This window comes from Lathyrus oleraceus, chromosome 2, assembly GCF_024323335.1.
Source record: "Lathyrus oleraceus cultivar Zhongwan6 chromosome 2, CAAS_Psat_ZW6_1.0, whole genome shotgun sequence".
Lineage (NCBI taxonomy): Eukaryota > Viridiplantae > Streptophyta > Magnoliopsida > Fabales > Fabaceae > Lathyrus > Lathyrus oleraceus.
Window position 1 is genome coordinate 413,991,762 of NC_066580.1, and position 144,179 is coordinate 414,135,940.

At 38.4% G+C, this 144,179-nt stretch overlaps 5 protein-coding genes and 2 pseudogenes across 8 annotated transcripts; 4 read left to right on the top strand and 3 right to left on the bottom strand.

Moving 5' to 3' along the window:
• Nucleotides 1-15,463: 15,463 nt before the first annotated feature.
• On the top strand, nucleotides 15,464-15,909 carry LOC127123481 (mitochondrial outer membrane protein porin 2-like; annotated as a pseudogene).
• A 10,122-nt stretch (nucleotides 15,910-26,031) lies between these two features.
• Nucleotides 26,032-26,655, bottom strand: LOC127123482 (mitochondrial outer membrane protein porin 2). Its single transcript, XM_051053695.1, has 2 exons — nucleotides 26,220-26,655; nucleotides 26,032-26,162 (listed from the first exon to the last, which is right to left on the bottom strand). Exons 1-2 carry the CDS (start codon nucleotides 26,653-26,655, stop codon nucleotides 26,032-26,034), a joined length of 567 nt encoding a protein of 188 aa, XP_050909652.1.
• A 492-nt stretch (nucleotides 26,656-27,147) lies between these two features.
• Nucleotides 27,148-27,468, top strand: LOC127123483 (single-stranded DNA-binding protein WHY2, mitochondrial). The gene has a single exon (XM_051053696.1). The coding sequence runs from the start codon at nucleotides 27,148-27,150 to the stop codon at nucleotides 27,466-27,468; it is 321 nt and encodes a 106-aa protein (XP_050909653.1).
• Nucleotides 27,469-35,564: 8,096 nt separating this feature from the next.
• LOC127123484 (single-stranded DNA-binding protein WHY2, mitochondrial) lies at nucleotides 35,565-35,885 on the bottom strand. Its single transcript, XM_051053698.1, has one exon. The coding sequence runs from the start codon at nucleotides 35,883-35,885 to the stop codon at nucleotides 35,565-35,567; it is 321 nt and encodes a 106-aa protein (XP_050909655.1).
• Nucleotides 35,886-36,377: 492 nt separating this feature from the next.
• On the top strand, nucleotides 36,378-36,823 carry LOC127123485 (mitochondrial outer membrane protein porin 2-like; annotated as a pseudogene).
• A 13,968-nt stretch (nucleotides 36,824-50,791) lies between these two features.
• On the bottom strand, nucleotides 50,792-59,936 carry LOC127119812 (uncharacterized). 4 transcript variants are annotated; one of them, XM_051050142.1, is made up of 4 exons: nucleotides 59,536-59,935; nucleotides 55,870-55,956; nucleotides 52,330-52,805; nucleotides 51,156-52,256 (listed from the first exon to the last, which is right to left on the bottom strand). In XM_051050142.1, exons 3-4 carry the CDS (start codon nucleotides 52,786-52,788, stop codon nucleotides 52,086-52,088), a joined length of 630 nt encoding a protein of 209 aa, XP_050906099.1. In that variant the 5' UTR covers nucleotides 52,789-52,805; nucleotides 55,870-55,956; nucleotides 59,536-59,935; the 3' UTR covers nucleotides 51,156-52,085. The 4 variants fall into 4 exon arrangements, 2 of the variants coding, with proteins under 2 accessions (XP_050906099.1, XP_050906100.1); XR_007802921.1 differs by lacking the exons at nucleotides 51,156-52,256; nucleotides 52,330-52,805 and adding an exon at nucleotides 50,792-50,928 and having other exon boundaries at nucleotides 59,536-59,933; XR_007802920.1 differs by lacking the exon at nucleotides 52,330-52,805 and having other exon boundaries at nucleotides 59,536-59,933.
• LOC127119811 (disease resistance protein RPM1) lies at nucleotides 56,013-59,450 on the top strand. The gene is made up of 2 exons (XM_051050141.1): nucleotides 56,013-56,603; nucleotides 56,859-59,450. The coding sequence occupies exons 1-2, from the start codon at nucleotides 56,168-56,170 to the stop codon at nucleotides 59,276-59,278; spliced, it is 2,856 nt and encodes a 951-aa protein (XP_050906098.1). The 5' UTR covers nucleotides 56,013-56,167; the 3' UTR covers nucleotides 59,279-59,450.
• Nucleotides 59,937-144,179: the final 84,243 nt, after the last annotated feature.

The following is a 144,179-nucleotide window of genomic DNA, read 5'->3' on the forward strand; positions in this document are numbered from 1 at the left end:
AAAGGAATCCGTTCATGTGGACTGAGTAGAGGTGTTGTCATCGTTCAACGTTTGTGATCGCTCCGTAGATCTGCATCAAAGGTTACAATCGCCACAAGAGGTAACAATTCTATCACTGATCATGCCCATTTGTAAGGAACACTAAAAGAGAAATTTTAAATTCCGCTGCATTTTGGATCACCCTTCTCCTTCAGTGGTATCAGAGCCACTTACGAAACCATGCATCTGATAGCTGTTTGTTTTTCTGTATTTTCTATATGAATACGATTAAAATACAAAATGAATCAAAGAATAAACGAGTAATTAAATTTGGCATCATGTGTGTACGATTTGGATGATTGATGTTGACTATGCTTCAGAATCCGACATTAATATGGTGAAGCAGCGATACATCGATCGTCCATAGGTTATGCAATTGAGATCGATCAAGTTATATATATGATATAAGTAATCCTGATGCAAAATACGGTATATATGATATATTGTTTCTGTTTCGTTCATTCAAACACTTAATGGTTGTTTTCCTTTGAGCGATTAGTATGGTGAAGCAATAACGTGTTGATCAATCATACTGAATCAACAATCGAGATGTGTTTGACGGTCTGAAATTGGTACATTAGGGTTAATGACGGCACAAGGGTTGTGTTGTCAAAGAGTTATGCGATTAGGGTTGTGACTGCGCAAGAGTTGTGCCTTAAAGTATCAAGTGCTGATGCGAAAAACGACGTCGATTTCAAATGAATTGTTCATTAAAAGTTTCGGGCAGCGGACCCCCGGCTAACTCAGCGTAGTGTGATTGGTTGCCGAAATTTAATTTGGTTTTAATTAATTAAAAGAATTAAAATTAATAATAATAATGTGTTTATTATTATTGTCTTGTGGTGATCGGTTATGGCCTTAGTTTTCCTTTATTTTGTTTTGGGTTTTTAAAATACGACATGCGTGTCGTGCCTCACTTTTAATCTCTTAATGTAACTTCTTTTCTCATCTCACTCCCTTGTATGTAAAACGAGTTTCTTTTATGTAATGTAATGTTATGAAGAAAGAGAAGAATTCAATATCAAAGGAGGACAACCTTGAAGATCTTGCTTGGAGAAGCTTAGATCGTTATTAGGTTAGCTTAGGTTCTTTCATTGGCTTGGGAGAACAATTGCGCTAGGGGCCACAACTGTTTCATTATGTATGTTAATGCATGTGAATGTATGTTGATGCATGTGAGAGACGATTTATATGATAAATAAGTCGGTGAGATCAGAATAATTGCAAATTCCCTCAAATTAAATATTAAGTTTATGCTTTCCAAGTTTTAACACTCATCAAGACTAGTATCGGATAATGTAGGTTTCGCCTACGCGAGGTGCATGTTCTATATTAGTAAGGTGCGATGGGATAATTGTAATATCCAATTGCTAAAACAATGGGTCAAACTTAACTAAACAAATTATAATAAGATTATATATGTTTAGAAGCAAGAGTTGGAAATGATCCATGTGATGGATTGGAATAAAGAGTTATTCACCCAACTAAAATATTCGAGAGTTGTATTAGATACAATTGGAAGGAGTTCCTACCTAAATAACCTAGTTTTGTGTAATCCGCCTACGCGGACTTAAAACAAAGTGAAATGTGGATCTCGACCCACTAGAAAATCTTCCAACGGGATTTTCCGAATCAAATGGTGAAGGTCATTTGTTTTGAGTAAAATAGTGGGAGCATATTTAATTAAAGGCCTAATTAAATATGTTATTGATACTTATATTTTCATTATTTTCATGTAGATTACCATGACAACAAACACCTCTAACAACATTTTGCGATCAATCCTTGACAAGGAAAAATTGTCTGGGACAAATTTTCTGGATTGGCACGGAAATCTGAGGATTGTCCTCAAACATGATAGAAAGCTGTACGTCTTGGAGAAACCTGTTCCTGAAGAGGAACCTCCTAGTTCTGCACCTAAGGTAGAAAGAGATGCTTATAAGAAGCATGTCGATGATGCCAATGAAACTGCTTGTCTCATGCTAGCTACCATGAACTCAGAGTTGCAAAAGCAACATGAGAACATGGCAACGTTCGATATGATCGAACACCTGAAGATGCTCTATCAAGAGAAAGCAAGACTTGAAAGGTTTGAAGTTTCAAAAGCCCTTTTTCAAGGAAAGTTAGCTGAGGGAGCCCCTGTAGGTCCCCATGTGCTCAAGATGATTGGGTATGTGGAGAACCTTGAGAGGTTGGGTTTTCCCCTCGGAAAGGAACTTGCGACTGATTTAATCTTGCAATCGTTGCCAGATAGATTTAGTCAATTTGTCCTAAATTTCAATATGAATGATATGGACAAATCTCTTCCTGAACTGCTAGCCATGTTAAGAGCTACTGAGCAGAATTTGAAGTCAAAAGGGAAGTCCATTCTGATGATCGGAAATGGAAAGAGACAGAACAAAAGACCCATCAAGCAGAGTGATAAAGGGAAAGGCAAGGAAGTTTCCAAACCCAAACCCACTGTTGCTGCTTTGAAGCCTAGTGGAGGCATAGCAAAGGAAGGCACCTGCTTCCATTGCGGTAAGACCGGACACTGGAAGAAAAACTACCCAAAGTACCTGGAAGATAAGAAGAATGAAGTAGAGACTTCAACTTTAGGTATTGTTGTTATTGAAATTAATTTATCTACTTCTGCATCATGGGTATTAGAGATTTGGCAAAAGGTGAAGTTGACCTACGAGTTGGCAATGGAGCAAAGGTTGCTGCTTTAGCCGTAGGAACTTATGTATTGACTTTACCTAGTGGTTTAATAATTCAGTTAGAGAATTGTTATTATGTACCTGCAATTATCCGGAATATTATTTCCGTTTCTTGTTTGGACAAGTTTGGTTTTTCATTTATAATAAAGAACAATTGTTGCTCAATTTATTTGAATGATATATTCTATGCTACTGCACAAATGAACAATGGACTATATGTCCTTGATCTTGAAATGTCTATTTATAACATTAATACTAAAAGAATGAAACCTAATGAGTTAAATCCAACTTACCTTTGGCATTGTCGATTAGGCCACATAAATGAGAAACACATTTCCAAACTCCATAAAGATAGACTCTTGGACTCTTTTGATTATGAATCATATGAGACATGTAGATCTTGTTTAATTGGAAAGATGACAAAGTCTCCATTCACAGGAAAAGGTGAAAGAGCTAATGATCTTTTGGCTCTCATACATAATGATGTATGTGGACCACTGAACATACCAGCCAGAGGAGGTTTTCAGTACTTCATCACATTTACTGATGATTTCAGTAGATATGGTTATGTGTATTTAATGAAACACAAATCAGAGTCCTTTGAAAAGTTCAAGGAATTCAAGAATGAAGTACAAAACCAACTAGGTAAGAATATTAAAACTCTTCTATCAGATCGAGGTGGTGAGTATTTAAGCATAGAGTTTGATGACCATCTGAAAGAGTGTGGGATCCTATCCCAACTTACTCCTCCTGGAACACCCCAATGGAATGGTGTATCTAAGAGAAGAAATCGAACCCTGTTAGACATGGTCCAATCCATGATGAGTCACGCCGATCTTCCAAACTCCTTTTAGGGACATGCACTATTGGCAGCAACTTACACACTTAACCGTGTTCCATCCAAAAAGATTGAGAAGACACCATATGAGATATGGAGTGGTAAGAAACCACATATGTCTTACATGAAGATTTGGGGTTGCGAAGTTTATGTGAAACGATAAATTTCAACTAAGCTTGAGCCCAAATCTGACAAATGCTTATTTGTGGGGTATCCTAAAGAAACAAGAGGGTATTACTTCTACAATCCTTCTGAGGGCAAAGTGTTTGTCGCTCGAATTGGAGTTTTCCTAGAAAAGGATTTTATTTCTAAAGGAATCATTGGGAGGAAAGTAGAGCTTGAAGAAATTCAAGAATCACAAAGCATTGATACACCTATGGAGGAATTAGAGCAGGAGACACAAGTAGTTATGGAAGAGCAACCTGCTCAAGTAGAACAAGACCAACGTAGGTCAAGCAGGATACGTCACCTACCTGAGAGGTATGGATATCTCATAACTGATCAAGGTGATGTATTACTCATGGATTAGGATGAGCCTGTGACCTACCAAGAGGCCATAACTGGTCCCGAGTCTGAGAAGTGGCTAGAAGTCGTGAAATCTGAAATGGATTCCATGTATACAAACCGGGTTTGGACCTTGGTAGAGCCTCCTGTAGGAGTTAACCCTATAGGATGCAAGTGGGTCTTCAAAAAGAAGACTGACATGGATGGTAAGGTACATACCTATAAGGCAAGACTGGTTGCAAAAGGATATAAACAAATTCATGGGGTTGACTATGATGAAACCTTTTCACCAGTTGCAATGCGTAAGTCTGTTCGGATTTTACTTGCTATCGCTGCATATCATGATTATGAAATATGGAAGATGGATGTCAAAACTGCTTTCCTTAATGGGTATCTTCTTGAGGATGTGTACATGACACAACCTGAAGGATTTGACATACCCGAAGAAGCCCTAAAGATATGTAAGTTACAAAGATCAATCTATGGATTGAAGCAAGCTTCCAGAAGCTGGAATCTTCGTTTTGATGAAACAGTAAAACAATATGGATTCATCAAGAACGAAGATGAGCCTTGTGTCTACAAGAAGGTTAGTGGGAGCATGATCGTTTTCCTGGTATTATATGTAGATGACATATTACTCATTGGAAACGATGTCCCTACCCTACAACAAGTAAAGTCTTGGTTGGGGAAATGCTTTTCTATGAAGGACCTAGGTGAAGCAGCCTATATATTAGGAATCAAAATCTATAGAGATAGATTACAAAAACTGCTTGGCCTAAGTCAGAGTACATACATAGACAAAGTGCTAAGACGCTTTAATATGCATGATTCCTAGAAAGGATTCATACCTATGCAACATGGCATGTGTCTATCAAAAACACAATCCCCTTCAACTAAGGAAGAAATGGATCACATGAATAAGATTCCATATGCATCTGCAATAAGATCTATCATGTATGCCATGTTATGTACTCGACCAGATGTCTCGTATGCTTTAAGTGCAACAAGTAGGTACCAATCTGATCCTGGTGATGCTCATTGGGTAGCTGTCAAGAATATCCTTAAGTATTTGAGAAGGACTAAGGACTCATTCTTGATATATGGAGGTCAGGAAGAGCTGGCTGTAATTGGATACACCGATGCTAGCTTCCAGACAAATAAGGATGACTTTAGATCACAATCTGGTTATGTGTTTTGCTTAAACGGTGGCGCTGTGACCTGGAAAAGTTCAAAGTAAGATACAATTACTGATTCTACAACCGAGGCCGAGTATATTGCTGCCTCAAGTGCAACAAAGGAAGCTGTTTGGATCAAAAAGTTCATTAGTGAACTTGGCATAGTTCCTAGCATTGTGGATCCCATTGGTCTCTATTGTGATAACAATGGTGCTATCGCACAAGCTAAGGAACCTAGATCTCACCAATGATCCAAACACATACTTAAGCGTTATCAACTCATTCGAGAGATAATAGATAGAGGAGATGTGAAAATATGCAGAGTACCTACACTTGACAATATTGCTGACCCACTGACAAAGCCTCTTACGCAGCAGAAGCATGATGGCCATACTAGATCTATGGGCATTAGGGGTATGCCTGATTGGCTCTAGTGCTAGTGGGAGATTGTTGGTGTAATCCCTAGAGGCCAATACTTTTGGTACTTGTATCAAATTATTTATTAATAATAAAAGGCTTTTTCTTTATTATGTTTGTCTAATAAAGTCCCTAGAATAGATAGTCCGTTTAATGTATCAAGTGTGACTTAACCATGAGATCACATTAAACATAAGGACACTATTCTTAAAGTATCCATAGTAGAGCTTTATTGTGAAGTGGGATAACATTAAAGCATTAAGACTATTATGTATATAGACTGATGATCACATCTCATTGATCATGGATAAGGAGTTATCAAGTCTTAAACATAGGTATGAATATTAAGAGTAATATTTATACTGGATTAACCCGCCATGAGAATACTATATAGAATGTTATGCAAAGTGTCATAAGTTATTCTCATGATGATAATGGTGTATACCACCCATTCGACCTGAAACCACTATGGACCCTAGATGTAGAGTCGAGTGCCTTATTGCTGATCAAACATTGTCTGTAACTGGATGACCATAAAGACAGTTGATGGGTACTCCACGAAGCGTGCTAAGGGACATGAGTGACCTAGATGGAATTTGCCCATCCTGCGTAACAGGATAAATGTCTATGGGCCCAATATTGAACTGGACAAGGATGACACGGTCTATGCCTTGTGTTCAATATAGACATAAGGGAAAAATGGTAATTGTACATATAAGTATTATCACAAATCAGATCACATGACATTTTCGTGTCTTGGGTAGCAGTGATGTGTTGCTAGATACCGCTCACTGTTTATTATGTTAAATACGTGATTTAATATAATTGCCAATGTTGCGAAAACCTACAGGATCACACACAAAAGGACGGATTGATGAGAGATAAAGTAACTAAGGAATACCGTAATGTACGGTGCCCTTAAGAGAATTGTAGAACATCATAAGGTACGGTGTACTTAAGTAGAAAACGAAATATGGTAAGGTACCACACGCTTAAGTGATTTTGGCATATTATAAGATATGGGCCACATATACTTGAGTGGGCTTTTTAGCTTGCAGCCCACACAAGTGGTTCTATAAATAGAACCCTTGTGTAGAAGCATTTGTGCAGTTGCAATTTCGTTTCTCTCTCTCTCTCTCTCACTCAAAGCCTTCATTCGTAGCAGCTAGCACTGAGATTAAAGGAATCCGTTCATGTGGACTGAGTAGAGGCGTTGTCATCGTTCAACGTTCGTGATCGCTCCGTAGATCTGCATCAAAGGTTACAATCGCCACAAGAGGTAACAATTCTATCACTGATCATGCCCATTCGTAAGGATCACTAAAGGAGAAATTTTAAATTCCGCTGCATTTTGGATCGCCCTTCTCCTTCAGTCGGGAGCATTAACAGGCGGTGGCGGTATGTCGCCAGCAATGGTGGAAAGAGCATCGATTATATTATGAAGGAATTGGTCATTAGAAAAGGCTTGACTCTGGTAGACATCCCACCATTCATCAAAATCGACTGTTGTTAAAAAGGACTGTTGAAATTTGAACACAGGAAGTTCATAACGCTGGGTAGACTTGCAGAAACGAAGGCAGGCTTTGTGGTCATCAACATTTAACGATCGACCATACCACACAATGCCGGTCACATGAGATACCAGAGGCTTCAAAACCATTTGACTTAAACCAAATTGGCGAGCCACCAAATTGGGTTGATAGCTCATAAAATCGTACCCCTTCGACCCTGTTTCAATTCTGTAAGATAGCAATCTAGGATTCAAAAATGCTCTCCATATTATGTTCGAATGTGCTGCGGCCTGAGGAGAGCCACCTGGGAAGGGATCTTTAAACCACTTTGGGCCGAAGGTTCGATCAGCGAATGGAGCCATGCAAGGAGAAAACGTATCGGCTTCGATAAACATATTCAGGTACTTCATGAAGAGGTGTTTGTTGGGAGTCTCTTGGCATGTTGTCAAATCCAACCTAGCCCCTTCGATTGGTCGATCTTCATTTAACCTCATGATGCATTCCGACATGGGATAGTCCAACTGATACTCGAAGGTGGCATTTAGCCAGTGTTGTAGGAGCCACAAGGCACCCGACAAATTAAGGGCCTTAGGAGTGTTAGGGAGGTGTTTTAGTTTCAGGGTTGCAAGCCCCAAAGCCTGATACAAAGAGGCTAGTAGCAGTTTACACAAAGAAACATGTCGGCCCTCATGAATTTGGATCGCCAGGTTGATGTAGCTTTTCGCTATCTGCAAGGAGCCGGGAAAAAAATACATAATATGAAAGCCACAGTGTGAGGAAGGCTATGTGTTCTTCGTCGGATACCTCGACGGAGTCTTTGTTGTGGTGATCCTCAATGTAATTTTAGAGACTGGCTCGACTGAACGAGAAAGTGTTTTCCGTCGGAAGTATGGGGTTGGAGGTATCTCCCAACGGCGAAAGACCAGTAATGGCCGCTACGCCGAAGAGTGTGGGCGTAAGCATCCCACATGGCAGTTGGAAGGTGTTGGTCGAACCCTCCCAGAAGTACATAGAAGCCAACAACATGCAAGGGTTGACGCGATGGGCATACCTGGATATTTGGATGGCATCGAAGATCCCTGCACTCCTCCGCTGATCTTGGCGTTTTCTCTGAACTTTGTTAAGCCATGCCAGATACTCTTTATTACCTGGAGTAGGCATGAATCTGAAGACTCTGGCTTTAGCCTCCATAAACCTAACGTCGATAAAGCCGGACTTGTCGAAGGAAGGAGGAGCAACAGGTGCATAGCCAAGGAAAAAAGTTGCGATGACTTTTGGTGAGGATTTTGGCTCCGCAAGAAGCCCATGAAACACAACTAATTTCCTATCGACCATAAAAGGAATCAACATCTGGCGCTACTGTATTTACATCACCGCTTCATCAGAAGAAGCAGGTTGAGGAATGCATTTCATGCTCTCCTTTGCAGTAAGCTTAAAGGCGATGGGGGTAGAAGAAGCCATGAAGGAACAATTTGAAGAAAATATGGTGAGGTTGGAGTTTTGGATGAAAGATTCACTGCAGAAGTTGCTGAAGAAAGATGCAAGGAAAAATGCACGGTTACGAAAGCAGAAAAGTTTGGAGGATGAAGAGAGAGCTATTTATAAGCTAGTAAGATGAACAGTCAAGCACTAATCGACTGACAAATGTCCAATGAGGGAGTAGTGAGTGAGTTAGTGGTGTTGGTTGCAATCCCACGACCGAGAGGGTAACTAATAATGATGACGGTGTGTCTGGGAAACCGCACTACAAAAAAGCCATCATCACATATTAAACCATAATTAGTGATAAGAAGGTTAGCCAAAATTTGGACAGTCAAAAGGCAGGTTCCTCGGTCGACGAGCTCAAGTCGAAACCAGCCTTTTCAAGGGGAAATTTGTTAGCTGACAAATTTTGTCCAGAAGAGGCAAAGCATGGTCGATCATAAAGTCCGTCGGAAGATTGGATCGACGATGAAAGCTGACAATCCAGGGTCGACATGGAAAGGGGTCAGTCGAAGTTGAAGGTTATCACTCCATGATGGGGAGCGACCGTGGGTGTCTGAAACGTGGGTAGTTACCTACAGACGTGGGAGAAGTGGGCCGACACGTGTCATCTCGGGACAAATTTGCAACCTCTCAACGATTATTTTTTAGTAGTATTTAAGCAAGTTCTAAGGATCATTTTAAGGGTGACATTTTAGCATTTGTAGTAGGAGTACACTTGAAGTACCCAAACATTTACGAGAAAAGAGTCATCTCCCTACGAAAAATATACTTTTGCTTCCACTTATATTTATCAGTCATTTAACTTACCAAATTGTCTTTGTTTTGTTGCCTTTACTTCCACCAGACTTTTGTCTTTTATTGCATTTACTTTATTGTATTTTCAACTTACCAAGAGTTACATTCACTCCTTTTGAACATTCCAAATACTTTGCCAACTAAATAACCATACAATCAACACTAAGTCTAGGACTTTGTAGCTGGTCCTGCAAGTAAACCTCTGATAGGAAGGCTAGAGATTATTTGCGAAAAATAGTGTCACACCCTATCATGACAACACCACATATGCAATCTAATTAGGAGGTACCTGGGGCTAGGGATGACCACATCGAGGACGTGTTAGTGGTCTGTCGACGTGTTTTGGAGATGGATAGAGAAGAGATAGAGGCATGACTCTTTGAGGATGACATCCCTAGTTGGCCCTCATGGAAAACATGATTGTCGAGTTACGAAATACCGTGCAGTACATCGGAGGAGAAGGCATGGGATTAGACATACCCAATAACTTATGTTTGGATGCATTATTATTATTATTTGTATTTTCGGACAAATGTTACGTATGGTATTGATTTTTTAGATTTATTTTAATTAATGTATGACTTTTTACTTTTATTTCACTTTAATATAACTTGACCTCGGAAAATTACGATGTTGGGATAATGGTGTTGATCTGATATCATTCAGGGGACATTTTGGAGATGCATCTTCGGATACACGTAAATAATGTACACAGATACATCTCTGAACCATATTTTATTCAAAATGGGGTGGATCTCAGAATAACGCATTCTGGTTTGATTTTGAATGTGTCTGAATATGAATCTTCGGGCGCATGAAGAGCATTTTTAGACTTTCAAGGGTATGAGATGCATATATAAGGGTGGAAAGAGCATCCCCACACCAAAAATCATATAGTTTGGAGGAACTCAAAATTTATATTGGATGAGGGTTTTGGAGGATTTACATAAAGTTTTCAAATATATTTTATATTATTATAGTTTTTTAAAAATAAAAAATATAGTAACGATAAACACTCCTTTATCATTCTATACAAAATCATTCTTTTAAAAAATATCAAATATTTTTTTATATTAATTTTTTTTCTTCCGAAAGTCTTCCTTTTTCCTCTTCTGCAAACTCCTAATTAAAACCTTTAGATTCAACTTGTTCTTTTTTTCTATAACTTCATCGAATATAAAAGTCTTTCATAGATCTATTTTTAAAAATAAAATTTCAAATACATTATAAAACGTCTATCGTGAATTTGGAGTGGAAGGTAAGAAAAGACTTTGAGAGATAGGAGTACAAGGAAAAATAGAAAAAAAATACTATTTTTTAGAGCATTTTAGTAAAGAATAATAAATGAATATTTATTAATATATTTTTAATTTAAAAAAAATTATAATAACATAAATTAAATTTCAAAAATTGATTTAAACTTTTCAAAATTCTTCTTCAATACAATCTTCAAAATTTCTATAACTCGGGAATTAAAAAATTAGTGGAAAACTTTAGAAGAATTTGATAAAATTTTCAAATTAAATATATATTATTATAATTATTTAAATATAAAAAATATATTAATCACATTCATTCATTTATTATTTTATACAAAAACTACTCTTTTACAAAAATTAAAAGATTTATTTAATTTTCTTTCTACTCCAAATTAGAAAAGTCAAAAGATTTGTCTCTTTTCAAAACCTTTCCTTCTAAGCTCTAAAAAAATGGTGTTTTCAAATAATTTTTATTAAATATTTGTAGATGCATTAATTATACAATTAAAGAAAAGATGATGGTTTTTTTACAAACATAACCCACTTTTTAAAGGAAATTTCCAAAATACCTCTGGTTTCAAAAAAAATCCCAAACTACCCCACTTTTAGGAGGAGTCGCCAATTGAATTGGAGACTCCTCTTAAAAATTGAATGGAGGCGCCAACTGGATTGGCTAGGGCAGGTGCCCTAGTCAATCCAATTGGCGCCTGTCGCACCTCGAAAAAATGGGGATACGACTTCAAAGCGAAACGCATTCGCACGCTCGCAATGATGGACAGAGTCGCCACCGAACTTTATTTATTCCTAAAAGGAAAGGGGAAATATCGATAAAACCCAAGACAAAAGAAAGGATAAGATATGGTCATCGCAACCAATATCAGGGTTCGGGAGTCGATTACGCAAGGGGAAGGTATTAGCACCCCTCACGTCCGTTGTACTCAACGGGAACCATTAGGTCAGTTGTGTGCGTTAGTGTTAGTTCGAAATGTTAGGCTTTTCAATTTATTAGGTAGGAAAGAAAGAATAGAAGAGAGGAGAATGTTTTTGGATTTTTGACGAAGGACTAAACCTAAGTTTTTTATTAGTGGGCCTGACAAGATTTAAAAATCCCGCTCCTACGTATCTCAAAAGAGAAATCAAGGCTTACGTAGTTCTGGGTAGAAAAATGTTTGTTTGTTGGTCGATTTTAGCGAAAGTTATATTGTATTAATCGACGAAAACATCATTTTACCCAAAACAGATGAGGAGTGGACGCATACCACACGTCGAACGGATTTATAAATCTACATTCGGAAAAGCGTCATTTATCTCTACTCAATAATCGTGGCCGAAACATTGTTTTGTATCACTTAAGACAATATATCTTTCATTTATGAAAAAGGTTCTTTGATTAATCGCACGGCGGCGAGAAAAGAGTTTGATTGGTTGGATGTATTTCGAGTGATGGCGAGAACTTGGATGAGCGAGATATACATCTCGAATCCTAGCCTCAGGAGTGCATGGTATACACCATGTTCCATTTCCATCTTTATTGAAAAAGGTTAAGATAGGAATTAAGTATTTTGGAATTTGATTGAGAAAGGGTTTGAAGAAACCGCGTTGACAATTTTAAACGATGGCGAGAGTTAAGATTGGCGAGGCATACGTCTCGAATCTTAACCTCAGGAGTGCATGGTATACACCATGTTCCATTTCCACCTTTATTGAAAAAGTGTTAAATAAGATTTAAGTATCTTAGATTTGATTGAGAAAGGGTTTGACGAAACCACATTGACAATTTTAGACGATGGCGAGAGTTAAGATTGGCGAGGCATACGTCTCGAATCTTAACCTCAGGAGTGCATGGTATACACCATGTTCCATTTCCACCTTTATTGGAAAAGTGTTAAGTAAGAATTAGGTATTTTGGTTTTTGTTGTGAAAATGACTTGACCCTAGATCAAGTGTTGATGGACGTTTAAGAGAAATTTGAATGAGTGTTTGAGAGAGCAAAATGGATAAATTTAGATGATGGCGAGAGCTAGGATTGGCGAGATATACATCTCGAATCCTAGTCTCAGGAGTGCGTGGTATACACCACGTTCCACTTCCATCTTTATTGAAAAAGTCTTGACTATGAATTAATATTTTTTGAGTTTTTATCAGGAAAAATGGCTTGACATTAAATCAAGCGTTTGATGAAAGTTTGAAAAATAAGTGGAATAGAATTGGAGGGAGAAATGAATTGACTTGTTTATTGAGAAAATACTCGACGTTGGATCGAGTCATATTTTTGTATTTTTGGAGATGGTTGATTTTATTCTTGTGTTAGTATCTAACTAAACAGTCAAACAAATAAAGAAATAAAACAGTACAAAATTATTACACATCGGGGGAGTGGGGTACATTTTATCAAATGGGGATTCAAAACCATGAAATAATTAAATCAGGCCCAAACAACAAATGATGCAAAATATGAGTGTAAGTGCAAGAGAACCGGCTCATTGTAAGAAAGCCCAAGAGTAAGCTATGTGAGGTTGATGGCGATGCTTAAAAAGCAATCGACTTACAAGGGTGTGAAAATGGGCTCGACATTGAATCGAGAAAAATATGATTTTTATAGTTTTAAAATGGTTTTGAATGAATGATGAAATTAAAAGAAAGCAGATCAACCATGAGTATAATAAAAACATAAACATAAAATAAAATGCTAAAAGAAAAATAAAATGCTAAAAGAAATAAATTGCTCAATACGGGTATCGAACCCACTACACTAAAGACCAAAGAAACCACCCCTCTCCACAAGGCCACTCATGATTGTTTACAATTTAAATAACAACATAAATATATAAACCATACTAGATTGGAACAAAAAATGAAAAAAAAAAACTAAAATAATAATAGTAAAGGTCTGTTGGATTACCAAAAAAAAAACCCATCCGCCTGGCTGTTGGGTTTCCAAAGAGAAATTAAAAGGTGCACTAAACAACATTACCAATAATTAAAATTAAAACCAAGGAATACCAAAGGTAAATGGTCTTTAGTCATATTTGAATGCTATTTTCTTAAAAGTAAATAAAAGAAATTTGGGAACAGAAACATTCTTTGAAACACTCAAAGTCCATTCTTCATTCACGCCAAACCTCGTCATTCTCTCTCTCAAATGCACGCCCCCCCCCTCAATCGCTTTCTCTCAGGCGAGACTCTCTCTCGCAATGTCAACCTCACGTTCCTCTCAAAATCGCGTCACTCTCAACCCTCACTCCCAATCGCCCATATCTCACTCAAACATGTAAGAAAGCAAAGGCTGAAACAAAAAACTCACCTTCGGCGGTGACAACGGCAACGATGAAGCTCACAGGTTTGTGGTATCTTTTTCGCCGTTTCCTCTCTCTCCAATTTTTTCGTCTCCCTCACTGATTCGCTTCTCTCTATTTATATTTTCAGATTAGGGTTTTGATTTGGTACCCAAAGGTTCAATGGAGAAAACTTCTAGAAGTGCTTTTGTGTGCTCAGAATCAATTTTATCCTGTTTGATGCTACAATCCGGAAACGGTACTATGAACTCAAACTTTGTCTTTGAATTTTGTCTCTATTCCATTTTGGGATTTTTATGGATTTTTAACGCTTGCCAATTGCTTTGTGTTTTTTTTGTTACTGCAGTAAACAAATGAAAACATGAGGAGCTCAAACACGGTTCTTTTCACGTGGCCTTGGCTTTGCTTGGATTTGTTGCTGCGGGATATTTCGGCACAATACAGCTTTCCAACCTGCATATAGCGAGAAAAGACCACCACTTCTGATAATTCCAATCAATGCATCCCAGCAGTTGCGATAATGAGACCCAATTTGCATCTGCTGCTTTATTCGCTCACTAGGAGTAAAGATGAAAGATGTAGCAATGCTTGCACAACAAAGAAGGATTCATTTCATATCTTCCTACAACAACTCACTCTTCCCATTCCAAGTCTAAAATCCGTGGGCTCATCTTCGGTTGAAAGCCAACTGTCCCACCCAACTGCCGATTTGGTTGAAAACTTACTGTCTCACTTGGTTTCTGATTAGTTAGACGATCCCAGCCCATAATGTGTGGCAATGCAAAACTGCAAGCTGTCTTCATCACAGAAAACCCAGCAGTTGTAACAGGAACACTGAAATTATCTTTGGTATTTGACACGGAGTTGACAACAGTCAGAGAGACAAAGTAGCCGCTGCTATGAGGCTTAATTGATAGGCTCTTCCTTACTTGACCAACATTACTTGATTTCATTGAGGGGCCATGAAAGAATTAACATGACTCTTGGGGCCCAATGGCTATCATCACCATTGAACCGGCTATTTGAAAATGTCAAAAGGCATCCAGCGCAATCAATGAAGGTCGTTGTTTCTGCGGTTCCTGTCCATCCTGAGAGAACCCTTCCATCAGGTTTTTGTTTTCTCTTCATCAAATTCCTCTCTGTTTTATATTGATATTGTATTTCAAATCCTGCTTGAAAATCCTCTACTATAAGCATTGCACCGCCATTTACAGGAGAAGGAGACTCAGCTGGGACCTTTCAAGATTGGCATCATAAATTGCAAATTTGTTCTGGTTTGGTGTGTTTCTTGCAGGTCACAGGTCGTCATTGGACATGGTTGCTGGTGTGTTGATTGCAGCAAGATTATTAGAACAAACTCTAAGAGATTCCTCCAAAATATTTAGCATCTTGGTCATAGTCAAAATCGTACTCTCACACCAAGCTTCCTAACAACATCATCAACAATGTCTTCCAAAGGCCCCGGTCTCTTCTCCGACATCGGAAAATTATCCAGAGATATCCTTACCAAAGATTACAACTCCGATCAACAGTTCACAATATCCTCTTCCACCAACTCCGACATCGATTTGCATTCAACGTTATTAAAGAGTAGAGGACTTTCCTCCGGTGATGTTGCTGCTCAAATTAACCACAAAAACAATACTCTTCTTTTCAAAGTTGATACCGAATCAAGTGTGTTGACAACATTTACTCTCACAGGTTTTGTGTCTTATGCGAAAGCCGTTGCTTCTATTCGATTACCTGATTACAAATCCGGAAAGATTGAGGTTCAATATCTTCATGATCATGCTGGTTTTACTACTTCTGTTGATTTAAATTGCAACCCTGCTATTGATTTTTTTCTGCGACAATTGGTACTCCTGGGATTGCATTTGGCAGGTTGTTATAGCAGAACTTGTTGTGTTTGATGTTGTCTGCTGATGAGGATTGCTGCAGGTTGGGGACGAGGTTCTGAGCATGTTGATGAAGGAGTACCGGCAGCAGGTGCAGGTGGTGGTGTTTTGCTGAGGAAACGCAGAGCAATGCTTCAGCTTGTAGTAGGGCAACGAGTTTTATTGAAGAAATGAAAGGCTTGCTTGTTTAGAGTTAGGTTGGGAGCTTGGAATTAGGTTGTATATGTTGTAGTTGAGGGGATAGAAATGTAATGGAACATTTATGGCATTTTATTTTGTATGGAACGTGATGAATTGACTTTGTATGGAAAGTTATGAATGAAAATGTAGTTGATTGTATGGAATGTTATGAATGAAAATGTAGTTGATTGTATGGAATGTATAACTATTTGGATGGTTATGGTTTAAATTGGTTCCAAATGGATAATGAAAATGGATATGGATTTAAAAAAAATAGAGTTGGGTTATCGGATTGGAAAAAATGGAGTTAATTGTGGGTTCAAGGAATTTGGATATTTGATTATAAAAATGGATATGGATTTTTAGGAATAATCCAAGACTAATCTAAATATCAATTTAAATAATAATAATAACAAATCAGCCAAAATCAAATTAAAATCAAATTAATCTATAATTCGTTAAAATTACTTTGATATCAACTCTAACATTCATTTGGAAATTAAAATCAATTAGAGTTTGAATCATTAGTAAAATAAACAATTAAGATTAAATTGAAATTTGGAATTAAACTTAATTCGAAATTAAAATCAAATTGAAAATTAAAAAAAGTCAAATAATTAAAATCCATTTTATAATAAAAAAAACACCATGATCAAGAAGCTAGATAATGACCAATGTCTGTTAATAAAAAAAATGGATTTGGGAATGAATGTATGCAAATGAATTTTAGGCCAAGTGCCAAATAAAAATAAAAAAATTCAGGACCAAAATCGGGGTATGACAGTTACCCCTATTTAAGTATCTTCAACTAGAGAATATGAAGCATGACATTCTTCATATGATCCTAGTGGGAGATGGTTAAATACTAAGAAGACCCGGATTTTGATCCTGAATCCCTATGACATGGTGTGATATGATATGAGATGCATGATATGATATGCGTGGATGCATGATTCTCTTTTTTTTAATTTTCTTCCCTGCTAGGGATATGGTGGACTCTTGACAGGAGATGCTACTAGACAGACCAACCTGTGGGGAATGCTGACGATCCACAGGGAGACAGACAAATGGTAAAAAAACAAACTCACTGGGGAAGACAGTCCTGCCAGAGAGTCAAACACACACTGGGGGGTAATCGAAGTGGAATTTGATAAGCAGCATTCAGAGTACAAGAGATTTCGGGAGTAAGTTCACATATGACTTACCAGACCTGAATAAGAAAGAAAATGCACAACCGGTTCAGACACAACAAACAGGTTCATATATGACCTGACAATGCTGGGGAATAATCATGGAGAATAACTCTTCAGAGCAGGTTCATATATGAACTGACACCGGAATAAAAGTTCAACAACAGGTTCATACATGACCTGAATAGTATTGAACAAAAATTGGAAAAACTCTTCAGAGCAGGTTCAAGTATGACCTGACACCGGAATAAAAGCCCAACAACAGGTTCATTCATGACCTGAATAGTATTGAACAAAAATTGGAAAAACTCTTCAGAGCAGGTTCAAGTATGACCTGACCCCGGAATAAAGCTCAACAACAGGTTCATACATGACCTGAATAGTATTGAACAAAAATTGGAAAAACTCTTCAGAGCAGGTTCAAGTATGACCTGACCCCGGAATAAAAGTTCAACAACAGGTTCATATATGACCTGAATAGTATTGAACAAAAATTGGAAAAACTCTTCAGAGCAGGTTCAAGTATGACCTGACCCCGGAATAAAAGTTCAACAACAGGTTCATATATGACCTGAATGGTATTGAACAAAAATTGGAAAAAACTCTTCAGAGCAAGTTCAAGTATGACCTGACCCCGGAATAAAAGCTCAACAACAGGTTCATACATGACCTGAATAGTATTGAATAAAACTTGGAAAAACTCTTCATAGCAGGTTCAAGTATGACCTGACCCCGGAATAAAAGCTCAACAACAGGTTCATACATGACCTAAATAGTATTGAACAAAAATTGGAAAAAACTCTTCAGAGCAAGTTCAAGTATGACCTGACCCCGGAATAAAAGCTCAACAACAGGTTCATACATGACCTGAATAGTATTGAACAAAACTTGGAAAAACTCTTCAGAGCAGGTTCAAGTATGACCTGACCCCGGAATAAAAGCTCAACAACAGGTTCATACATGACCTGAATGGTATTGAACAAAAACTGGATTTGAAAATGACTGCGAAAACCGGATGTGGGTTTAAGGGCACCAAATACAAACTGGAATCAAAGGTCAAAGGATCATAGGATCGACAACAAGACCTGAGTCAATGCAAAATGAGCACGAAGTACATTTCGGCTATGCATGATTTGAATTTCCCTTTATGCATGATATATGAATGATCATGATTATGAGAATGCTGACGCTTGGCAGACTGGGAGTTTGTAGGGACAGAGATTCTGATTCCTCAACACTAATAACTCATACCCGTACAATTAACAAGCGCATCCAGAGGAGAAACTATCATGATTGACAGTTATAAATAACCAAAGGTCCATCCTTCTAGGGGATTCATAAGTTGTACTCCATGGGGACTTTTGTCGGTGCTCTAGGAATATTTTTGCAACCTTGAGCCCTTCGGGGAAACAAATGTTTTTCCTTTGATTTTCACATATATCAAAGTAATTTTGTCCTAAATTTCAAATTCTTTTTCAAGTTTCAAAACTTCATTATAAACAAATAAATGGCATCTTGCATAACAAAGAAAAGCGTAGATGAACACAACTAACAATGATTGGGAAAAACTTGTATTTTATTCAAGAATGGTAGCACACCAATAGCGTAGCTCCATAGAGTGTTACAAATTTTTTTTTGAAAATGGCAATAAGGAAAGGTTTACATTGAATTCCATGACCACTAACATCCCTAATAGGTATGATTCCCCCAAAACCTTGCTCCTAAGGGGAGTGACTGGATTAATCTTCCACCTCAAATTCTTAGGAATAATCCAAGACTAATCTAAATATCAATTTAAATAATAATAACAAATCAGCAAAAATCAAATTAAAATCAAATTAATCTATAATTCGTTAAAATTACTTTGATATCAACTCTAACATTCATTTGGAAATTAAAATCAATTAGAGTTTGAATCATTAGTAAAATAAACAATTAAGATTAAATTGAAATTTGGAATTAAACTTAATTCGAAATTAAAATCAAATTGAAAATTAAAAAAAGTCAAATAATTAAAATCCATTTTATAATATAAAAAACACCATGATCAAGAAGCTAGATAATGACCAATGTCTGTTAATAAAAAAAATGGATTCGATGACCCCGCTACTTCCTATAATTTTGAACTCCCCATCTACCAAGCGGAAGAGGAAAGTGAGGAAGATTGTGACTTCCCTGAAGAACTGGAAAGGATGCTCGAGCACGAGTCGAAGGCCCTTCAGCCACATCAAGAACCAGTGGAAACAATCAACCTTGGCACCGAAGAGGACAAGAAAGAGGTCAAAGTTGGGATTACACTTGAGGCAAGCATCAAGGAAAGATTGATCAAGTTGCTACATAAATATGTAGATGTATTTGCTTGGTCATATCAGGATATGCCAGGTTTAGATACTGACATTGTTGTCCACAAGCTACCACTACAGCCAGATTGTCCGCCAGTGAAGCAGAAGCTCCGAAGAGCGAGACCCGACATGGCTCTAAAGATTTGTGACGAGGTGAAACGTCAATTTGATGCCGGTTTTCTAGCAGTTGCAAAGTACCCTCAATGGGTAGCTAACATTGTGCCAGTACCCAAAAAGGATGGGAAGGTCAGGATGTGCGTTGACTACAGGGATCTAGACAGAGCTAGTCCAAAGGACGATTTCCCCCTGCCACATATCGACACTCTGGTAGACAACACTGCTAAGTTCGCAGTCTTCTCCTTTATGGACGGATTCTCGGGTTATAATCAAATCAAGATGGATCCAGAAGACATGGAAAAGACCACATTCATCACCCCTTGGGGAACATTTTGCTACAAGGTAATGCCATTCGGTCTCAAAAATGCTGGGGCAACTTACCAAAGAGCAATGGTTACTCTTTTCCATGACATGATGCACAAGGAAATTGAGGTTTATGTGGATGATATGATTGCAAAATCCCAAAGTGAAGAGGATCACATAGACCATTTGCAAAAGCTATTTGAGCGTCTTCGGAAATTTCGACTACGGCTGAATCCTGCTAAATGCACCTTCGGTGTCCGATCCGGAAAGTTGCTTGGTTTCATTGTCAGTCAACGAGGAATCGAGGTGGACCCCGACAAGGTCCGAGCTATACAAGAGATGCCTGCTCCACGCACCGAGCGAGAGGTTAGAGGCTTCCTGGGACGTTTGAACTACATCTCTAGGTTTATATCTCATATGTCTGCTACGTGCGAACCTATATTCAAGTTGCTCAGAAAAGATCAAACAGTTGAATGGAATTCTGACTGCCAAATGGCTTTTGAGAGAATCAGACAATACCTGCAAGAGCCCCCTATTCTAATTCCACCTGTTCAGGGGAGACCACTCTTTATGTACTTAACTGTGCTTGAAAAGTCAATGGGATGTGTGCTGGGACAACATGACGAAACCGGTCGAAAGGAGCATGCCATCTATTATCTAAGTAAGAGATTTACCGATTGTGAATCCCGATACTCACTCTTGGAGAAAACTTGTTGTGCTTTAGCATGGGCCGCTCGTCGTCTAAGACAATACATGATTTGCCACACTACTTTGTTGATCTCAAAAATGGATCCAATAAAGTACATATTCGAAAAGCCTGCTTTGACTGGAAGACTCGCCCGTTGGCAGATGTTACTATCTGAGTATGACATCCAATATGTGTCTCAGAAAGCCATCAAAGGAAGTGTGTTGTCCGATTACTTGGCAAACCAGCCCGTTGAAGATTACCAGTCGTTGAAGTTTGACTTCCCTGATGAAGACATTATGGTAGTAAAAGATTGTGAAATCCCAGGACTTGATGAAGGACCTGAACCCGGATCTCGGTGGAAGCTCATGTTTGATGGTTCCTCCAATTACATGGGGCATGGCGTAGGAGCTGTCCTGTTGAATCCAAGTGGTGGATACACTCCTTTCACAGCAAGGTTGTGTTTTGATTGCACGAACAATATAGCAGAATATGAGGCGTGCATCCTAGGCATCAAAGCAGCCATTGATCTCCGAATCAAAATCCTTGAAGTATGTGGAGACTCAGCCTTGGTCATATACCAAGTCAAGGGCGAATGGGAAACCCGTGATACCAAGTTGATCCCATATCGTGCCTATGTCATGGAACTAATAAAATACTTTGACGAAATCACTTTCCGTCATATCCCGAGAACTGAGAATCAAATTGCTGATGCTTTGGCTATGTTGGCTTCAAGGTACCAAGTTAGATTCCATAATGAAGCACCTCTCATTCAGATCGAGCGGAAAGTCGAGCCTGCCTACTGTCAGTCAGTTGAAGAGGAAGCCGATGGTAAACCCTGGTTTCACGACATCAAATGCTTTTTGCAAAATCAAGAATATCCAACAGATGCAACAACCCTTGACAAGAAAACATTGAGGAAGTTAGCATCCAAATTCTTCTTGAGCAATGGTGTGTTGTACAAGAGAAATCACGACACGATTCTGCTCAGATGCGTGGATGGACGTGAAGCGGACATGTTGATCAAGGAGATTCATGAAGGATCCTTTGGAACTCATGCCAATGGACATGCCATGGCCAAGAAGATTTTGAGAGCTGGTTATTACTGGTTGACCATGGAATCCGACTGCTTCAATTATGCTAGAAAATGTCATAAATGCCAAATCTATGCCGACAAGGTACACGTGCCTCCGACCCTACTCAATGTTTTGACGTCACCTTGGCCCTTCTCAATGTGGGGCATCGACATGATTGGCGCCATCGAGCCTAAAGCTTCCAATGGTCACCGCTTCATCCTGGTTGCCATTGATTACTTTACCAAATGGGTAGAAGCCGCCTCTTATGCTAATGTGACAAAGCAAGTGGTTGCACGGTTTCTCAAGAAAGAGATCATTTGCCGTTATGGAATTCCAAGCCGGATCATCACAGATAATGGGACGAATCTGAACAATAAGACCGTGAAAGAATTATGCGAGAGCTTCAAGATTGAGCACCATAACTCTTCACCATATCGTCCAAAGATGAATGGCGCCGTTGAAGCCGCTAATAAAAACATTATGAAAATCCTGCAAAAAATGGTGAAAACCTATAAGGATTGGCACGAAATGCTACCTTTTGCACTGCATGGATACCGGACTTCCGTCCGCACTTCAACAGGGGCAACCCCATTCTCTTTGGTATATGGGATGGAAGCAGTTCTCCCAATTGAAGTAGAGATACCTTCAATGAGAATCCTGATGGAGACCAAGCTAGAAGAGGCTGAGTGGATTCAAAATAGATTTGATCAGTTGAACCTCATAGATGAGAAGCGAATGACTTCTTTGTGCCATAGACAGTTATACCAGAAACGGCTTAAAAGGGCTTTTGACAAGAAAGTACGTGTTCGGGAATTCAGAGAAGGAGACCTCGTGCTTAAGAAGATCTTTCCAATACACAAGGACTCACGTGGGAAGTGGACTCCCAATTATGAAGGCCCATATGTTGTGAAGAAAGCTTTCTCCGGAGGCGCCTTGATTCTCACAACTATGGATGATGAAGAGCTCTCACACCCCGTGAACTCTGATGCAGTTAAAAAATACTATGCCTAATAAAAACCCGCTAAATCGAAAACCTGAAAGGGCGATTTAGGCAAAAAAAGGGTATCCCGGTGGACTGAAAACCCGGAAGGGCGGTCCAGGCAAAAGTTAGGGATGAATAAAAATGGTAGCTCGCTAAGTTGAAAACCTGGAAAGGCGACTTAGGCAAAAACGAGCGTCCCGGTGGATTGAAAACCCGAAAGGGCGATCCAGGCAAAAGTTAGGGGCATAAAGGCATAAACTGCATCAGTTGTTACTGATTAACACCGAAGAATTTGAGGTGGAAGATTAATCCAGTCACTCCCCTTAGGAGCAAGGTTTTGGGGGAATCATACCTATTAGGGATGTTAGTGGTCATGGAATTCAATGTAAACCTTTCCTTATTGCCATTTTAAAAAAAAAATTTGTAACACTCTATGGAGCTACGCTATTGGTGTGCTACCATTCTTGAATAAAATACAAGTTTTTCCCAATCATTGTTAGTTGTGTTCATCTACGCTTTTCTTTGTTATGCAAGATGCCATTTATTTGTTTATAATGAAGTTTTGAAACTTGAAAAAGAATTTGAAATTTAGGACAAAATTACTTTGATATATGTGAAAATCAAAGGAAAAATATTTGTTTCCCCGAAGGGCTCAAGGTTGCAAAAATATTCCTAGAGCACCGACAAAAGTCCCCATGGAGTACAACTTATGAATCCCCTAGAAGGATGGACCTTTGGTTATTTATAACTGTCAATCATGATAGTTTCTCCTCTGGATGCGCTTGTTAATTGTACGGGTATGAGTTATTAGTGTTGAGGAATCAGAATCTCTGTCCCTACAAACTCCCAGTCTGCCAAGCGTCAGCATTCTCATAATCATGATCATTCATATATCATGCATAAAGGGAAATTCAAATCATGCATAGCCGAAATGTACTTCGTGCTCATTTTGCATTGACTCAGGTCTTGTTGTCGATCCTATGATCCTTTGACCTTTGATTCCAGTTTGTATTTGGTGCCCTTAAACCCACATCCGGTTTTCGCAGTCATTTTCAAATCCAGTTTTTGTTCAATACCATTCAGGTCATGTATGAACCTGTTGTTGAGCTTTTATTCCGGGGTCAGGTCATACTTGAACCTGCTCTGAAGAGTTTTTCCAAGTTTTGTTCAATACTATTCAGGTCATGTATGAACCTGTTGTTGAGCTTTTATTCCGGGGTCAGGTCATACTTGAACTTGCTCTGAAGAGTTTTTTCCAATTTTTGTTCAATACTATTTAGGTCATGTATGAACCTGTTGTTGAGCTTTTATTCCGGGGTCAGGTCATACTTGAACCTGCTATGAAGAGTTTTTCCAAGTTTTATTCAATACTATTCAGGTCATGTATGAACCTGTTGTTGAGCTTTTATTCCGGGGTCAGGTCATACTTGAACTTGCTCTGAAGAGTTTTTTCCAATTTTTGTTCAATACCATTCAGGTCATATATGAACCTGTTGTTGAACTTTTATTCCGGGGTCAGGTCATACTTGAACCTGCTCTGAAGAGTTTTTCCAATTTTTGTTCAATACTATTCAGGTCATATATGAACCTGTTGTTGAACTTTTATTCCGGGGTCAGGTCATACTTGAACCTGCTCTGAAGAGTTTTTCCAATTTTTGTTCAATACTATTCAGGTCATGTATGAACCTGTTGTTGAGCTTTATTCCGGGGTCAGGTCATACTTGAACCTGCTCTGAAGAGTTTTTCCAATTTTTGTTCAATACTATTCAGGTCATGTATGAACCTGTTGTTGGGCTTTTATTCCGGTGTCAGGTCATACTTGAACCTGCTCTGAAGAGTTTTTCCAATTTTTGTTCAATACTATTCAGGTCATGTATGAACCTGTTGTTGAACTTTTATTCCGGTGTCAGTTCATATATGAACCTGCTCTGAAGAGTTATTCTCCATGATTATTCCCCAGCATTGTCAGGTCATATATGAACCTGTTTGTTGTGTCTGAACCGGTTGTGCATTTTCTTTCTTATTCAGGTCTGGTAAGTCATATGTGAACTTACTCCCGAAATCTCTTGTACTCTGAATGCTGCTTATCAAATTCCACTTCGATTACCCCCCAGTGTGTGTTTGACTCTCTGGCAGGACTGTCTTCCCCAGTGAGTTTGTTTTTTTACCATTTGTCTGTCTCCCTGTGGATCGTCAGCATTCCCCACAGGTTGGTCTGTCTAGTAGCATCTCCTGTCAAGAGTCCACCATATCCCTAGCAGGGAAGAAAATTAAAAAAAAGAGAATCATGCATCCACGCATATCATATCATGCATCTCATATCATATCACACCATGTCATAGGGATTCAGGATCAAAATCCGGGTCTTCTTAGTATTTAACCATCTCCCACTAGGATCATATGAAGAATGTCCTGCTTCATATTCTCTAGTTGAAGATACTTAAATAGGGGTAACTGTCATACCCCGATTTTGGTCCTGAATTTTTTTATTTTTATTTGGCACTTGGCCTAAAATTCATTTGCATACATTCATTCCCAAATCCATTTTTTTATTAACAGACATTGGTCATTATCTAGCTTCTTGATCATGGTGTTTTTTTTATTATAAAATGGATTTTAATTATTTGACTTTTTTTAATTTTCAATTTGATTTTAATTTCGAATTAAGTTTAATTCCAAATTTCAATTTAATCTTAATTGTTTATTTTACTAATGATTCAAACTCTAATTGATTTTAATTTCCAAATGAATGTTAGAGTTGATATCAAAGTAATTTTAACGAATTATAGATTAATTTGATTTTAATTTGATTTTGGCTGATTTGTTATTATTATTATTTAAATTGATATTTAGATTAGTCTTGGATTATTCCTAAAAATCCATATCCATTTTTATAATCAAATATCCAAATTCCTTGAACCCACAATTAACTCCATTTTTTCCAATCCGATAACCCAACTCTATTTTTTTTAAATCCATATCCATTTTCATTATCCATTTGGAACCAATTTAAACCATAACCATCCAAATAGTTATACATTCCATACAATCAACTACATTTTCATTCATAACATTCCATACAATCAACTACATTTTCATTCATAACTTTCCATACAAAGTCAATTCATCACGTTCCATACAAAATAAAATGCCATAAATGTTCCATTACATTTCTATCCCCTCAACTACAACATATACAACCTAATTCCAAGCTCCCAACCTAACTCTAAACAAGCAAGCCTTTCATTTCTTCAATAAAACTCGTTGCCCTACTACAAGCTGAAGCATTGCTCTGCGTTTCCTCAGCAGAACACCACCACCTGCACCTGCTGCCGGTACTCCTTCATCAACATGCTCAGAACCTCGTCCCCAACCTGCAGCAATCCTCATCAGCAGACAACATCAAACACAACAAGTTCTGCTATAACAACCTGCCAAATGCAATCCCAGGAGTACCAATTGTCGCAGAAAAAAATCAATAGCAGGGTTGCAATTTAAATCAACAGAAGTAGTAAAACCAGCATGATCATGAAGATATTGAACCTCAATCTTTCCGGATTTGTAATCAGGTAATCGAATAGAAGCAACGGCTTTCGCATAAGACACAAAACCTGTGAGAGTAAATGTTGTCAACACACTTGATTCGGTATCAACTTTGAAAAGAAGAGTATTGTTTTTGTGGTTAATTTGAGCAGCAACATCACCGGAGGAAAGTCCTCTACTCTTTAATAACGTTGAATGCAAATCGATGCCGGAGTTGGTGGAAGAGGATATTGTGAACTGTTGATTGGAGTTGTAATCTTTGGTAAGGATATCTCTGGATAATTTTCCGATGTCGGAGAAGAGACCGGGGCCTTTGGAAGACATTGTTGATGATGTTGTTAGGAAGCTTGGTGTGAGAGTACAATTTTGACTATGACCAAGATGTTAAATATTTTGGAGGAATCTCTTAGAGTTTATTCTAATAATCTTGCTGCAATCAACACACCAACAACCATGTCCAATGACGACCTGTGACCTGCAAGAAACACACCAAACCAGAACAAATTTGCAATTTATGATGCCAATCTTGAAAGGTCCCAGCTGAGTCTCCTTCTCCTGTAAATGGCGGTGAAATGCTTATAGTAGAGGATTTTCAAGCAGGATTTGAAATGCAATATCAATATAAAACAGAGAGGAATTTGATGAAGAGAAAACAAAAACCTGATGGAAGGGTTCTCTCAGGATGGACAGGAACCGCAGAAACAACGACCTTCATTGATTGCGCTGGATGCCTTTTGACATTTTCAAATAGCCGGCTCAATGGTGATGATAGCCATTGGGCCCCAAGAGTCATGTGAATTCTTTCATGACCCCTCAATGAAATCAAGTAATGCTGGTCAAGTAAGGAAGAGCCTATCAATTAAGCCTCATAGCAGCGGCTACTTTGTCTCTCTGACTGTTGTAAACTCCGTGTCAAATACCAAAGATAATTTCAGTGTTCCTGTTACAACTGTTGGGTTTTCTGTGATGAAGACAGCTTGCAGTTTTGCATTGCCACACATTATGGGCTGGGATCGTCTAACTAATCAGAAACCAAGTGAGACAGTAAGTTTTCAACCAAATCGGCAGTTGGGTGGGACAGTTGGCTTTCAACCGAAGATGAGCCCACAGATTTTAGACTTGGAATGGGAAGAGTGAGTTGCTGTAGGAAGATATGAAATGAATCCTTCTTTGTTGTGCAAGCATTGCTACATCTTTCATCTTTACTCCTAGTGAGCGAATAAAGCAGCAGATGCAAATTGGGTCTCATTATCGCAACTGCTGGGATGCATTGATTGGAATTATCAGAAGTGGTGGTCTTTTCTCGCTATATGCAGGTTGGAAAGTTGTATTGTGCCGAAATATCCCGCAGCAACAAATCCAAGCAAAGCCAAGGCCACGTGAAAAGAACCGTGTTTGAGCTCCTCATGTTTTCATTTGTTTACTGCAGTAACAAAAAAAACACAAAGCAATTGGCAAGCGTTAAAAATCCATAAAAATCCCAAAATGGAATAGAGACAAAATTCAAAGAGAAAGTTTGAGTTCATAGTACCGTTTCCGGATTGTAGCATCAAACAGGATAAAATTGATTATGAGCACACAAAAGCACTTCTAGAAATTTTCTCCATTGAACCTTTGGGTACCAAATCAAAACCCTAATCTGAAAATATAAATAGAGAGAAGCGAATCAGTGAGAAGGAGACGAAAAAATTGGAGAGAGAGGAAACGGCGAAAAAGATACCACAAACCCTAATCACCAAATCAAAGACAAACCTGTGAGCTTCATCGTTGCCGTTGTCACCGCCGAAGGTGAGTTTTTTGTTTCAACCTTTGCTTTCTTACATGTTTGAGTGAGATATGGGCGATTGGGAGTGAGGGTTGAGAGTGACGCGATTTTGAGAGGAACGTGAGGTTGACATTGTGAGAGAGAGTCTCGTCTGAGAGAAAGCGATTGAGGGGGGGGGGGACCGTGCATTTGAGAGAGAGAATGACGAGGTTTGGCGTGAATGAGGAATGGACTTTGAGTGTTTCAAAGAATGTTTCTGTTCCCAAATTTCTTTTATTTACTTTTAAGAAAATAGCATTCAAATATGACTAAAGACCATTTACCTTTGGTATTCCTTGGTTTTAATTTTAATTATTGGTAATGTTGTTTAGTGCACCTTTTAATTTCTCTTTGGAAACCCAACAGCCAGGCGGCTGGGTTTTTTTTTTGGTAATCCAACAGACCTTTACTATTATTATTTTAGTTTAGTTTTTTTTTCATTTTTTGTTCCAATCTAGTATGGTTTATATATTTATGTTGTTATTTAAATTGTAAATAATCATGAGTGGCCTGGTGGAGAGGGGTGGTTTCTTTGGTCTTTAGTGTAGTGGGTTTGATACCCGTATTGAGCATTTTATTTTTCTTTTAGCATTTTATTTTATGTTTATGTTTTTATTATACTCATGGTTGATCTGCTTTCTTTTAATTTCATCATTCATTCAAAACCATTTTAAAACTATAAAAATCATATTTTTCTCGATTCAATGTCGAGCCCATTTTCACACCCTTGTAAGTCGATTGCTTTTTAAGCATCGCCATCAACCTCACATAGCTTACTCTTGGGCTTTCTTACAATGAGCCGGTTCTCTTGCACTTACACCCATATTTCGCATCATTTGTTGTTTGGGCCTGATTTAATTATTTCATGGTTTTGAATCCCCATTTGATAAAATGTACCCCACTCCCCCGATGTGTAATAATTTTGTACTGTTTTATTTCTTTATTTGTTTGACTGTTTAGTTAGATACTAACACAAGAATAAAATCAACCATCTCCAAAAATACAAAAATATGACTCGATCCAACGTCGAGTATTTTCTCAATAAACAAGTCAATTCATTTCTCCCTCCAATTCTATTCCACTTATTTTTCAAACTTTCATCAAACGCTTGATTTAATGTCAAGCCATTTTTCCTGATAAAAACTCAAAAAATATTAATTCATAGTCAAGACTTTTTCAATAAAGATGGAAGTGGAACGTGGTGTATACCACGCACTCCTGAGACTAGGATTCGAGATGTATATCTCGCCAATCCTAGCTCTCGCCATCATCTAAATTTATCCACTTTGCTCTCTCAAACACTCATTCAAATTTCTCTTAAACGTCCATCAACACTTGATCTAGGGTCAAGTCATTTTCACAACAAAAACCAAAATACCTAATTCTTACTTAACACTTTTCCAATAAAGGTGGAAATGGAACATGGTGTATACCATGCACTCCTGAGGTTAAGATTCGAGACGTATGCCTCGCCAATCTTAACTCTCGCCATCGTCTAAAATTGTCAATGTGGTTTCGTCAAACCCTTTCTCAATCAAATCTAAGATACTTAAATCTTATTTAACACTTTTTCAATAAAGGTGGAAATGGAACATGGTGTATACCATGCACTCCTGAGGTTAAGATTCGAGACGTATGCCTCGCCAATCTTAACTCTCGCCATCGTTTAAAATTGTTAACGCGGTTTCTTCAAACCCTTTCTCAATCAAATTCCAAAATACTTAATTCCTATCTTAACCTTTTTCAATAAAGATGGAAATGGAACATGGTGTATACCATGCACTCCTGAGGCTAGGATTCGAGATGTATATCTCGCTCATCCAAGTTCTCGCCATCACTCGAAATACATCCAACCAATCAAACTCTTTTCTCGCCGCCGTGCGATTAATCAAAGAACCTTTTTCATAAATGAAAGATATATTGTCTTAAGTGATACAAAATAATGTTTCGGCCACGATTGTTGAGTAGAGATAAATGACGCTTTTCCGAATGTAGATTTATAAATCCGTTCGACGTGTGGTATGCGTCCACTCCTCATCTGTTTTGGGTAAAACGATGTTTTCATCGATGAATACAATATAACTTTCGCTAAAATCGACCAACAAACAAACATTTTTCTACCCAGAACTACGTAAGCCTTGATTTCTCTTTTGAGATACGTAGGAGCGGGATTTTTAAATCTTGTCAGGCCCACTAATAAAAAACTTAGGTTTAGTCCTTCGTCAAAAATCCAAAAACATTCTCCTCTCTTCTATTCTTTCTTTCCTACCTAATAAATTGAAAAGCCTAACATTTCGAACTAACACTAACGCACACAACTGACCTAATGGTTCCCGTTGAGTACAACGGACGTGAGGGGTGCTAATACCTTCCCCTTGCGTAATCGACTCCCGAACCCTGATATTGGTTGCGATGACCATATCTTATCCTTTCTTTTGTCTTGGGTTTTATCGATATTTCCTCTTTCCTTTTAGGAATAAATAAAGTTCGGTGGCGACTCTGTCCATCATCAGAAGAAGCAGGTTGAGGAATGCATTTCATGCTCTCCTTTGCAGTAAGTTTAAAGGCGATGGGGGTAGAAGAAGCCATGAAGGAACAATTTGAAGAAAATATGGTGAGGTTGGAGTTTTGGATGAAAGATTCACTGCAGAAGTTGCTGAAGAAAGATGCAAGGAAAAATGCACGGTTACGAAAGCAGAAAAGTTTGGAGGATGGAGAGAGAGCTATTTATAAGCTAGTAAGATGAACAGTCAAGCACTAATCGACTGACAAATGTCCAATGAGGGAGTAGTGAGTGAGTTAGTGGTGTTGGTTGCAATCCCACGACCGAGTGGGTAACTAATAATGATGACGGTGTGTCTGGGAAACCGCACTACAAAAAAGCCATCATCACACATTAAACCATAATTAGTGATAAGAAGGTTAGCCAAAATTTGGACAGTCAAAAGGCAGGTTCCTCGGTCGACGAGCTCAAGTCGAAACCAGCCTTTTCAGGGGGAAATTTGTTAGCTGACAAATTTTGTCCAGAAGAGGCAAAGCATGGTCGATCATAAAGTCCGTCGGAAGATTGGATCGACGATGAAAGCTGACAATCCAGGGTCGACATGGAAAGGGGTCAGTCGAAGTCGAAGGTTATCACTCCATGATGGGGAGCGACCGTGGGTGTCTGAAACGTGGGTAGTTACCTACAGACGTGGGAGAAGTGGGCCGACACGTGTCATCTCGGGACAAATTTGCAACCTCTCAACGATTATTTTTTAGTAGTATTTAAGCAAGTTGTAGGGATCATTTTAAGGGTGACATTTTAGCATTTGTAGTAGGAGTACACTTGAAGTACCCAAACATTTACGAGAAAAGAGTCATCTCCCTACGAAAAATATACTTTTGCTTCCACTTATATTTATCAGTCATTTAACTTACCAAATTGTCTTTGTTTTGTTGCCTTACTTCCACCAGACTTTTGTCTTTTATTGCATTTACTTTATTGTATTTTCAACTTACCAAGAGTTACATTCACTCCTTTTGAACATTCCAAATACTTTGCCAACTAAATAACCATACAATCAACACTAAGTCTAGGACTTTGTAGCTGGTCCTGCAAGTAAACCTCTGATAGGAAGGCTAGAGATTATTGGCGAAAAATAGTGTCACACCCTATCATGACAACACCACATATGCAATCTAATTAGGAGGTACCTGGGGCTAGGGATGACCACATCGAGGACGTGTCAGTGGTCTGTCGACGTGTTTTGGAGATGGATAGAGAAGAGATAGAGGCATGACTCTTTGAGGATCACATCCCTAGTTGGCCCTCATGGAAAGCATGATTGTCGAGTTACGAAATACCGTGCTGTACAGGCGGAGGAGAAGGCATGGGATTAGACATACCCAATAACTTATGTTTGGATGCATTATTATTATTATTTGTATTTTCGGACAAATGTTACGTATGATATTGATTTTTTAGATTTATTTTAATTAATGTATGACTTTTTACTTTTATTTCACTTTAATATAACTTGACCTCGAAAAATTACGATGTTGGGATAATGGTGTTGATCTGATATCATTCAGGGGACATTTTGGAGATGCATCTTCGGATACACGTAAATAATGTACACAGATACATCTCTGACCCATATTTTATTCAAAATGGGGTGGACCTCAGAATAACGCATTCTGGTTTGATTTTGAATGTGTCTGAATATGAATCTTCAGGCGCATGAAGAGCATTTTTAGACTTTCAAGGGTATGAGATGCATATATAAGGGTGGAAAGAGCATCCCCACACCAAAAATCATATAGTTTGGAGGAACTCAAAATTTATATTGGATGAGGGTTTTGGAGGATTTACATAAATTTTTCAAATATATTTTATATTATTATAGTTTTTTAAAAATAAAAAATATAGTAACGATAAACACTCCTTTATCATTCTATACAAAATCATTCTTTTAAAAAATATCAAATATTTTTTTATATTAATTTTTTTTCTTCCGAAAGTCTTCCTTTTTCCTCTTCTGCAAACTCCTAATTAAAACCTTTAGATTCAACTTGTTCTTTTTTTCTATAACTTCATCGAATATAAAAGTCTTTCATAGATCTATTTTTAAAAATAAAATTTCAAATACATTATAAAAGGTCTATCGTGAATTTGGAGTGGAAGGTAAGAAAAGACTTTGAGAGATAGGAGTACAAGGAAAAATAGAAAAGCGTCATTTGGAGTGGACGCATACCACACGTCGAACGGATTTATAAATCTACATTCGGAAAAGCGTCATTTATCTCTACTCAACAATCGTGGCCGAAACATTGTTTTGTATCACTTAAGACAATATATCTTTCATTTATGAAAAAGGTTCTTTGATTAATCGCACGGCGGCGAGAAAAGAGTTTGATTGGTTGGATGTATTTCGAGTGATGGCGAGAACTTGGATGAGCGAGATATACATCTCGAATCCTAGCCTCAGGAGTGCATGGTATACACCATGTTCCATTTCCATCTCTATTGAAAAAGGTTAAGATAGGAATTAAGTATTTTGGAATTTGATTGAGAAAGGGTTTGAAGAAACCGCGTTGACAATTTTAAACGATGGCGAGAGTTAAGATTGGCGAGGCATACGTCTCGAATCTTAACCTCAGGAGTGCATGGTATACACCATGTTCCATTTCCACCTTTATTGAAAAAGTGTTAAATAAGATTTAAGTATCTTAGATTTGATTGAGAAAGGGTTTGACGAAACCACATTGACAATTTTAGACGATGGCGAGAGTTAAGATTGGCGAGGCATACGTCTCGAATCTTAACCTCAGGAGTGCATGGTATACACCATGTTCCATTTCCACCTTTATTGGAAAAGTGTTAAGTAAGAATTAGGTATTTTGGTTTTTGTTGTGAAAATGACTTGACCCTAGATCAAGTGTTGATGGACGTTTAAGAGAAATTTGAATGAGTGTTTGAGAGAGCAAAGTGGATAAATTTAGATGATGGCGAGAGCTAGGATTGGCGAGATATACATCTCGAATCCTAGTCTCAGGAGTGCGTGGTATACACCACGTTCCACTTCCATCTTTATTGAAAAAGTCTTGACTATGAATTAATATTTTTTGAGTTTTTATCAGGAAAAATGGCTTGACATTAAATCAAGCGTTTGATGAAAGTTTGAAAAATAAGTGGAATAGAATTGGAGGGAGAAATGAATTGACTTGTTTATTGAGAAAATACTCGACGTTGGATCGAGTCATATTTTTGTATTTTTGGAGATGGTTGATTTTATTCTTGTGTTAGTATCTAACTAAACAGTCAAACAAATAAAGAAATAAAACAGTACAAAATTATTACACATCGGGGGAGTGGGGTACATTTTATCAAATGGGGATTCAAAACCATGAAATAATTAAATCAGGCCCAAACAACAAATGATGCGAAATATGAGTGTAAGTGCAAGAGAACCGGCTCATTGTAAGAAAGCCCAAGAGTAAGCTATGTGAGGTTGATGGCGATGCTTAAAAAGAAATCGACTTACAAGGGTGTGAAAATGGGCTCGACATTGAATCGAGAAAAATATGATTTTTATAGTTTTAAAATGGTTTTGAATGAATGATGAAATTAAAAGAAAGCAGATCAACCATGAGTATAATAAAAACATAAACATAAAATAAAATGCTAAAAGAAAATAAAATGCTGAAAGAAATAAAATGCTCAATACGGGTATCAAACCCACTACACTAAAGACCAAAGAAACCACCCCTCTCCACCAGGCCACTCATGATTGTTTACAATTTAAATAACAACATAAATATATAAACCATACTAGATTGGAACAAAAAATGAAAAAAAAACTAAAATAATAATAGTAAAGGTCTGTTGGATTACCAAAAAAAAAACCCAGCCGCCTGGCTGTTGGGTTTCCAAAGAGAAATTAAAAGGTGCACTAAACAACATTACCAATAATTAAAATTAAAACCAAGGAATACCAAAGGTAAATGGTCTTTAGTCATATTTGAATGCTATTTTCTTAAAAGTAAATAAAAGAAATTTGGGAACAGAAACATTCTTTGAAACACTCAAAGTCCATTCCTCATTCACGCCAAACCTCGTCATTCTCTCTCTCAAATGCACGGTCCCCCCCTCAATCGCTTTCTCTCAGACGAGACTCTCTCTCGCAATGTCAACCTCACGTTCCTCTCAAAATCGCGTCACTCTCAACCCTCACTCCCAATCGCCCATATCTCACTCAAACATGTAAGAAAGCAAAGGCTGAAACAAAAAACTCACCTTCGGCGGTGACAACGGCAACGATGAAGCTCACAGGTTTGTCTTTGATTTGGTGATTAGGGTTTTTGGTATCTTTTTCGCCGTTTCCTCTCTCTCTAATTTTTTCGTCTCCTTCTCACTGATTCGCTTCTCTCTATTTATATTTTCAGATTAGGGTTTTGATTTGGTACCCAAAGGTTCAATGGAGAAAATTTCTAGAAGTGCTTTTGTGTGCTCAGAATCAATTTTATCCTGTTTGATGCTACAATCCGGAAACGGTACTATGAACTCAAACTTTCTCTTTGAATTTTGTCTCTATTCCATTTTGGGATTTTTATGGAATTTTAACGCTTGCCAATTGCTTTGTGTTTTTTTTGTTACTGCAGTAAACAAATGAAAACATGAGGAGCTCAAACACGGTTCTTTTCACGTGGCCTTGGCTTTGCTTGGATTTGTTGCTGCGGGATATTTCGGCACAATACAGCTTTCCAACCTGCATATAGCGAGAAAAGACCACCACTTCTGATAATTCCAATCAATGCATCCCAGCAGTTGCGATAATGAGACCCAATTTGCATCTGCTGCTTTATTCGCTCACTAGGAGTAAAGATGAAAGATGTAGCAATGCTTGCACAACAAAGAAGGATTCATTTCATATCTTCCTACAGCAACTCACTCTTCCCATTCCAAGTCTAAAATCCGTGGGCTCATCTTCGGTTGAAAGCCAACTGTCCCACCCAACTGCCGATTTGGTTGAAAACTTACTGTCTCACTTGGTTTCTGATTAGTTAGACGATCCCAGCCCATAATGTGTGGCAATGCAAAACTGCAAGCTGTCTTCATCACAGAAAACCCAGCAGTTGTAACAGGAACACTGAAATTATCTTTGGTATTTGACACGGAGTTGACAACAGTCAGAGAGACAAAGTAGCCGCTGCTATGAGGCTTAATTGATAGGCTCTTCCTTACTTGACCAGCATTACTTGATTTCATTGAGGGGCCATGAAAGAATTAACATGACTCTTGGGGCCCAATGGCTATCATCACCATTGAACCGGCTATTTGAAAATGTCAAAAGGCATCCAGCGCAATCAATGAAGGTCGTTGTTTCTGCGGTTCCTGTCCATCCTGAGAGAACCCTTCCATCAGGTTTTTGTTTTCTCTTCATCAAATTCCTCTCTGTTTTATATTGATATTGCATTTCAAATCCTGCTTGAAAATCCTCTACTATAAGCATTGCACCGCCATTTACAGGAGAAGGAGACTCAGCTGGGACCTTTCAAGATTGGCATCATAAATTGCAAATTTGTTCTGGTTTGGTGTGTTTCTTGCAGGTCACAGGTCGTCATTGGACATGGTTGCTGGTGTGTTGATTGCAGCAAGATTATTAGAACAAACTCTAAGAGATTCCTCCAAAATATTTAGCATCTTGGTCATAGTCAAAATCGTACTCTCACACCAAGCTTCCTAACAACATCATCAACAATGTCTTCCAAAGGCCCCGGTCTCTTCTCCGACATCGGAAAATTATCCAGAGATATCCTTACCAAAGATTACAACTCCGATCAACAGTTCACAATATCCTCTTCCACCAACTCCGACATCGATTTGCATTCAACGTTATTAAAGAGTAGAGGACTTTCCTCCGGTGATGTTGCTGCTCAAATTAACCACAAAAACAATACTCTTCTTTTCAAAGTTGATACCGAATCAAGTGTGTTGACAACATTTACTCTCACAGGTTTTGTGTCTTATGCGAAAGCCGTTGCTTCTATTCGATTACCTGATTACAAATCCGGAAAGATTGAGGTTCAATATCTTCATGATCATGCTGGTTTTACTACTTCTGTTGATTTAAATTGCAACCCTGCTATTGATTTTTTTCTGCGACAATTGGTACTCCTGGGATTGCATTTGGCAGGTTGTTATAGCAGAACTTGTTATGTTTGATGTTGTCTGCTGATGAGGATTGCTGCAGGTTGGGGACGAGGTTCTGAGCATGTTGATGAAGGAGTACCGGCAGCAGGTGCAGGTGGTGGTGTTCTGCTGAGGAAACGCAGAGCAATGCTTCAGCTTGTAGTAGGGCAACGAGTTTTATTGAAGAAATGAAAGGCTTGCTTGTTTAGAGTTAGGTTGGGAGCTTGGAATTAGGTTGTATATGTTGTAGTTGAGGGGATAGAAATGTAATGGAACATTTATGGCATTTTATTTTGTATGGAACGTGATGAATTGACTTTGTATGGAAAGTTATGAATGAAAATGTAGTTGATTGTATGGAATGTTATGAATGAAAATGTAGTTGATTGTATGGAATGTATAACTATTTGGATGGTTATGGTTTAAATTGGTTCCAAATGGATAATGAAAATGGATATGGATTTAAAAAAAATAGAGTTGGGTTATCGGATTGGAAAAAATGGAGTTAATTGTGGGTTCAAGGAATTTGGATATTTGATTATAAAAATGGATATGGATTTTTAGGAATAATCCAAGACTAATCTAAATATCAATTTAAATAATAATAACAAATCAGCAAAAATCAAATTAAAATCAAATTAATCTATAATTCGTTAAAATTACTTTGATATCAACTCTAACATTCATTTGGAAATTAAAATCAATTAGAGTTTGAATCATTAGTAAAATAAACAATTAAGATTAAATTGAAATTTGGAATTAAACTTAATTCGAAATTAAAATCAAATTGAAAATTAAAAAAAGTCAAATAATTAAAATTCATTTTATAATAAAAAAAACACCATGATCAAGAAGCTAGATAATGACCAATGTCTGTTAATAAAAAAAATGGATTTAGGAATGAATGTATGCAAATGAATTTTAGGCCAAGTGCCAAATAAAAATAAAAAAATTCAGGATCAAAATCGGGGTATGACAACGCCCTTGTGTAAGGTTTAGGAGGAGGCGCCAATTCAATTGGAGACTCCTCCTAAAATGCAATTTTTTTTGGTAAATGGTATACGTGATAGATAAATTTGATGTAGGACCACTTGATATTAATAAAATTTTCCGTTTACACAAAGAAACCTAATGGTGATGACCGGGATCACCTAACTGACCTCCGGTCCCACATCCTCTAGCTACCCTAACCCGTGACCCTAACCCACGTTGACGATTCTGTACCGGTGTTTGAGCATCTGAGGGGCCAGGAGCGTCACTACCAACTACAGGAGAAGGTCTGTTGAGGTAGTCAGACAAGTCGACATAGTCTTCAGTATGCATCGATGGTGTACCACCGTAGTTGAGCTCATGACCCATGCCAGAGAAGTTGGGATGTGGTTGACTCATTGATGGGCGACCGGGACGGTTGAAGGGAGACATGGGTGTGAACGATGCGTCGAGGAAAGGTTGTTGGGGTGTTTGGTAGAGATAGGGTTGTTGGATGTTTTGGTTTTGTGAGGTTTGGGCTTCTTGGCTACGGTAGGAGGAGGGGCGGTTGGTGTTGAATGATCGTTGGGTGTTCTGGCTTAGGCGACTTTGGTAGGGTGATAGGGTGGGTGTGAAGCGATGTTGAGTCTCAGGTTGATGGTCAATTTGTTGGTGGTGGTATGGGGTATGCTCTTGGTATTGGGGTTGAGTCTATGGAATGTTTTGGTTGTATGTTTGTGTGTTGGTTGAACGGAACGTTAGACAGACAGGGGGTTGTGTGTATCTGGTCTGACACTGTTGTTGGGGGTTTGATGTTGAGGTGTCAGGTGTGTAAGTCATATGGCGTGGGTCGTACAAGTACATATCCTCGGCGATGAACTGAAAACCAACCGATATGTACCAAGCCATATAAGTACGACTTGGTTTTTCTTCAGTTGGCATGACTGCGTCAGTTAACACATGGTCATGACGGTGCTTCCATTTGCGACACTCTGATCTTGCGAAGCTTTGCCATGGATTGAAGTTCCATTGGTCGTTAACTTTGCGCAGATGCCATTCTCCTAGGCTAGCTGGGGGATCTGGGATATTTTGGAGCATACCAAACTGCAGCTTCACACGATCACTGTTGTGCATCTCCACAGTTGTGAACCGTATTATCGGTGTGCATGCAGTCCATACGGCCGCGTCTTCAGCGTTGACCTCATGGTCATGATCCAAATTAAGGTATGGACGCCAAATGAACTGAAATGTGAAAGAAGATAGGATTATAGTCAATGTAGAAGAAGTTAACAAAATATAACGAAATAATTAAGTTATTTTCCTTACGTATGTTGGTCGAAGGTGATCCAACAGGTTGCGATACTGAGTAATACAGTGTCTTGAACATCTATTGTAACTCATACCACGTGCATACCATCTACATGCTTGTAGCAAAACAGCACATCCAGAAAATGTAGATGTGTCTTTGTGTGAGTTTTTGCACAAGGAGCTATAGAGATAGGCTAGACAAGTAGATCCCCAACTGTAACTTCCTATTCTATCTACATGTCTAAGTAGAGGTAAATACATAATATGCATGCTAGAACCACTACCTTCGGGAAATAAAAACGAGCCAATTAACAGCATAATGTAACACCTAGTTTTTATTATTCGAGCATCTTCGGTAGAATGCTCATTTAAGTATAAACTATTATAGTACGACTTTAGGCGTGAGAGTAGTATACCTTGACCTCTTGCATTATCATCTAACAAATCAGTCTCCAAGAGATCCATGCAAATTGAATTTGCATAGTTGGTTTTACCATTAACAACCTTACCTTCAATGGGTAGTCCCAAAAGCATGTAGACGTCTTCTAACGTCACAGTACACTCACCGGTTGGGAACCAAAATGTGTGTGTCTTTGGTCTCCATCTTTCGCACAAAGCTAGAATGAATTTGTTGTCTATGGACCAAGACAAAATCTTGATTATATGACCAAAACCGGCGAGTTCGAAACCTTGATACATCCTATAAAAGAAAGAATAAAAAACTTGACTAAGTTGGTATGTTAAAATAAAAGGGGGTTGGTGAAGATGAAAGATAAAAAGTTAACAAAAGAAAAAACTTACATATGTTGCGATGTTTGCAACCGTTCCTCTATGTGATTCGCCCATTGTGAGGATAGACATTTTGTCGGGGGGTTGGTGTAGATGAAACTATAAGAAGTTGTTGCAAATGAAATTGTAGAAGAAGTAGTGAGAGTGATGGTGTGGAAGAAGTGTTGATGGAGTGGATGTATTTATTGTAGAAGAAGTAGTGAGAGTGATGGTGTGGAAGAACTGTATTGAGTTGTACATTACTCTTCAACCATGTATACCATCTCAACAGTCTTAACTAACCGGCCAGGATGAATCTAGTGAAGATGATCCACAATGGTAAGATGAACTCAACCCAGAAGCAGAAGCTGAAGTGGACGTCGTTGATGAAGAAGAAGAGGAAACCGAGATACAGGTTGATCACATGCTGAACAACGACGATGAAGATTATGATCAACCACCACCAATACCTCCTAGTCATGTCTATAATCCGCCTCAACATATGACAAATATGGATCTTCACGACGATGAAACATCCAACAGTGTTTTCTATAATCTGTATCCGAGATCAGAAGGCGAATTAAAGGTGGGAGACATGTTTCGTACCAAAGAAGAATGTGTTCTGGCTATCAAAAAATTCCACATGAACAACTCTGCTGACTTTACAGTGAAACGCACTGATTCTAGAAGGTATGTTATCGAATGTCGTAACATGCTTTGTAAGTTTCGTTTGGCTGCGTCTTACAAGAAGAAAAACGACTCTTGGGAGATCGCTTCAATAGACCCACCTCACAGTTGCATTGCAACTAACGTTGAACAAGATCACCGTAAACTAAGTGCAACGTTGATATGTCAAGACATTCTGCCGTTAGTTAATAAAGACCCATCAGTAAAGGTGAGTATAATTATATCCCATATCAGAACAACATATAATTATACTCCATCTTACAAGAAAGCCTGGATTGCGAGGACAAAGGCTGTTGAACAAGTTTTCGGCAACTGGGAAGATTCATACAAGGAATTGGCACGGTTTTTATGGGCACTAAAAACATATGTCCCAAGAACTGTGGCAATTATGGAGACATTGTTAGTGATGATGCCAGACGGAACCTGTGCTACAGGTAATAGAATCTTTCACCGTCTCTTTTGGGCATTTGACCCGTGCATCAAAGGTTTCACATTCTGCAAACCTATTATTCAAATTGATGGCACTTGGTTATACGGAAAATACAAGGGTACTTTGCTAATGGAGGTTGCACAAGACGGCAACAACAATGTCTTTCCTATTGCCTTTGCTCTTGTTGAAGGTGAAATGCCTGGTGGATGGGGTTTCTTTCTTCAACATCTCAGAACACATGTGGCTCCACAAGCCAATCTCTGTTTAATTTCTGATAGACATGCTGCCATTGAGAGTGCCTACAACAACCATGACAACGGATGACATGATCCTCCTTCTACCCATGTCTACTGTATCAGACACATTGCACAAAACTTCATGTGTGCTATAAAAGATAAGAATCTTCGCAAGAAGGTGGTGAATGTTGGGTATGCTCTAACTCAGCCGTCATTTCAATATTATCGTGATGAAATTAGACTGTCTAATGAAGACGCAGGGAGATGGCTAAATAACATACCAGTAGAGCAGTGGACAAGGGCATTTGATAGAGGTTATCGATGGGCCCACATGACAACAAACATTGTGGAATGCATGAACGAGGTATTCAAAGGAATTCGAAATCTGCCGATAACCGCCTTGGTAAGATCAACCTATTATAGGTTGGCTTCTATGTTCGCAACCAAAGGTGAAAGATGGAGTGCGGTGTTAATGTCCGGGAAAGTATTCAGTGAGTGTTGCATGAAGGTCATGAAAGAGGAGAGCATCAAAGCTAGCACACACACTGTAACAGTCTTTGACCGTCATAGGCAAAATTTCAGCGTCCAGGAAACAATGGACCACAACGAGGGGAGACCAAATTTAGCCTACGCTGTTAGACTAAACAGAAGTTGGTGCGATTGTGGAAAATTCCAGGCCTTCCGCATACCTTGCTCCCATGTCATTGCAACATGCGCTTATACTCGTCAAGACGCTTACAACCATTTATCTGATGTGTACAAGGCCAACACCATCATGAATGTATATAATCAAAGCTTCTAAGTACTACCAATGGAGGATTACTGGCCTCCATATGAAGGTGATATTGTTTGGCACAATGACGAGATGCGTAGAAAGAAAAAAGGAAGGTCAAACAGCACACGTATCAGAACAGAGATGGATTCCACTGATAAAATGATAAGATTATGTAGTATCTGTCGTCAACCAGGACACAACAAGAACAAATGTCCCAATCGAGGAGCATCATCTAGGTCTTAAGCTTTTTGTAATATTGTATTTCTGTAACCTTCAATCGTTATATATCATTAAGTTTTTATTACAACGAGGTTCACAACAAACATCAGTACAAAATAAGCTATCTGAAAACATAAATATTTCTAACTGATTACAACAATCAAATTGATGTCGTATCGACCGAACATCATTTCCCTAGCATCCTTATTAGTCTTCATTCGCACCCAACCAAAGATACTGTCAAGTCTCTCAATACTTCTAATTTTTCCCCTTCTGGTATTTTCCCATCTAACCAACGAACCAGCTCCCGCTTCAGTTGATCGAACATAGTGATGTTCCAGAACAACATTAGCATCTGAGGTTCGTCTCTCGCATAAATCACCTTACCGTATCGGCGACGAACACCAAACATGATTTCCAAATTATTGTATGAGATGTGGAACATTTACTCACACAACGCATCTATTTATAACACCAAACATGATTTCCAAATTATTGGCGCATCCTCCTAAATCCTACACAGGGGCGCCAATTGGATTGGCTAGGGCACTTGCCCTAGCCAATCCAATTGGCGCCTCCATTCAATTTTTAAGAGGAGTCTCCAATTCAATTGGCGACTCCTCCTAAAAGTGGGGTAGTTTGGGAATTTTTTTGAAACCAGGGATATTTTGGGAATTTCCTTGAAAAAGTGGGTTATTTTTGTAAAAAAACCTAATATGACAATTGAATCCAGTTCCAAGTACCAATCTGCCAAAAATACTTGCAATAGTAGGGCAATAATCTGTAAAATAGATAGTGATGGGAACATAAATAATTACTTCTTCCCTTCTTTATTTATTATAAGTAAATTTTAACTTTTTAAATTTATTTATAATAAAGAATGGAAGAAATATTTACAAAATTAGCGTGTATATATATTAATAAATGTATATGTCCCATAGAATTCATCCCACCTATACCTTTAAATTATATTTATATATTTTAATTTATATTATTTATAAAAATATAGATATCAATTAAAAAAATACATATTTAAATTATAAAGCATTTTAATATAAAATGTTCTTTTATTTCCAATTCAACAAATACAATCTTTAAAAGTTAAAAATTTATAATAATATAATATTTTATAATTAATGAATCTATTTTTAATAGTAATGCGAGTAGGTAGATATTTATCCCACCGGCATAATACAAATAGGGATGTCAACTTAAATATCTTAATAGAAATTCTCACGGGGATACCTGTTCGGGGGTTTGAAGTTGGGGATATCTGTCCGGGATTTTAAAGTTGGGGATTTTCCCTCTACACGAACAATGATGGATGAAAAAGTTCATCCGATAACACTTCGAGGCACGAATCTGAGAAGAAAGTTTTACCTCATACCCCTGCACTTATCCCTACACCCCTACATTTCATAAAAATGCCAATTTTATCCTTATATATTTTAAACTAATTTATTTTTTAATTTTTAATTTTTTTTAAAAAAAAGAATTTGTGTACCAGAAGACTTTACAAAAGAGTTCCGGTAGTCATTTTTCAAGCATTTTTTTAATATTTTTTTGTATACCGGAAGACTTTGCAAAAGAGTTCCGGTAGTCAACTTTTGTGTACCGGAAGACTTTGCAAAAGAGTTCCGGTAGTCATTTTTCAAGCATTTTTAAAAATATTTTTGTGTATCGAAAGACTTTGCAAAAGAGTTTCGGAAGTCAATTTTTGTGTACCAGAAGACTTTGCAAAAGAGTTCCGGTAGTCATTTTTCAAACATTGTTTTAATATTTTTTGTGTGTACCGGAAGACTTCGGAAAAGAGTTCCGGTAGTCAATTTTTGTGTACCAGAAGACTTTGCAAAAGAGTTCCGGTACTCATTTTTCAAGCATTTTTTTTAATTTTTTTTGTATACCGAAAGACTTTAAAAAAGAGTTCTGGTAGTCAATTTTTGTGTACTTAAACTCTTTTGCAAAGTCTTCCGGTACACATAAAAAAAGTTAAAAAATACTACCGGAAATCCTTTACAAACTCTTCTGATACGCAAAATAAAATTTAAAAAATAAAATAATAAATTAGTTAAAAATATATAACGGTAAAGTTGGTATTTTTTATAAAATGTAGGGGTGCATGGATAAATGTAAAGGTATAAAGTAAAGTTTTCATCTGAGAAGTACCCCTCGTCCCGCAGATTCCCCGATCCGACCATATTATTTCACTTTTATGTATATAATATATAATATAATTATATAATTTCACAGATTTTGCAAAATTCTATCCTTGATAAATATTGATTATAAAAAAAAATACTTGCAAAATTCTATCTATTTATATTGATTATAAAAAAAATATGAGTTTCTAAATGTTAACTTTTAATTAGATTAATTAAAATATATAAAAAATAAGGATATCTAAAAAAATATGAGTTTCTAAATGTTAACTTTTAATTAGATTAATTAGATTAATTTAAATATAACTATATAAAAAATAATTCATTCATAAATATTCAGTTGCAAAAGTTTTTCCTTGATCGCATTTTGCAAGTTAAAGTTCAAATTGTTTTAGCTCAAAAGACTCTATAATGCATCTCGATGGGAAAATGGAAAATATTACCATAAACCAGTTTATGGTATTACTTTATCCATCCCATGAAATAAGAGTGAATACACAGAAAACTCAAATTTTCCCTTTTTATATTCTGGAGATGCATCTTTAGACACACCTAAAATGCACACAATACTTCATAAGTGAACCATTCATCCCATATTTATCAAAAACTGGTCGGGAGATGTATATACGAAATCAACACAGAAAAATTACAGAGAAGCATCTCCAAATTAACCCATGAAAACACTTTGTTCTTCACATTGAACTATCCACCCCAAATTTTTCAAAAAATGGTTCGCATATGCGTCTCCGTAATTTATTAGGGGTGATTCCGTAGATGCATCTTCGGAATAACCCTTTAAAGCATTTGAGAGTTTTTGTCTTGGCACCAAGTGTCCAAAATTGATATTTTTAGGTTACACTAAGGATATATTAACACCATGCTAATGATACTAATGTAATTCAAGGATATCATATAAAAATTCAAACAATAATACAAATTCAAACGTTACCACATTACATAATTTGTTCAGAAAATACAAATGTTACCAAAATACAAATAAAAATAAACTACTGTGTATATCTAACTCCCTGTTTCTCCTCTTCCGCCTGTACCACAAGACATTTCGTGGCTCGAGTAAGAGGGCCTATACAACGACCATACTAGAACTGCCTTCCTCAAAATCTTATATCTCTATGGCATCGCTCGTAATCGTCTTAATACAATGGCGGACCGACAACAGGTCATGGGAGTGGTAATCCCTAGCACACGCATCTTCTAATATCTCATGATGAGCTGGTCTAGATGGTGCTCCCATGACATCTTGTGTGATGTGAGAATGTGAGACTCGATAAAACCATTGGATGTAGTCCTGTGCAAAATCCCATGGATCAGGAGCTGACACATTGCATGCATTATCTGATACTAGATGAGTATAGAAATCATCGAGTATGGCATGAAGATCTCTTTGGCAGACTATCGAAGGAGCCGACACAGAGGGAGGTCTTGGAATAATATGAAGAAACCTGAACTGGCGCATGACCTGCTCAAACAGATGTGGATACATCAGACATGACCCATAAGACAAACATCTAGAGTAAAAGGCTATGTCATCCAAGGGACGCGTATAACGGTGAACTTCGTACGGGAAAAAGCATATGTTATCTGCTACAGTACGGTCAATAAACACCCAAAATGACTCTATCTTCTGATTCCTTCTGAACGGGACAAAGGCGCAAGAACATGGCCAATATTCAGTGTAGTCCATCTAAGATTCCTAGTCGAATATGTGAGAAAAGTGAGAGATGATACACACTTGAAAGTGGTTCAGATAAAATATTAGTAACACGTGTAACACAAGTGTTATAAAAATATTAGTAACAGTAAAGGTTGAAAATATATGACCATAAACAGCATGCAACTTCTAGTCATTTGTCTTGTTTCCCCAAAATAAACTTCACCTAGTTTGGAGTACTGACCGAACACGCCCCCCAGTTGTACTCGTCGATTCACTCTAAGTCAATGAAGTATGTCAGGTAGACTACATCGACGTAGGTTGCACTTTTGTCCATAAATATTGTCGTTCCAACCAAGTACAAGAAGTATGACATCAATGCACATTGCCTATGGAAAAAAAGCTGATTTTCATCACCTTTGGCATACACTACTGCAACCATGCGGTATTTGTACAGATCCACCAGGTATGAAAATCAGGCACGAACTCCTCTCATGGCACCAAGCTCATTTTGGGCCTCACCCGGTTCAACTCCCAGATAATTCACCATTGTTTCAAGTGCCTCAAATCTGTTGATCCGAGAATGGTTTAGTAATCTTTCCCTAATCGGAAAATGTAGCTGGCATGAGACATCATCAAGGGTGATGGACATATGTAGTTCATATTAGATTGGCCCTTTAGATTAGTTGCATTTAGCAAAAAAATAACATGAAGAAGTGTCCAAGTGCTCAAGATTTGTCTAGCTTGCTTAAGTTGTATAAGGGACACATGGTGGGCGCGATGCTCCAGCATGTTGGTACGACATATGGGCCTTGCTCAACAGGCGCTCGATTGCTACATTTTGAATGAAATGTTTTAGAAGATCCAGTTTTATATTATTGCTAATAAACTTAGCAATATTATTAGGTGATTTGTTTGAAAATTGGACGAAGATTGATTCAGATTTAAATGAGGATTTAAACTTGAATTTAAATTAAAACAAATCATATCTTGTTGGAGAATTCAAGGAACAAATCAAATATCCAACAAATTCTGCATTAATTTTGGACGAAATCAAATTTCAAATCCATGAAGAAAAGCCCAGAATTATTATGCTATATAAAGAGCTCAAAACCTACATCAGAAGCCAATCAATACTTTGAAGATTTAGAGTGCTAGAGATTAATTTTTGAGTCCTTGTTATTGTTGTATGTACACCTCTATATTTCAGTAACTTGACATAGAAGGTTTGTCTATAGTTGAGTGGTAGTATTCAACATTGATTATTGAGTTATAATCTCTAATCACAGGTTGTGTGATTGAGAAGAAAGTGAGTAGGTTCTCATATTTAGGGGGAACCCTAAATATAAAGTCATTGGGTAGTGTTAGAAAGAGGCATTGAACAACATAGGGTGAGGCATTGAACAATATAGAATGAGGTGTTGAACAACATAATTTGAAACATATGTAACATAAAAGTAAAAAAATATACCTATCCTTCTCACACATGCCTAGTAGTATGTTCTGCATAGAAAAAAAGTAAGGAGGTCGCATAGGGGCCTATTAAAAAACTATCAGGAACAGGAGCATCAGCAGCAACAGGTGCCTCCTATTGGGCTCTAGGGGCTTTAGGGTCAGCAGAAGATACATGTCCTCGGTAGGTCGAAGTCTGAGATACGCGACCTTATAAAGTCTGATACATGCGACCATGTAAAGTCGACGCTTCCACATCAAACATACTAACACTAACTTGTGGCCTCGAGCGCACTTCCCTCTCCATACGAACGAATGCAGTTGGGATACACGACCGTGCCGCAATTTGTCCTATTTTTCATTCATTATTCCTATAATACAAACCAGAAAATCATATCAAAATCAAGGCAAGTAAAATCCGGAGATTCAACTCCGTAAAACAGGAAAGGCCAAATTCGGAGATGCCTCTCCGTAAAAAATGTGCGATTGCAGAAAATCCTATAAACACCAACAAATGTGAATGCATATCTGTACAAACTACCTATTTTGAATGTAACTACAAACTAATTCATTTTAAACAACCTATTTTACCTAAAACATGCATCACAACTCAAAAATAAAAAGGAAATCAGAAACTTACCGATTGAGAATTGTTGAGCAAAAGCTTGAATGGAATGTACTCTGATCAATTGCAATGTGGTTGAAATATTGTTAAAGCTTGAAAAATGGAGCACTTGAATCTTTCTCACAAGCTCTTTGGAGGGTTTTTGAAAGTTTAACAAATGAAGAAGGAATGAGGAAGGGTCTAGCGCGAGTTATTTTAATTAAAACATGCAGAAGATGCATCTCTGTAAAACTCATTGAGCGTAAAACGTTGAGTTTTGAAATAAGATTTATTACGGAGATGCATCGCCATATATATTTTTGGGGAAAATGGGGTGACTCACTCACTAAAGCATTGAGTGTAAGTAATTTGGATGCGCCCAAAGATGCAGCTCTAGAATCTAGGGGTCTTTGTGACTTTTCACCGTGGTGAACTAGCACCCCATGGGGTGGATAAAGTAATTCCCCTAGTTTAAATAGGATATTCCTAGTCGTGTTTTAAATGCAATTCTATATGTCCAAAAAAACATCATCAAGGTACTTGAAACAATCATTTCTTAAAGGATTCATCATTTTCTCTAGAAGTGTCTTAATCACCCTATTTGAAAACTCGACTTGTCCACTTCATTAAGGACAACAAGATGTTGCAACCTTGTTCTTCAAGCCATATTTAATCAACAAATCTCCAAACAATTTATTATAGAAACAAGTCCCCTCATAACTTATAATTTCTCAAATGGGTGCCAAATCGAGTGAAAATGTTTTTGGTTAAAATTTTAGTTACCACTCCAAATATGCATATATGAGATGTTATCCTTTATCATATAATAAAATATTTCTAGTGTCTCAAATTTGTTAGTCTCACGAGCAATAAGTGGCTTTAGTGGAGGCCCACTTAAGATAAAATTCTTAATAAAGTCCTTACCATCAAAAGTTTATATTTTTGTCTTCAAATCATCTTGATTTTGAAGAAATTATTTTTAAATTAAAGAATCACTGCTTATTATTAATGAACGGACAACATCTTCTTCATCAAGATACTTTAATGCATTGAGCATGTTGAAAACAACTTATTGACCATTAAACCTCATGGTAAGTTCTCCTTTCTCAACATCAATAAGACTCCTTCCGGTAGGTAGGAGTGGTCTTCCCAACATAATAAGATTTTCCTAATTAACCATGAAATCCATTATGATGAAATAAGCCAGAATCAAGAACTTATCAACCCTTACCAGCACATCTTCTAATTTACCTTAAGGGTAGCAAATGATTTTGTCAAGTAGTTGTATAGTTATAATGGTGTTTCTTACAACTTCATTTTCAATCTTATTGAGTATTGACAAAGGTATTATATTAATGCTCATGTCCAAATCACATAAGGCTCTTCTATCATACGTGTCTCAAACGGTACAAGAGATTGTGAAACAACCTAGATCTTTCAGCTTGGGAGGTAATCTACCTTGAGAATTCGACAACATTCATAAGCTAAAGCAACAATCTCAAACTCTCTTACTCTTCTCCATTTAGTTAAGACATCCTTCATGAATTTGAAATAATTAAGTATTTGATGTATAACTTCAATTAAAGGGAGGTTGATGTGCAACTTCCTCAATTTCTCCATAAACTTTCCAATTTTTTTAATTTTATTTAGCTTTCCTTGTCCTTTTGAGAAATGGAGGAGGTGAGGTGGTATTTCTTGAACAAATATTTTCTTTGAAAAAATGGATCCAGAGGAATCTAGTGACACGTCTGTAGCCTCGTATGAAATGCTTGGTGACTTCTCCTTCTATAGGTTCTTGATACTTTCTCATTGAGCTTGAATTTAGGTATTTGCTTCATTAGAAAAGACATTAGTTTCTTTCATAAATGCCTCAAGTATTTCCTTCATATGGTTACTCCCATTAGGTACCACATTCTGACTTGATGTAAATAAACCAGGTGGTATTTGAGGTGTTTTAGGTTTCAATTGATTTTGAGTGTTGAGCCATGATAAATTTAAGTGATTCCTTCATCTTGAGTTATAGTTGTTACTATATGGATTGATATTTTTATTGTAATTACACATGTTGTTGTTTTCATAATAATTTGAGAATATGCGATAAGTAACTAAGATTACATTATCTTTAAAGTGTCATCAACACCATTTCACTTTAAGTAAAATATTTTTTTACCCATATGACCCTAATTTGTATGTTTACTCGCTACTTTATTATATTAGTTCTTGAAATCTTTGTATGTTTACTCGCTACTTTATTATATTAGTTCTTGAAATCAATTTACTAAGAACTACCACAACTTAATAAACTTTTATTTCACCCTAAGATGATCATACTTGGAATTAAATATATGAAAAAATAAAACACAAGAACTAAAAATAACATTAAACCACATTCATTCACATTCAAATATTACTTGTTATTCATGAGCTTCACATTATCCAACAAATGAGATTTAGCTCATAGTGAGAAAAGTAAATGTAAAGTGTTGAGAAATTAGGTTACATATTTCTAAAAAGGTATGAATACAATTGATAAACCTAAAGAAAAACCGATAATGCCTTGCAATTTACCAATTGCAGGTGATCCTTTGTGTCATGCATCTCACTGTCACATTGCTTATAACTGGATAAGGGAGAAAAATGGTATTTTTTTCTACTTTGGTTTGTCTCCTTCTTTCTTTCTGTATATTCTCGTAGCCTCCCGGTGTAGGGAATTTTTTAATGCATCCTATATGCTACTTACACACCACGTGAAAATACTTAAATGTCCCCAGATTCCGGAGATGCATCTCCAGCCGCACCTTAAAACGTTAAATGAACCAGAAAAGTATCCCTGTAACAATCTAAAACATATACCATGCATCACACTCAGAAGTCATTTTACATATTTATCGTACCAGAGATGCATCTCCGGTTATTTTACGGAGATACATCTCTGTAACCTATCAGAACATAATAGTTCATGTGATATTTTGTTTACGTTTACTCAGATGAAGATTTAAACCATACAATCTATATAAACAATACAATCCATATGCAAAAAAGATGTATATAAATCCAGATGATCCAAACGTCATATATAAATAAAGTCGAATACAACGATAAAGTAACATATGGTGAAAATAAAAAACAATTTATAGTACAACTACTATATACTACTGCACTACTGTGTCTATCGGACTACATCTCCTTTACCTCCTATACCAATAATCTCACGCCCTCTGGCGCTGTCTCCGGTACATCAATGGCCCACGTGCCTCCGTCATGATGGAATCTAGGACCTGCCTCACATAATACCCATCAGGGAAGACACCTCTATCAATACATGCATGCGTAATCTCCATTATGCGACGACATCTAGGCAAGAAATCTTCAACATGATCTAATTGTGTCTGCTCCTCCTCTAGTATCTTTTGATGAGCTGGCATCGCTGGATATCCTGGAGCAAAAAGATTAAAAGACCAATAAATATTACCGCCAGTAGTGTGATGTTGCTTGTGACCTGCTTCGGTTTCCATCTACATCCCTCTAATAACTTCGAGTACAAGTAGACCAAACAATCGCCCCCAATTGTACTCATGGATCCGCTCAAAATCTTTGAAGTACTATAGGTAGATGACATATAAATAAGTGACACTCTTGTCCATAAAAATAATAGTGCCAATCAAATATAGCATGTATTCTCTAATAGCATGCGTTGTGTGGAACCCCACCTGCTCGTCATAACCTGTAGCCTGCTGTGCTCTCTAGAACTGATCTTCATATATCTTTTTCAGGTATTCAAACCTAGCATGAGCCCCTTGCTCCTATCCAACTCCTCATTCACCTCTGTAGGGTCAACCCCTATATAGTATACCATCATCTTGAGTGCCTCGTCTTTGGTTATCGTCCCATGATCTAGAAGTCTTCCCCTTATCAGAAGATGTAGCAAACACGACACATCGTCGAGTGTGATAGATATCTCACCAAGCGGGAGATGAAATGACGAGGTCTCTAAGTGTCATCTCTCCACGAATGCATTAAGCATCCCATGGTTGACCGTAATATAACCGATCATGCACAAGTCCTTCATCCCAAATAGGAGCAAAGCTGCCTGAAACCAATACTCATTCGGTTGAGGCAAGCCAGTAATCTTCCGCATATGGTTAATAAACTTCAACAGGTCACGGTCCTGCAGAAAATAAATATCAATGTCAGAAACTTGTCAATTAAAATAAATGTAAATTAAAAAGAATGAATCTCACTAATGTCATCTCTCTGTCCCAGATATGTATGACAGTATGGTCTGGGTATATAGGCAATAGTGACAAATCTATAGGGTCTCCTCTAAATGCCTTTGGATCAGTAACTTCACTGTTCAGAGGTGGCACTGACTCAACAACATCAGTAGTAGGAGGAGGCACTCGCTCAGAATCATCACCAGTATCAGTAGTAGGAGGTGCCTCTAGTACCACCGTTGACTCGGGTACCTCTGGTACCACCGATGACTCGGGTATCTCTGGCACCTGAATAGGTGAAATCTGACGCATGCGGGAGAATGGAGGGAATAATGCGTAGGTAGGTGAAACCTTTCTCCTACAGGAAGAAGAAGATGGAGAAGCATGAGCCGCAGAAGTAGATGCATCTGCATGGCCAGAGGGAATATGAGCCTCTAAAACTTGACTTCTCCCACCGCACTGAAACATGTTGTGCAACCTTCCCATGTCTCAGTCTATTGTGTCTGTCATCCATAATGCCCATAAGTTAAAGTAAACCAGAAAATTAGTGCAAGCAAGCAACACTACAAGCAAGAGAAAAAAAAGAGACTGAAAAAATTTCGGAGATGCATCTCCGATTACTAAAAAACCGAAACGTTGAAAAATTCTAGAGATACATCTTCGGAATTTTCTGCAAGTCAACAGCTGCGTCAATGGCGCCAATGCATACATGCAAACCCCATAAATAATGGTTTGATCATCATTTTCAACCAACAAACATGTTTTACACTATGTATAACCTATCATTCGTGCAATTTCTACTCATTTCTAACCTTAATCATCAATTTCTACTCGTTTGCACAAAAATTCAAAACCTAAAAAAAGCTTACAAATTTTCACTTTGCTTCAGTGTTGGATGATGTTTCTGATGTTAATTGAAGATCCTTTAAGTTTGATTGTTTTATTTTGGACTTGTTGATGAGAAAAAAATTGAGAGAGTTTGAAGAGATTTTGAGAAATATCATAAATGAGGAAGGAGAAGGGTTGTGACGGGATTTAAGCTCCAAAACATTCCAGAGATGCATCTTCAAAATAAATTTGAAGATGTATCTCAAAAATATTTTAACGTTAACTGAAAATTTGGCGTGTCCGAGGATGAATCTCCAAAATCTAGAGACATTTAAGTATTTTCACATGGTGCCTAAGTAACACTATGTGCATTAAGAAATTCCCTCATGTTATTCCATTTTTTTTAGAGGTTGTTTCCTATTTATAGCTCCATATTTTGGTTTGTGGGCCATCTTTTTATCCAATAAATTTGGCCCAATAGTAAAACATATTTCTTTTTAAAGGCTAGTACCATGATAGTACATTGCAGTGTCAACTTTTACTTTAATTTTTTGTAATTTTTTCGTCATTATCTATTTTTGACAACTTAGCACTTTATCTCAGCTTAAAGAATATTCTTCAATTCATCATTTGCTTAGGTAGCACGATTTCAACCAACATATCAGTAATTAACTAAAAATACATCAAATTAATACATCAAATTAATACAAAATATCATTAATTAACTAAAAATACATCAAATTAATACTCCCTCCGTCTTTTTTTAAGTGTCACTTTTTTGAAAAAAAATTATTCATTTTTAATTGTCACTTATTAAATTCAAGGTAGTATTAAATACATTTTAATCAAAATTACCCCTAAATAATTATTATATAGAGAGAAAAAATAAAACAAATATAATAAATAATTAAGGATATTATAGATAAAAAAAAATTTATTGTTTAAAAAATAATTATTATTATTAAATTTCTTGATATATATACAAATTCTAAAAATGACACTTAAAAATGAACGGATGGAATACTATTCACTCAAATACAAGCTATATATCCAACTATTTGAGACTTATATATATTGCATAAATGGAGTTATCTCTATGCAAAAGTTCAAGTTGAAAGACATATTTGTTTAAGCACTTCTTTATATATGTGTTAGATGTTACTTCTAAAATTTCTTTTTTGAATTCAAATGAGACATTGTTTAAGCATTTCTTTATATATGTGTTAGAGGTTACTTCTAAAAATTCTTTTTTGAATTCAAATGAGTGATTGTTAGGTACAAATGAGCAATATGTCTGACTGTTAATTAAAAAGTGCCTTAAAATTTCACAAAAAAGGGCTTACACAACTTGCTAGTATTTAGAAGATAAAGGTAGTTCTCCTGGAGTGTGCCGTTAGGGATATAAGATTTCGGAATCTTGAAATTTAATCTTTAGTATGAAAGAAGGCAAAAATCCGATGCTATCCACACTTCTCATTTTACTGATTTCATTGCATGTTTTGCCACTTGTCTTCGTGTTTTGGACACAGGCCTGCATATGCCCTTAACTCGTTTTTTTAGGGCATTATTTCTCCCACCCTCATCGGTGGAGAAACATCAAATTATTCATCTTAATTCGAAAATATATTTTTGACGCACTCAAATACACAAAATTCGTGGATAAATAAATCTATCCCACCACACCCTATTTTTTGTGGGACGGATCAAAGTTTTAAATTCGCACCCTCAACAATATTCATCCTGCACCGTCTCATTTTTTTGCCGACTTTGCAGAGCGGACTTAAACGGGGTGGGGCTACCCGTTTGCCACCCTCTACATTTTTTAATAGGGATGATGTTTAAAAATAACACTATGGGTCATTTCTTCCTACTCAAGGCATAAGTGTTTTATTTGGTAAATTACATCAACAGGTCTGTCCATAAGTCCCATTACCTCATAGTCATACAAGCAACTAAACCGTCTTTGACTTTGCGTTTGAACATCAACCAAATTGTCCATATATAATATTAATAGGGATTCCTTCTAAGTTTAGAATTCTTCCACTAAATCGACCTTTAAAGTAACATGCTATAGTTGTATTCAATGAACAATACTCTTGTTATTGTCAAATATAGAGCCCATTATGTCCTCACCATGGCACCATTAAGGCAAAGAATAGTGATTATTTATCTACAATATGCTCAATATTATAATATGCATTCTTTTATATATAAAAGCCAAATTTTCCACAAGCCTGCAAAGATTCTTGCTTCTTTTACAATTCAGCATATGCCTTGGCATACGCAAGCAAATGGTTTCATTCCCTTTCCCAAACTTTTTATTATTTCATTAATACATTAGAAAACTTTTTTATCAGTAAAGTCTAAAACAAATTAGTCTGTCCAAAATATCTAATATCTTACTCCACCTACCATTTTTGTAATGCATTAATCAAGCAGCAAAATTTTGACCAAGATCACGCGCTTTGTATTTTGTAAATAATTATTCTTTTAGCTTCATAAATAGTTGAAGATTACTTTTAGTCTATCTAACATCAACACTTTAAATTGAAAATATATTTAGGATTTAACACGTTTCAGGGTCGTGTCAGTGTAATTATATTCAATCATTTTTATTTTTTCAAATTAGTACTAGTATCTACGTGAGTGTTTCATACTTTTAGTTGATCTATTAAACTTTTGCAGTAAATTATGTTTTATTTCTATATAGACAGTTAGTTACCTACTTGTGATGCTGACCTGTTTCAATTTTTGGTGACGAGGAAAAGTCTTGCATGTCTATCTACTGTCTTTACTTGTAAAATGTGGCGAAAAACACCTCATTTCCTAGGTGGCCAATAAGAGTGTACCAAGAATATTAGTTATTATTATAATATAACAATCACCAAAGAGTGGTTATGTCTATAAGAAACTATAAAGCAAAACTTTTTATATAGCTAATAAGTCTAAACTCTATTTAGCATATCAAAGTCTGTCTCTACTACTCTGCTATGGACTAGCAGAAGGTTTGTGATTAATCTAGAAAAATCAAGAGAACATGGCAGAGAGTGCCGTGAATTTTCTTCTGCAAAGGCTTGGGCCTGTATTTGAGAATAAGGTGAATTTGCTCGCTGGGGTTGAAGCAGAAGCAGGGTATCTGAAAGGACAGTTGGAGCTCATAGCAGCCTTCTTAAAGGTTGCAGATGCATTAGAAGAGGGTGGTGATGAAGAACTCAAAGTTTGGGTTAAGCAAGTCAGAGAAGTTGCTCATGAAACTACAGATCTTCTTGATGAATTGGAACTTCTTGTCCAGGCGCGTAATCACGCAAACAGATTCTCTTTTTCTCTACGCGTCAGGAACATGAAAGCTCGTTATCGGATTGCTCATGAGTTGAAAAACATCAACTCTCGCATGACGACTATTTTTTCAATTCATAAGAAATTCCTCACAAAACTTGACACTTCTTCCGAGGCTTCAAGTTCCATTCATACAGGTACTACTAACTTCAAAGACTCTTTACAGCTAAAGTAATAGTGAGTAGTCTAATGGTCATTAACATGGGATAACATTCAATCACTTCCATTTTATTAAATCATTACTGGTACCTACGTGTCAGTCAGTGTTGTGTCTATTGTGTATGTCTTTGTTGTAACGTTCCATGGTGAACAAATGGTTTTGTAACAAGGAAAGTGTATTTGTTTTTCTATTACAAAACTCACTTGTCAGATTAATACAAGTTCTGAAGCAGGTAAAGCATGGCATGATCAACGAGGGGATGCTCTTCTCCTGGACAACACTGATCTAGTGGGCATAGACAGGCCTAAGCTAAAGTTGATTGGGTGGTTGATTAAAAGTTGTCCAGGGCGCAAGGTAATTTCCGTTACTGGAATGGGAGGGATGGGAAAAACGACGTTAGTGAAGAAAGTATATGATGATCCAGAGGTGATAAAGCACTTCAAAACATGTGCTTGGGTTACTGTTTCCCAATCTTGTGAAATTGTGGAGCTGCTCAGAGACTTGGCCCAAAAACTTTTTTCTGAAATGAGGCGAAAAGTTCCAGAAGGCTTGGAAATTATGAATAGTGACAAGTTGAAGATGATTATCAAAGAGTTGTTGCAGAGAAGGAGGTACCTGGTTGTATTTGATGATGTGTGGCGTATGCATGAATGGGAATCTGTCAAATATGCACTTCCAAAAAATAATTGTGGCAGCAGGATCATGATGACCACACGCAAATCTGACTTGGCCTTAAATGCCTGTATAGAATCCAAAGGTAAGGTGTATAACTTACAACCCTTGAAAGAAGATGAAGCATGGGATCTATTTTGTAGAAAGACCTTCCAAGGTCACTCATGTCCCTCATATTTAATTGAAATATGTAGTTATATCTTAAGAAAATGTGAGGGTCTTCCCCTTGCGATTGTAGCAATCAGTGGTGTCCTTGCTACAAAAGACAAGCGGAGGATAGATGAATGGGACATGATTTTCCATAGTCTTGGAGCTGAAATTCAAGTCAATGGCAAACTTGATAATCTGAAAACAGTACTCTGCCTCAGCTTTAATGATTTGCCTTACTATTTAAAGTACTGTTTCTTGTATTTAAGCATGTTTCCTAAGGACTATCTGATTCAGCGTATGAGGTTGATTCGGTTATGGATAGCAGAAGGTTTTATTGAATCCAAAGAAGGAAAAACAAGGGAAGATGTTGCAGAGGATTTCCTCAAGGAGCTCCTAAACAGAAACTTATTGCGAGTAGCAGAGAAAACATCTGATGGAAGAGTCAAAACGTTGAGAATCCATGATCTTCTGAGGGAGATTATCATTTTGAAATCCAAGGACCAAAACTTTGCAACAATAGTCAAAGAACAAAATGTGGCGTCACTTGAAAAGATTCGGCGCCTTGCGCTGCACGGCACACTACCAAATCCAAATGGACAACAGCATAGATCTGTTTCTCAACTCCGTTCTCTCTTAATGTTCGGAGTGGCTGAAAGTTTATCCCTTGGAAAACTGTTCCCAGGTGGATTCAAACTCCTGAATGTTTTAGATTATCAAGATTCACCCTTGAAGAAGTTTCCAGTAGCAGTTATTGACTTATATCATTTAACATATCTGAGCTTGAAAAACACACAGGTAAAAATGCTCCCAAACTGTGTCCTAGGGAAGTTGCAAAACCTAGAAACACTTGATCTTAAGAATACTTGTGTTACAGAATTGCCTGCAGATATAGTAAAGCTTAAAAAGCTTCGCCATCTCCTTGTATATCGGTCTAAAGTAGATGGTTATGCACAATTCCACTCCAAATATGGTTTCAAAGCCCCTCTAGAAATAGGAAATTTACAGTCACTACAAAAGCTTTGTTTTATAGAGGCAAACCAAGGTTGTGGCTCAATAATAAGACAGTTAAAGGAGCTAAGTCAATTAAGAAGGTTAGGCATCATGAGACTCAGAGAGGAAGATGGGAACGACTTCTGCTTCTGTATTGAAAAATTGACTAGTCTTTGTGCCTTATCTATTACTTCTGAGGGTGAGAATAAAGTTATTGATTTGGCATCTCTTTCTACACCGCCTCCATTTCTTCAAAGATTGTATTTGTCAGGGAGACTACAAGAGTTGCCAAGTTGGATAACTTCTCTTCATAACCTGGCCAGGATATTTCTGAAATGGAGTTGTTTGAAACAAGATCCATTGGTGTATCTGGAGGATTTACCAAACCTCGCACATCTTGAACTGCTTCAAGTTTACGATGGCGGTGACAACAGGCTGTTGCATTTCAAGTGTGGGAAATTCAATAAGCTTAAGGTTTTAGGCCTTGACAAATTTGAAGGACTCAATAAGGTGATATTAGGTAAAGATTCAATGCCTTGCCTAGAAAAACTGAGCATTGGACGTTGCGAGTCACTGAAGAAAGTTCCGTCGGGGATTGAAAACTTGAGTAAACTTAAAGTCCTAGAGTTTTTCGATATGCCAGATGAACTCATGGAGACAATATGCCAACATGGTCCAGGAAAACATTACTGGAAAATATCACATATACCAGAGGTTTATTCTACCTACTGGAGAGATGGTGGCTGGGATGTTTATGCACTAGACAGTTTCAGAGACTGTTCTCCCCGATCCGGCACAGTCGTGAGAAGCCTCGAACGCCGGAATCAGTGGAAGGTTTAGCTATAAATTATGGAATAACAAAAATGTGTAGTAGTTTGTGTATATTAACAAAGTTAGCTGAGTTGTTTCATGTATATATCTCAGCATTTCACATAAAGGTGTAGGTTTTAATTCACCTTTGTTTAAATTTGATCATCAGTATATAGAATTATTCCAATGTTTTATATCTAAATCTTATTCTTTCCCTATGCTTAAAATTGTTACATAAATAACGCATTATTACAAGATGCAAATAAAATTAAAATAATAGAAATTACCTCAATCGCCAAACCCTTGTGTTGCCATGAGCTTAACCAAATTGTTATGGTTCTTGCGTTGCAAACGCGAAATCGACAAACATTACAGAATTCAGAAACAAGGAATTAAATTTGGAAAATGCGTTTTCAGTTTATGGTTGATGAAGAAGTGCCAAATGCAGTTGCTTGAAGAATTTTGGTAGAAATTGAAAAGTTATTAGAAAATTGATTGTTGAAGGAAGGTTCCGAAGTTGGAGATTTTTAACCAAATTCGCAGTTCATGGATTTACTGTGAAGTATTAACCTTCTTAAACAAATTAAGACTTGATATTATATGATAAATCATTATTCATGAGTTTTTATGTTAACTGAAAAATGAGAAGGGAAATTAAACAGGATTAATTACCGACCTAATAAATTAAAAAGTTCTGAGTTGGTTATATGGTCTATTATAGGTTTAAGTGTCGCATTTGGCGAAGGATGAGTAAGTCGCTTGAACACACTACACTGGAGCTGTCCACACTGTCCGGAAGAAAAAGTTTTTATTCACTTCGGATATATAATCAATCTAACGACCTTCCAAAAAATAAAGAGGAAGTCGACGAGACCACGTCTAGAGAGGGGTCCATGAACCCTAGTCTTAGAGAATTCTTATAAATAGGTGATCCGTCAAAGGGACAAAAGATCTAAGTCATATTCACTCAATATCATTAAATATTACTCAAAGAATACTTCGCTCCCACCAGTCTTAACATTGGTTATTTAATCGCCCTCCTGCAACTTAGCAGCGCTGGCCGCCAATTAAACCACTCGCCTCACGTTAGTCGGTCCCTTAAACAGTCTCAAAAACTACCATACTAGGTTACTCGCCACCGTGAGCTAGCTCTCATCTCATTCATGTAATATACCTATTAGGGCATGTGAGTCTCTCTGCCCTTGTAGAGGGAACACACACCTTGTACTTTTTTGGACAGTACATTGGTGGTGTCCACCGTGGGGTTCGATAAAACTAATCTGGGTCACACCTCTCTTTAAAAAGAAAAACCATCATCGTCTCTGTCTGTATACATGCGTTTTTGACGCCATGAGATTAGTATGCAAAATGGTTCCTTCGACGAATGATGCCATAAGAGTTGTTCGACATTTCGACAAAATGATGGTTCGACATTTCGACAGGATAGTTGCAGATGGAAAGACGTCTTTGACAAACACGGATGATGCTATGATATTTCAACAATCCGACAGAGTCTGGAGAAAGACGTCATTTCGACGTGAAGTGTAAATTCAAATTCAAAAGAATTGTGACGTTTGGCAGAAGACGCGTGGAAGCATCTGGCGAAAGGAAGATAGCCAAGTGTCACAGTTTTAGGATTTGTTCGTTAGTAACACTTGTTTTATTTGTATATAAATAGGATAGTTGTTATCAGAAAAGTGTGTGAAAAATTACTTGTACAAAATTCCTGAAAATACTCAAAGTACACGTGTGAGAGAAAAGAGTCATATCTGGAACATGTATGTGTAAACAAACACCAATTCTTTCAAAGTTTATTTTATAAAGTTTAAAATTCTTTACCAATTTCTCTTTGCCTTTACTAGTCAATTATCTTTCTGCATTTCTTCTTTCGACACTTTATGTTTTGTCAGTTATTTTCTGCCATTTATCTTATCTTGTCAAATTTACATCTATTTAAACGTTTCTAATCAACACTTTTCGACATAAAAACTTTATAAGCCAAATGAAAGGTACAAAAGTCATTCTAGAGATTTACGAAGTTATTTAGATTTGCACATGTCCTAGGATTTGTGTGGTTGATCCTGCAAGTAACCCAATTCTACAAGTTTTGGAAAACCAGAGGTTGTTCGCCAAAATTCACTGCGAACAAATTGGCACGCCCAGTGGGACAGTGCAGAAATCTAAAACTTAGATAATCGTTAGTCAAAGTTTTTTCTTCGTTGTATGAGACTAAGAAGCGGTAAATTAGCCGTATCTGACGTAGAAAGACCTAAAAGAACAAGAGTAAGGAAAATGGCGAGTCAGTCAAATAATCCAAATAATTCTAATCCAAGTGAAGCCATACCAGTATCCAACCCTATCCCTTCGACGGGAGGCAATGTAGGACCAGTCCCTGTGTCAGAGGCTATGCCTTCGTCAACAGGGTCAATACCAGCGGTTTCAATATCACAAAACGCGCCTAATTCGTCCATTAGGGCGCAACAAATGCCTGTTGGGACACCCCCTCCTATGGGAAACACTTCTAGGCTTTTTGTGACGAATTTCACCATACCTCTGCCTGGTAGGGAACAACCATTTGGAATGCCAACTTCGGTAATGGCAAATCTACACAGTTCCCCGGTAGTGTATTCTGATTCTATGGCCAATATGTCTTCACCTTTACAAGGGTCAGGATATGGCGGAAACATGAGTAGACTAAATCAACAACCACTTTACGTGCCGCCGATAACAAATAATTCTGCGCAGGTAATTAGACAGCAAATGGACGAGAGTAATCATGATATGGTCCAAATGTTGACGCAACAAATGGGAGCGGTGTTTAATCCTCTAATACAAAACACCACCCAAACAAACCAATTGTTGGCAGCACAGATGACGCGCATTGCTGACTTTTTTGGGGTCCCTCAAACTCGACACAGAGAACAAGTGGTTCATAACCCAGTGGTAGCGGTCCAGGAAGAACCTACGATAAACCAAATACCGTTAGACAATCCTCAGACAAACGTCAGAAACCAAGAAGATCTAGTCGAACAGCCTCGTGTCAAAGTCCCTATTTCACAAGAACCTAGAAGGATAGTAATCCAGAGAGGCCAAGACGCGGATGCTGTGTTGCAACAGCGAATCCGGTATAATAACTCGCCTGTCGAAAATAATTTAGCGGCCATGATCGAAACGATAATGGCACAAAATGGGATGAACATGGGATTACAAAGGCCCAGTTACGCTTCCCCACTATCGGAATATATTCTGCAAGAAGAACTGCCACCAAGGTGGAAAGTTCCTAAGTTCACAAAGTTCTCAGGAGACACTAGTGAGTCCACCTAAGAACATGTGGCACGTTATCTGATCGAAGCGGGAGAAATAGCCCGTAATGAAAATTTGAAAATAAAATATTTCCCTAGTTCCTTGACAAAAAACGCGTTCACTTGGTTTACATCTCTGCCTACAAACTCAGTATATACGTGGACCCAATTAGAAAGGTTGTTCCATGAACAATTTTACATGGGACAAACAAAAATAAGTCTGAAAGAGTTAGCCAGTGTTAAGAGAAAACACTCAGAACCAATAGATGATTATTTAAATAGGTTCAGATTTCTAAAGGCTAGATGTTTCACTCTGGTGCCAGAACATGAGTTAGTCGAAATGGCCGCAGGGGGACTAGATTATTCTATAAGAAAGAAACTAGATACCCAGTATCTGAGGGATATGACACAATTAGCAGATAGAGTGAGACAGGTCGAAAGGTTAAGGGACGAAAAATTCAGAGCAAATAAGAATAAAAAAGAAAGGGTGGCCTACGTAGGGGTTCGCCAAGATGATCAGTATGACGAAAACGAACCAAGTAACTTCGACGAACAAGAGATTGACTTAGCAGAACTAAAGCAAGGTCCACCTTATTCGTGTAAAGTACTAACTCCGTCGAACGGAAAGCAAGTCGAAACCAATGATAAGTTCCCCAAAAGAACTTATACATTCGACATCACCAAATGTGACGAAATTTTCGATTTGTTGGTTAAAGATGGTCAATTAATAAAACCACCAGACGCTAAAGAACCGCCTATGGAACAACAGAAAAAGAGAGGCTTTTGTAAATACCATAATTTTCTGGGCCATAAAACGTCTCGTTGTTTCCTTTTCAGGGATCTCGTTCAAAATGCTATCCGTGACGGAAGGCTGAAGTTTGGTGATAAGCCAAAACAACATATGAGGATTGATTCGAATCCCATGCATCCAGTCGAAGCCCATTACGCTGAACCATCCATTGTGAACATGGTGGAGGTCGAAATTGCTCCTGATGGCAATCTCGAAATAGTGGAAGCTGTTGGAGAATTCGACACAAATATCAACATGGTGGAGATTGCTGATGATCTCACAAACCAGAACGAAGTTGAAGTTACTGAAGGCTTTGACGACCAGAATAAGATGGAAACTACTGAAGGTTTCGACAAAAAGGACAGTGACAATACTGCCGAAGATGGTTTGGTTCGACAGGACGAGAATTGGGACTGCTTGGGACAGCCAAGTGGGAAGTATGATTATCTCGTGAAATACAATGCGCCGGTAAGCTCTCAGATTGACATCAACACAATCCAACCAAGCGGTTGGGGAGATGTTCCTTCAGACAACAATGAAAAAACAGTTGAGGCAATTGAGAATCTCCCTGATATGAAAAAGAAGGTTACTAAAGACCTCATTATTGAAAACAAGGCTATTGAGGGCCTTAATCCTGATCAAACAAAGACAGGTGATGTCGCAAACTGCGTCAACACCATGGGACCTTTCAGCAAAGAGGTCACAAGAATCAAAACAGAAGTTGTGAATGGTCCTACGAAGCCTATGACCAGTGGAATCCTGCACAGAATAATGGAAGACCCCAAAAGAAATTGGAACAAATGTTGTTGCAAACATGGTCCCAGGAACATGTCTTGGTGCTGCTGCCCAGAAAAGGAGTTTGATCAGATGCCAAGAGGTGTCGAAGTCGAAGAAGAAAGACTCATCAAGAAAATGAACGACTTAAGCATTGCTGACGAACGAAATGTTGGGATAAACATGGTGGAAGTAACTCAGGGAGACCAAGCTGAAGTGGGTGAAGATCGTCGTCGAAAGGAGTACCAAAGGCTGGCGTACCCTATAGAAGAGGAAAATCCAGTGGAATTCATCAAGAGGTGCCAAAAGATGAGGACCGAAGTGATGTTATGCCCAGGCTGCAGTGCAATCTTCGACAGAAAGGCAGCAACCAACCTAGAAGCAGTGGATAAAGCCAAGAAGAAAGAGAATTGGGGGACAGTAAGATATGACCCAAGGAGAAGTGATCACCACCAGTGGAGGCATGGAGAAAGATACCATAACACTTACAAACCATTTAACAAAGCAATGGATGACAAATGGGTTCAACCCATTAGAGATGCCCAAGGGCAGAAAAAATGGGGAAAGTTCGAGGTTCAGAGAGGCGCTTCAGTGGAAGGCAAGAAGGAAATGGAAAAGCACAAGCCAAGACCATATCCTTCAGAAAACTACAAAGGAAAAAACCCTATGTCAAGATCTCAATGGAGAAGATTCTAGAGGCAGAAGAGGGCAGAAAAAGAGGCTGCAGAAAAGAGTGTGAGTGGAAAAGACACTGACAGCAAAGGTAAAGCAGAGTCTAGTAACAATCGTCAGATAATGAGCAGAAAAGAGACTTCCCTCCAGATCAATCCTGGCAGCATTGTCGAACCAGTAGCGTCGAAAGAGAAGATGCAAGAAGACGACGAAATAACTGACAACTTTGAATCTGACTCAGAAGCATCCTTTAATGTGATCTGCAACATGGTCTCTGTTCTCCCTAGAGATTATGATAGAGTCATGGAGGTCGAAGACGAAGAAGATGAGATGGAAGAGGAAACAATGGCACACAGGCCTGTTTGCTACTACGTCATGAATAATGGATGCGTCGAAGAGCAGAACGCTTTCTTCGAAAGGCCAGATGATTCCATGAAAGCACATTTGAAGCCTTTGTTCATAAAAGGAAAGGTGGAGAATGTTGGCGTGAACAAGATACTAGTAGATGGAGGAGCAGCAGTAAACCTGATGCCTCATTTCATGCTGAAGAAGATTGGGAAAGATGATTCAGACGCAAAACCTCACAACATGGTGATGTCGAACTATGAAGGGAAAGTAGGAACCACTATGGGTGTCATCCAAGTGAATTTGACTGTTGGAACCATAACAAGGCCAACAATGTTTATGGTCATTGCTTCAAGGGCGAACTACAACCTACTGCTTGGAAGGGAGTGGATTCATGGCGTAGGAGTCGTACCCTCTTCAATGCATCAGCGAATAGCCATATGGAGGCCAGACGGGATCGTCGAAAACATTGAGGTTGATCAAAGATATTTCATGACAGAGATAAACAATGTCAACAGTCAAATTTTCGACAAGAACCTGGCTCACATACCTCCATGCAGTCCAGTCGAATTCGACTTAAAGGCAACAGACAACGCCTACTGCTCCATGTACCTTCATCCTACATATGGTTTCCAGTGGGACAAAGAAGTAATTGGTGAATCTTACATGTGGGGAACTACTCATATAGCGCCAACAGGATGGGGAAGCGAATTTGACGATGACGAGTAAAAAATCAGCGCTCGAAAAAATTACGGCTTACATAGCCGAAAACAAACTCAAAGAGGCCCTTGAGGCTGAAGTAAAATACATGGTTGTCGAAGCCAACGAAGAAAATTCCAACAAACAATGTCCCCAAAGAGACGTTGCAGAAGATCATGATAACAACCAAATGGGCGAATGGCAACACCAAAAGCTTGACGCCATTTATGACGACGAACCTCTAGGGTTCGAAAAAGATCTAGTGTCAACTAACGAGAAGATGGTGGAGCAGGATCCATTAGAAGAAATAAACTTAGGAGTGGGGGCAGAGAACAGACCAACCTACATAAGCGCAAAAATGGACCCCCAGTTCAAGGTCGAAATAGTCCAGTTGTTGAAAGAGTTCAAAGACTGCTTCGCATGGGATTACGACGAGATGCCTGGGCTAGACAGAAGTTTGGTCGAACTGCAGCTACCAATAATGGAAGGAAAGAAGCCAGTAAAGCAGACTCCACGACGCTTCGCACCAGAAATTCTGTCGAAAATAAAAGAAGAGGTCGAAAGACTTCTAAAATGTAAGTTCATCCGCACAACCAGGTATGTCGAATGGATTGCAAATATTGTTCCTGTAGTTAAGAAAAATGGCAAACTTAGGGTATGCATTGATTTTCGAGACTTAAATTCGGCTACCCCAAAGGATGAATATCCTATGCCAGTGGCAGAAATGCTTATAGATGCTGCAGCAGGCCATGAGTACTTAAGTATGCTAGACGGATACTCTGGCTATAATCAAATTTTTATCGCTGAAGAAGATGTTCCTAAAACAGCTTTCCGCTGTCCTGGAGCAATAGGAACGTACGAATGGGTAGTAATGCCTTTTGGTTTGAAGAACGCTGGAGCAACTTACCAACGTGCTATGAATTCCATCTTTCATGACTTTATTGAAACTTTCATGCAAGTGTATATTGACGATATTGTGATTAAGTCTGTTTCAGGAAAAAGTCATATAGATCATCTTCGACAATCCTTTGAAAGGATGAGGAAGTTTGGTTTAAAAATGAATCCACTTAAATGTGCTTTTGGTGTGCAGGCGGGTGATTTCTTAGGTTTTGTGGTCCACAAGAAAGGGATCGAAATAAATGAAAACAAAGCCAAAGCCATAATGGAGGCGAAAGCGCCATCAACAAAAAAGGGGTTGCAGTCTCTGCTAGGGAAAATCAACTTTCTCAGAAGGTTCATCTCCAACCTTAGTGGAAAAACGCAAGCTTTCTCTCCTCTACTTCGTCTAAAGAAGGAAGACTTTGCATGGGGGCAAGAACATCAAGCGGCCTTTGACAAAATCAAGGAATACCTGGCTAGTCCCCCAATCCTAATGTCTCCTTGCAGAAAAAGAAGTATGAGATTGTACATTTCGGCATCAGACAAGACATTAGGAAGTATGTTGTGTCAAGAAGATGAGAATGGCGTCGAAAGGGCCATTTATTATCTCAATAGAGTCCTGAATGATGCTGAAACTAGATATAGTATTATAGAAAAACTATGTTTATGTGTATATTTCTCTTGTATGAAATTAAAGCATTATATAAAACCTGTTGATGTATATATTTCCTCCCATTTCGACGTAATAAAATATATATTGTCTAAATCTATTTTACATAGTCGAATTGGAAAATGGGCTTTAGCATTAATAGAATACTCCTTGAAATATCTGCCTCTAAAGGCTGTGAAAGGACAAGTGGTTGCTGATTTTATAGCTGACCATTCTATAGATGAAGATGTAGAATATGTCGAATTAGAACCTTGGAAACTGTATTTCGACGGTTCTAGTCATAGAAATGGAATTGGCGTTGGGATGTTGATTATTTCTCCTGACAGAATTCCAACAAAATTCAAGTACAAAGTTGAAAGTCTGTGTTCAAATAATGAAGCAGAATATGAAGCTTTGATTGCTGGACTTGAAATCTTGTTGAAATTGGGGGCAACAAGAGTCGAAATAATGGGTGACTCTGAACTGGTGATAAAGCAGTTGACTAAAGAATATAAATGTGTAAAGGAGAATTTGATCATGTACTTTGTAATAGCCAATAGACTTCTCAAAGAATTCGACAATGTGGCCTTTAGGCACATTCCCAGGCTGGAGAATCAAGAGGCGAATGATCTTGCTCAACTAGCGTCTGGATACAAAGTGTCGAAGGAAAAGTTAGAAGAAGCTATTGAAGTCAGAGGGAGAGTCGTATACACCAAGTTGTCCCCATCAGATTTGGAGTCAATAAGATTAGGATACAGTGACGAAGAAAATTTTGAGATATTCAATATAGATGATTCAGGAATTGCAGACTGGAGAAAGCCTATCAAGAATTATCTACAAGACCCAAATCAGAAAGCAGAAAGAAAGAAAAAATACAGAGCTTTAAGTTATGTACTTTTTGGAAACGAACTGTTCAAAAAGACTGCAGAAGGAGTCTTGTTGAAATGCTTAGGTGAAGATGAAGTCTACATAGCTTTGTCGAATGTGCACAGTGGAGCGTGTGGCGCACACCAAGCAGGTCATAAAATGAAGTGGTTATTATTTCGACAAGGAATGTATTGGCCAACAATGTTGAAGGACTGTGTCGAATTTGCAAAAGGATGTCAGGAATGTCAAGTACATGCAGGCATACCCCATGTTCCTGCAAGTGAGTTGCATTCAATTATAAAGCCTTGGCCATTTAGAGGATGGGCTTTAGACTTGATTGGTGAAATTCGACCAGCCTCTTCAAAAGGGCAAAGGTACATTTTGGTTGGGATAGACTATTTCACTAAGTGGATTGAAGCTATACCATTGGTAAATATGGATCAAGAAGCAGTCATAGATTTTATCCAAAAGTACATAATTTACAGATTTGGGATACCTGAAACAATAACAACAGACCAAGGATTTGTGTTCACTGGTAAAAACATGCAGAAATTTGCACAAGAAATAGGTTTTAAACTCCTTACTTCGACACCCTACTACGCTCAGGCCAACGGGCAGGTTGAAGCAGCCAACAAGGTAGTGATAAATTTGATCAAGAAGCATGTAGGGAAAAAACCTAGAAATTGGCATAAAACTTTAGATCAAGTTTTGTGGGTTTGTCGAACGTCTCCAAAAGAAGCAACGGATTCGACTCCATTTAAGTTGACTTACGGACATGATGCAGTGTTACCAGTCGAAATATATTTGCAGTCAGTTAGAGTGCAAAGGCATCATGAAATCCCAGTAGATATATATTGGAGCATGATGATGGACGAATTGGTTGATCTGGACGAAGAAAGGCTGCGTGCGCTAGATCTAATAAAGAGACAAAAAAAAAAGAGTTGAAATGTTTTACAACAAGAGAGTAAAATTCAAGACCTTCTCAATTAGTGATCTTATTTGGAAAGTAATCCTTCCTATGGATCGAAGAGATAAGTTAATGGGAAAATGGTCTCCTAAGTGGGAAGGACCTTTCCAGATTTTGAAAATGTTTTCAAATGGCGCATATGAGATTGAAGAAATAGAGAAAGATAAGAGAATCCTAAAGATAAATGGCAAGTATTTGAAAAAATATAAGCCAACATTGCAGGAAGTAAAAATAACAGTCGAATAATTGAAAACATAATTGTGATAGCTCTGCCAAGTGGAAATGGCACTAAAGTTATTACAAGAAAGCCTCAAAGGACTGAGAATTGTTAAAATTAATTCGACTACAGATTGAGATTAGCAAAAGTTTCTTTCAACGTGGCGAATTTCTTCCTCTAAAACTGGAGTCGATGGTCACAAAGACTTTTGTGAGTAGAGAGAGTCTCAATCTCTTGACTAAGTTGCTGGCCCTTTTCTGCATGACGAATACCCGCCTTCAGTTCGTCGTCAATCTCAGTCTGCTTAGGTTGCTGTATAGATGCCTTGCGTTTTTTCTCTTGAGAGATATTCTCTTGAAGTGCTGCTATTTGTTTTTCCCATTTCTGGATATTATCATCACAAACAGCAACTTCTTTGATGTAAGTTTCAGAAAGCTGCTGTAGCTTTGAAACTTTGTCAGTCAAAGTTGCAACAGCGTTCCATTCAGCAGTTTAAGCTTCAGATTTTGAGGAGATTTGGTGGGTAAGATCTCTTTGACGATGAAGGTCTGCAGTTGCCAAGTCAATAAGGGTCGTCAGCTCCATCACAAAACTGCCAACCTCAGTAGAAGTTTCCAAGACATTGACTTGCTTCAAAATTTTCTTGAGGTCAATATGGGTAAGGGCGTTTTCTTCCAAGACTTTGAACAAATCAACATCAAGGATCTTAGTCTTAATCTTGGTCAACATGTTACCAAGAGATCGTGCTTCAGAAGTGGCCCCAGAAGTAGTCTAACTGCTCTGTGAAGAATCTTGAATATTAAAACGAGTACTAAGCATAGCCTTCAGATACTCTAAGGGACTCTGCACTTTGAGATTTTCAAGCTCCTCGCGAGAGAAACTAGTCGAACCAGTTGATTTGCCACTTCCTGGGGTCTGGTCAAGAGCAGATGGAGTGTTTCGCTCTAAAGTTTGCTCAGCCTCCATTTGTTTCGACTGGTCTCCCCCATCTTGGGCAATTTCGTCTTCATGATCATCTTCGACCCCAGCTTCCATGTCAGTATCATCACCATGAGTTACAGCATCTAATCCTGGATGAGGAGGATATTCATCTTCAGAAGCTTCACCCCTTGTAGCGTCGAATTCTGCTACAGTTCGCCTGTCATGATCACTTGTGGGGATATCTTCTTCTTGGACTGTTTCCTCCAGAATTTTCTCAGGTGTTCTTTCGACAGCCACTTGTTTCTGCAAAATAACTCTAAGCTTAGAAGAAAGAGAGGCAAAAAGATGAATAATACAGTCGAAATAAAGATTTACCTCAGGAATCTCAGTGTTAAAGCTAGATTTCCCACTCTCTGTATCCTTCGACTGAGGGTTAGCAGTGGGAGTACTTGCAAAATCCTTCCTAGTTGATCTAACAATGGATCTTTGGGAAGAGACCTTTGTGAGTTTCTTCTTCTGAGGAGGAGGGGGGATTAGCTCTGGAGATTCGTCACCAGATTCTTCATTAGGAACATTATCCTCTTCTTTCTCTTCTTCACTCTTTCTCTTTTGGACTGATGGGGGTTTTCGACTTACCTAGTCATACAGACCAAAACCAAGTTAGTTTCTTAAAAGGGAAAGGAATAAATGAGAAGAAGTGATGTGTTGTACCTTTGTCGAATGTTTCTTAGCAGCACTTGACGATGCTTCGACAGAAGTTTTCTTGGTAGGAATCCTCACGGCTAAGGAAAGAAAGGAGATTCAGAAACGAATATAAGAAATACATGATAATACAGTTAGAATAACAAAAGAAAAAAATCATGTTTTCTGTGAACACCTTCAAGAGTGGGATCTTCCACGCGAACATGTTCTATTCCAATATGAAGGTGTCCTTGGTATTCGTCCAGATGATACTTAGTCGGAACCACACGCTCAGCAGGTTTTTGGTACTGTTGACGAAGAATTTTCATAAAGTCCCCACAAACGAACCAATCTGGAAATGGAGGGCTAAATGCCACGCCAAATTCAGCAGTTGGCAAAGGAGGAAATTTTGGTGGATGACAACTGAAAGCCAGGTCATAGCGCGCCTCTGGTCGAAGATTTGAAGGCAATGACAATTTTTCAAACTTCTCTGTCAATTTACGTTTTAATTCTGCTGCTGCTTCGTGTATGGTTCGACTAAGATCATCAGGTCTATACACAGTTTCGAAATATTTTTGAAATTTCTGTATTTCTCTAATGTGTCTTTGAATACCTTTTTTCGTCCGATCCTGCACAAAAGCGAAGGCATTTGTTAAATGTGTAGCAAAGGCAGCTACGTCAAAAAATCTGTTGGAATAATAATCTTTCCACCATTCATCGAACTCAGGAGTACATAGGAATGATGGTCGAAAGATCACTGGTCGGATGTCGAGAGAGTCATCAGTCAGTTTCTTCGACAGTTCTTTGCCCTCACCTTCAGTATGAAGGGAGTTGTAAAAGATGATGGATCCTTTCTTGGGGAATATGGGTCGAGGTTTTATCTGGATCAGGCCAAACTGTCTAGAAACAAGGTTGGGTTGATAAACTATCAAAGCAATTTGGGTTTTAGTGGCGTTACGGTAAGAAAAAAGGAGCCTAGGGGTTAAGAATGATTCCCAAACATTCAGAAATATATTTTCATCCTTCTGCATTTCCAAAGGCAGTTGTTGGGTAAACCATTTAGGTCCAATTTTTCTATCAGCAAAAGGTGCCATGGTCGAAGTAAACTGATACCTCTTGGCAAACATCATGACATGGCTTTTGAAAGCTTGTCGAAGGCTAATCCCTTCATCAGTTGGCGTTATTTGCACCAACCTTGGCCATTCGACAGTCCTATTTTTCACTTTTTCTTCATCTACCTCTGGCTCTACAGGGAGAGAAGCTTCAAATGTGGCATTGAGCCATAATTGCAAGAGCCAGAAAGGTCCTGATAAGTTGATTTTACCTTGGGTTTTGGCGTTTTTCAAAAGATGTACGCTCTCACTCAGAGATTCATAAAGGTTCGCCAGAATCATTTCGCTCAAGCATAGTTTTGTGCCTGCATGAAGCTGATTGGCTACGGTGATGAATCTCTTAGCAACCTGGAGGGAACGAGAGCAAAACACATATTTGGATAGCCACAGAGTTAGAAAAGTTATGTGTTCGACATCTGAAACTTCAGTGGTGCTCTTGTCATGATAATAGGACGTAAATAAAGAGTATGGGGAGAGGCTAGTTTCGAAAGCGATGGTATCTTCGTTCAGGATAATGGGGTCGAAATCTATACCGTTGGGGTGAAGGCCAACGATGGCTGCTGTGTCGAAGAGAGTAGGCGTAACCATCCCACGGGAAAGGTGAAAGGTATTATAAGTACTGTCCCAGAAGTAGAAAGAAGCCAAAAGCATATTAGGGCAGATATTGGGTCCTACTCTCGACAACTGAATAAGGTCGAAAATGCCTACTTCTTTCCAAAAAATCCCCTTTAACCTTTTCAATTTTATCTAGCCAAGATAAGTAGTCTGAAGGGTCTTTCAACCATGGACAAGTCCTAAATATCCTGTTGTGATTCAAATAGGCTAAGTTCAACTCTCCAACATCCGTCGAACTCGATGGGTCATTTTGTTCTACAATTTTCTCTTTAGACTGAGGTTTCACTCCAGCACCTATGGGTTTTGTATGGAAATAAGATGGAAAAAATTCTCTTAAACGATCTGGTTTAATCTCAGGATTTGGAAGGGGACCTAACATAGCATGACAGTTTCCAGAAATAAGAACAGGAATTAATACCTGGGATCTATAGATGCATTCTTTTTCTTTCTCATTTGGAGGTTCAGGAACATACTGTTGATTTCCAATAGTCATTGGTACCTTCAAATCATGCATAGGAGAGAGAGTTGGATCTTGTTTCTTCTTGGAATGTTTGCTGCTTGAAGGTTTGTGGGGAGCCATTATTAGGAAGAACAAAGGATTTTTTCTCAAGGGAGTATGAAAGCTTAAGAAATGGGTATGAAGAAAAGTAATCTGAAGCGTTAAAAGAGTTTAGAGAAAAAAGGTTTATGGGTATTTATAGGAGGAAGATGATGAAAAACGCTTTAAAATGTTAATGATGATAGTGGGACACGTAGCCGATTTTCATGGTGATGTTGAAGAGGTGGAAGTTGAAAAGAAACCATGATGTTAGGAAATGATGGAAGTAGACTCTGAACGTGGGCTAGACGTGACATTTTGGAGAAAGTGTAATGATGAAATCTGTATTGGAAATTGAGATTACAAAAACTTGGGAATAATGAAATTAAATGACATGGCATCAAAATACTGGTTGACAACAAAAGACTGTTTCTCCAAAAAACGGTCGAAACATCTTTGCTGGGGGGCAATTTGTATACGTGCGTTTTTGACGCCATGAGATTAGTATGCAAAATGGTTCCTTCGACGAATGACGCCATAAGAGTTGTTCGACATTTCGACAAAATGATGGTTCGACATTTCGACAGGATAGTTGCAGATGGAAAGACGTCTTTGACAAACACGGATGATGCTATGATATTTCAACAATCCGACAGAGTCTGGAGAAAGACGTCATTTCGACGTGAAGTGTAAATTCAAATTCAAAAGAATTGTGACGTTTGGCAGAAGACGCGTGGAAGCATCTGGCGAAAGGAAGATAGCCAAGTGTCACAGTTTTAGGATTTGTTCGTTAGTAACAGTTGTTTTATTTGTATATAAATAGGATAGTTGTTATCAGAAAAGTGTGTGAAAAATTACTTGTACAAAATTCCTGAAAATACTCAAAGTACCCGTGTGAGAGAAAAGAGTCATATCTGGAACATGTATGTGTAAACAAACACCAATTCTTTCAAAGTTTATTTTATAAAGTTTAAAGTTCTTTACCAATTTCTCTTTGCCTTTACTAGTCAATTATCTTTCTGCATTTCTTCTTTCGACACTTTATGTTTTGTCAGTTATTTTCTGCCATTTATCTTATCTTGTCAAATTTACATCTATTTAAACGTTTCTAATCAACACTTTTCGACATAAAAACTTTATAAGCCAAATGAAAGGTACACAAGTCATTCTAGAGATTTACGAAGTTATTTAGATTTGCACATGTCCTAGGATTTGTGTGGTTGATCCTGCAAGTAACCCAATTCTACAAGTTTTGGAAAACCAGAGGTTGTTCGCCAAAATTCACTGCGAACACTGTCGTACCCACAACTCCCATTTCCAACCATTATCAGACATGATGAACAGAAGAGCTTCATCCCCTACTCCTGAGGGTACTAAAGGTACAGTTCATGAAGGCTTCAAACCTCTATTCATGGTCAAGTTTGATGGATGCAGCGACCCTTACGAGCACGTAGCCTCCATCAACACCCAAATGGTCATCATATGAGCATCAAACTTACTAAAGTGTAAGTTGTTGTTAGGCACCTTCAGAGAAGCTGTCATTCGATGGTATATGGGCCTTCCCTAGGCCTCTATTAACAGATACCAAAAATTGGTGAGAAAGTTGGTACACCAATTCACTACCAGTCGCCACAGTAAGATGTTCATCACTAGTTTGTTCAACATTCGCCAGGGCCCGTCGGAGACGTTGAGGGACTATCTCGCCCGCTTCAACGAGGCCACGATCAAAGTAGTCCCTCCAAACCAGAAGATATTCGTGGGGGTATTCTAGAACAGACTCAAGGCGAGACACTTCAATGAGTCCCTCGCCCAAAATTTGACGCTCTCGCTGGAGGAAGTAGTCGCCAGGGCATAATGCTACATCAAAGGTGAGGAAAGCAACGCCAAAAAGAAGGCTCGCGATGTCGAGGAATGGGTCACCAACTCCGAAAGCTATTATCCCTCGAAGAAGAATAGCTACACCTCGTCGGTGAAGGACAAATCTCTGTTTAAAAGGACAGGAAATGTGATAGAGAATTTAACGCCCTCGAACACCTGCTAAAAACAGATTTGGTGCGAGGTGCTCTACCTGCATAATATCCTGACTCCACCTGCCTCCAGATCTGAGATAATGGGGTCTGAACCTGAAAGGTGGTGTAAGTTTCATAGACTAAAAGGACATCATATAGACGATTGCTACCAGATAAAGAATGATATAGGAAGAATGATACAAGAGGGTCACCTCAAGAAGTATGTGAAAGACGACTCTTTCCATCAGGAAGAACGACGTAACCCGTGCTGGAGAGACGATGTCGGGATCCCCAGGCACAACAAAGCTAAAGATTCGCACCTGTACGGGTACAGCAAAACCACATGTCACACACTCATCACCATATCCAGAGGATCCGCCATGGGCGTGAGAGCAAATCCGCTCGCAAAATATACGCCTGTCAAGTCCTGAGCATAGACGACCTGCCCAAGATTACTAGAACGAAGGCACTAGAAGTCGCGTTTGTCTTCTTGGAAAAATATGTGTTCGGCGTTCACCCTCACAACGACAATCTTTTGGTGATCTTCGTCAAATGTGAGGAATGGAAAATCAAAAAAGTTCTAGTCGACCAGAGAAGTTTTGCTGATATATTATATTGGGATGCCTTTGAGAGATTGTACTGACCCCGAAGAGTTGAATCTCTTCTAGGGATCGCTTGTGGTATTTTCAGGAGAACAGGTGTATGTCAAAGGCTATCTCACTCTGAGGATCACGTTCAGAGAGCAAGACCACGCCAAGGAAATAAAGGTTAAGTACGTAGTCATTGATGCCCCGCTTCATATCTACAGTAGAATACAAGGAGGTTGTATCTCACACATGGATGAAAGTCATTTTCCTTTTCATGGTATATGAAAATGAAATTAGACGCAGGAGGTTAGAAGAGAGAAGAAAGAAAGTGTGAATCAATACTTCCGAAAATTTATTGGAATTCCAAAAGTAATGGACTCGCACAAACATCTAATGGGATGACTCCATAAACTGGAAAATACCCACGCCAAATAGTCACATGTAAACATGGCAGACTAATTTGTCTTCTCGAGGAAAATCCATTACGAGGTGCATCTAATGCTACCTACGCCTCTTCCCCTCTAACACTCAATCTGGCCAATTCGGTTAACATCCCGCCAATGTTGATGTGTTTTCCCAGACCTTTTGAATACCCAAGCCACGTAAGCATAGGCAAGACCGAATCACTTTCAGCTAAGGGACTCGTCTGATATTTCCCTCACCCTACACTGAGGGACTCACCATGAAGAGGGCGTCGACCTCAGCCCAGAGAACCGTCAGCAGAGCGATAGGCAGCTTAAGAGAAGATGGCTGGTTCCAAAACACTTCACCCTTTAATTAATAAAGCCATCATTCTTGAGGGACTATGTAGTGTCCTATTTGGAAAATTCCTAGATAAGGGCGTCCATTGCCTAACAAGTAAGTCTCCAGGACACAGTACAGTGGAGCTACCCACACGGCCCATTTGATAGTTTCAATAATCAACATCAAAGGTAAGTATTTATTTATTGTATTCATAGGTATTGATGTGATATTGAATTATGCTCAACAGTTAATATAGTTTAAGTGAAAATTTATCAAGTTATTTATTTGCATAGAGTAAGTAATTAAAAATGGTAAATGATAAGTGAGATTCAAATATGAGAATGCTTGTTTGGATTAGGGTCCATCCACCGATCACGCACATATTCTTTTAATCAATTATATATAAATTAGTCAATTGATCAATATTATCATGTATCACTCCCTGACAACGTTTATGTCTAAACTCCTGACGAGAATTTAACTGTATTATTTAATCGGCAATCTCACAGCCTATTAAACAATACGATAGAATTAAGATTCGATACTCTAGTGAATGTTAAACCTAAATCTATGTCTAGAGTTTAGCATCTAATAGATGATTATCCTAGATCGAGATTCGAAGAGTATTTCTTAACATAATTTGAATCTATAATTTAAACAAATAAACAAGGATAACATCAATATCAATAAATGACTAATTCATATAACTCCATGATCATAATAAATACATACGGCACCGATGGATTACATTTAATCCCAACAAGAAAGATACTTAGCTACTCATGGTAGCTTTGATTACAAATGAGAAGAAAGGAAGATGGATGAGCATTAATGACGATTTCCTGACAATTGATGTGTATCCAGCTTATATTCTTCAAGTATACTCCTCTCTCTCTCTCTCTCTCTCTCTCTCTCTCTCTCTCTCTCTACTAAGCTATTTGTCCCCAAAAATATCCAGGACTCCTCAAATGAAATGTTTTTGAACTATATATAGCGGTCTTGCTCTGCTGCTCTCGCCTGACGAGTAACCTTTCTTCACTCTGAAGTATCTGCCAACTCTGTATCTCAACCCGCCTTGTCTCGCTGGGCGAGCAAAAGGATCGCCTGACAAGCTTCCTCGCTACATCTTCGCCTAGTGACAATGGAATATTTTTCTTCTGGAAAGTCTCTGACTTGTCTCATCTGGCTCTCGTTGTAGCTTTGTTGGGCGAGATGGCTCTCTTGAGGCTCACCTGGCAAGAAAGGTGATGTTTTGCTTATGTTTCTCCTTGCCTGAGCCTCGATGTTGGCTTGTTGGGCGAGCTCTCGCCTTGGCCTTGCTAGATGCTCGTAAGGCGAACATGCAAGAACTTTTCTTCTTTGCTTTGTGTTTTAATCTTGGTTATTTGTGGGAATTTATGCACAATAACAAAGAGATCAAAAGGCACCACACATATATGTATCAAACTTAATCATATGTAATATTTGGGTATCTCAGTGGTAAAAAACGTTAGTTTGATCCAATAAGTGCCAAGTTTTCATGTGGTCAAATATTATCTTTTGGCACTTATCACCCATCGAGGAAGAAAAAGTCACGGTTGACTCCGAAGATATAGTTGATCAACGACCTCTCTAAGAAAGGGGGAAACAGACGAGACCACGTCCAGAGGGGTCCATAAATCCTAGCCTTGGAGAATCCCTATAAATAGATGATCCTTCAAAGGTACAAAGGATTAAGTCATATTCATTATACCCAATATTGCTTAAAGAACACTTTTTTTCAGTAGTCCTAACACTGGTCATTTAATCGCATGCCTGCAACCTAGCAGCGCCGGCTATAACAGAGTCTCTCACCTCATGTTAGCGGTCCTTAAACAACCTCGAAAACCAAAATTTAGGGCTACTCGCCCCATTGAGCTAACGCTCATTCCATTTGTGCAATATACCTACTAGGATCTCTGAGTCTCTCTTCCCTTGTAGGGGGAATACGCACACACCCTATACTTTTTTGGACAGTACAAATATTTTATTTTTTAGTTTAGAATGACTTTTTTTAAAGTCAGACCCGACCTGAAAGCTTATTTAAAAGTCTATTTTACATTAAGACTTTCAAATAGTTTATTTTACCTATGAAACCTTATAGTTGATATATATATATATATATATATATATATATATATATATATATATATATATATATATATATATATGTTGACTTATTATCTTCTTTTCTAATATATTTAGCTTATTTTATGTATTTTATAATATATCATAGATTTTTTAATAGTCTAAATCTAGTCTATTTAATTAAATAGACTTTTAAAAAAGTTATAAGCTTGAATTTTTTAATAGATAGGTTTGATCTGACATAATCTTAAATAAGTCATGTTATAGGCTCATGTAGACCGACATGGCCTATTCCCACCTCTAAGATTAATAAAGGTGTTACCGATCATCTTGATCTTTTTGCAAAATGATATTTTTTCACTTAATCTCTCTTAAATTACAAATTTAAACCAAAGTAGAAATGAGAATATCTCATACCAATTAAAACAGACCTACATTCTAGCCTAGAAAGGCTCATGTTATATCAGACTTTATTTTAAGGGTAAAGCTAACTTGTGCCCCAAGGGCACATGTTAAGAAACCCATAAATAGAAAAATTATTTTGAATAAATAAATAAAATAATTAATTGTAAGTTTGTAATAAATTTAATACACAATTTCCAAGAATTTATTTCTATATTTATCTTTTAACTTGTGCCCTTGGGGCACAAGTTAGCATTACCCTTATTTTAAATAGAAAAAGATGTAAGTTTTGTTTGGTAAAAATAGCAGTTGACTAATAAGATAGTTGATAACTTATAACTTGTTATTGATAATTGATGACTGATAGCTTATAATTTATAGTTGATGGTTGATAACTGATATGATAACTTTTAGTTAAGAAGTTAATTGAACTGTTTGAGAAAACAAAATAAAGTACATTTCTTTGCATTTAATACATAATTATTTTATTTTAAATTAAAATAAATTATAAAGGGTAAAAATGGATTTTAGTAATAGTAAGGGTAAAAGTGAAAGAAAATGATAAATCATAAGTTATAACTAAAACGCTATTTAAAATAGTGGATAGAAAATAAGCTATAAGCTAATAAAATAAGTAATAAAAAGATCATTAACAAACACATATTTTATTGTCATATTAGCTTACTCACAATAAATTATAAGCTATAAGCTCAAAAATATGTAACGCTTAACAGAATCCTAAATTTTTTTATAAATTTATTTAGTTAAAAATACTAGGTTTCAGACCATAAAAACGTCCTTTAAATTTATCAAGTCGCTCTATTTAAATAAATATGAATAATTTTATTATTATTAATATATTGTACAATGTACTTTGAATTAAAATACAAAAAAAAATAGTTATTTCGAATAATTTATAAAAAGATGATTAAACATCTTATGAACAATGTCATAAATTGTTTTCATAAGTTTTCCTAAACAAATAGTCTCACAAACTTATGTTGTTACGTAAGCTCGGATAAATCAATGCAAACAACTTTTAGTACCATTAATCTTTAGTTTTTTAGTCTATAGAAACATTAATTAAATTAATTATTTACATATGTTTAAATAAAATATGTTTTTAAGTAAACTAAGAGACTAATCAGACCTGATTTTCTAAAAGGTCAAACTTAGGTCTAAAAATAAGTTTATGACGGACTATAGGTCAGACTTAAACTTTGATATTTTTAGGAGGGAATACTTAGCAGATCGTTCTTGAAGTTATTGGAGGAGGGTTCAATGACACTTCGGTATTGTCTCTATATGCAGCCATGATTATTGGCACGCATGGGATGGAGAGGTAAAATAAATATGTATTTATTATTTGAAACATGTGTTATAATATTTGAACGTTATGACAATGATGGTTTTTTTGGAGTACCGTGATTCTATAAAATGCATCAACCATAGTAGGAAGATTGTAAAGCTGTAGTAGCCAGAGAAGCAACGATTTCATGATGTCATGCACTTATCTAGGCTACAAGATTTATGTATGACTAATTATATTGTTATTAACCATGGTATGTTGTCAGCTTTTGTGGAGATATGACACTTAGAGACGTCATATTTTCATCTTCTGATTGGTGAAATTTTCATCTCACTAAATGATGTGTCATCCCTGCTACATCTTTCGATCAAGAGAAAATTGCTAGACCACTCCAGAATCATCAGACTTGATGCACTAGACATGATGGTGACCTATTTGCAAGTTGACCCAGGTGATGCCTAAAAAGAGATACATGACACTAGAGCTAGATTTTCATTTCTAGAGAGGTTGTACATAAACCACTTGATTGTAGTAGTGGAGTCTTATGGCGATGATTCACATGTTTTACATCATAGAGCATGTGCATTGAGGTCATACCTCGTGTATTTGGTTGGCATGTTCATGTTTGTGGACAAAAATGCTTATTATCTCGAAGTCATTTATCTGAGATACTTCTTTGACTTTGAGCGTACCCATGAGTACAACTGAGGGCGCTTGTTTGACTTACCTGTATTCGAATTTCAGTGAAGTTTATCTTTGGAAGACAAGACAAATGACAGCATGCAACGTGTTGTTTACAATAATATATTTGTATCTTTAATGTTACTAATATTTCTTGAGCTACATTTTACTAATATTTCATCTGAACCATTTTCAAACATGGATTCTCTCTCACTTTCGACGCATCTTCGGTTGGTCATATGAGGATTTTTATTCTGAGAACTTGTCATGTGCTTGCGCATTCGTATTACTCAGGAGGAATAATGCGAACGGGTATATAGAGATGAATATTTTTGAAAGACACTTCTGTAAAGGTCACTATAAAGGTTATTTTATTTGAGACACATACTACATTGCAATACATGAGACAAAGAAGGAAACTGAGGGTCGGATATACCTAATATTTCATTTTTATTTGATTTTAATAACATTTGTATTATGATTTATAATTTATCAAACAATGATGTTTGATTTTGAATTTTAATTAGATTAATATATGACATTTTATTTAAATTACATCATGATTTAATTGTTTAATTGATGATAAATTTATTTTGATAGTAAATTTAATATAAATGGTTTAAAATATTAAAAAAATAAAAAATATCAAATTTATAACAAATTTATTGCCTAAGAACTATTACCGAAGTATACTTCCATATTGTTCTCTAAGTCAAACACATTACCATGAATTCAAATTATGTCCAAAATTATTACAAAAGTGTGCATACAAACCTAATTGAGTATTCTCATGTTCCAGAAGATGCTCAAATTTCCGAAATAATACCTCATCTATTAAGTTCGTACAACATCTTCAAAAGACAAAGAAGTGTTACCAGATCCATCCGAAATCTTATCTCTACAAACCGCCCTCAGATGAAAGAATAGGTCTAGTCGTCTAGACTAGACCAATGTAGCTTAAGAGCTACGAACCATGAGCAGTACATAGAATTGGAGATTCCCCAATATCTCATAAGTCACTGAAAGACTGAAGGATATACAGCCTTACACTTTGGGGTTGTCAGACTCATACTTTTTCTTCATGGAAGGAAGAACCAACCTGTCTTTTACAAAATAGCTCTACTGGACTCAAGCTACCTCCACTATGAAAACACTTTGATAGGAACCATTCTAACCATACTTCATGCAGGAAGTGTTCTCCTCACCATTTTCCCAAACTATAACGTGATTCTCAATGATAATACTTTACCCACAAGACTAAAGGTACAAGTCCAGATCACCGGAATTGACCAAGTACCAGAAGCTATGTCAGCTACTCTTCATCACCAGATGATATACCGCTTGCAGAATCACTCGATAGATCTGCCTCTCTCAGGTTGCTCTTTTGATTCACTATTGGTTATCACCAACAGGGAAGAAGACATACCCTCTATAGTTCAGATTCCGAGAAGGATTACAAGGGAAGAATTAACTCAGCTAATTCCCCTTGAATGGATAACCAACTACGAGAGACTCCATGTTGATAGAAGACCTATCCAATCCCAATAGGCTACTTTCAGAAGATTTATTAACAAGACGGTCAAGACGATTTTCAAAAAGCCAGACGAAGGGTCAACCTTGATGTCTCCAATCTTCCAGACTATGATGATCCAACCAGTTTTAAAAGAAGATTGGTGTCATGTCCATGTTGTTACAACAAAAGGAAAACCCATATACACTGATAAAATAGATGGCCACTTCATCTGGGATGTTGATCCAACAAGATGTGACCCATATTGTGATTGTTGGATGCATGACAATGATATTGACCGACATATCATTCTTACCAAAACAAATAAAAAGGGGAGGTGTAAACCCTCTCCTCCTCCTAAAAGGAGATATGATCCAGACAATGGTCCATGGGTAGGAATCCATGGAAAAAAGAAACCCCTCCCGATCTATGAGGAAGGACTTAAAACCCTCAAAAAAGAAGGATCGTTACCACCTGATGATCCAACTCTTATTACATGGTCACCAACAGACCATTGTAAGCTACTACATCCTTCAGTCGTTGCCCAACCAATTCCTTGCTTTATGTATTCATCCATAACTCCAGAGTACGACCGATAATTTCCTTATCTAGAAAGAATGATGGATCCAATCACAGGCATGACGTCTAAACCCTTTATTCATCCTAGTGAAGTTCAGCCTGATGGGAAACTTAAACTTTTAACTCAAGCTGAAGAAGTTCTAAATTGCCAATCTGAAAACATGGTTTCTCAAAATGAGATTCTCCAAAACCTTGACAAAAGGGTGGATAAGATTGCTGAGAAAATAGATGAGACAAATGAGTATCTCAAGGTTTTATCCCAAAAAATGCAGAAGCATTATAGGAGCTTAAAAGCCCAAGTATCTCAACTGGATTATGATTTACGACATATGTTAGAAGAGAGAAATTTTGGCAAAACTTTTGACCAAAAGGAAAGAGAAATCATAAATCTATAAGGCCAAGTAAATGAGATAGATGATTTCTTAAGAGCCTCTCATGAAAGAAAGCCCAAGCCAGTTGAAAACTCTTTCTTTGACCCTTCTGCTTTTCCTACATATTTCAAACAACCAGAAAGGCCTTCTCCTTTCTACCCTACCTATGTTTCATCACCACCAGATCAGGTTAGATACATACCTACAACTTATAGGCCAAAATCTACTAGGACTGCAACTCCCTCGACCTCCAAGACAAATGGCAAAGCTTCCTGCCTAAGCGCTTCATCCTCAGACTCTCAGGATATCCCTGAAACACCTCCTCCAAAAATCCAAAAAGAAGAAGAAACCCCTAATAAAGGTTTTCAAGCCATGGCGATCACTAGAAATTACGAATCTTCCCAGAAAAATCACCATATTACTGAAACATCGGCACAAAAGGAAGACGAGTCCTCGACAGATGGTGACAATAACTCTGATCAAGAAACATCTACTGATGAAACACCAAGATCAGTTTCATCAAAATCAGAATCTGAAGACAACTATATCCCAAGACTCTTCATGGCAAATATAAAAGAGGAAGATTCCTTTTTTGAGGAAGAGTCCCCTGAAGAAACTCTGATCCCTGAAAGGACTAAACCAAATGGCGGTCTTTGGTTCACTTTTGATGATATTCCACCCAGCCGCTGGAGAAAAAGACTACTTGAATTTGGAGCTTGGCTTGACACCCAAATGATGAAAACAAGTGCAGATAGCTATAGGATCATTGAAGAATTTTGTTGTAGGATGACAGGCAGGATGAAAGAATGGTATCACAATCTTGGAACTTTCAAACAAGATGAGTTACACCGTCTAGAAACTACAACTAATATTCTTGGTGTGCTTCACCGTGAATTTATTGGTGATTTGGAGATGTTTGATAGGAAAAATAGACAAGAATTCTTCGAGATAAAGTATTGTTCCCTCAAAACAAAGGACCTCAACAAGCACTATCATAGGATGGCACAGAGATATTATGTCCTTAATGGATACAATGATCCTAGTCTCAAGAATACTTATGTCTCCTCTCTACCACAAGAGCTCCAGCCAGAGATTCATAGGATGTTAGCTACAACTTAAAGGGATATCAAAACCATGAGTCTTGGACAGATTCACCAAGTGACGATAGAAGCACTTGAAAAGCTTTGCAGTTTTCATCACCAATTTTCAAAAGTCATTTAACAAAATTCAAAATTCACCCACGCATGTAGAAAGTCCTACCTGGAGATTAAGTGTAAAGACAAAAGGTGTAGTTGTGCAACAAAAAAGAAACACCATCAACAAAAATACACCAAATGTCATAGGACCTTCAATGGAAAGAAAAAAAAGACTATGAAGTTCTTCAGAGGAAAAGGAAAAAATCATAGATGCTTTATTTGTGGGAAGAAGGGACATTTCTCAAAAGAATGTCCTAATAATACCCATAAAGCCGCAAACTGATCAACTCTCTTCAGCCTCTAGAAGGAGACTAAGAATCTTTGTATTCTGAGCAGAGCTCTGCTAACGAAGAAACTATTTTTTCCCTTCAAGACTCTTTGCTTGATGAAGCATCATCTTCGAAGTCGGAAGATGGAAGATATCTCCCTGTTTACTCCTTCAAAGAGATAGGAAGTTCTCTCCCTACTCCACCTCTCCCTTGTGTTGAAGTTCATGTCCTTACAACAAAGTTTTCACGTCCAAAGAAAGTTATAGCTTATATGGACATTGGGGCCCAGATTACAATGATGAACCCTAACATTCTCCCAGCAGAATCGTGGGTGACACATGTTGCATAATTTGTAGCAACAGATGGGAAGGTCTTTAAGACAAATCTAATGACCAAGGAGAAAATAGGAATTAAATTCTTCCCAGACTGCATCGTCTGGACCAAGGTCATTGGCAGTAATCTTCCAAATAAAGATATTGTAGTAGGAATGGATGTCTATTCAGCAGCAAGTGTTGAAAAGTATATCTTCGGCAAATATTTTTATATCATATCCACAGAGATTGGTTGATATTACCGCCGTTCTATAATCCGATTTGTTATAAGTTTAGAAAGTAACAAATCTGTTTTGGTTGGAAAATTATCTTGTGAGTAAATGTCACTAAAAACATTAAAATGGTTTTAGTCAAATGTAAAAGCTTGGCAAGATTGGAGTTCACTATTTCAAATGCTTATGATTCCTTATGATAACTATATAGATTTAAGATTATTGATGATGTTCAAGTATCCTCTCAAAGTCATTTATGTCTAAATGATATTGTGATAATCACTATATTGATCCTTAGACGATCTCTCCACCTAACTATCAATATAGCAATCTTTAATGTTTAATACCAAAGAAGAATAATGAATAAATCTATCTCTACAACTTATTCACTACTTGAAAATCTGTTTTATGTCAAGACTCAAATAATCTCTTTCAACAACTACTCAAATCTGGTTTTCAACTTAGGGCAAAAACAGTATTCAATACATCAACAATCTTTTTCATATATATAAATCAAATGGAATACATAAACAAATGAGAATAACTACTACCTCCAATCTTGACAAAAGGAGTTTAGCTCCTCATCATCATTATTACAAAGCAGAATGTTAAAGAAGAAGAACTCTGTTTTTCTCTCTTACAAAATATCTCAATGTATCAATGTGTGAATAATAATAATTCTTGAATAATGTGTTCTCCTCTCCTAAAAGAGTTGACATTTCCTTAATTGATCATTTTCATCCAAAGCAGAAAAGCTATTCCAAGGCAGACACCAAAGTGGCAAAACCAGCTGGCCTTGAAAACAACACTTTTGACCCAAAATCAGCTTGTTGGATTCGCAGGGTTCGCTGGGCGAACTTTGTTCGCGGCGCAAACTGACTCTTTTCATTAAGTTCGCTGGGCGAACTATGTTCGCTGGGCGAACTATGTTCGCTGGGCGAACTGAAGCTACCTCAGCTTCCTTGCTTTGCAAACTTCATGTAATTGTTCTTCCAAGTGTTAATCTTCAAGAATAGGCCTCCAAATTGCATTCAATACTTCTTCCAAATTATGGTGTTGCATTCCAAAAGCTCTCTTATCCAAAAATTCTACAAAACTAACAATTATGTGAAATAACTATTCAAAACAACATAATTTAAACCTAATTGCATTTATACAAAATAGTGAGAATAAAAGTGTGTAATTACATCAAAAATTGGTAAAAGGGACCAATAAAATTATATCAAAAGTAGTACTAATTGGTCCCTAACAAGCCTCCCCAACTTAGCATTTTGTTTGTCCCTAAACAAAAGTTTCCACTAGCACAACCAAAGCAATGACACAAAAGATTGAAACAAGGATTAACCAAGGACATTCAAATGGTTCAAAAGTGTTTGGCAATTTCTCAATCCACCTATCTCAATTCTAGACAAAACATGAATAAGAGAAATGGTTGAGTGTAAAAATCATTCCACGGAATTCAAAGCCATATATGTCAAAATTGAATCAAACTTACACACACATCATAATAATGATGAATAACATGAAGGGTTACTTTCACTCATCCAAGCAATTAAATTAACAACAACTCAAATCATGTGGTTATCACAACAAATACCAAATCATATGAAAAATGAGAATCAAGAGGTCTTTCAAAGGTTGTAATGTGGCTTAGGTTACAAGAAAGGATATGATTAAGAGAATTCAACAAAGTTGCATATCCTAAGGGAGCAATCCCAAACATTCAACTCTACACGATTTCCCTTTCTTTGATCCCTATCTTTTTCTTTTTCTTTTTCTTTTCAAATCCACACAACCATGAGCATTTTCTTTGCTTTTTTCTTTCTTTTCTTTTTTCTTTGCTCTATGGTTTCAAGGGTGATTTCTTTTTCTGGTTTCTTTTCATATTTTTATCCTTTCATAAAAACTCATTTCCAAGTTTCTAATCAACTTTTCACTTTACTCTCCCCAACTTTGGATTCCAAAACCAAATTTATTCAATAATGCTCCCTACTTAGACATAAGCAAAAGGCAAAATTTGCAACAACTCGGTTTGAGGTTTCAATTGATACGAAAGAAATTAGGATTCATTTATTCCAAAATCTTCAATTGATTTTACAATGATCAATCAAATGAATCCTAAAATAAGCTCAAAGGGGTTTAACTAAGGATTACTCCTCACAAGGTTAGTTGATTCAAACTTTTTGGTCAAGTGGTTTCTCTCAACAAACAATGCCTCTATCATTTTCAAAAATTTTACACAAAAATAGATTGATGCATGATTTAGCATGATAAGAATGAGTTAAAATAATGCTCGGTTTCCCGCTTTTTAGTGTACAATGGAAAGCTTCCTCACAATTGGTTAAGTCCTATTTTGATTCAAAAATGACATAAATTTCAATGAGTTTATGATATGGAATTTGCACACACCATCAAACTACTCATGTTAAGTCTAGAAAGCGATAAAGTGTACCTTGAAATGCCGACACTAATTCTTATCATCACCACTCGAAGTGTCCTATGCTTCTTTCTTTGCGAACATTTCTTGGTTGCTTTAAGCTTAACTTAAGAGTAAGAACAATTAAACAAAAATGTTGGTAAACCAATTTGATTATAACACACTTAAATTTCAAAAAATATTCATGCAATTATTAAGACAAACTCTAAAATTCAACAAACTCCTCAATCTTCCTTCATCTCATCGCCATGGGTCGCACCACCTCCTGCACCCCCCCCCCCCCAAAAAAAAAAAAAACTAGCCTGCCCTCAGGCCACTTAGCATAATCAACATAATCCTCCTATGAAGGGAATGGAGAGGAATAGTTTTGAAATTTGGAGGTTTGGAAGTGGGGCAGCGAGGTTGTTGAAAGAACTCTTAAGTTTGTGAAAATAGGAAGAAAAAAAATGACATAAAACAGAAGTTAAATGGTTCTGCCCTGCTCAGTTCGCTGGGCGAACTGAAGGAATTTTTTTTATTATTTTTTTTTTTATAAATATTCATTTCGCTGGGCGAACTGAAGGAAATTTCAAAAAAAATTATTGGCAGTGGACAGAACTTAAGTGGTTCTGCCACGCACCGTTCGCTGGGCGAACTTTGTTCGCAGCGCGAACTGAAGCTTTCCATTCAGTTCGCTGGGCGAACGCTGTTCGCGGGGCGAACGGCAAAAAACAGAACCCAATTTTTCAAAATTTAACACAGCAGAAACTCAATAAAACAGAATTGAGAAAATGTAAAATTCAGACTTACAACGTTGGGTTGCCTCCCAACAAGCGCTTTGTTTAACGTCGTTTGAGCTCGACGGTTCAACGGTCTTCACGATCCGACTTTATTGAGCAACTTCCTCAAGGGCTTTGTTGTCTTTAAGAGGTTCTTGATGAACCTTCGATAAAATCTGATACCACCCGTTTTCGGAACTACTTGCACAACACTCACTCATTCACCATCGGAGATAGAACAAATCATCCCGGCCTCTACTAGTTTGACAACTTCCTTCTTTTTCAGCACTCGCATCAATTGATTCTCCTCTTTTGTGGACAATGTATTACTAACGACCACCGATTTAGTACAGTCATCACCAAGGAACAAATACTTCAAATGTGGCTCTAGTTTTGGCTCTTCCACTTCCTTTGTCATATCCAAGCTTTCATTTGTCTCTTCATGATAAATAAGTTCTCCACGAGATTCTAGTGCATGCAACATTGCTTCCATCTCCTTTCCTTCATTTTTGGTCGAAACTTTGTAGACTCCGATAAGAGATTTCTCTGATGGATTAGAAAGATGAACCTGGTCTGCGATCTCAACTAGTCCCTCCTTGGTGGCATCGATTCGGAAGGAGTCATGCTTAACATTAGGATGCTTTTTGGCTTCAAAAAGATTGAAGGCTACCTCTTCATCTTGCACCCTCACTTTCATTAGTCCATCATCAATATCAATCATCATTCGGGCCGTTTTCATGAATGGTCTTCCAAGAATTATAGGAACCTCACGATCCTCATCCATGTCTACTATCACAAAATCTACCGGGAACAAGAATTTGTCCACCTTCACTAACATGTCTTGAGCAACTCCGTATGGTGAAGTGGTAGACTTATCAGCTAGTTGTAAAGTCATCCTTGTAGATTTGATCTCAACATTTCCCAATCTTTTGACAATGGATAGGGGAATTAAATTGATGCTAGATCCCAAGTCAATCAAGCCATTATCCATGTAGGTGTCTCCAATGGTTACCGGTAAAACGACTCGACCCGGATCGGATTCCTTCCTTGGGAGAGTCTTTTGAATGATGGCACTACAACGTGCATCGAGCAAGATTGTCTCGTCTTCCACATGTCTTCTTTTCTTTATGAGAATATCCTTCATGAACTTTGCATACCGCGGCATCTGCTCTAATGCATCGGCAAATGGAATATTGATTTGAAGTTGTTTAAATATGTCCATAAACCGTGCATAGTGTCTAGCATTATCCTTCTTTGATGGTGCGTGCGGATAGGGTAGATGTTGAACTGGAATGACATTCACTCCTTTGTCTCTTGTTTTCTTTTTTCTTGGTTCAATTTCCTTCTTCATTTCCGCTTCACACTGTTGTTCCTCCATCAATTGTTGTTCTGATGTTTTCGCGGCGCGAAGGGAGATCGCGGCGCGAACTGAGCAGTTTCTGCCACTTTCTCCATTCCACAAGCCACATCCTCATTTTCCAGCACAGCATCCATGTCATTCTCAACTGTAATTTCCTCATTTTTTTCACTTGTCAACTCTCTACCGCTTCTAGTAAAAATTGCTTTACAATGCTCCTTTAGATTAGTTTGAGTGTTAGCGGAGAAAGAGGATCCCGCAGTTTGTTCCGATAATTGTTTCGCAAGTTGACCTACCTGGTTCTCCAAATTCTTGATTGCTGCCTCGGTGCTCTTCTGATTTGCCATGGAGGCTTGCATGAATTGTTGGAGAGTGTCTTCTAGCTTTGAATTTCCTCCTTGCGATTGTTGTCCTTGAGAATTTGGGTGTTGATAAGGACTTTGCTGCTGAAAATTCTGGTTGTTGAACCTTGATGGTTAATAACCTTGATTGTTCCTTTGATAGCCTTGATTTTGATTGTTCACATAACTCACTTCTTCTAGTGGAGGACAGAAACCAGTAGGATGATCTCCTTGACATAATTCGCAACATGCTACTTGATGTCGAACTTGAGACCCTTGAATTTCCTTCATTTGATGTGGAAGCTTGGCCATTTATTGAGTAAGCAACTCCACTTGTTGAGAGAGTAGCTTGTTTTGAGCAAGAATGACATCATTGGTATTTAACTCAAGAACTCCCGGTTTCCGTTGTGAAGGGCTACGGTCATGTTGACTTTGACGATCATTAAGTGCCATCCGATCAATAATGACTTTAGCTTCTTCAGCATTCTTTAACATAAGAGAGCCACCCGCGGTAGCATCCAAAAGTGTTATGTGAGTTGATTGGAGCCCATTTAGAAAAATATGGATTTGAGTGAGCTCATCAAAATCATGACCCTTGCATTTTCTCAAAATTGACTTGAATCTTTCCCAAGCCTCATTTAAAGACTTGTTGCTTCCTTGAGTGAATACCGCAATAGCCGTTTTGGCTTCCATGAATCGGGATTGAGGGAAATATCTTTCTAAGAACTTTTCTTCTAACAAATTCCAATCCGTCATCACTCTCGATGCTTGATCAAGGTACCACTCCTTTGCCTTTCCCACTAAGGAGTGTGGGAACATCCTTTTGAATAATGCCTCTTCACTCGTTTCATCAATTCCCGTAGAACCCGCAATCTCATAGAATTTGATGAGATGGGTATACGGATCTTCATGGTCCATTCCGGTGAATGGATTTGCATAGAGAAATTGGAGGATTCCGGTCTTCATCTCCGTATTTCTTCCTCCACGGGCAAACTGAGCATTTCTTCTTGGACTATTAGCGGACATTTCGGTACGATTGTCATCCGCCATGTTTCCTTCACAAGCCTCTACAACCACTTCTTTGATTTGAACAAGTGCGGAAGTAGATGCTTCTTCTCTCTGGTTCCTCTCTTCGGCTAGTTTCCTTCTTCTTCGTGTTTTGCTATTGAGCTTCCGAAGTGTTCTTTCAATTTCGGGATCAAATTGAAATTGCTCCTCGGTGGCTTTTCCTCGCATGCACTAGAATCTACAAAACTAACAAACCAAGTGAAACAAAAGAGGGATAGTAATAAAAGTAACAAAACTTAAAACAATGAATTATTGCAATGCTTGTAATATCGAACACCAATCCCCGGCAACGGCGCCAATTTGTTTAAAAGTATATCTTCGGCAAATATTTTTATATCGTATCCACAGAGATTGGTTGATATTACCGCCGTTCTATAATCCGATTTGTTATAAGTTTAGAAAGTAACAAATCTGTTTTGGTTGGAAAATTATCTTGTGAGTAAATGTCACTAAAAACAGTAAAATGGTTTTAGTCAAATGTAAAAGCTTGGCAAGATTGGAGTTCACTATTTCAAATGCTTATGATTCCTTATGATAACTATATAGATTTAAGATTATTGATGATGTTCAAGTATCCTCTCAAAGTCATTTATGTCTAAATGATATTGTGATAATCACTATATTGATCCTTAGACGATCTCTCCACCTAACTATCAATATAGCAATCTTTAATGTTTGATACCAAAGAAGAGTAATGAATAAATCTATCTCTACAACTTATTCACTACTTGAAAATCTGTTTTATGTCAAGACTCAAATAATCTCTTTCAACAACTACTCAAATCTGGTTTTCAACTTAGGGCAAAAACAGTATTCAATACATCAACAATCTTTTTCATATATATAAATCAAATGGAATACATAAACAAATGAGAATAGCTACTACCTCAAATCTTGACAAAAGGAGTTTAGCTCTTCATCATCATTGTTACAAAGTAGAATGTTAAAGAAGAAGAACTCTGTTTTTCTCTCTTACAAAATATCTCAATGTATCAATGTGTGAATAATAATAATTCTTGAATAATGTGTTCTCCTCTCCTAAAAGAGTTGACATTTCCTTAATTGATCATTTTCATCCAAAGCAGAAAAGCTATTCCAAGGCAGACACCAAAGTGGCAAAACCAGCTGGCCTTGAAAACAACACTTTTGACCCAAAATCAGCTTGCTGGATTCGCAGGGTTCGCTGGGCGAACTTTGTTCGCGGCGCAAACTGACTCTTTTCATTAAGTTCGTTGGGCGAACTGAAGCTACCTCAGCTTCCTTGCTTTGCAAACTTCATGTAATTGTTCTTCCAAGTGTTAATCTTCAAGAATAGGCCTCCAAATTGCATTCAATACTTCTTCCAAATTATGGTGTTGCATTCCAAAAGCTCTCTTATCCAAAAATTCTACAAAACTAACAATTATGTGAAATAACTATTCAAAACAACATAATTTAAACCTAATTGCATTTATACAAAATAGTGAGAATAAAAGTGTGTAATTACATCAAAAATTGGTAAAAGGGACCAATAAAATTATATCAAAAGTAGTACTAATTGGTCCCTAACAGCAAGCAGACTTCAAATTTTCCCCACTGGAATCAAATTCAAAAGAGAATTCAAGCCGTATTCCGGAATATTGAAACTATATTCCCTATCTAAGATCCATGTTGGTTATGAAGAAATCAAGTTCAACTTACTCAAACTCTGCGCAGACAGCCATGAAGAATTCTGCCATCCGAAACCCCTATGGAAAAATAAGGACTTTTTTGTCCAACTTCCTTTTAAGCTAAATGAAGATGTTAATCCAACCAAGGTCACTCATCCAGGAATGAATCCATCAGATTATGCGTTGGCTAGGCAAGAATGCAACCAGTTGGTCAAGCAAGGTCTGATAGAGCCCACCAAATCGGAATGGGCTTGTCAAGCATTTTATATGGAGAAAAGATCTGAAAATTTGAGAGGAAAAAAGAGGCTAGTAATTGATTACAAACCCCTCGATCATTTTCTCAAAGATGATAAATTTCGTATTCTAAAGGCCTCGTCCTTAAATGTTTTCATCAAAGATGCCCAGATCTATTCTAAGTTTGATCTTAAGTCAAGATTTTGGCAATTGGGTATCAACCCCGAGGATCGTTACAAAACAGCATTTTTCATTCCTAATGTAACACCCTAAACTCCGCACATAATTTATCGCATAAATTAAATATAAAATAAAACCACGTGGGTGTCACACATTCACAACACACATGACATGCTCCGTAACACAGGTTTCAATAGTAAATTTCAATACACACATTTGTAATAAAGATGTTTACACGACGTCCCACTTATCTGAATCATACCTGAGATGTTTACACGACATCCATCTCATGTGATCGGTATTATATATTCACATAATAAGATATTCATAACTTGTCATTGCATGCTCACTTCCATTTTAAAGTATCATCGCAGCGGAATTATCATCACAATAATGGAAGATAAAGTAAGTGATAACATCTAGTCTCAACTTCAATTGTAATAACAAAATAAGAGAGTTGTAATCAATCAACTCAACATCTTAAGAATCCTCAACAACAAAACTAGTCTTATGACTTCAACATAATCAGACATAAGGAATAAAATAAGCGTTTAACCCAACCCGATGTTACATGATCAGAGCAAGGTACCACTAGTAAAAGCGATAAAATAAAGAAGTAATCCAAGAGCTACCTTCCACTTACTTCAGCAATACTACTCTTGAGCATCTGCACGATGCCCATGTAAAGGCAACATTCAAACAGGAGGGGTGAGAATTCATTTCAATAATAACGATATAGAATGAAGAATAGACTACAAAATCTACATAATCATGCACAACAATATATCATATTCTTACATCCAAATCATAATCAAAATCATACACGACAACATCTCAATTATCATCAACATCATCTAAAACCATTTCTCAATTATCATTAACATCATATGCAACAACATCTCATCCAACAACAACCAATACAAATGCAACACTTATGCAATGTACTCAACACAGACTCGACACGCATGTGGTACCAAATATGAACACTCAGGTTCATCTCACTCCATGATCCCCACCATAGGATTGATTCCCTCTTGGAACCGGAGCACACTAAAATTGCTACCATCACCATAGGTAACGCTTCACTAATCCCCTATAATAGGAATTAGCTACTCGCACTCGATCCATCATAATGGGATCGAGGCTCACCAAAACTCGTTACCATCAACATAGATAATACTTCACTAATCCCTCATAATAAGAATTATATACTCGCACCCGATCCATCACCATAGAATCGAGGCTCACCAAAATTGGACCGAAGCCCGTACACCAAGATGCATGACTCTCAAATAATATGCATTAACGCAACAAGGTTCACCTAAAGGATCCCCATACACATCTCATCATTTATGCATCACATCATTCATCATGCAACAACCAATTTATGTTACCACATGAATAATATCAACAAACAACAGAAACTCGTTAACATCTTAACATCATCGACATAACAACATGATTATCACACCATGATATTACAACAATACAACGATTCATCAATCAAACGTGTAAACCAATACATTTATTAACATAGTAGGCATATGAGTATTACTAAAACGTCTCAACAATTACTACCATGTTATAGGTCTAATTGTTAGCTTTCTAACGCTTGAAACAACATCAAAATCGTATTTACGGGATAAAAGTGATGATCAAAATCGTCGGGATATGTCAACAATTCATTAACCAAACCTATAACAAAACTTCACCAACACAGTAGATATAGGAATAATACTCAATCAACTCACTTATCACTTTCACATTATATCTCTTAGAGTCAGCTTTCCAATGCTTCAAACCCCAACCCAAAATGATTCACGAGTTGAAAGTTATGATCAAAACTGTGTACGAAGGCATTACTAAAAAGTTATTGTTTTCTAAAATTTCCAACACAACTTTCTTCTTCTTCAACCCCAAAAACTTTCATGAAATAATCACCAAAACTATTTTATCCCTGAAACAAAGTTATAACCCTCTATTTCAGTTATTCAACGCTTCAAACAGCACTCGATTTGGAGTTACAGATCAAAAATTATGGCTAAAATGATTTCGACCAAAAAACACAAAAAAAGGCTCCCGTGTTGAGCGCGATCATGACGGACAGGATGCAGAATTTTCTGCATTTTTCATCGTTGGAGGCCTTCCGGACCTCCGATTTTGATTCGTAAAAAGCTAAACACTCAGAAAAGTATAACCCATGCAATACTTTAATTATCTAAAGTTAATTTACTGTTTTAACACAATCAAATCATTTAATCACAGTTTTAAGATTATGCTTAAAACCTTCAAAATTGCAACAATGGTGGATATATGTTCAATCATAAAAACAGAAAAATACACGCACATAAGAGACACGAAATTCATCATATAATCATCATATAAAAACCATCTTAGCACCCAAATTTAAAATTATGAATCAAAACACCAAACCCTAAGGAGGTTAAAGGTTCCTCCATTCTACCCTTCTACCATACCCATTACTATTGGAACAAGTTCTCACCCTTACCTGAATTCCTTAAAAAATTCTGAACTCTCTTCTCTTTATCACATTTCCTATTGCCTCTTTGCTTCTTTTTCTCAAATGTTACGTACTCTGAAAATCTCCATAAACCTAGGTTTCGCTTAACTTTTTATTTTTAGGGTAAACTTTTCTAAATCACCAACTTGGCCAAAACTTAATTATCTCATATTCCTTCCTCCTGTAGCGGTGTATTCGTCACTTTATAATTTATTGATTAAACCAAAAGCAAAGCATACAAAGAATCGAGTCGCCACCGCACTTTTATTTATCCTAAGGAATGGCTAAAAAGCGAACAAAAGCCTAAGAAGTTTTACACATAGAAAACTAATGAAAAGATCAGAGAATCTGGGTAAGGGGTAAATTACGCAATGGGAAGGTGTTAGGCACCCAAAACGTCCTAGGTACTCCTAGGGAGCCCTTTTCACACTTGTTGTACGAAATGTTATTTGTTATGAAAATGTTTATTGTGCAAACATGGATGGAAGGGATGAGAAAAGAATATACAATTTTTATTGTTTTTGTGTTTGAACGGATGAACCCGTTGCCTATGTACCTTTCCATGGAAGGTAAGGATCAAAACGCTGTAGTTCGGCTAAAAGATTTCCAAAATATGAGTGGGTTGATTTTAAAACAAAAGCCCTAAGGTCTTTCGTTATCCACGGGAGAAAACTCAACCTTATACAAACAACAAGTCCACCATGTGAGAAAAGCTTCAACCTGCTAGTGAGGGGTTAACCCTATAATAAGCAAGGAAGTCTTACAATTCAATCACTAAGGACAAAAGGCGAGATTAACATCAACCAACTAGGATAAATCAAACCTATGGCTAATGTATGAAAACTTATCAAGAATGGACAAAGCCACAAAACAATTGAATGAGTTGGATTAACCAATTAGGATTTATTCACAAAAGATGGTCAAAGTATGATTAGAATTTGATTCAAAGAAGTATCAAGAAAATGAAGTTTGAAAAGTCAAAGGCTTAAGGCCTAGGTTTCTAATTTGAAAAGAAATGAGAATGTTTGCACAATAGTTTTCAGGTTGAGATTAACATGCAAAATGGAGGTTTAAAGAAACAAAAGGTGGGAGGGTGAGGGAGTGTAAAACTTCTCAGATGTTCACCTCTTGAAATCATATGGAAGATGATTCAAGTGGTTCCTTTGGAATAGGCAATGAGCAATAACAAATAAGCAAAACAAATGGATACCGGATGCCAATCACTGGACTTATACCAATCTCCTAAAACAAAACCATGATACCGGATGCCAATTAATGGACTTATACCAATCTCACAAACAAACATGGATACCGGATACCAATCAATGGATTTACACCAATCTCCTAAAACAAAACAAATGATACCAGATGCCAATCAATGGACTTATACCAGTCTCACAAAGGAAAGAAAGAAAACCGGATACCGGATGCCAATCACTGGACTTATACCAATCTCCTAAAGCAAAGAAACAAGGATACCGGATACCAATCAATGGATTTACACCAATCTCCTAAAACAAAACAAATGATACCAGATATGAACAATGATTATGCAATTATGTACAATTAACGATAATAAATGCACAAAGGCACACAGAAGCAAATATGCACAGATGAATCAAGTAAGCAATCAATCAAAGTCAATTAGCACACACTATATACAAGCAATTAGGCTCAATCAAGGTTAGACTTTAAAGTCAACTGGAATGGGGTAAGTGATCGGAAAAATAGAAAGTGTACTATTTTTACCGATGTAGTAATAAGGAGTTTTATTTCCAAGTATCAATCTCAAGGATTGCGTAGGAATTACTTATTTTAATTTGATTCTATCAGAACAAAAAGATAATGGTTTGGTTGTTTTGGAATTTATAATCGTAAACACAGAAATAGTAAAAACAATTGAATTAGATAAAAGATGCTAGGGTGAGTGGTTGAAGTAACCGGTTATGAATTCAGTCCCGATTTCTTTAATACATATGAAACATTCAATCACCTAACCTCTGGTATGTTCTTACTTAAGTCCTTAAGGAAGAAACTGTTAAACTACCAATTCTCACTCAAATGTCCATTCAATTAATCATTGGTTTTAATCATACAAAATATCAAGGTTTACGGTGATTTACGAAAGTTACTAGTCCTAGATGATGCATTCATAAACCCAATTGTGTGAAAACCCTACCAATCACAATCCTGTTATTGGAAGTCATAGATCAATTTGTATTTGTCCGATACAAAAGCATAATAACATCACACAATTGAATTGAAATACGTAACATAGTAATTAAGAAATCATAGGTTCAAATTCATAACATGTGATAACATCAGGACCACCCCCTAGCATCAGGGGGTTTAGCCTCTCATAGTACTTAAAGAACTCATAAAGTAAAGATTAGACATTACAAAGAATTAGGAGAGTTTGATCTTCAATGGTGGCTACCCTTGAATCTCGCCGTCTTCGAATCCGTCGTATTCGCTATCTTCTCCACTGTAATGCTTTCGTTCGTCTGTCAAAAGGTCTCTTCTTCTTTCTCTTCCAAGCCTTCTTATAGCTTCAGATGACTCTCTTCCAAGCTAAAGGTCCAAACTACCCTTAATGAGCAGAATCGGTTCACACAGCAAAAATTAGGTTTTCCAAGCTGCGTTCAATCAACACGGCCGTGTTGTGGCACACGGGCGGCCGTGTTGTTCTTCAACATTAATTATTTTCAACATAAGTTACAGTGGCAACAACACGGGCCGTGTCCCTACACACGGGTGCCCGTGTTAATGCACTGTTTTAATCAACACGGCCGTGTGGTGGCACACGGGTGGCCGTGTTGATCTCTGTTTTTTGCTCCCTCTCTGCTCTGCTTGATCAACAACACGGCCGTGTGGTGGCACACGGGTGACCGTGTTGACCTGCTGTTCTGTCATATTTTCGTCCTTCAGAGTGTCCAGAACTTCACCATTCTTGCTTTTAAACCTGGAACAATGACACTACCCAAACGAAGCATAAACGAGATCTTTTTGACATAAATTCGTAATCGAATGTAATGTAATATCAAACCAACAAAACATGATACTTGACTCAAATGCAACTAAAAACAAACATAAATCTTACCAAGGTGATGAAAATATGTCGGATTAGCGGCGGGAATTCAATGGAAATGGTGACCGATCACAACCCCAAACTTGTCTCATTGCTTGTCCTCAAGTGATGTATTGAGTCCAAACAAAGGTCACCCCCGAATTCGTTTTCCACAATGCCACCTAGTCTTTCACATTCGTGTTCTTCCTTTTCAATCGAGTTTCAGGTCTCTCCGATTCAGGCAGTTTACCACATTTTCACATCCGAAACCTCTTCACCTGCAAGCTTTTCACACTCTCATAATATCTCTCAGGGTTAGGTGTGTACACTCACAGCACAGTATACAATATCAGACTCTTAACTTTGAATACATTCTAATGTCACCACCACAGCAGATTCCACACACTTTTTGAGGTCTTTTTAGGTTGTAACGGGGCTTGGGTACGGTGGGATAAACAAAAAATATGGATAACAGAGGGTTTTTGAACTCGGTAGTCATGTTGTGTACTTTTTCTTTCTTTTCTCTTTTTCGTGCATCACGGATACTCTGGGGTAAAAACTCTTTTGACTCTTTTGCTACTCAAATTTTCCGAGCATTTTATATTTGTTAGAGTCTAAGGTCTCGGCAAGTGCATTTTTCTCTTTTTTTTTCTTTTCTTTTTTTTTTCTTTTTTTTTTAAAGAAGATACATATTATTTTTCTTTTTGTATGATCTCATCTTATTTTTGTATGATCTCATCTTACGCACTTGCCTTCTCTTTCAAGATTTCCACCCCAAACTTAGTTTTATTGCACATTCTGCACTTCACACAATCATACCGAGTTATGACACAAAAGGAAATGGATGATTAAAAGTTAACAGAGGTTTTATGATGAATAATGCTTAACGTTAACATGGGGTTTACAATGAACAAAATGGCTAAGGCTCAACGGGGTTTTACGAAGGGAAACGTACATATAGGGATGGCTAGAAAGGCTCTGGCTAAACAAACAACTTGCCTCAGTGTGTGTTGTCATGTTGTGACGTGTCAACAGAACATACGCAAAATCAGAGTGATAAAGTCATACCTGGCTGAACTCTCATGTTGATATTTCGTGTTTGGCTTTTTGTGATCTCACCATGTTGGTTAGCTTGCAAGCTCCGAAGTCTTTTCGTGTTATGTGGTTCTTTCCTAACTTGGTCTTTCCATACCGCTTTCTTGGTCCGGTGTCCCCAAAATGTGTCCGACTTCTTTTCTCAAGGTTGCATCAACTTCCGGGGTGCCTTCTCAGCCTTAGTTTGAGGGGTGTCATTCATCCACTACCATTGACCCCGGGCTCGTCCAACCGTTTCTCATCACCCTGTACACACAGTAGGTCCAAAAGAATCGAAAACAAACAAAATAATACGACGACAACAAAAACAAAAGCTCAAGAACAAAACAAATTGAAAGTGAATTAAACATGAAAGGAAAAACCCCCCCACACTTGAACTAAACATTAACCTCAATGTTTAAATTCAAGCACAAAGGGGACTCACAACGACTACTATTAGTTTATTGCACTTGTGTGGTTTCCTTCCATTTTGAGGTGTTTGTGACTTTGCCCTTCTAATTCTCCTCCTCCCCTACAACAAAATTTTAGCACACACAAAGAAAAAGAAAAACGAAATAAATTAGAAATCAAACGCGTGGGTTGCCTCCCACGAAGTGCTTCGTTTAACGTCGCATGGCTCGACGGTTCACTTCCCTTATCATGGGGGGTATTTCAGGTTCAAAACCTTGTTGCACCTCTTGTCTACAACTCGGACGTTGTCTCTTTTATCAGTGTGGACTTCTTTGTGCCACGATTCCTTTTTAACCTTCCTTTCGGTGTTAGGAATCTTCCCGTTTCGGGTGGCTACTGGCAGTGGTGAGACTTTGATAGTATTCAATGTCCTGATTAAGCCTACTTGATACTGAGATTCTGCATCTTCCTCCATCTCCTGGTCTTCAATAGCCTTCAATGTTATTTCCTTGTTGTGAACTTTCAAGGTTAACGTGCACTCATCCATGTCGAGCTTGCATCGACTCGTCTTCATGAAAGGTCGACCCAGAATGATAGGTGCCTCATTGTCTTCAGGTATGTCTAGGATTACAAAATCGACTAGGAAAGTCAAGTCAGCTATTATTACCAGCACATCTTCAGCTATACCATATGCATCTTTTCTTGAGTGATCCGCAAACTTCAGATTGGTCTTTATATCACTGATATTTTTAATACCCATCCTGTGATAGATCGATAATGGCATCAGATTCACACTAGCTCCAGAATCTATTAGTACCTTTTTGAAGGTTCTTTCTTTGATTGTGCATGGTACTGTGACGGTTCCTGGATCCTTTTGTTTGTTAGGAATGTTCTTCTCCAGGGAGTTTGCATTATATTGTTCCTTACCGGATACCTGTTCTTCAGTGGTTGGTTTCTTTTCAGCCATTACCTCTTCCACGAATTTCTTGTACATGGGCATCCTTTCAAGTGCTTCAAACAAAGCCATATGACCCTCAATCCTTTTAAACATTGTCATGAATTTCTCCAAGTCTGACTCACTAGGTTCCTTCTTTGTCACTCTCTGAGGGTAAGGCAACTTAATCACCGATTTAGTTTCTTTTGGAGTTTCTTCTTTAGTCGGCTCGCTCGGTGATATAATTTTTTTCTTTTTAGCAACCTTTTTCTCTATTGTCGTGACAATATTAACATTCTCCTGACCTCTCGGATTTTGAACTATTTCACTTGGTAGGGAACCTGGTGTTCGAGAACTTGCCAGTTGCTGTGCTATCTGTCCCAGCTGAACTTCGAGATTCCTTAGGGAGGCGGTGGTATTTTTCTGATTGTTTCTAGTCTCTTCTTCAAATTGCATATTTTGAGCTGCCATCTTTTCAATTGCAATCTCCCAATCTGCCTTCTTAGGTACCTGTTGTTGCTGCTGCTGATATTGATTTTGATATTGACCCTGTGCCTGCTGTTGCACGTTCCCTCTTTGATCTTTCCATGCAAAGTTGGGATGATTTTTCCACCCCGGATTGTATGTGTTGGAGTAGGGATTGTTCTGCTTTAAAAATTTTATATCTTCGATCTGTTGCGGTGTTGCAAAACAATGAACAGTATTGTGTGGTCCATTGCAAATGTCACACACTTCACTTGGTGCCTGTTGCACTTGAGCCACTTTCTGAGCACCTATGTTTAGTGCTCTCAGCCTTTTCTCTACCTCTGCAGCAACAGCTTCTTCAATTTTTACCTGTTTATTTGTTTCAAGCTTCAAGTCAATAACTGCAGATTTGCTGGATACCCTGTCATATAACTCTAAATGCTCGTTCGAGGCAATAGCTTCAATTATCTTCTTCATACCGGTGGCTGTTGCAAAGTTAGCTGAGCCACCAGCTGCTGAATCAAGGATTTGTCTCGTTTGACTTCGAAGACCATTAACAAACATTTGCATTTGCTCAGTTTCATCCATGTTGTGAGTAGGACAAGCCACTAGAATTCTCTTGAATCTTTTATAGGCATCTCCTAGTGACTCACCCTCCTTCTGTTTGAAGTTTAGGATCTCATATCTTTTCCGCAATGACACAGATGCGGGAAAATATTCGTGCAAGAATGTTGCTTCCATCTCCTCCCATGTAGTGATACTGCCAGCAGGTAAGGAATAGAACCACTCTTCGGCTTCATCTGCTAAAGTGAATGGGAACATACGAAGCCTTATTGCTTCTTCGTTATGTCCAGGCATTTTTAGCGTTGTGCTCATAGTTAAAAACCTTTGGAGATGCTTGTTGGCATCTTCATTCACTCTTCCAGAAAATGACCGCCTTTCGAGTTGATTAATTGTGCTGGGATGCAGCTGAAATTGGTCTACATTTACCGGTTGGTTTACAATTGTCATACGACCACCCGGATTGTTGTTTCCGCCATAGTCACCGAGAAGTCTCTCTGGTGGTGGTGGTGGTGGATTAGCAGCCATGATTTCAGGAACTGTTTCCGTGTCTGAATCTGAATTCTCAAAGTGCACTGAAACAACTTCTCCCTCCGCTTTCTCTGCTAATTCCAGTTTCTTTCTCTTAGCTTGTCTCAGTCTAGCGCGAAGAGTTCTTTCTGGATCTGCGTCAAAAGAAAAATTCGCTGAGGACTTACCTCGCATAAACAAGTTAGATAAAGATTAAAATTGAATAACAAAATTGTCACAGATACTATTCTAGTTGGTAAGCAACAAAATTTCGATAGAATAGAAATTAAAATATGTAGTTTGGCAATCCCCGGCAACGGCGCCAAAAACTTGATCGGAAAAATAGCAAGTGTACTATTTTTACCGATGTAGTAATAAGGAGTTTTATTTCCAAGTATCGATCTCAAGGATTGCGTAGGAATTACTTATTTTAATTTGATTCTATCAGAACAAAAAGATAATGGTTTGGTTGTTTTGGAATTTATAATCGTAAACACCGAAATAGTAAAAACAATTGAATTAGATAAAAGATGCTAGGGTGAGTGGTTGAAGTAACCGGTTATGAATTCAGTCCCGATTTCTTTAATACATATGAAACATTCAATCACCTAACCTCTGGTATGTTCTTACTTAAGTCCTTAAGGAAGAAACTATTAAACTACCAATTCTCACTCAAATGTCCATTCAATTAATCATTGGTTTTAATCATACAAAATATCAAGGTTTACGGTGATTTACGAAAGTTACTAGTCCTAGATGATGCATTCATAAACCCAATTGTGTGAAAACCCTACCAATCACAATCCTGTTATTGGAAGTCATAGATCAATTTGTATTTGTCCGATACAAAAGCATAATAACATCACACAATTGAATTGAAATACGTAACATAGTAATTAAGAAATCATAGGTTCAAATTCATAACATGTGATAACATCAGGACCACCCCCCTAGCATCAGGGGGTTTAGCCTCTCATAGTACTTAAAGAACTCATAAAGTAAAGATTAGACATTACAAAGAATTAGGAGAGTTTGATCTTCAATGGTGGCTACCCTTGAATCTCGCCGTCTTCGAATCCGTCGTATTCGCTATCTTCTCCACTGTAATGCTTTCGTTCGTCTGTCAAAAGGTCTCTTCTTCTTTCTCTTCCAAGCCTTCTTATAGCTTCAGATGACTCTCTTCCAAGCTAAAGGTCCAAACTACCCTTAATGAGCAGAATCGGTTCACACAGCAAAAATTAGGTTTTCCAAGCTGCGTTCAATCAACACGACCGTGTTGTGGCACACGGCAGGCCCTGTTGTTCTTCAATATTAATTATTTTCAACATAAGTTACAGTGGCAACAACACGGGCCGTGTCCCTACACACGGGTGCCCGTGTTAATGCACTGTTTTAATCAACACGGCCGTGTGGTGGCACACGGGTGGCCGTGTTGATCTCTGTTTTTTGCTCCCTCTCTGCTCTGCTTGATCAACAACACGGTCGTGTGGTGGCACACGGGTGACCGTGTTGACCTGCTGTTCTGTCATATTTTTGTCCTTTAGAGTGTCCAGAACTTCACCATTCTTGCTTTTAAACCTGGAACAATGACACTACCCAAACGAAGCATAAACGAGATCTTTTTTACATAAATTCGTAATCGAATGTAATGTAATATCAAACCAACAAAACATGATACTTGACTCAAATGCAACTAAAAACAAACATAAATCTTACCAAGGTGATGAAAATATGTCGGATTAGCGGCGGGAATTCAATGGAAATGGTGACCGATCAGTAAGTTGCGCTCTTAACCTTAACATTGAGAGTTAAGGTGAAGCAGATGAAATGGAAATGAGGGGTGTGCCTCATAGCTTCTATCCCTGGCCTGGGAGAGCTTTGAATATTAGAAGGTGTGGGAGTTCAGAAAGTTGGAACTCTCTCCACAAGTGAATGACTCTATAGATCTTGGGTTAATATCCACAATGCATCAACATGTAATGTGAGCAAAGGGATGACACACTGAATAACAGGAGATGGATTACACATCTCTTTTATCTGCCAATTTCCTTATCAAAGGACTTTTCCTGCTTAGCACAAAAATAAACAAACACAAGCATTGCCTCTTAAGGAGGACTTCAGACAGGTGCCTGCCCAAGTAACAGGACAGGTCTTCCAGACTACATGAAGAAAAGAAATTATACCTAAGTGGTTAAGCAACCAAGCAAAAGAAAGTTCAAAATGAACTTAAGCAACTAATGTACCTGTGGAAATATCAAACAAATCAGTATACAACTCAGACAATCAAACAACATTAATATCAACAGTCAAACCCAATAAGAAAGGCATAAGCCACAAGTCCAACTCAAATGAGTTAACAACCCTACAAAACACACATTAGTAGACAAAGGTAGACATCAAATGCTCAAGTGTTGAAGCATAATGAATCATATAACTTGGATGTTCAACCTGAAATCAAAGCTCAAACATGAGAAGCAAACCACTAGGTCAAAGCCTAGGGTCAAAGATGGAGAAAAAATTTAAAACAGAAGCTGAAAATTAACATGAATCAACTTCAAACACATCTTAAGACAATCCAAAAGGTCTCACATCAATATCATATACCAAAAGTATTTCACAATCAAAACATGGCAAGGTATGCAAGTTGAAAGCACATTGAGACATCAGAATGAACAAATGCACATAAATTTAAAAATGATTCAAATAATCTTGAGAAAATTCATGGATGAACAGAACATACAACATGATCAACACACCAAAAATTAGGGCAATTGGACATGATTAGGCATGGTAATCAAATTGTATAAGGCAAGGCAATCAAAACAAGATCAAATATGACACCAAATGTTACTCCAACTTAGCACAAGCCTAAAACAGAAATGAAACATGGTAAAAACCTCAAATCAAAGCCAAAACAATCTTCAACATGTCTAGAAACAATGTGTAAAATTTCACATCCATAGGATAAAGCACAAGCATTTCACAAACAAATGAAAATCAAGACTATTCAAAAGCTCACACATGGCAATCCAGAAATAAAAATCTCAATCAAATCAAAAATCAATCCAAAAATTCCACAAAAAATCATGAGCATCCACAACATCCACAAGAAGCATCATACAAAAAATCACATCAATTGGAATTCATTTGGCATGGCAAATCAATTAATCAAGTTGAGCAAGCAAAGGTGTGACACACATTGTCACACCTACATTCACATGATTATAAATCAGAAACCACAAATGGTAAAAATGCAAACTCAACACCAAAATGTCCAGCCAAGAGTCTAGTTTCATCATGTCAAAATTCATAGGCATTGGATTAAACCTCATCATTTCACAAAAGATATGGCAAGCAAGGTACAAAATATGATACATGTTAACATTCTCTAGCACCAATTTAATTTCAGCCATGCACAATTTGTGAAAAAATAACCAAAAAATAATAGACAGAAAATGTGACATCATGCAAAAATCCTCATATTTTTTGGATCATTTTTGGATTTGTTATGAATTTTTAAAGATGCAAATGAAAATGAAATAAAAATTGAGCAAGTAAATGAATTAATCAGAATTTATATTAATTAATTTGAAAATGGCTTTGGCGCGCTGCTTATACGCTGCGTTTCACTTAAAATCTTGCCTGGCCAATCAGAACGCGTTATGGAGGGTTCATGCAACCAATAGAATTCAAACCCTAAAACACCTAAGGCAACGGAAATGCATGGCAATAGAAATCGAAAACCGTGGCCAAAACTGGATCATCTTCTTCACAAACGCGTTTCCAGGAACAGCAAGCAACATGAACACATGATGAACAAATGTTCCAGATTTTGAAAATAAGCATGTTATCGTGTAGCTTAAACCACCTAGAGCATGAATCAAGCAATAACTAAGCATCTAACATCATGTATCGAATGGATCAAGCAAAATCAATTTCAACATCAAACTTTAAATACTCGAAACTCAATGAATAAGGCATGGTTTTCAGTGATTCAAAGCTCAGCATGCTCACACAAACAAGATCTACAAGTCTAGCATAATAAAATTGAGAATAAGAGAGGTCGATTTGGAACCTCTTGAAGAGAAGCTTTGGATTCGTGTGATTTCAAGGCCTTGCAATGCTTTAATCTTCCTCTAGCAAGCTTGTACAAGTGTTTGGAAGGAGGCTTGAGGTTCAATTGTGCTCGAATCCACAGAATTTTGCTTTCACCATTGTTGTTCTTCAAGCTTGCACATGCTTCCAACTGCACGAATCTCTTGGATCTTGCTTCAATATTGCTCTATGATGATTCTAGAGGATGAATTTGGCAAGGAAAATGCGATTGGATTGAAGAATTGTGAAGAAAAAATGAGAGAAAGTTTAAGAGAAATTTTGTAGATCTGAAAAATGTGATGTGTTCTCCCTGAAATTCTGTTAGGGTTTGCTTTATATATGCCTTGCTAAACATGCTTAATTATGCTAAACCAATTGCTAATGAAAATTAGGGAAGTTTGGAGGTGTTTTGCAAAATTGGGATTTCACCCTCATGCATGGCAATCATGGTGAACAGTACACGAAAATCCCTTGTATTTCACTTAAAATAAAATTTTAAAATCAATGGAAATGGCAAAATGTTCAAATGATTTACCAAATTCAAATGATGAAATTTCCCTCCAAAAATCCAAAATTTTGCAAATGATTATGTGATGAGAATTGATGCAATGCAATGCAAGATTATGAAATTATAGGTCAAAACAAGAATTTAGCAAAAAGAGCCACATGATTTGGAGTTTTGGTTGAGAAGTTATGCACATTTGAACCTCCATGTACACTTGGCCATGTTTTGATCATATCTCCTTAACCACACATGAGAAATGGATGATCTTGGACTTTTTGGAAATGGGAGAGAAAAATCTACAACTTTCATGTTCAACAAAATTTCATTTGAAGCTTTATTGATGATGTAATCTTGAGGAGAAAACCTTTCCATTTTTGGCAATTCCAAATTACAGGTCACTTTCTATTTTTGGAAAGTTTTCATCTGACCTCAAATTCTTCATTGTTGATGTTTGAAATGTTAAATGAGACTTGTATGGACATGAATGAGGCCTCTCTAACCATCTCCCACCTTCAAATCCATGATTGAACTGACAGTTGACTTTCTAGGCCTTCAGTCGACTTGGCTATATTCAGATGAATTTCAAGCCTCTACCACTTGGGATTTTGATTCAAAATGATGCCATGGCTCATATTCACTCTTATAAATGATTATGGTGTCCAAATTCTCAAGAATGGCCACCATCCATTGCTCAATGACTGCCTTTGACTGTTTTGACTGTTGATTGCTTCATCTGCAAGACAAAGGTTAGATGACATATTTTTGTACTTTTGGTTAGTAAACAAATGAAAAGAAATGATATACAAATGCAAAACATGCTTGGTGATCAAGAAATCACTCTCAAACCACAAGGAGGGAAGCAAGATGCACAATGATCCTTGAGGCAATGATATGATATGATATGATGTCATGAGGGATCTTAGGGACAAAATTGGGGTCTTACACCTCCCACTAACTTTCTCAATTTCTCATATTTGCCTCAATTATTCTATCTTCACTAATTAATATAATAAAAATAAATAAAACATTATTTTTAATTATCAAAACAATTCTAAATTATTCTACTCACTTCTATCATCTCTTTATACCCCTAACTCAAGGATACATACCCCACCAACACCCATCCATAAAATAAATCATCAAAATCCATAATTCCAACAATTAAAATATAATAAAATATCTAATAAAAAAAAGGGTGTTACAACTCTCCATCACTTAAGAAATTTTCCCCCTCGAAAATTACATGAGGAAAACAGAGTCGAATACGACTCCCTCAGCTGCTTCTAACGCTCCTAAGTCATGCTCCCACTAGCTGGTCCACCCCAAACTACCTTCACTAAGGCAATCTCTTTACCATGCATCTGCTTTACTTCCTAATCCTCTATCCGCACGGGTGATACATCAATAGTCAGATTATCTCCCACCTGCACATCATCCACCTGGATCACATGAGATGGATCCGAAATATATCTCCTCAACTAAGATACATGAAACACATCATGGAGATTAGCAAGCGGCGGAGGCAAAACAATCTAATAGGCCACCTCTCCTATCCTCTGTAAAATTTGGTATGGACCAACAAAACGCGGCGTGAGCTTTTGAGACCTTAAAGCTCGACCAACACCAGTTACATGCGTAATTCTCAAAAACACGTGATCTCCCTCCTGGAACTCAAGGGCTTTCCTCCTCTTGTCATGGTAACTTTTTTGACGACTCTGCAACGCTTTCATCATTTCTTGGGTCATCTTGATCTTTTCAGTCGTCAAGTGAACAATCTTAGGTCCGAGCACAACACATTCGCCCAACTCATACTAACACAAATGATTTCTACACCTCCTACCCTACAATGCCTCATATGGTTTATTCTGATACTAGAAAAGAAATCGTTGTTGTAGGTAAACTCAATCAACGACAAGTAGTTATCCCAAGTGACTCCTTGTTCTAGCACACAAGCCCTCAACAAGTCCTCCGAACATTGGATAGTCCTCCCTATTTGATCGTCCGTCTACGTAAGATAAGAAGAACTCAACTTCAGCTTAGTACCCAAAGTAGCATGCAGACTCTCCCAAAACCTCAATGTAAATCTCGGATCTCTATCTGACTTAATACTTGAAGGATTACCATTCAGCTTCATAATCTCATCAATATACAATTCATCCAGCTTCTGTAAAGGATAATTGATCCTAATCGGTATAAAATGAGTTGATTTGGTCAATCTATCCATAATCAGCCAAATTGAATCGCATCCCTTTGAAGTCTTCGGCAAACCTGTTACAAAATCCATGGAAATACTATCCCATTTCCACTTTGGAATATTCAATGGTTGCATCAGACCCAACGGCTTCTGATATTCGATCTTTGACTTCTGGCAGGTCAAACAAGCATACACAAATTCGGAAACCTCTTTCTTCATTCCTGGCCACCAAAACATCTTCTTCAAATCATGATACATATTCGTAGCACCAAGATGAATACTCAATCCACTTATGTGACCCTCCTCAAGAATACTCCTCTTAAATTCGGATACATCAAAAACACAAACTCTATCTCTGAACATCATCACACCATTTTCATCAACTCGGAAATCACATTCGCTACCTTGGTCGATTAATGTGAGACGATCTATCAAACTCAAATCAGGTCTCTGACTTCTCCGATCTCTTCAAGGATACCACTCGTCAGCTTCAACATACCTAACTTCACACTGTTAGGAGTTTCTCCACCCACTAACTGTTGGTGTAAGCCCTAGAGGCCAATACTTTTGGTACTTGTATCGAATTATTTATTAATAATAAAAGGCTTTTTCTTTATTATGTTTGTTTAATAAAGTCCCTAGAATAGCTAGTCTGTTTAATGTATCAAGTGTGACTTAATCATGAGATCACATTAAACATAAGGACATTATTCTTAAAGTAACCGTAGTCGAGCTTTATTGTGAAGTGGGATAATATTAAAGCATTAAGACTATTATGTATATAGACTGATGATCACATCTCATGGATCATGGATAAGGAGTTATCAAGTCTTAAACATAGGTATGAATATTAAGAGTAATATTTATACTGGATTGACCCACTATGAGAATACTATATAGAATGTTATGCAAAGTTCATAAGTTATTCTCATGGTGATAATGGTGTATACCACCCTTCGACCTGAAACCACTATGGACCCTAGATCTAGAGTCAAGTGCCTTATTGTTGATCAAACATTGTCCATAACTGGATGACCATAAAGACAGTTGATGGGTACTCCATGAAGCATGCTGAGGGACATGAGTAACCTAGATGGAATTTGCCCATCCTACGTAACAGGATAAATATCTATGGGCCCAATATTGAACTGGACAAGGATGACACGGTCTATGCCTTGTGTTCAATATAGACATAAGGGAAAAAGGGTAATTGTACACATAAGTATTATCACAAAAGGATTTGTCAGACCACATGACATTTTCGTGTCTTGGGTAGCAGTGATGTGTTGCTAGATACCGCTCACTATTTATTATGTTAAATACGTGATTTAATATAATTGTCAATGTCGTGAAAACCTACAGGGTCACACACAAAAGGACGGATTGATGAGAGATAGAGTAACTAAGGAACACCGTAAGGTACGGTGCACTTAAGTGAATTGTAGAACATCATAAGGTACGGTGTACTTTAGTAGAATACGAAATATGGTAAGGTACCACACGCTTAAGTGATTTTGGAATATTATAAGATATGGGTCACATACACTTAAGTGGGCTTTTTAGCTTACAACCCACACAAGTGGTTCTATAAATAGAACCCTTGTGCAGAAGCATTTGTGCAGTTGCAATTTCGTTTCTCTCCCTCTCTCACTCAAAGCCTTCATTCGTAGCAGCTACCACTGAGATTGAAGGTATTCGTTCATGTGGACTGAGTAGAGGCGTTGTCATCGTTCAACGTTCGTGATCGCTCCGTAGATCTGCATCAAAGGTTACAATCGCTACAAGAGGTAACGATTCTATCACTGATCATGCCCACTCGTAAGGATCACTAAAGGTGAAATTCTTTTTAAATTCCGCTGCATTTTGGATCGTCCTTCTCCTTCAGTGGTATCAGAACCACTTACGAAACCATGCATCTGATAGCTGTTTATTTTCTGTATTTTCTGTATTAATACGATTAAAAGACATAATGAATCAAAGAATAAACGAGTAATTAAATTTGGCATCATGTGTATACGATTTGGATGATTCATGTTGACTATGCTTCAGAATCCGACGTTAGTATGGTGAAGCAGCGATACATCGATCGTTCATAGGTTACACAATTGAGATCGATCAAGTTATATATATGATATAAGTAATCCTGATGCAAAATACGGTATATATGATATATTGTTTCTGTTTCGTTCATTCAAACACTTAATGGTTGTTTTCCTTTGAGCGATCATTGGTCATTTGCTTCTTGATCCGACATTAGTATGGTGAAGCAATGACGTGTTGATCAATCATACTAAATTAACAATCGAGGTGTTTTTGACGGTCTAAAATTGGTGCATTAGGGTTAATGACGGCACAAGGGTTATGCTGTTAAAGAGTTATGCAATTAGGGTTGTGACTGTGCAAGAGTTGTGCTTTTAAGTATCAAGTGTTGATGCGAAAAACGACGTCGATTTCAAGGGTTATGCTTTAAAGTATCAAGTGTTGACGGCACAAGGGTTGTGCTTTAAAGTGTCAAGTGTTAACGGCAGAAGGGTTGTGTTGTCAAAGAGTTATGCGATTAGGGTTGTGACCGGGCAGTGGAACCCCCGTCCGCTGACCGGGCAGCGGACCCCCGGCTAACTCCGCGTAGTGTGATTGGTCGCCGAAATTTAATTTGGTTTTAATTAATTAACAAAATTTAAATTTATAATAGTAATGTGTTTATTATTATTGTCTTGTGGTGATCGGTTATGGCCTTAGTTTTCCTTCATTTTGTTTTGGGATTTTAAAATACGACCTGCGTGTCGTGCCTCTCTTTTAATCTCTTAATGTAACTTCTTTTCTCATCCCACTCCCTCGTATGTAAAACTAGTTTCTTTTATGTAATGTAATGTTATGAAGAAAGAGAAGAATACAATATCAAAGGAGGACAACCTTGAAGATCTTGCTTGGAGAAGTTTAGATCGTTATTAGGTTAGCTTAGGTTCTCTCATTGGCTTGGGAGAACAATTGCGCTAGGGGCCATAACTGTTTCATTATGTATGTTGATGCATGTGAATGTATGTTGATGCATGTGAGAGACGATTTATATGATAAATAAGCCGGTGAGATCAGAATAATTTCAAATTCCCTCAAATTAAATATTAAGTTTATGCTTTCCATGTTTTAGCACTCATCAAGACTATTATCGGATAATGTAGGTTTCGTCTACGTGAGGTGCATGTTCTATATTAGTAAGGTGTGATGGGATAATTGTAATATCCAATTGCTAAAATAATGGGTCAAACTTAACTAAACAAATTATAATAAGATTATATATGTTTAGAAGCAAGAGTTGGAAATGATCCATGTGATGGATTGAAATAAGGAGTTATTCACCCAACTAAAATATTTGAGAGTTGTATTAGATACAATTGGAAGGAGTTCCTACCTAAATAACCTAGTTTTGTGTAATCTGCCTACGCGGACTTAAAACAAAGTGAAATGTGGATCTCGACCCACTAGAAAATCTTTCAACGGGATTTTCCGAATCAAATGGTGAGGGTCATTTGTTTTGAGTAAAATAGTGGGAGCATATTTAATTAAAGGCCTAATTAAATATGTTATTGATACTTATATTTTCATTATTTTCATGTAGATTACCATGAAAACAAACACCTCTAACAACATTTTACGATAAATCCTTGACAAGGAAAATTGTCTGGGATAAATTTTCTGGATTGGCACCGAAATTTGAGGATTGTCCTCAAACATGATAGAAAGATGTATGTCTTGGAGAAACCTGTTCCTGAAGAGGAACCTCCTAGTTCTGAACCTAAGGCAGAAAGAGATGCTTATAAGAAGCATGTTGATGATGCCAATGAAACCGCTTGTCTCGTGCTAGCTACCATGAACTCAGAGATTCAAAAGCAACATGAGAACATGGCAGCGTTCGATATGATCGAACACCTGAAGATGTTCTATCAAGAGCAAGCAAGGCATGAAAGGTTTGAAGTTTCAAAAGCCCTTTTTCAAGGCAAGTTAGCTGAGGGAGCCCCTGTAGGTCCCCATATGCTCAAGATGATTGGGTATGTGGAAAATCTTGAGAGATTGGGTTTTCCCCTCGGAAAGGAACTTGCGACTAATTTGATCTTGCAATCGTTGCCAGATAGATTCAGTCAATTTTTCCTTAATTTCGATATGAATTATATGGACAAATCTCTTCCTGAACTGCTAGCCATGTTAAGAACTGGTAAGCAAAATCTAAAGTCAAAAGGGAAGTCCATTCTGATGATCGGAAATGGAAAGAGACAGAACAAAAGACCCACCAAGCAGGATGATAAAGGGAAAGGTAAGGAAGTTACCAAACCCAAACCCATTGTTGCTTCTTTGAAGCCTAGTGGAAGCATAGCAAAGGAAGGCACATGCTTCCATTGCGGTAAGACCGGACACTGGAAGAGAAACTGCCCAAAGTACCTGGTGTAGCACCTCAAATTTGCACCTATCATTGTACATACATTTTCATATTAGGTCATAGCATATCATGGTCCATTGCATAGCATTTGCATTGTCCCCAGTTGCCTCAAGAGCAAGCAAGCAAGAAATTAGGTCAAACTGATCAGGAGATCAGTCAACCAAGCAAGCAAACACAATTCTCAAGGAGTCAAGGCCCTAGGGTTTGTCCAACAAGTTCACATGACTTGGAGGTCTAGTTGAAGTGTTCAAGTCAAGGGTTGAAGGCTCAGAGGTCATCAGTTCATACACAGACAGTCAAAAACCCTAGAAAGTCAAAGACAGTCAACAGTCAGTCAAAGCAGTGGATGGTGGCCATTCTTGTGGAATTTGGGCACCATGATCAATAATCAAGAGTCCATACAACTTGGGACATCATTTGAAGTCAAGGTCTCAAGGAATTAGGGTTTGGAAGTCATCAGTCAATGCACAGTCAGTCAGAAACCCTAAAAGTCAACTGTTGGTCAACTGTCCATTTAATCAGTGATTTGATGAATGGAAATGGTTTGGGAGATCTTATTCATGTCCAAATAGTCTTCATATATCATGTCAAACATCATCATGGAAGAATTTGAAGCCAGATCAGAAATTTCCAAAAATGGAAACTGGACCTGTAACTGAAACTTACCAAAATGGAAAGTCTTGATCCTCAAACTTACATCATGATACAAGCTTCAAATGAATTTTTGCCCAACATGAAAGTTGAATATCTTGTTCTCCCATTTCCAAAAAGTCCAAGAACTCTCAATTCCCATGTGTGGTTGGCAAGTTATGATCGAATCGATTTCAGAAAATCTCGAACTTCAAAGGGCCATATCTCTCAAACCATTTGGCCAATTTTGGTGGGGTTTTTTCCTACAAGTCACATTTGATCCCCTCTTTCCAAAAATATAAATTTCATGTGCCAAAACTTCACCAATCAAAATGGCATTTTTTGACTTGTCTCATTTAAATGCAAGTTTGACCAAGAGTTGACTTTTTGATTTAATCATCTTTAAACCATTTGGCCAATTAAAATAGTTCAGAAATATGATTTTGGACATGTTACCAAGTCAAATTATGCAGTACTTACACCCATTCCCATGAAGTACATGTATCCATGCTAGCTTGCTTGGACATTGGAACAAAAGGACACTTTCACCATATCTATCCATACTTCCTTGCCATGCTTGGTACTCCCAACAGCAGGTCCTTTCCTCATTTTCTGTCAAAGGAGACCCCAAACTAGCAGCAAAAGAAAACACATTGCAACACAAGAAATCACTGATGCTAAAAAACTTCATTTTTTCACACTTTTCCAAAACCAGTCAGAAAACTCCAAAGAACCAAGCCTGGCCATTGTTGTTTCATCATCCAAGCATCATTTTAGACTCATGGCAAGCTTCATTTTACTGCTGTAACAGCATCTTCATGGTCTGTTTTACCAAGCACACATCAATGGTGGAATCCGATTTGAGCATTTCCAAGCACTCTTGAGCCAAAGTTCTTCAACTATTCTTCATTTATAAGCTTAAGGTACAACTGTTTTGAGTCAAAGCTACCAAATAACAACCGAATCAACACTGTTCTTCCAACTTGGTAAAATTTCGACTCTCACCTTTTCCAAAATCATAATACACACTTTGTAGATCACCTTTCCCTGATCATTATGAGCTTTGAATGGTTGAAAATGGTTTAGTATTTAGCAAGTTATGTTGAGTTGAAGTTTCACATCCAAACTTGTTTTTGCTTATTTCTTTTTGTTTAGTTTGATTTAGTGAATATGGAGTTTGGTTTAGGTTTGAGCATGTTTAGATGCACATATTGGTGTTTTTATTTTTTAATTTCGAAGCAAAAAAAATTCGAACTGGGTTTGGTGATGAGCGCCTGTACTGGCATTTTTTCTTCCTGCAACGTTGCTGCTACTGTTTTTTATTTCACCATTTCCATTTGTTTTGCCACATGAATGCTGGAAATTCCTTCTTGTACTGTAGCTAAGCCATTAAATAAATGCCAAAAGGCCTGGGGCGAGGGGGATTCGAACCCCAGACCTTTGCTTCAAATACCAAGTGTTTTACCACTGGGGCGCAATGCCAATTCATTTATTTAAACGCCTTCTATAAAATATATATTAAAAAGGGGCGTTGACTTTACAAATTAAATGAAACGCTGAGTTTCATACTCAGCAAAAGGGCGTTTTGGTCTTTTAGTTTTTTAAATATTCATTCCAGCAATCATTATTTAATTCATTTTTCATTTCAATATTTACTTCATTTAATTACTCAAACTTTGAAAAATCATAAGTTCCTCATTTTAATTCCAAATTCATTGGGAATTTTTGCATCATGTCCATCTTGATCTCTAGTTTTTTGTCATATATTTTCCAGAATTTTTGCATGGTCGAATTTTAAATGGTGCTAGGGTTTGTGACATGTGACCAAATATTGTACACTTTGCCAAATCATTTGTGAAATGGTGACACTTTATCCAATGGCTCCCAAATTTTTTGTGCTTAAACTAGACACATTCATGGTGATTTTGGTGTAGAGTTTGTGAATTTATCTTATGTGGTTTGAGAGTTATGATTTTTTGAATTAGGGTGTGACAATTTGTGTCACACCATTGATGCCCAACTTCATGAATTTCATTACCATGCTTCTTGACCTCCAATTGATCTGATTTTTTGCATGAACCTACTCTTGTATGTCCAGTTTACATGTGATTTTTTGTGGATTTATTTGTGGCATTTCCTAATTGTTTGAGATTTTCTCCCCTGGTTAGTCATATGTTGACCTTGTGTGACACTTGTTCCCATTTCATTTGTGAAATTCTCATACTTTATTGGATGGACATGAGATTTTACATGAGATAACTAGACATCCTCATCTTTGCCATGGTTTTGATCCCATTCATTTATCATATGCCACCTCTGATTTATGAATTTTCTAAGTTGATACATGTTTGGTTGACTTCTTTGAGCATGTTCAAAATTGCTTTGACTTTCTGATTTTCATTGACTGCCTTCCACTTGTCCAAATGAGATGAAATTTGACATGCTTACCATGCTATGGATTGTGATTGACCATGATTTATTTGGTGATTTTTGGAAATGTTTGAGTTGACTTTTGAGTTAAGTCTTGCTGTTGACTCCTATGAGCTTCTGTTTGCTATACTTTGACCTAAATTGTTCATGAAATGATGATGATGATTGATGTGGACGTGAACCCAATTGGTTTTGTTTCTTGAATGTTTAAAATTGACTTTGATTGGGTATCCCTTGCTGTTTTGACTTTTTTATTCTCTTTTGACCCTAGGCTTGCCCTAGTGGTCCCGTTACTCACCTTTGAGCTTGTGTTTTCAGGTGGAACACCAAATGGCCATTGAGACCAATTCTTTTGATTGAGCTTGCTTGAATATCATTGACTAACATGTGTGTTATGTAGGGAGCTTGGCTCACATGCCTTAAGCCTTGTGCCTTGCACACCCAGTTGCTTCTGATTAACTGTTAATGTCTGTTCTCTTTTGCTTTGTTTTGAAGTTGCATACTAATATCTGCTTGACTGTTTCAGGTGCTTTTAGTTGCTTAGTTCCTTGTGAACTTATTGCTTTGCTTTGCTTGTATAAGCAATTTGCATTGAGGTATGCTTCTAATCTTCATGTAGTCTGGAAGACCTGGCCTGTTACTTGGCCAGGCAATTGTCTGAAGTCCTCCTTAAGAGGCAATGTTTGTGGATGTTTAATTTTGTCCTTGCATAGAGTCAAAGTCCTCCTAAGTGAAGAGGCAATCGGTGGAAGGTAGGGATATGCAATCTATCCCCCACTATTCAGTGTGTCATCTGCTTTGCTCACACCACTGTGTTGATGCATTGCGGATACAAACCCAAGATCTTGTACAATTGTACAGTTGAGTCAGTTTTAAATGTGTAGAAGGGTTCCCACTTTCTGAACCCACACATTCTTGTCTTAAGCTCTCCCAGGCCAGGGATAAGAGCTGTGAAGTCTCATCTTCACTCACCTTTCATCTGCTTCACCTTAGCCCCTCAATGGCAAGGTTAAGAGCACCGTTTACCCAATTCCAGAGGTTTGTTTGTTGAGGTTGATATGACCCCTCGACTAAAACCTAACCCTTGTTTGAGCCACTTGCTTGTGTATAGTGTGTGCTATCTGTGCCTGTAGGATTGTTTGACTTGCTTCCTGTGCAAGTTAGGTTTAGTTTAGACTTGCTTCCTGTGCAAGTAGGTTTTGCTTGGCTTGCTTCCTGTGCAAGTTAAGTGTGTGTGTGGCTTGCTTCCTGTGCAAGTCATGACTAGGATAGGCTGGCTCCCTGTGCCAGTTAGCTAGAAACCTTAACTTAGGGATGATTTTGCATGATAACATCTAGGCTCGAGTCGTAGTCTCCCTAGTTGTGTCTCCCTCTGTTATCTGGTTAGGCTAGTCCTTTATCCCTCCGTAGGGGAACTACATCGCCCTGATCTTCATACCAGATGAAGTATGTAGGCAGGAGATTGAGCTGATCTCTCCGGGCGCCTTTTTTTCTTTTCGTGTGTGTTGTTTGGCAGTTATAGGCTCGAGTCCCCGACTCCCTATTAACTTGTTGTGTTGTTGTGTGCTTGGAAGCTGATGTAAGTCCATCGAGTGGCAGTTAGGTTCCAGTGTGCGTGTGTTTGGTTCGGATGCTGATGTAAGCCCAACTATTGGCATTCAGGCTCCACGTTTGCCTCCTTGCGTGCGTTTTGGTTCGGATGCTGATGTAAGCCCAGCTATTGGCATTCAGGCTCCACGTTTGCCTCTTTGTGTGTGTTTTGGTTCGGATGCTGATATAAGTCCAGCGATTGGCATTCAGGCTCCATGTTTGTTTTGCCTTGTTTGCGTGCGTGTCAGTCGAGCTACGAATGCTCTGATTCTTCTCTCGTCCGAGAAGATACGTATGCATAGGATGCGATATCCTAGCGAGCATGTGTTGTTTCCCCAGTCCGAACTACTTCGACTCTGATGTCTATGCCTGATAGACTAAGTAGGCCCAGGATGCGACATCCTGCCGAGTCAGTTTCAGTCAGTCTCTTCTGTCTCTTTCAGCCAGTGTGTGTGTGTTTGTGAGCAGTGTTTAGCAACCAATATTCCTTCCTTTTGTGCGTGGATCCCGTAGAGTACTACGGATGCGTAGGGGTGCTAATACCTTCCCTTCGCATAACCGACTCCCGAACCCATTCTCTTTGGTCGCGAGACCATGTTCTTTCCAGGTTTACTCTGAGCGTTTCCTTTCCCTCTTTTGGGATAAATAACGCACGGTGGCGGCTCTGTTGTTCTTCTTTTCCCGCCGGTTTTTCGCGCGATGCGACAGCTGGCGACTCTGCTGGGGAAATAGAGAAGTTGACCTCTGCTGGTCCATCTTCCCTGAGCGAGTCTCTCCTAGCGCTCTCTAGGATTAGGGTTTTGGTTGCTTTCTGCTTGTTGTATTTTATTGCTTTCGTTTGTATATATTTGCGTTTACTGTTTGCATTTATTGTTTGCATTAATGTTTGCATTTCATTCATATTCATCTGCTGTGCTGTCTGTGTTTCTCTGTTTGGGGGTGGGAGTTACTTGAGGTAAAAGGCCCAATACCCAGGCTATGAGTGAAATCTAGGAAACCTAGGAATAGAGTGATTCATGGGAAGCGGGTGGTATGGCGCCACTTAGCGGAACATTGATATCACGAGCAGTTCAGACCCTGGTGGGATATTATTGGTGCATACATCGGGTGTGCACAGGATGATATTCTGCGAAAGGTTATTTATGCTGCGTTTCTCTCGACTTTACCCTGGCCTAGATAACACCCGTGAGTGGGGAGGGTTTGATCATTACAGGTACAGTTGCTGATTGATTGGTGATTTGTTGGTGACTCTTGGTACTGATGGTGACTGTGAATTATGGGGCATTTATTTCTGGGACGCCAGAGTTCTGTCCATGGTTTATCAGCGGGTTCCGTTTATTTTGGATCCCCGGGCTGAGTTGAGAGTACTTGTTCAGAGGATCCGTTTGTCACCCGTTCAGTGGTTGTTCCTGTAAAGATAAGTGATGTAATCTCCGGTTCCGTTTATTTCGGAACCCCCCAAGTTGGATTTATGGCGACTTGATCCCACAGATATGACTGGTTCAGAAAAGCAGAGGGTCTACAGTTGACTTGGTGGCACAAGGGCCTGCATGCATGCATTTGCATCATATCATCTCGCATTCATCTGCATTCAACTCATGTCTGTCCGTACTCAGGGCCCGTTATTTTTAAATTAAAAACCCCGGTTGAGAGACATCTAGATGTCAAAATGTTGTTGATTAAATTTTATCTGTCTCAATGAAACCAGAAAAAAAAAAGGACCGAATATTCCTAGTACGGACAAACATTGCATGTGTGAGTCATACTAACCCATTTGCTGTTTTGTAGGTTTCAGTATTCAACCGGTACGCATAGCTCGTCTGTTCAGATAACCTGCTGGGGGTCAACAAATCCAAGCTGATGGATCTTCTCAACGCCGATACCCTTGAACTGAAAGAGATGATGAGGGAGTTGTTCAGTGTTGTGCAAGGGCTTGCCTTGGGACAGAAAGCCATGTCTGAAAGATTGGAAAGGATTGAGAAATGGCTGATAGTGGAGAAAGTTCAGGAGAAGGCTCCGTCCTCCGAAGTGAACAAACCTTCCGGTACTGTAGCAAGGAAATCCTCCGACAGTGGTCCATTCAAGAAGAAGTTTGAGCCAGTTGGTGTGCCCGCAAAGAAAGAACGTAGCAAAGATCGTTATCATCCTTATGCTGCCACTGTAACCACTCCTGTCAGTAATCCACCTGCTCAACAGCAACAACTGCCACCTCAACAGAAGACACCGAGAGCTGAAAGCCAGGTGAAGAAGAAGAAAGAGGATCGTCAGTTTGAGGAACCACCCGTGACTTACGCCCATCTGTTCCGAAGGTTGATGGATCTTGCTTTAGTACGGCCAAGGATATTGATTCCCATAGAACAGCAGAAGAGGCCACCAAACTATGATGAGAATGCCAAGTGCGAGTTTCACTCTGGGGCACCCGGACACAACATTGAGGGCTGTAGAGCTTTTAAGCATGTCGTCCAGGACATGGTGGACTCCGAGACCATTAACTTGGCCCAGATTATGAAGGGGGATGTCAACCCTGTGCCCAGAAAGGGTCCTGTAAAAGTCAAGATGGTGAAGAAGGCCAAGAAAGGATTGAAGATGACTGAGGAGGATCAGCTAAAGGTTCCAATGGCTGTGGTCCCAAAACCCCTGGAGCAGGATGGAGTTTACCCTGTTAGTGATAATTCTTGTGCGATCGTCACCATAGAGGGAAGTGTATTGATGAAAGACACGACCCAGAAGATGAAGGAAGTAGAAATGGACGATGTAAGGTGTGGAGCACCCCGTCTGGCAGTTGAAACCGTCCAGGTAGAGAAGGCCCTTGTTGCTGAGAAAGAGAAGAAATTGTCCATTTCTTCTTATAAACAAGCTCTGGAAGTGGTGAGGAACAAAGAGGCGCAAGGCTGGGGAAGGATCATTGACATCGTGATAAAAGCAGACATGTTTGGGGTCGGATATCAGCCGGATTTAGAGTCGTCTAGACCAAACAGAGGATGTCGTCCGCCGTACACCTTCGTCAGTGCAGGGATGTTGGATCCTGGTCATGCCCGTTCAGTGGGTGAAGATGTTGACAACAACCGCGAGCTTGAGGCGTGGATAAAGTCATGCGTACCAGGCAACTGGAAGGCCTCCAAAAGCATCACTGCCACTCATTCTGAAGAGTAGTATTTCTGTTTTTCAATTTTTGTTTGCATGAAAGCCATACGTTTTGCCCGAAACGTAATGGTCCATTGTAAGGGCCATCTCATGTGTTTCATTATGCAACATTTTGCATCAGTAATGAATGGATGTTTTTGTAGTTAAAAGCGGTGTTCCCTGTTTTTCATTTAATTTTGCAATTTAAAAAAGAAAAAAAACAAATAAAAATGGCAACGTTTTTTCATTCTCTTTCCTTTTGATTTTGTCTCGTTCCAAAGTGATTACTCTCCTGATCTCACCGATAACGATTTGGTTACATCTCTGTATGACTTCGACAATTCGATCTATCATGCCAGAGAAAAAGGCGAAGAAGATTGTGATTTGCTGGAATTAGCCAGGTCATTGAAGCAAGAGGAGAAGGTGATTCAACCGCACGAGGAACGATTCAAGATTGTTACTCCAAGCTCCACCGAGGTTAGAAAGCAAAAGCTGAGGCCGACAAAGGATGAGAAAGAGAGGAGGTGTGAATAGACTATCAAGATGCGAGCAGAGCTAATCTGAAAGATGGATTCCCGGTACATCACAATGAGGTATTGGTTGATCATATGGCTCAGGTCTCAGTGTTTATCTTCATGGATGACTTCTTGGTCCAGACCAGTTTGAATTGTTGCCAGATGATATGAAATAAGCCAGGTCCATCACACGAAGGGCACCTTCTTGTTCTAAGTTGATGTTGTTCCGTCACATGAGGCCGGTGCCACGTATCGGAGATCTACGGTGACTTTGTTTCATGAGATGATTCATCGTGAAAGCAAAAGCCATGTTGATGACATGATGGCAAAGTCCCAAGCAGAACAGGGGCATCCGGTAGACTTGGGGCAAGTTGTTTGACCGTTTGAGATAACTCATACTTTTGAGTCTGAATCAGTGCACTTATGGAGTGTTGTCCATCAAGCTACCGAGGCTTGTTGTAAGCGAATCAGAGGAATCGAGGTCGATCCTGCTAAAAAAAAAAAAAAAAAAAAAAAAAAAAAAAGGGTAAGTTGTAGGAACCTCTGATTCCGATACCTCAGTGAAAAGAAATAACTGTTAATCCGGTACTTGATAACCCTCGAGGGGTCTACGAGGTGCGTATTGAGTCAGCATGACTGGTCTTGTCGAAAAGAGTATGCAATTTACCTAAGCAAAAAGTTTATCGACTGTGAAACAATACACTCACTGTTCGAAAAAACTTGATGTACTTTGGCATAGGCTGCTCGCCGACTGAGACAGTATATGCTGATTCATACCACTTTGTGAATGTCCATAATGGATCTGATCAGATATGTGTTTGAGAAGCTAGTAACAACCCATGGAAGGTTATCAACCAAGGAAGTTTGAGGTCCCTGATGAGGACATCTCAAGGTACTCAAATCGAAAGATTGAAAGTGACCGATCCCGGAGGAGGGGCCGGGCCCTGAATCCGAACGGATTCCGATGTCTGATGGGGAAGTGAGGTGAATAAGTTAGTGCTTCCCGGATCACAGTTGGTTGCACCAACAATGGTGGCTGAACATAAAGTCTGTATCCTGGATATTGAACTTTGGGATGTGCATTTACTTGGGGCAGTGACTTCCTCACAGAAATATGAGAAATCAGAGAAGACTGAATGGATAAAGACTCGGGATGACACGTTGAGCCCAGCTGAGGGAAAGGGCTGACAGTTACCTGGCATGGGGCAATGGTACCCAGTGAATGAAGCATGTTATTAACCAAGAAGTGTGACCTCGCGTGTACCACGTGGAAGAGTTGGTTGAAGAAGATCCTTCCTCCTCAAAATGATTGTGGGGCAAATGGATGAGTAGTTATGAATGTCCATTTGTGGTCAAGAAGGTTTCCCATCTGACAGAACCTCGTTGTTAATGACCACGGATGGCGACGATTTTCCATTCCCTGTGAATGCGGACGCAGTTAGAAAATACTTCGTGAAAGAAACCCGCTGGACAAAAAAAAAGAATAAAGAGTCCAGGCAAAAAATGGGCATCCCGACGAACCAAGAAAAAGAGAAAGGTTCGGGCAAAAGTTAGGGATAAAAATAAAAGAAAAGAACTGTACACCCGGCAAGTTGAAAACCCGTAAGGGCGACTTGGGCAAAAAAGGGTATCCCGGTGGACTGAAACCCGAAAGGGCGGTCCAGGCAAAAGAGGGAATGAAACGAACAACTGCGTCTAGCATGATCATTTGTGCTCATGATGACTTGGATAATCTCCGACAGAGACCAATCGGAGGCGTCTTGTTCAGAAGACAGAAGGTGCGGAAAGTCCCGAGGACATATGAGGCGTAACTGAGTTGGAACCCGATGAGATCGCAGTTTCACGTTGCCATTAGGATAGATTTTTTCTTTTATGTGCAATCACCTCTTTCCAGGGTTTGCTTCCTGTGTGTTGCTCAATTGTGAGCCATCTTTTATTCCAGTAAAATAAAGCGTGTGTTCGGTCAAATAAATTTTGTTTTTGTGTCATTACTGTTTTGATTACGAAAACATCTATTCATTTTGATAAGAATATTTGCATTTTGAAACATAGAGGTCCCTTCTGATGCATGCTTGTGAGATTGAAATCTGGAAATCTTACTTGGAAGTCTGAGTGACCTAAGTGTTGAAATGTCAGAACACCTGGGGCATACCTGGGGCACGTTTTTATCTGACGATCTCTTGTGCAGAGCCTGATTAGGGGCAACGGATAGTTGAGCGGTGAAAAGACGGTGAAGGATTACGACGACGATCCTGGAAAGTTAATCAAGAAGACTCTTCAAAGTCTGATGATTGGAAAGTATGTATGAATCCCAAGAGTTCAACCTCCGTGAAGTACGAACGAGTTGGGAATACAAGATGATGGAGCAGAAAAGTCCAGAAGAGTCTGGGAGTTCTTAAAAGTGGAAAGTCGACACTATGGGTGGATGATGGATACTAGTGTTCGACGAGGCGACCGACATCCCTGTCAAACAAGCTGTATCTCCCCAGAGGATTGAGAGTGTGATCTCCCTGGCAGATTCGAGATCGTTGTCTCCTCAGCAAGCCCGAAGGTTATCACGTCCCCAGCCCAAGTCAGTATTGAAGCTATCAGAGTTATTTCCCCTGCAGAGATGCCTGTAGACAGTACCTTCTTTCCCCAGCAGATCTGAGGATTGTTTATCCCCAGCAGGCTTATGCTTGCAAATTTCCCCAGTTGAGAATCCCCGCTGAGCGCCTGTCAGTTATTTTCCCCGGGAGCACCCCAGTGGAGTTTATCAATAGACCGTTGGTGTGTTCCCCAACAATTGGTTTTGTGACGCTATCATCTCCAGTGTGGCCGTGAGTGCTTATCCCAAGCAGGTTTGTGGGAATTCATCTCCAGTATGATATGACGTGTTATCATCCTCGACAGAGTTGTTACTCTCACCACTACGGTTGTTCTCTCCACTAGGATTGTTCTCCTCAGCAGAATGGTGTGGTTTTTCCTCAGCAAGTTCCCCGAGTGGAGTGGGTCTTATGAAATGCATCACCAGCAGTGATTTTCCTACATGTGGATTGGTTAGGTCGTCCCTAGTGGAGTAGTATTTATTTCTCCAACAGAGTTCATCCTACCAGTGGATTGGATGGGTTTCTGTAGTAGACTGATATCTGCATCCCCAGCTGAGTTGATTCTACTCATGGATCGCGTGGGTTATTCCTAGCGGAGTAACAGACATTCTCCAAAGCAGGGTTTATCCTATCTGAAGATTGTTTGAGTCTTCCTCCCAGTGAAGTCGCTGTACCATTCCCCAGCACAGTTCCTGGAATTCCCCGGTGTTGTCTCTGAAGGAGACGTGTGTTTATGCATTCATCATTTAGATAAGCATAGCATATCGCATCATTAGTACATAGCATTTCCATAATCATGGGGCATTGTGTAAAGCAAGAAAAAAACTCATGCATCAACATTGCAAGCATATCCATTAGCCCTAGGCCGTGGCGACCAGCCGAGGTTGGGTTGTTGGAAAGAGTTTAGCATCGCGCCATTGGATCGGCTTCAGGATTGGTTTCATCAGCATGGTTGAGAGGTTGGTGTTTTCCCAACAAGTGATTCCTCAGTCGAATGGGTATCCCCAACAGTGTTACTCCCCAATTGTTAGTGTCTTGCCAGCTTGAGTCTTTTTCCTTAAGCAGATATGGGTGTGTTTGATCTCTCCATGTAGAGTCTACCCCTTAAGCAGAAAGTGTCAATCTTTTCCTGCCATTTCCCCACTGAGATACATCCTCGTGGATGACGGTTGCTTCCGTTCCCTCCCTAATGGGATGGGTTTTCCCTATTGAGTTCTTTCCTCGTTAGGATGAGTCTTGATTCAGTCTGCCTTTTTGGATCGATCCTAAATTGGCTTTTTGTCGGCTATCTCCTGTGCTTCCCTGGGGCATAAATGAATAGTCGCTCACTAACCGACACTCATTCATCTCATCCTCAGCAGATTTTGCTGACGTCTACCTACGAACCGGTAGCTGTAAGTCCTATCTTTGTGGTTTTCTACCTACAAATCGGTAGTTGTAAAATCCCACTTTCATCCCCTTGTTGGAGTTAACCCTTTGTGCTCATCCCGATGATGACTGGTTACTTTTCCGTGGTTTTCTGCCTACAAACCGGTAGATGTAATCCCCTCTTTGTGGTATTAATGGTCTTGTCCCCTTTGGATACTTGCCTTGATCAAGCAGTATTGTCCCCATTGGGCCTTTCCCTTTCCTTTTGGATATTTGCTCCGAGTTAGCAACTTTATCCTCTGATTGGTCATCTTTGCATACCTGTCCTGGTACCCTGCTGCCTTTCTTTTCGGTCGATTATTCATTTAACAACCTACAACCCGGTTATGGATAATCTTCCATGCGAGGTTATTATCTACGTTCTGACGGCTATAGATAATATATCTCATGCATTCTCTGGTCAATCTTTCGATTGTTATCACCAGCAGAGTAAGATTCGTATTCCTTGTGGAATCGAATATCCATCCTTTAACAAGTTTGCCTTCGCTCTCTTCAGGATGATGTCGGTCGATTATTCAATTAACAACCTACAACCCGGTTATGGATAAATCTTCCATGCGAGGTTATTATCTACGTTTTGACGGCTATAGATAATATGTCTCATGCGCTCTTGGGTCGAAGTCGTCCTTCCCAGTCGAGTAAGATTCGTATTTCTTGTGGAATCGAATGTCCATCCTTTAACAAGACTGCTTTTCTAGCCCTCTTCAGGATGTTGAGTGTTTTGGAACACAAACCAATTCACGCTTTGGCACTCAGGCCAATTTTCCGTTATTCAGACCGAAGGAGTTTCCGACGATCAGGTCGATGTACTCATGGCACAAGGCCAATTTTCCGGTATTCAGACCGAAGGAGTTTCCGACGATCAGGTCGATGTACACATGGCACAAGGACAATTTTTCGGTATTCAGACCGAAGGAGTTTCCGACGATCAGGTCGATGTACTCATGGCACAAGGCCAATTTTCCGGTATTCAGACCGAAGGAGTTTCCGACGATCAGGTCGATGTACTCATGGCACAAGGCCAATTTTCCGGTATTCAGACCGAAGGAGTTTCCGACGATCAGGTCGATGTACTCATGGCACAAGGCCAATTTTCCGGTATTCAGACCGAAGAAGTTTCCGACGATCAGGTCGATGTACTCGTGGCACAAGGCCAATTTTCCGGTATTCAGACCGAAGAAGTATTCTCCTCTCCGTTGGTGTCGATAAACGTCGAGTTTTTCCTCGATCATCCGTTGATGATTTGGTTGTGTCCTCCTTCCCAAGTGAAGTATTCTCCTCTCCGTTGGTGTCGATAAACGTCGAGTTTTTCCTATTCGTCCTATGACGTCTAGTTGTATCTATCCCCATGCAGAGTTACCTCTCCGTTGGTTTCGATAAACGTCGAGTTTTTCCCGATCATCCGTTGATGATTTGGTTGTGTCCTCCTTCCCAAGTGAAGTATTCTCCTCTCCGTTGGTGTCGATAAACGTCGAGTTTTTCCTATTCGTCCTATGACGTCTAGTTGTATCTATCCCCATGCAGAGTTACCTCTCCGTTGGTTTCGATAAACGTCGAGTTTTTCCCGATCATCCGTTGATGATTTGGTTGTGTTCACTCTCCCCAGTAGAGTTTCCTCCTCTCCGTTGGTGTCGATAAACGTCGAGTTTTTCTTATTCGTCCTATGACGTCTAGTTGTACCTGTCCCCACGTGGATTTACCTCTCCGTTGGTCTTGGTAAACGTTGAGTTTTTCCCATTTCGTCCGTTGACGTATGGTTGTATCCCTTCCATTCATTCATTAATGTTTGGTTACCTCTCCGTTGGTCTTGGTAAACGTTGAGTTTTTCCCATTTCGTCCGTTGACGTATGGTTGTATCCCTTCCGGTCATTCATTAATGTCTGGTTACCTCTCCGTTGGTCTTGGTAAACGTCGAGTTTTTCCTAGTTGTCCGTTGGCATCTAGTTGTGATTTCTATTCCCATTCGCCATCGTTGTGATGTCTGGATGTGGCTGTGCCCTTGAAAACAAAAAAAAAATATATACCCAGTAATAAATATCAAATCCCAGTGGATGTTTCCAGTGTTGGGTCCCTGTTTTGTGCAAATTCTACGGTTCTTGGTATTCAATCCCTGTTTACCCTGAAAGTCTGACAGCCGTTGCTCTCATCCATTCGGGTTCCCAGTTGATTGAATAGGGGCAGCTGTAGCACCTCAAATTTGCACCTATCATTGTACATACATTTTCATATTAGGTCATAGCATATCATGGTCCATTGCATAGCATTTGCATTGTCCCCAGTTGCCTCAAGAGCAAGCAAGCAAGAAATTAGGTCAAACTGATCAGGAGATCAGTCAACCAAGCAAGCAAACACAATTCTCAAGGAGTCAAGGCCCTAGGGTTTGTCCAACAAGTTCACATGACTTGGAGGTCTAGTTGAAGTGTTCAAGTCAAGGGTTGAAGGCTCAGAGGTCATCAGTTCATACACAGACAGTCAAAAACCCTAGAAAGTCAAAGACAGTCAACAGTCAGTCAAAGCAGTGGATGGTGGCCATTCTTGTGGAATTTGGGCACCATGATCAATAATCAAGAGTCCATACAACTTGGGACATCATTTGAAGTCAAGGTCTCAAGGAATTAGGGTTTGGAAGTCATCAGTCAATGCACAGTCAGTCAGAAACCCTAAAAGTCAACTGTTGGTCAACTGTCCATTTAATCAGTGATTTGATGAATGGAAATGGTTTGGGAGATCTTATTCATGTCCAAATAGTCTTCATATATCATGTCAAACATCATCATGGAAGAATTTGAAGCCAGATCAGAAATTTCCAAAAATGGAAACTGGACCTGTAACTGAAACTTACCAAAATGGAAAGTCTTGATCCTCAAACTTACATCATGATAAAAGCTTCAAATGAATTTTTGCCCAACATGAAAGTTGAAGATCTTGTTCTCCCATTTCCAAAAAGTCCAAGAACTCTCAATTCCCATGTGTGGTTGGCAAGTTATGATCGAATCGATTTCAGAAAATCTCGAACTTCAAAGGGCCATATCTCTCAAACCATTTGGCCAATTTTGGTGGGGTTTTTTCCTACAAGTCACATTTGATCCCCTCTTTCCAAAAATATAAATTTCATGTGCCAAAACTTCACCAATCAAAATGGCATTTTTTGACTTGTCTCATTTAAATGCAAGTTTGACCAAGAGTTGACTTTTTGATTTAATCATCTTTAAACCATTTGGCCAATTAAAATAGTTCAGAAATATGATTTTGGACATGTTACCAAGTCAAATTATGCAGTACTTACACCCATTCCCATGAAGTACATGTATCCATGCTAGCTTGCTTGGACATTGGAACAAAAGGACACTTTCACCATATCTATCCATACTTCCTTGCCATGCTTGGTACTCCCAACAGCAGGTCCTTTCCTCATTTTCTGTCAAAGGAGACCCCAAACTAGCAGCAAAAGAAAACACATTGCAACACAAGAAATCACTGATGCTAAAAAACTTCATTTTTTCACACTTTTCCAAAACCAGTCAGAAAACTCCAAAGAACCAAGCCTGGCCATTGTTGTTTCATCATCCAAGCATCATTTTAGACTCATGGCAAGCTTCATTTTACTGCTGTAACAGCATCTTCATGGTCTGTTTTACCAAGCACACATCAATGGTGGAATCCGATTTGAGCATTTCCAAGCACTCTTGAGCCAAAGTTCTTCAACTATTCTTCATTTATAAGCTTAAGGTACAACTGTTTTGAGTCAAAGCTACCAAATAACAACCGAATCAACACTGTTCTTCCAACTTGGTAAAATTTCGACTCTCACCTTTTCCAAAATCATAATACACACTTTGTAGATCACCTTTCCCTGATCATTATGAGCTTTGAATGGTTGAAAATGGTTTAGTATTTAGCAAGTTATGTTGAGTTGAAGTTTCACATCCAAACTTGTTTTTGCTTATTTCTTTTTGTTTAGTTTGATTTAGTGAATATGGAGTTTGGTTTAGGTTTGAGCATGTTTAGATGCACATATTGGTGTTTTTATTTTTTAATTTCGAAGCAAAAAAAATTCGAACTGGGTTTGGTGATGAGCGCCTGTACTGGCATTTTTTCTTCCTGCAACGTTGCTGCTACTGTTTTTTATTTCACTGTTTCCATTTGTTTTGCCACATGAATGCTGGAAATTCCTTCTTGTACTGTAGCTAAGCCATTAAATAAATGCCAAAAGGCCTAGGGCGAGGGGGATTCGAACCCCAGACCTTTATTTCAAATACCAAGTGTTTTACCACTGGGGCGCAATACCAATTCATTTATTTAAACGCCTTCTATAAAATATATATTAAAAAGGGGCGCTGACTTTACAAATTAAATGAAACGCTGAGTTTCATACTCAGCAAAAGGGCGTTTTGGTCTTTTAGTTTTTTAAATATTCATTCCAGCAATCATTATTTAATTCATTTTTCATTTCAATATTTACTTCATTTAATTACTCAAACTTTGAAAAATCATAAGTTCCTCATTTTAATTCCAAATTCATTGGGAATTTTTGCATCATGTCCATCTTGATCTCTAGTTTTTTGTCATATATTTTCCAGAATTTTTGCATGGTCGAATTTTAAATGGTGCTAGGGTTTGTGACATGTGACCAAATATTGTACACTTTGCCAAATCATTTGTGAAATGGTGACACTTTATCCAATGGCTCCCAAATTTTTTGTGCTTAAACTAGACACATTCATGGTGATTTTGGTGTAGAGTTTGTGAATTTATCTTATGTGGTTTGAGAGTTATGATTTTTTGAATTAGGGTGTGACAATTTGTGTCTCACCATTGATGCCCAACTTCATGAATTTCATTACCATGCTTCTTGACCTCCAATTGATCTGATTTTTTGCATGAACCTACTCTTGTATGTCCAGTTTACATGTGATTTTTTGTGGATTTATTTGTGGCATTTCCTAATTGTTTGAGATTTTCTCCCCTGGTTAGTCATATGTTGACCTTGTGTGACACTTGTTCCCATTTCATTTGTGAAATTCTCATACTTTATTGGATGGACATGAGATTTTACATGAGATAACTAGACATCCTCATCTTTGCCATGGTTTTGATCCCATTCATTTATCATATGCCACCTCTGATTTATGAATTTTCTAAGTTGATACATGTTTGGTTGACTTCTTTGAGCATGTTCAAAATTGCTTTGACTTTCTGATTTTCATTGACTGCCTTCCACTTGTCCAAATGAGATGAAATTTGACATGCTTACCATGCTATGGATTGTGATTGACCATGATTTTTTTGGTGATTTTTTGAAATGTTTGAGTTGACTTTTGAGTTAAGTCTTGCTGTTGACTCCTATGAGCTTCTGTTTGCTATACTTTGACCTAAATTGTTCATGAAATGATGATGATGATTGATGTGGACGTGAACCCAATTGGTTTTGTTTCTTGAATGTTTAAACTTGACTTTGATTGGGTATCCCTTGCTGTTTTGACTTTTTTATTCTCTTTTGACCCTAGGCTTGCCCTAGTGGTCCCGTTACTCACCTTTGAGCTTGTGTTTTCAGGTGGAACACCAAATGGCCATTGAGACCAATTCTTTTGATTGAGCTTGCTTGAATATCATTGACTAACATGTGTGTTATGTAGGGAGCTTGGCTCACATGCCTTAAGCCTTGTGCCTTGCACACCCAGTTGCTTCTGATTAACTGTTAATGTCTGTTCTCTTTTGCTTTGTTTTGAAGTTGCATACTAATATCTGCTTGACTGTTTCAGGTGCTTTTAGTTGCTTAGTTCCTTGTGAACTTATTGCTTTGCTTTGCTTGTATAAGCAATTTGCATTGAGGTATGCTTCTAATCTTCATGTAGTCTGGAAGACCTGGCCTGTTACTTGGCCAGGCAATTGTCTGAAGTCCTCCTTAAGAGGCAATGTTTGTGGATGTTTAATTTTGTCCTTGCATAGAGTCAAAGTCCTCCTAAGTGAAGAGGCAATCGGTGGAAGGTAGGGATATGCAATCTATCCCCCACTATTCAGTGTGTCATCTGCTTTGCTCACACCACTGTGTTGATGCATTGCGGATACAAACCCAAGATCTTGTACAATTGTACAGTTGAGTCAGTTTTAAATGTGTAGAAGGGTTCCCACTTTCTGAACCCACACATTCTTGTCTTAAGCTCTCCCAGGCCAGGGATAAGAGCTGTGAAGTCTCATCTTCACTCACCTTTCATCTGCTTCACCTTAGCCCCTCAATGGCAAGGTTAAGAGCACCGTTTACCCAATTCCAGAGGTTTGTTTGTTGAGGTTGATATGACCCCTCGACTAAAACCTAACCCTTGTTTGAGCCACTTGCTTGTGTATAGTGTGTGCTATCTGTGCCTGTAGGATTGTTTGACTTGCTTCCTGTGCAAGTTAGGTTTAGTTTAGACTTGCTTCCTGTGCAAGTAGGTTTTGCTTGGCTTGCTTCCTGTGCAAGTTAAGTGTGTGTGTGGCTTGCTTCCTGTGCAAGTCATGACTAGGATAGGCTGGCTCCCTGTGCCAGTTAGCTAGAAACCTTAACTTAGGGATGATTTTGCATGATAACATCTAGGCTCGAGTCGTAGTCTCCCTAGTTGTGTCTCCCTCTGTTATCTGGTTAGGCTAGTCCTTTATCCCTCCGTAGGGGAACTACATCGCCCTGATCTTCATACCAGATGAAGTATGTAGGCAGGAGATTGAGCTGATCTCTCCGGGCGCCTTTTTTCTTTTCGTGTGTGTTGTTTGGCAGTTATAGGCTCGAGTCCCCGACTCCCTATTAACTTGTTGTGTTGTTGTGTGCTTGGAAGCTGATGTAAGTCCATCGAGTGGCAGTTAGGTTCCAGTGTGCGTGTGTTTGGTTCGGATGCTGATGTAAGCCCAACTATTGGCATTCAGGCTCCACGTTTGCCTCCTTGCGTGCGTTTTGGTTCGGATGCTGATGTAAGCCCAGCTATTGGCATTCAGGCTCCACGTTTGCCTCTTTGTGTGTGTTTTGGTTCGGATGCTGATATAAGTCCAGCGATTGGCATTCAGGCTCCATGTTTGTTTTGCCTTGTTTGCGTGCGTGTCAGTCGAGCTACGAATGCTCTGATTCTTCTCTCGTCCGAGAAGATACGTATGCATAGGATGCGATATCCTAGCGAGCATGTGTTGTTTCCCCAGTCCGAACTACTTCGACTCTGATGTCTATGCCTGATAGACTAAGTAGGCCCAGGATGCGACATCCTGCCGAGTCAGTTTCAGTCAGTCTCTTCTGTCTCTTTCAGCCAGTGTGTGTGTGTTTGTGAGCAGTGTTTAGCAACCAATATTCCTTCCTTTTGTGCGTGGATCCCGTAGAGTACTACGGATGCGTAGGGGTGCTAATACCTTCCCTTCGCATAACCGACTCCCGAACCCATTCTCTTTGGTCGCGAGACCATGTTCTTTCCAGGTTTACTCTGAGCGTTTCCTTTCCCTCTTTTGGGATAAATAACGCACGGTGGCGGCTCTGTTGTTCTTCTTTTCCCGCCGGTTTTTCGCGCGATGCGACACCTGGAAGATAAGAAGAAGGGAGTAGAGACTTTAACTTCAGGTATTTTTGTTATTGATATTAATTTATCTACGTCTGCATCATGGGTATTAGATACTGGATGCGGTTCTCACATTTGTACCAATGTGCATGGGCTAAAAAGGAGTAGAGATTTGGCAAAAGGTGAAGTTGACCTACGAGTTGACAGTGGAGCAAATGTTGCTCCTTTATCCGTATGAACTTATGTATTGACTTTACCTAGTGGTTTAATAATTTAGTTAGAGAACTATTATTATGTACCTGCAATTAGCAGGAATATTATTTCCGTTTCTTATTTGGACAAGTTTGGTTTTTCATTTATAATAAAGAACAATTGTTGCTCAATTTATTTGAATGATATATTCTATGCTACTGCACAAATGAATAATGGACTATATGTCCTTGATCTTGAAATGCCTATTTATAACATTAATACTAAAAGGATGAAACCTAATGAGTTAAATCCAACTTACCTTTGGCATTGTCGATTATGCCACATAAATGAGAAACGCATTTCCAAACTCCATAAAGATGGACTCTTGACTCTTTTGATTATGAATCATATGAGACATGCAGATCTTGTTTAATTGGAAAGATGACAAAGTCTCCATTCACAGGAAAAGGTGAAAGAGCTAATGATATTTTGGCCCTCATACATACTGATGTATGTGGACCACTGAACATACCAGCCAGAGGAGGTTTTCAGTACTTCATCACATTTACTGATGATTTCAGTAGATATGGTTATGTGTATTTAATGAAACACAAATCAGAGTCCTTTAAAAAGTTCAAGGAATTCAAGAATGAAGTACAAAACCAACTAGGTAAGAATATTAAAACTCTTCAATCAGATCGAGGTGATGAGTATTTAAGCCTAGAGTTTGATGACCATCTGAAAGAGTGTGGGGTCCTATCCCAACTTACTCCTCCTGGAACACCCCAATGGAACGGTGTATTTGAGAGAAGAAATCGAACCATGTTAGACATGGTCCGATCCATGATGAGTCACGCCGATCTTCCAAACTCCTTTTGGTGACATGCATTAGTGACAGCAGCTTACACACTTAACTGTCTTCCATCCAAAAAGGTTGAGAAGACACCATATGAGATATGGAGTGGTAAGAAACCACATATGTCTCATATGAAGATTTGGGGTTGCGAAGTTTATGTGAAACGACAAATTTCAACTAAGCTTGAGCCCAAATCTGACAAATGCTTATTTATGGGGTATCCTAAAGAAACAAGAGGGTATTACTTCTATAATCCTTCTGAGGGAAAAGTGTTTGTCGCTCGAACTGGAGTTTTCCTAGAAAAGGATTTTATTTCCAAAGGAATTAGTGGGAGGAAAGTAGAGCTTGAATAAATTCAAGAATCACAAAGCATTAATACACCTATGGAGGAATTAGAGCAGGAAACACAAGTAGTTGCGGAATAGCAACTTGCTCAAGTAGAACAAGACCAACGTAGGTCAAGCAGGATACGTCACCTACCTGAGAGATATGGATATCTCATAACTGATCAAGGTTATGTATTACTCATGGATCAAGATGATCATGTGACCAACCAAGAGGCTATAACTGGTCCCGAGTCTGAGAAGTGGCTAGAAGCCATGAAATCTGAAATGGATTCCATGTACACAAACCAAGTTTGGACCTTGGTAGAACCTCCTGTAGGAGTTAACCCTATAGGATGCAAGTGGGTCTTCAAAAAGAAGACTGACATGGATGGTAAGGTACATACCTATAAGGCAAGACTGGTTGCAAAAGGATATAAACAAATTCATGGGGTTGACTATGATTAAACCTTTTCACCAGTTACAATGCTTAAATCTGTTTGGATTTTACTTGCTATCGCTACATATCATGATTATGAAATATGGCAGATGGATGTCAAAACTACTTTCCTTAATGGGAATCTTCTTGAGGATGTGTACATGACACAGCCTGAAGGATTTGACATACCAGAAGAAGCCCAAAAGATATGTAAGTTACAAAGATCAATCTATGGATTAAAGCAAGCTTCTAGAAGCTGGAATCTTCATTTTGATGAAACAGTCAAACAATATGGATTCATCAAGAACGAAGATGAGCCTTGTGTCTACAAGAAGGTTAGTGGGAGCATGATCGTTTTCTTGGTATTATATGTAGATGACATATTACTCATTGGAAACGATGTCCCTACCCTGTAACAAGTAAAGTCTTGGTTGGGGAAATGCTTTTGTATGAAGGACCTAGGTGAAGCAACCTATATATTAGGAATCAGAATCTATAGAGATAGATCACAAAAACTGCTTGGCCTAAGTCAGAGTACATACATAGACAAAGTGCTGAGACGCTTTAATATGCATGATTCCAAGAAAGGATTCATACCTATGCAACATGGCATGTGTCTATCAAAAATACAATCCCCTTCAACTAAGGAAGAAAGGGATCGCATGAATAAGATTACATATGCATCTGCAATAGGATCTATCATGTATGCCATGTTATGTACTCGATCAGATGTCTCGTATGCTTTAAGTGCAACGAGTGGGTACCAATCTGATCTCGGTGATGCTCATTGGGTAGCTGTCAAGAATATCCTTAAGTATTTGAGAAGGACTAAGGACTCATTCTTGATATATAGAGGTCAGGAAGAGCTTGTTGTAATTTGATACACCGATGCTAGCTTCCAGACAGATAAGGATGACTTTAGATCGCAATCCGGTTATGTGTTTTGCTTAAACGGTGGCACTGTGAGCAGGAAAAGTTCAAAGCAAGATACAATTGTTGATTCTACAACCGAGGCCGAGTATATTGCTGCCTCAAGTGCAGCAAAGGAAGTTGTTTGGATCAAAAAGTTCATTAGTGAACTTGGCATAGTTCCTAGCATTGTGGATCCCATTGGTCTCTATTGTGATAACATTGGTGTTATCGCACAAGCTAAGGAGCCTAGATCTCACCAACGATCCAAGCACATACTTAGGCGTTGTCACCTCATTCGAGAGATAATAGATAGAGGAGATATGAAAATATGCAGAGTACCTACACTTGACAATATTGTTGACCCACTGACAAAGCCTCTTGCGCAGCAGAAGCATGATGGACATACTAGATCTATGAGCATTAGGGGTATGACTGATTGGTTCTAGTGCTAGTGGAAGATTGTTGGTGTAAGCCCTAGAGGACAATACTTTTGGTACTTGTGTCGAATTATTTATTAATAATAAAAGGTTTTTTCTTTATTATGTTTGTTTAATAAAGCCCCTAGAATAGCTAGTCCGTTTAATGTATCAAGTGTGACTTAATCATGAGATCACATTAAACATAAGGACACTACTCTTAAAGTATCCGTAGTCGAGCTTTATTGTGAAGTGGGATAATATTAAAGCATTAAGACTATTATGTATATAGACTGATGATCACATCTCATGGATCATGGATAAGGAGTTATCAAGTCTTAAACATAGGTATGAATATTAAGAGTAATATTTATACTGGATTGACCCGCTATGAGAATACTATATAGAATGTTATGCAAAGTGTCATAAGTTATTATCATGGTGATAATGGTGTATACCACCCTTTGACCTAAAACCACTTGTCATACCCCAAAAATTACCCATTATTTTTCCTAAAAAAAAAAAAAAAAAAAAAAATAATTAATTAATTAATTAATTAATTAATTAAATAATTAAAATAAATATATAAATAAAATATAACAAATTATTGTGGACTTGGGTCTCCCTCATTTCAAGCCCATTACCCACGAAATTAGTCTATAAATACTGAAGTTTCAGACTTGGAGTTTACACTGGGAGATTCACTGGAGAAAGAAGGAAGAGAAGCAAAACACTCTGAGGTTTCCTTGGAACAAAACCTTGAGGAAAAAGAAAGAGAGAGAACAGAGAAGGACGGATAGAAACTTTGGCATAGGAACCCTGCCTACCCGGAGAATTCAGAGTAAAGAAACCCTGAAGGCAGCCCATCTGCACCGAAGCCATCGCCGTCCAATTCCCGCTGCCTAACTTATTCCGATACTACAAGGGGTCAATCCCTTCAACCTTGAATTGGCAAACAGGTTTGCGTATCTCTATTGTTTATACTTTCAATTGGCCATATCTACATATATAATGCATCATGATTAAATGTTGATATATAATTTGCTTTCGTATGGGAATTTAAATATGCCTGAATACCCTGAATGTTTGACCATGTTATTCCTATGATAAAATGCCATAAAATTCAAAGTTCCTAACATGGGGCTGTTTTCAAATTCAAAATCCGTGGCCGCTCGCTAGCACCTCGCTAGGCGAGCCTGGGGCGAGTATTCGCCTGGCCTTCGCTAGGCGAGGCAGAGGCGAACGAGACAGTACCTGATTCTTCTAGTCTGTTTTTTTTATGTTTTTATCATAGCCATGCATTATTTATCCTATCCTATTTATTGTTGTGATATTTCTCCGGTGTAATCTTCGATTGCACCCTGATTTGGTGTTCTGACATGTTTCTTTTTTTTGAGTTTCGTAAAGGTTCACATATCCCAGGAAAAGGTTATTGGCTAGGTATTCCACTTTATTTGTGGGATACCCTTGTGGAGTTTCACCCTAAATTAATTTTTTAATGTATTAATTTCTAATGTATTAATTTTTTAATATATTATTTTTAATAATTTTAATGTGGAGTTTCATCCTAATTATATAATTAATTGTAAAACTTTGCCTTTGAATAAGTGATCTTGGACCTCTCTTTGTTGCCTTACGATTACGATATTACGGTCATGTCCCGCGAACGTGGGGATACCCTTAGCAAAGACCCTTCGGTTAAATCATCATAAAATAAATTATAGTCCCTCGGATGTTGCCTTCGAATATACAACTTTGTCCCTCGATGACCCTCCGATGTTGCCTACGGTTAAAAGATGATAGTCCCTTCGAATGCTAAGGTATCCTCGTAACTGTTGCCTTCAATGACCAATCGATGACCCTACGATGACCCTTTTACATCCAAAGGATAAAACTACTTATTTCTCAATAATAAGGACAGTTTTACCCTCATAAGGATAGGAAATACTCATAAAGACCTTGGGTCGGTATAACTCTTAATTGCTGGCTCACAACCTAAAACATTTTTTCACACCTCACACCTTTCAAAATACCTTCAGAAAATCACCACTTGGTATACATTCATACTAGAATCATTACCGAGTTATATTTTTCTAAACAATTTTCAAAACTAAACGAGATAATCACTTTGTATACATTCATACAAGAATCATTACAAAGTTAAATTCTCTTTTCAAAACAATTTTTCTAAACAATTCACAAACACTTTTTTTAGACAAAAATAATATAAGTGATCGAGCAATTAAGAGCCCATGGATAACCATGGATACAAAGGGTGCTAACACCTTCCCTTTGTATAATGTACCTCCCGAACCCAAAATCTAAATTAAGGTTTTTCCTGTTCTTTTCCACCTTTCCTTATTGGATAAAAGAAAAGTCGGTGGCGACTCTTGCTAACCGCGACATTGCGATTAAAACCACAAAAAAGTCCAGTTCACCGTATGACAGAACTGGCGACTCTGCTGGGGAGCCTAAATATTTAAAAAGAGAGGTTACCTTAAAAACAAGATCACTTATTCAATTTGTCTGATTTACTTTTAAGGGATTGCTTGGGTATGTTATGCTTGAGTGAAAGATCCTACACCCGGATCTAGTGTACCTTAGGTAAGTAGCAAGAGATCATCGCGACTGTCCGGCGTATACTGGAATGGTCAAAATGATGGCTACGGTTAATGTGGCACTTTGGATGTCCTGATGTTCCTCATGTTAGTTGAGGAAATATTTGGCATTCGCGTGGTGTCATAAAAGCATTAACCAGACCTTTAGAACCCTAATTGACTCATCCTGGCCGTTAGAAAGTAGTGAGATAACTGGCTTCGGTTCCGACTGGAGTTGGTTGAGACTCGATACTACACTCTTTGAGATTGGACTTTAGGGAAGCTTCGGTCAACCACTTGGTGTTGCACTGAAGTGGACTTAAGGAAAGGTCAATGATTTGAGATCCTTCTAGAACCCGGTTACTATTCTAAGACAGGTTGAACCAACCAAACTTCAGTGGGGAGGGTATTTACCTATGGAACTCACGCAAGCCTTAAAACCTAGGAATGATTGTTGTGTGACTTGCTTGTGCTTGTTATTTATCTAACAACATAACATCATAACATCATAACATCATGGCATTGTACTAACCATTTCAAGGATTTAGGGATTTAACTCTGCTAAAAAAAAAAAACAAAAACAAAAGCAAAAACAAAAGAGAAAAGAAAAAAAAGCTCTTTTTGTTAGTTTATGCAAAGTTAAATCCCGAAAGTCCTTGAAAACATTTCATACATTGCATTGCATCGCATAACAGGTATTCTAAAGGATCAGTGTTCTCACGATTTTCCTATCAAACAGATTCCAACAGATTCCAACAGATTCCAGCAGATTCAAACAGATTGAACAATGGCTCTCGAACAAACTGTCAAAGATCTCCAGGCCCAGAATGCTCAATTCCAGGAAATGATGTTGAGCTTATCTAAGGGGCAGGAAGAACTGAAAGCTCTTTTGATGGAGAAGAAGAAGGACCAGAAACCTGTGGGTTACATCAACCCGGGGAGAAGGCTTAAGGGACAGGTTACAGGAGTCAAGATTAGAATTCCGAAGGATTCAGAAGAGGAGACCGAGAATGATTCGGAAGATGAGAATCCTAATCTCGTCAATTCTGAGGACGACGACGAAGATTATGAACATGAACAGTACTCTCCGAAGGATGATAAGTACAAGTTGCTGGAAGAACGTATGCTAGCTATGGAGGGGCAGAAAGTGCCCGGTCTGGATTTCGAAAACTTGGGTCTGGTCTCTGACGTGGTCATTCCCCGCAAATTCAAGGTTCCCATTTTCACTAAGTATGATGGTGCCTCTTGTCCTCGGATGCATCTAAGGGCTTATGTGAGAAAGATTCAGCCGCACACTACTGATAAGAAACTGTGGATCCATTTCTTCCAAGAGAGTCTGTCTGGCACACAGTTAGAGTGGTATTATCAGCTTGAGAGCTCTAACATCCGCACATGGACTGATTTAGCAACAGCTTTCTACAAGCACTACCAGTATAATTCTGAGTTAGCGCCTACTCGGCTACAGCTACAAAATATGACTATGGGCTCTAAAGAAAGTTTCAAAGAATATGCTCAAAAGTGGAGAGATTTGGCCGGCAGAGTCAAACCCCCTATGACTGATCGAGAGTTAGTGGACATGTTCATGGGTACACTGACTGGCCCATTCTACAGCCATCTACTGGGAAGTTCCTCGTCAGGTTTCACTGAACTTATCTTGACAGGTGAACGGGTTGAAAGCGGCATTCGAAGTGGAAAGATACAGGCAGCTACTTCTGCAAGCACCAAAAAGTCCTATCAGGGAAAGAATGAATCAAATGTTGTGTACAGTGAGAGGAAGCATAACAAGAAGAATCGTGACCATACTGTTGGGGCAGTTACAATTGTCGCACCGCCATCTCAGAACTTCCAACACAGACAAGACAGGTCGAGAAGACAGTTTACCAAGATCAATATGACTTTAACCCAAGCACTGCAGAGTATGTTAAAGGCCAATTTGATTACCCTCAGAGGCCCTCCTGCAAATCCCAACACTACTTCTCCTCGTTATAATCCCAACGCCAGGTGTGCCTATCACTCCGATAGCCCCGGGCATGATACGAATGATTGCTGGTTGTTGAAGAACAAGATTCAGGATATGATCGACGCTGGAGAAATTGAATTTGATCCTCCGGCAACCCCCAATGTCATCACAGCACCTATGCCTAATCATGACCAGAATGTTAATGTTGTGGACGACAATTCTCACGTTACTGACGTTGCTGATTTAGCATCCCCTCTCCTGATCGTTAAGAAGAATTTATTGCAAGCTGGTTTATTTCCAGGTTGTGCTGAAGATTGCGATCTCTGTGTACTCCGACCCAATGATTGTTTGAAGTTGAAGAACGGCATTCAACGGCTGATGGATGATCGTACAATTCTATTTGAAAGGGTTCCTAAGGTGGACAACTCTATTGAAGAGGTATCTGTGATTGCTAGGTCCAAAGCTCCAGTGAAGATTACCGCTACTAGAGTACCTGTGAAGATTACCGCTGAGCCCAAAGTGGCTCCCCTGATTATTACCGCACCTGGCCCCGTGCCATATTCCTCCAGCAAAGCTATTCCGTGGAACTATGGAGGCGACGCTTACATCCATGGCATAAAGCAAGTTGGTAGTTCTGCTAATCCTAATGATATTGTGGGGACTAGTAAAATTACTCGAAGTGGAAGGATCTTCTCTCCAGAAATCTCACCTCCTGCTCCCGAAATTCGAGGAAAAAGACCAGTCAATCCTCCTCAGTCAGAGACATCGGTCGAAGTTACTTCTGAAGATGTTGCCAAACAGGAAATGGAAGAGATGCTGAAAATCATCCGTAAGAGCGATTTTGATGTAGTGGAACAATTGGGGCATACTCCGTCTAAAATCTCAATGTTGTCCTTGTTGTTATCCTCTGAATCCCATGCCAATGCATTGATGAAATTCTTGAAGACCGCTCATGTGCCTCAAGGAACATCCGTCGATCAATTCGAACATTATGTTGCTAATTTGACTGTTGACAATGGCCTAGGCTTTTCCGATGCTGACCTGACGCCAGCAGGAAAGAATCACAATAAAGCTCTGCATATCTCCATCGAGTGTGAGGGGATCACCCTGGCTCACGTGTTGATCGACAACGGCTCTTCCTTGAATGTGCTCCCGAAAGCTGTACTCGATAAATTTGACTACAAAGGCATTGAACTGAAACCTAGTGATGTTGTGGTGCGTGCTTACGATGGTGCGAAGAGTGTTGTCTATGGTGAAGTGGTTCTCCCTATCAAGATAGGACCTCAAGTCTTCAACACTACCTTTCACGTGATGGACATTCGTCCCGCCTACTCCTGCTTGTTGGGGCGCCCTTGGATCCATGGGGCAGGTGCGGTAGCTTCGTCGCTTCATCAAAAGCTGAAGTATCCAATAGCAGGCATGGTTGTCACTGTATGTGGAGAAGAAGAGTATATTGTCAGTAGTGTGCAAGCCTTCAAATACGTCGAGATGGATGGTGAATTCTTTGAGACTCCTTCTCAGTCATTTGAAGTGGTTCCTCCACCCAGTCCTGTCCTTAAGCCAACTCCCCTTGTGCCCAAGGTTGTTCGTGCTCCCCCTGTCATGATCTCTCTGAAAGATGCTCAAGCCGCGATTGAAAATGGTGATCGTGCTGGTTGGGGTCAACTGATCAATGTACCGTACAAGTCTGATAAAGCTGGCCTGGGGTTTAACTCTGGAAAGATAGTCAAAAATCAGATTAATGCTATGGAAGATGCTGATAGTGATTGCGACTTAGATAGCTGGATTTTCCCAATAATTGGTGACGGACTCAACAATTGGAAGACTGAAGACATTATCCCGATTTCCTTTAGTCAGGAGTAATTGTTATTGTTTATTCTAGAATTGCAAATTTTAATTTTCTTTTACAATCAAACTTCTTAAAGCATTGTGTCTATGCCCGAGGCACAATGGCTAATTTGTTAGGGGTTTGTCATTTTCATAAGCATATTCATATTCAATAGATCAATGGACTTTTTGCATTCAAATATTGCGCTCTTTATCTTTCCTGTCATTTTTCAAACAAGCTATGTTTCTTGCACACACTCACGTAACAATTTGCCGATCCATATCCACTCTGGATCCTGTTGGTAATGACTCTGCTACTGTTCATTATGACTTTGAAAATCCGATCTACCAAGCCGAGGATGGAAGCGAGGAAGATTGTGAAGTCCCTGGAGAACTTGCCCGACTACTGCGAGAAGAAAAGACTATACAGCCGCATGAGGAATCAATTGAAATTGTAAATCTGGGT

Excerpts from the sequence above, each read along its gene's own strand:
- LOC127123484 (XM_051053698.1), bottom strand. The coding sequence starts at position 35,885 with ATGAAATCAAGTAATGCTGGTCAAGTAAGGAAGAGCCTATCAATTAAG.
- LOC127119811 (XM_051050141.1), top strand. The coding sequence starts at position 56,168 with ATGGCAGAGAGTGCCGTGAATTTTCTTCTGCAAAGGCTTGGGCCTGTA. Across the intron at positions 56,604-56,858 it reads TTCAAGTTCCATTCATACAG|GTAAAGCATGGCATGATCAA; the intron begins GTACTACTAACT and ends GTTCTGAAGCAG.
- LOC127123483 (XM_051053696.1), top strand. The coding sequence starts at position 27,148 with ATGAAATCAAGTAATGCTGGTCAAGTAAGGAAGAGCCTATCAATTAAG.
- LOC127123482 (XM_051053695.1), bottom strand. The coding sequence starts at position 26,655 with ATGTCTTCCAAAGGCCCCGGTCTCTTCTCCGACATCGGAAAATTATCC. Across the intron at positions 26,163-26,219 it reads CCTGGGATTGCATTTGGCAG|GTTGGGGACGAGGTTCTGAG; the intron begins GTTGTTATAGCA and ends GGATTGCTGCAG.
- LOC127119812 (XM_051050143.1), bottom strand. The coding sequence starts at position 52,788 with ATGGGAAGGTTGCACAACATGTTTCAGTGCGGTGGGAGAAGTCAAGTT. Across the intron at positions 52,257-52,329 it reads GGGACAGAGAGATGACATTA|GACCGTGACCTGTTGAAGTT; the intron begins GTGAGATTCATT and ends TATTTTCTGCAG.